This window comes from Pezoporus wallicus, unplaced genomic scaffold, assembly GCF_028554395.1.
Source record: "Pezoporus wallicus isolate ANWC-B61680 ecotype Strahan unplaced genomic scaffold, APGP_CSIRO_Pwel_v1 contig_11133, whole genome shotgun sequence".
NCBI classification, from domain to species: domain Eukaryota; kingdom Metazoa; phylum Chordata; class Aves; order Psittaciformes; family Psittacidae; genus Pezoporus; species Pezoporus wallicus.
The window spans coordinates 2,174,755-2,295,052 of record NW_026636583.1 but is presented as its reverse complement, the minus strand read 5'-3'; the positions used below and the strand labels follow the sequence as shown (position 1 = coordinate 2,295,052).

General features: G+C 54.8%; 7 protein-coding genes across 12 annotated transcripts in view; 3 read left to right on the top strand and 4 right to left on the bottom strand.

The window, feature by feature from the left end:
* Nucleotides 1-6,127: 6,127 nt before the first annotated feature.
* Nucleotides 6,128-16,407, bottom strand: SAMD10 (sterile alpha motif domain containing 10). 3 transcript variants are annotated; one of them, XM_057400962.1, is made up of 5 exons: nucleotides 16,277-16,407; nucleotides 11,480-11,664; nucleotides 9,102-9,270; nucleotides 7,973-8,113; nucleotides 6,128-6,820 (listed from the first exon to the last, which is right to left on the bottom strand). In XM_057400962.1, the coding sequence occupies exons 1-5, from the start codon at nucleotides 16,305-16,307 to the stop codon at nucleotides 6,765-6,767; spliced, it is 582 nt and encodes a 193-aa protein (XP_057256945.1). In that variant the 5' UTR covers nucleotides 16,308-16,407; the 3' UTR covers nucleotides 6,128-6,764. The 3 variants fall into 3 exon arrangements, with proteins under 3 accessions (XP_057256945.1, XP_057256944.1, XP_057256943.1); XM_057400961.1 differs by lacking the exon at nucleotides 16,277-16,407 and adding an exon at nucleotides 13,709-14,053 and having other exon boundaries at nucleotides 6,128-6,863; XM_057400960.1 differs by lacking the exon at nucleotides 16,277-16,407 and adding an exon at nucleotides 13,709-14,048.
* Nucleotides 16,408-26,542: 10,135 nt separating this feature from the next.
* Nucleotides 26,543-49,812, top strand: PRPF6 (pre-mRNA processing factor 6). Its single transcript, XM_057400950.1, has 21 exons — nucleotides 26,543-26,661; nucleotides 27,446-27,614; nucleotides 28,431-28,549; nucleotides 29,182-29,260; nucleotides 30,164-30,340; nucleotides 31,148-31,303; nucleotides 31,957-32,051; nucleotides 32,727-32,883; nucleotides 33,093-33,255; nucleotides 35,724-35,842; nucleotides 36,528-36,746; nucleotides 38,128-38,250; nucleotides 39,011-39,132; nucleotides 40,213-40,351; nucleotides 41,341-41,460; nucleotides 42,641-42,817; nucleotides 43,632-43,765; nucleotides 44,217-44,308; nucleotides 46,341-46,455; nucleotides 48,359-48,485; nucleotides 49,203-49,812. Exons 1-21 carry the CDS (start codon nucleotides 26,591-26,593, stop codon nucleotides 49,353-49,355), a joined length of 2,826 nt encoding a protein of 941 aa, XP_057256933.1. The 5' UTR covers nucleotides 26,543-26,590; the 3' UTR covers nucleotides 49,356-49,812.
* On the top strand, nucleotides 49,813-114,086 carry TCEA2 (transcription elongation factor A2). 2 transcript variants are annotated; one of them, XM_057400959.1, is made up of 11 exons: nucleotides 49,813-49,816; nucleotides 99,563-99,713; nucleotides 102,112-102,174; nucleotides 102,799-102,904; nucleotides 104,316-104,406; nucleotides 108,636-108,769; nucleotides 110,119-110,175; nucleotides 110,939-111,093; nucleotides 111,371-111,517; nucleotides 113,264-113,335; nucleotides 113,817-114,086. In XM_057400959.1, the coding sequence occupies exons 2-11, from the start codon at nucleotides 99,645-99,647 to the stop codon at nucleotides 113,823-113,825; spliced, it is 903 nt and encodes a 300-aa protein (XP_057256942.1). In that variant the 5' UTR covers nucleotides 49,813-49,816; nucleotides 99,563-99,644; the 3' UTR covers nucleotides 113,826-114,086. The 2 variants fall into 2 exon arrangements, with proteins under 2 accessions (XP_057256942.1, XP_057256940.1); XM_057400957.1 differs by lacking the exon at nucleotides 49,813-49,816 and adding an exon at nucleotides 100,958-101,166 and having other exon boundaries at nucleotides 99,615-99,713.
* Nucleotides 49,965-58,080, top strand: CUNH20orf204 (chromosome unknown C20orf204 homolog). Its single transcript, XM_057400963.1, has 5 exons — nucleotides 49,965-50,792; nucleotides 56,243-56,377; nucleotides 56,536-56,598; nucleotides 56,685-56,837; nucleotides 57,522-58,080. The coding sequence occupies exons 1-5, from the start codon at nucleotides 50,757-50,759 to the stop codon at nucleotides 57,681-57,683; spliced, it is 549 nt and encodes a 182-aa protein (XP_057256946.1). The 5' UTR covers nucleotides 49,965-50,756; the 3' UTR covers nucleotides 57,684-58,080.
* On the bottom strand, nucleotides 62,927-64,374 carry LOC130594726 (ammonium transporter Rh type B-like). The gene is made up of 2 exons (XM_057400813.1): nucleotides 63,300-64,374; nucleotides 62,927-63,233 (listed from the first exon to the last, which is right to left on the bottom strand). The coding sequence occupies exons 1-2, from the start codon at nucleotides 64,372-64,374 to the stop codon at nucleotides 62,986-62,988; spliced, it is 1,323 nt and encodes a 440-aa protein (XP_057256796.1). The 3' UTR covers nucleotides 62,927-62,985.
* On the bottom strand, nucleotides 81,229-85,506 carry SOX18 (SRY-box transcription factor 18). Its single transcript, XM_057400956.1, has 2 exons — nucleotides 84,829-85,506; nucleotides 81,229-83,003 (listed from the first exon to the last, which is right to left on the bottom strand). Exons 1-2 carry the CDS (start codon nucleotides 85,241-85,243, stop codon nucleotides 82,153-82,155), a joined length of 1,266 nt encoding a protein of 421 aa, XP_057256939.1. The 5' UTR covers nucleotides 85,244-85,506; the 3' UTR covers nucleotides 81,229-82,152.
* A 3,188-nt stretch (nucleotides 114,087-117,274) lies between the features above and the next one.
* Nucleotides 117,275-120,298, bottom strand: part of RGS19 (regulator of G protein signaling 19) — a 14,317-nt gene continuing 11,293 nt past the window's right edge. For 2 of the 3 annotated variants that reach the window (XM_057400948.1, XM_057400946.1), the window contains exons 4-6: nucleotides 120,101-120,175; nucleotides 118,713-118,947; nucleotides 117,275-117,796 (exon numbers count right to left, since the gene is read on the bottom strand). In XM_057400948.1, coding sequence (XP_057256931.1) covers nucleotides 117,608-117,796; nucleotides 118,713-118,947; nucleotides 120,101-120,175 — 499 coding nt within the window. In that variant the 3' untranslated portion in view covers nucleotides 117,275-117,607. The remainder of the gene's footprint in view (nucleotides 117,797-118,712; nucleotides 118,948-120,100; nucleotides 120,176-120,298) is intronic. The other variant, XM_057400947.1, reaches the window with a different exon arrangement.

Genomic DNA, 120,298 nt, shown 5'->3' with positions numbered 1-120,298 from the left:
CCTCATGTACCAGCACAAAGACAGGCGAGGGGAAGCACACGATGTGATGCCAGAGTGTGGGACTTAGCACGTCCATGTCTCCCAGGGCTTTATCCTGGAATAAAGGATCACGGCCAGGTCCAGAGCCTGCAAAGCCCCTCATCATCCTGCATCCCTGTTATCCTCACGGTCAGGGATGGACAAAGCCCCTTGGACCATCTCCCTGCTCCCGCATCCCCAGGATGGGCTGAGCAGTGGCTGCTTTGGCTGAAGCAGAGCGAGCCCAGAACAAAGAGAGCATCGCCGCTGGTTTGCGGAGCCGCATCCGGGCCAGCCCCAGCCTCCTCCCCGGCACGCTGCCTCCACAGCCCGGGCCTCTGATTGGAAACCGGAGCCCGCGATGACTGCGAGCTGTGAATGATGCTGATGGCTTGGTTTATTATTTCTTCCTTTCCCCTCCCTGTGCTTGAATGCACTCAGCAAATATAAGCAAAAGGGAGGGGGAAAAAGAAAGGAAGAGCAAGAGAAAACCCGAGCAGATTTAATTTCAGATACGGCTCAAAGCAGAATGGTTGCAGTGCAAAGAGGGAAGGTTAACGGAAGAAATGCTCCTTCCTGCAGGGAGAAGTGGGGTACCAGCAGCCCTGAGGCTGTTCTCTGTTATTTACAGGGGTGTGTATTGGCACTGGGGGCATCTCCTGCAGGGAAGCAGTCCCAGGGCATTGGGTTGGGTCCCTGGGGACCCACAGCCCCACGGAGATGCCAGGGAATGGGACAGGATGGGGGGACCTCAGGCTTGGTGATGAAGCTGCAAAACCACCCCCACCCCCCCCCAGATCCTCCTTTCCTCTGACAGGAAGGGGCTCATTTTAGTTGGGGGCTTGAAGGTTTCTACTGGCTCCCCCCATTAACAGCCCATGCAAAGGCACAGCTTGGGAATGTGCCAAAACCAAGCCCAGAAAGAACTTTCCCTTCCTCAAAAGGCCCAAGTGAAACGCTGTGGATGATTCAAGACGTTTCTGGTTTCTTTGCAGCAGAGCTACTCATTCAGCCAGGCTGGGGAGCAGCTCTGATTGACCCAAATGATACCCATTTTGGAGCAAATGACTTGGTTCTGGGCTGAGCTTCAAGAAGTTGGGAGCTCCCAGCCTGCAAATGCCATCTCCCCCTTCGTCCATACCCTGTGTGCTGCCAAAGGGACCTGCTTTAACCAGTGTTGCAACTGTACCCACATCCACCCCTCTCCATCCTTCCCGGGAGCGTTTCTGGCTCCAGGGATGCAGGGCAGCGATCCATGAGCTGAGGATGAGGTCCTGGAAATGAAGGAAGTAATACAGGAGAAAAGAACTGAAATGAAGCAATTATCCCTGCTCCAATACTTTCTAATTAAGGGAACTGTCACCCTTATTAAGAGGCCATTAATTCATTGTCATAAGTCACCACCAGAGTGCAAGTACCAAGGATGTGCCTGGGCCATGGGAGTGGAGCAGCATCCTTCCTCCCTGTGCTGCTCCCTGAGGCCATGGGGCTGCTCCAGCTTTCTGGGAGCGATGCCCTGCTCCCTGCACCATAACCAGTGCTTTGGGAAGCTGTAAGCTCTGCCGTGGTGCTTACATGGGCAGGGATGAGCCCATCATCTCCCCCTGCATCCCTGTGCCTGTGCGCTCTGCCCTGTTCAATGCATGCGTGGTGCAAAGGATGCGGTGGTTTCTCAGCAGAGATCGGGTCTTGGATGCTCTGGGTGAACCAAACCCCCATGGAGTTGCCAAAGCATCCCCATTCCCATGGTTAAGGCCAGTGTTTTCCCCAGCATCAGTTCATGCTAACAGCCAGCTCCATCTCCGGCAGGCTCTCATTATGCATTCTGCATGGAGGGCTCCACATCAGCTTAATTAACAAGGTAAGAAAAACGGGACCTTTGAGAGAACCTTAATTACATTATCCATCTCACCCTGAGTGGCACCTGATCCATCCCAACACTGCTCTCAAGTTCATTAGCAATGAATCAAGATTGATTAGTGCTGGGCGTGCAGCGAGGGCATGCTGGGGCGGAAGCTTCTGCCAACATCGCTGCAGGACTCTGCATGTCCCCAAGCACTGCCTCATCCTGCAGCACCACGCAGCTGGAATAGGGACCAGGACTCTGGGATAAGGCGGCCGGAGCTTTGCCAGCACTGGGATGCAGCTGCTGGAGCATCCCAGGAGCAGCCGTTTTGCTGTATGCCAGCATCTCCCCCAGCATCTGCTGGGATGCTCTGATTGATATCAGCACTCATGCAGGGGACAAGATGACCTTCGAAGGCCCCTTCCAACCCAAGCTATTCTATGATTCCCTGGAGCTTATGGGGCCCTACACATGGCACATGCCACCGGTGACTGAGATTTCTCCTTTATTCTTGCTGTGGTACTTCGGGTGCCCGCAGGTGTTCAGTGCAAATAAAACTCATCCTGAGCAGCCTTAGAGCACCAAAACCGCAGCGATTTGGGGTGGTTTGTACCCTGATGGGAGGACAAGGTCCTAATTAGATCAAGTGTGTAATCTACTGGGACTGAGGCTTCAGATTCAAGCGGGTTCCAGCTCAGCACAGCCCATCCAGGCACTGCCATCCCTCTCTGCTCAGCAAATCATGTCCTTGAGCCCCACACGGCCGGGAAATCACAGGCAGTGCTCATAGCCCAGCATGAATTTCAATGTCAGGGGGAACAGGGATCGTTTCCTGCATCAGAGGCACAATCAGCAGCGCTTCAGAGCTGGAGGGATCTGTATCATCAAGCAGGGCTCAGTAATTACTTGGACAAATTAGACATGCGTTTTCTATGCTGGCATTTTAGTTTCTTGCTTGAAAACCTTGCTAGGCTCTGCAAACAGCCTTCACCCTGCAAAGGCATCGCTGGGTTTTCGCTTTATAAGACCAGAAGATGCTGAACATTCTTTCTGACGCCAGCAAAGCATCATCCCGCAAAACACTGCCACAAGCAAAGCTGATCAGAGACAACATCGGATGCTCTCTGATAGCTGCCATCGCCTGCCCTGGTGCTGCTGCCTGCATCCTCTTGCCTGCTGCACGGGGTTCACTTCTGCGGGTTGGTGTTTTGTGTTTCACTGTTGTCTGGTTTTAATACTGCATGAATCTGTGCCTGATTCATCTGCCTTTCATTGTCTGGGGCTGTTTGTCTGGGGGCAGTGCCTGGGATTCCACTGCCAGGTAAGTGCTAGATAAATAGAAGGCGTTTTTCTTGCTCGGGAAGAGCTGAGGAGTGATCGAGCTGTCCCTTGGTCCAGAGAGGAGCCTGAGCACCCATCTCCCTCCAGCACCCACCAGCCAAGATGCTTGCCAAGGAGCCCAAGGGGAGGATGGTGCTTCCTCAGTGCCAGTGTGCAGATGGATTTTGCTGCATGCCCAGAGCCACCGAAGCAAAGCCATGCTCTGGGTGCTGTGGGACAAGCCAAGGCTATGAGATGGCACCAGACACTGGTCCAGGGCCAGCCTGGAAGGATGCTCTGCTTTCACCATCAACATCCTCGCAGGGATGAAGATGCAGCTGGTGAAGACCCTGCTAGGGCAGGGGCTGGGGACCAGGATGGGCCCCTCCTGCCTGACCCATGAACATTGCCTCCCTTGGCTCCTCCAGCCCTGTGCTGAGGGGTCTCAGCAAGCCCAGGTGGGTCTTAGAGGGACACTGCAATGGGACAATGCTTTGGGCTCCAGCCGAGGTGGAGTTCATAGAATCCCAGCCTGGTTTGGGTTGAAGGGCCCTTAAAGCTCCTCCAGCTCCAACCCCTGCCACGGGCAGGGACCCCTTCCACTGGAGCAGCTTGCTCCAAGCCCCTGTGTCCAACCTGGCCTTGAACACTGCCAGGGATGGGGCAGCCACAGCTTCTCTGGGCACCCTGTGCCAGCGCCTCAGCACCCTCACAGGGAAGAGCTTCTGCCTCAGAGCTCATCTCAATCTTCCCTCTGGCAGGTTCAAGCCATTCCCCTTGGCCTGTCCCTCCATCCCTTGTCCCAAGCCCCTCTCCAGGTTTCCTGTAACCCCTTTAGGCACTGGAAGGCCGGGATTGTGCTTTCCTCTGTGCCTTCCTCCTTCTGTGCAGATGAGGAGCCAGAGCACAGCCGGGCACGCATGAACCCGGCACATGCAGGGACCCACAGCGGGTTTTGGGGGCAGCACCAGGCAGGGACCTGCTTTTGCAGGGGGTCGGGGCATCCCCTGCACGGCTCCATGCACCCCAGCAGCGTTGCCATCAGAACCATCACCAAGCTGCGGCGTGAGCGCAGCCCTGGAGCCGGAGAAGCCGATTCTGCCCTGTGCGGCTCTGGAGCGAAGCTCAGCATCTCCCTCTAACGATGCTCCTCACCCGCAACCCGGCACGGCAGCCATCGTCTGCCCTTGGGGATGCTGCTCCCTCCACGGGCACCCCCAGCACCGCTCCCGCTGCCCCCCAGCACCCACAATCAGTGCTGACACCGAACCCATGGCTGGGGACTAACCCAGCTCATGGCCACGGCTCTCCTTGCTCGGCCTTCCCTTAGCTCTGGTCCATCCGGGCTTGAACGCTTCATGGTTTCCTATGGGGCTGCTTCAGGATGGATGTGGCTTCATCCCGCTCTCCACATAAGGGGACAACAAGGAGCAAACATGGATCTTGCCTTGTTTGGGATGGGTGAGTGGCTCTATCGTGGCTGTTGATGCAGAGCCCGTGGCTGAGACCACCCCTGACCACTGCTGCAGAGGAGATGGGGCTTCTCCCTCTTGTTTTCTTTCCTTTGCCTCAAACTCACTCCGTTCTGGCCCCGTTGTTGCCTGTGAGGTTTTAGCGAGCTGAAATGAGCCAATTCTGCTGCATTTTTTAAAAGGTCAGAGGAGGAAATGCTGATTTCTGTGTCCTGCGGGCCGCACACAGCGAAGCCCTGAAGCTGGCTCCCTGCAGATGGAGCCAGGGATCACAGCATCCCTTTACCACCACCGCAGCAAAGCTCAGATGGGGATTATCCGCTGGTGAGGTCCGGATGGACTGACCCATACACAGAGGGGAGAGGGAGGCCGCTGTGGTCCAGGTCACTCCATTGAAAGCATCGAGCAGGAGGTGCCTTTATCTTGAGCTGAAGGAAACTGGGATTTGGGAAACCCGGAGCCTTTGCTTTCAGACCAGCACCAGCGTTTGCTGGGACAGATGTGAGCTATAAACTTGGGCAATGCCCATGTGGCAATGACCCTGTGCAGGAAGGGAAGCCCACCCGCTTGGGTCTGAGCATCAGCTGGTGAACCTGTGATCCAAACTGAAAGGGTTTGAGGCCACATTTTGGTTCTCACACCTTCCCATCAACTGGGCCTTGTGCAGCTCCTCTCATGGGGTCCCAGAGCATCTGTTGCTGCAAGAGCCTGAGGATGCTCCATGCATCCTGCATCCCACCCTTTGGATGCAATCCCAATTTTTGCTAGTTTGGGCAAAGAACTCATTTGCAGCTCATCTTTGATCCCACCCCGTGGAAATCTCCCAGCTCCTTACCTGAGGAGCAGTGTCACTGCAATGGGATAGCAATGGGACAGCAATGGGACAGGGAGGACACTGGGATAACACCAGCTCCAGGCTCCACTGCTGGATGCCTTCACCCTGCCCGCATCCCACTTAGCAGAGCTTGTTAGCCCTATAGAGATGCTTTTCCCAGGGGATTTTGGGCTGTACACATCTCCTGAGCATCCCTGGGAAGGGCTGGAGGGACCGGGATCAGAGGTGGGAAGAGTCAGGAGAGCAGAAGTTAAAATAACAGTCTTTTATTGTATTCCCAGCAGAGGAGCAGGCGGTGGTGCTGCTCTTCTGGGACTCCCCCAAGCCCCACAGCCCTGCCTTCATCACTGGAAGGGGAACATGGGGAGGTGACAGCATCCACCCTGCCCCAAACCCTTGGGTTTACACATCATTGCTCCTTACCTGCCCGTGTGAGCGCTCTGTGGCTCCAAACAGGAGCGTTTGGGTGGTGATGGGGTGTACCAGCAATCACTGCTTCACCTTAATGATGAGGAGGGTCATTGGGATGGTGCCTGCTCGGTGGCACCGTCGCCAGCCCCTGGATGTTGGGATGAACATTGCAACTGCCCGGAGGAGCAGAGCTCTGTTGGGAGCACAGAGGGTGCCCGATGGAGGGACCTGGCACCCTGGAGTCCCCAACCTCACCCCACAGCACCCAATCCCTGCATTATCCCCCCCAGTCTGCCCGCACATGAGGCCAGATGAAGGATGAGCTCCTGGGATCCATCCTGCCTTTGCTCCTGCATTTTCCAGCTCCGATGACTCGAGTCCCTTTCCATCTCCCTAAGAGGAGCTGGGTGCTGGTGGCTGCTCCTGTCACCTCATCTGCTGCTGATAGGTTACCTCCTAGGACACTGGAAGGCAGCCCAGAAGAGACAACTGAAGCTCCCTATATAAGCTCCAAGGTATGGACACGAGCCACCGGGTGCTGGGATATGTGCATAATGCTTCACAGTCCTGTGTATGGCTCTGAGCCACTCCGGGAGCATCCACACTCGGGTTGCCCATGATGCTGAGCCCTGCCTGTCCTCATCTCCTTATTCCCATCTCTTTCCATGTGATCCATCAGCCTCAGGTGGGCACGAGTTCATCCCAATGGCAGGTTGGCTGCTTCTGCTCCAGCCAAGATCCTGCTGGAGGAAACCATCCATCGCTGCACCCAGATGTGTTTGTACGGCAGAAAGAGACGGAAGAAGGAGGAGAAGGCCCGGAGCGGGTCGGAAGCTGCCTCTTGGTATTCCAGGCACATGGCTCAGGTCTGGTGCCGGCGCTGCACAGCCCATCCCAGGGTCACAGTGTTGGTGCAATCTGCCAAAAGGACGGAGCAGCTAGGAGACATTCCCAAAAGAAGCTGGAACAAGGTGGGAGAGGAAGGGATAAGCAGCCTGCGGGGTGGCACGGTCCAGCGCATCCCTTCACTGCTGGCCACGGAGGGTCCCAACCCTTGGTACTTGATGCAAAGCATCACTGGTGGGGTTTGGGTTATGCATCACAGCCCATTCCTGTGCACTATAACCTGTGCACTGTACCCTGTCCCTGGGCACCACAACTGGTGCATCACAGCTCATCCCAGAGCACCATAGACCGCCCCCATGCACTGCAGCCCATCACTGTGCACCGCAACTGGTGCACCATGACCTCTGCTGTCACAACCTGCTCCGTGCTCCACAGTTCAGCCCTGTGCACCACAGCCTGTCCCCATGCACTATACCCATCTCTGTGCACCCCATCCTATACACCACAGCTCCTCCCTGTGCACCACAGCTTGTCCCCATGCACCAGAGCCCATCCCTGTGCACCACAACCTGTGCACCACAGCTCATCTTGCTGCACCACAGCCTGTCCCCATGCACTACACCCATCTCTGTGCACTGCATCCTATATACCACAACTCCTCCCTGTGCACCACAGCCTATCCCCATGCACTATACCCATCTCTGTGCACTGCATCCTATAGACCACAACTCCTCCCTGTGTACCACAGCCTATCCCCATGCACTACACCCATCTCTGTGCACTGCATCCTATATACCACAACTCCTCCCTGTGCACCACAGCCTATCCCCATGCACTATACCCATCTCTGTGCACTGCATCCTATAGACCACAGCCTGTCCCTGTGCATCCCTGTGCACCACAACCTGTCCCCATGCACCATAGCCCATCCCTGTTCACCATAGCCCATCCCTGTGCACCACAACCTGTGCATCACAGCCTGTCCCATGCACCATAGCCCATCCCTGTTCACCATAGCCCATCCCCGTACACCACAACCTGTGCACCACAACTCATCCAAGTTCACCCCACCCCACGCACCCCAAACCAACACCATGTGCTGCATCTGCACCGGTGCCACGCAGGTTGGTACCTCTGCCTCTCCGCTTGTCCCAGTGGCAGCAGGATGGGCACAACCAGCCCGGCATTGGGCTTTGCAGCCCCTCGTCCTCCCGTTGTCCCTACCTTGGCTGAGCAGCTGCAGGTTCCGGACCTCCTCGCGCACTTGGAGCTGCAGGACCTGCTGCAGGACCTCCTGGCGCTGCGCCTCGGGAGCGATGCCCATGCGCTGCAGCTTCTCCCCATTCAGCCGCAGCAGCGCCCGACCTGCCAAAGGCACCGCTCAGCACCACGCAGCCGGGACACCGCGCCACTGGTGGCAATGGGAACCCATCTTCATGGGGGAGTAAGGAGCAGGGAAAGGGAAGCGATCCCGAAACGCTCCTTCAGCACCCGGGATGGAGACGCCCTGCAAGTGGGCCTGGGTTTGGAGAGCTCAAGGTGCCCAGCCCCAGGACAAGCCCTTGCTCCAGCAGCCACATCCCCCATCCCCGCAGGCAGGAGCTTTCCACTTCTCCGCTCCACCTCCCGCATCAGGAGATGCTTTTCCAAGCGGGTGTCCCGAGGGAGTGGGGGTACCCATCGCAATGCATTAGCGTTGCCACCACGTCCCCGGCCACTCTCCTCTGGTCCGGGGGCTATCAGGGTTTTTGTCCTTGGTTCTCAGCCTACATTTGCTAATGCTGCCTTTGTTCCCCATGCGAGGGCTGCCTGAGCTCTTGCATTAGGGCCCTGCATCCCTCCGGGGCAGCTCCGGTGCTCGCTTCCCTGCTGCTTTCTCCTGGCCCTGGCAGAGCTCTGCCCGCTCACATACATGTTGTACCAGGATGATGCTCGTGTATAGAAGACAAAGACACTGTACTCAAGGGGAGGGAAAGGGGAGGGAGCAGGTCCTAGAGGTAAACTTGGCTTCAGACCTGGGCAAAGCCATTTGCAGCTTGGATTTCAGCAGGGCTGGGATCTTTCCTCTTCCACAGAAACCTTCAGTATATAAAGAACTATAAAGGTATTCTTATTCTTAAATATAAGAGAAGATTCTTCCCCATCTTATAAACCAGGATCTCCCTTGAGCAATTGAAATATGGGTGTCCCCATCCCTGATGCCATAGGGTAGCTCTCCCCTGGCTGCATCTCCGTAGGGATAAGGGACACAACTGGGGTTACATCCTCTTTCTGCACCACAAACCTGCCAACAGCTATTCCCCACGTGCTAACGGTGATTAGTACTGGTTGTTAATTGGGGTTTGAACTGTACCCGTGATGGCGTGGTGGGAGAAGGCCTCCACGTAGATGAGATAGTTGTGCGGGCAGTGCTTCTTCAGCCATTTGCACACATCCTGCTGGGTCCACAGCACCACCGGCTTGGCCAGGCTGCCCAGCGTGGGGCTGGTGTGGTAGATGCCATAGTGGTCACAGGCACGGCCCTGTGGGAGCAGGAGGGGAGAGGATCAGTGGGATTCAGTCCTGGGAGATCCCCAGGAAACAGCAGCATCAGAACTGGTGCGGGAGGTGGGGCACTGGGGATGGGAGGGCAAAGTGGGGGTCCTGCCTTATATAGACCCCCACAGGAGCCATTCTGGGCTCCCCAGGGTCTCCCCCTTACTGGGCAGAGAAGGGCTCTTGCTGGCAGCTCTCAGGAGGGATGAAACCGGTGAGGTCCTTGGGGGGCAGTGGGTACCAGTGCGAAGCCATCCCATCGGAACCCCCCATGGAAGCAGCCAGCTGGTGCCCTGGAGCACTAGGGATGATCCCTTCCTCTCCATCTCAGCCTCCTTCAACCCTGAGCTGTGAGGTCCTGCAGCTCCATGGGCACTTAAAGCCACCTCTGAGCTGCCCACTGGAGCAGCCCGTGTCCCTTTGAGCTGCTCCATAGCCCCATTCCCTCATCCAGACAACAGCGACTCGAGCCTCGGGGACACACCAGCATGGGAAAGGGTGGTAGTGCTTGAACCACAGTATGGCAACAGCCACCTCCATGTGTGATCATGGCTAATGAAGTGTGTCTAATGGAGGAGCAGTGATAATTAGTGTAACAGGGACTCCAGACATCCCGCGGTTATTGAAACTAATGACATCCCTGAAAGATGCCAGAGAGGAGGCAGCGGGGTCTGGGATGTCCCCCTCCCCGGTCCCATGCAGGGCACTGGGCACCCCATGGAGCCTGGCCAGCACGGCAGGGGCTGCTGCCTGTGCCCAGAGGAGGATGTGGGCTTGGAAAGGGATTTTTCCTCAAGGAGAACTCGCCTGGGATCATCAGAGTGAGAGGGATGAAGGCAAAGCGGGGAGGTTGTGAATCACAGCCACGGATTCCATCCCCAGAGCGGATGGGAGACGTGATAGACACCGCGCACGGTTTGTTTTCCCAAGCAAACCCTCACCTCTGGGGGAACCCCCGGCAATTCCATCCCTTCCGAGCGCATCCCGGGAGCTGCCGGCTCCTTCACACTCGGCTGAGCGCGCCGAGAGGCGGAGGAGGTGATTGGATCTGGATTCGCTAAGGAGCGATGATGGGGAGCGGAGGGGCTGGGGCAAGCAACAGCCAGTTTCCCATGAGCATCCCATGGGCTTCCCGCAGCTATTACCCATCTAACCCCCCGAGGCGCGGGGAAAAGGGGACGAACAACCTGCACTTCCCCTTGCTCACGTCTGCAGGTGCTTCACCCATCAGACACAGCCCCGCTCTGGGGACCCGTCTCTAAGCATCCCCGCGGACAGCATCCCTAAGCCTTGCGCTGCCGCCTCGGGGAGCATCCTCCTCCCCTCCAGCGGGTCCCGAAGCGAGCTCCGGTGCTCCCCGGGTGGGCAGGGGGGTGTAGTGCATCCCGGCTCGGTTTCCAGCCGGCTGAGCCGCGCTGTCTCTCCGATAAACTCTCAGCCGTGAATATCGAGCGCTGGTGTCGAGGAGAGCAGCGGGAGGGCTCGGAGGATGCTCCGGGACCGAGGCAGGAGGTGGCTGCGTGGTGGGAGCCATCGCTGGGAGCAGCTCGAGTCACCTCCCTTCTCCTGGGTGTTTCTCCTTGCTTATGGAACATTGAAAGCCTTTTTCTCCCCACCAAATCCCTCTGGGAGGCATATAGAGGCAGATGAGGGAGAGAACCATGATGGATGCAGAGATGCTGCTAGGGCTGGAGCAGCTCTGCTCTGGAGCTGGGCTGGGTCAGCCTGGAGAAGAGAAGGCTCCTGAAGGGGAGAGCTTAGAGCAGCTCCAGTGCCTGAAGGGGCTGCAGGAAACCTGGAGAGGGGCTTTGGACAAGGGATGTAGGGACAGGCCAAGGGGAATGGCTTTAACCTGCCAGAGGAGAGACTGAGATGAGACATTAGGGAGAAGTCCTTTACAATGAAGGTGCTGAGGCGCTGGCACAGGGTGCCCAGAGGAGCTGTGGCTGCCCCATCCCTGGCAGTGTGATAATTAAATCATATTTATATATATTTCTATCATTAAACCCCCAATAATCATGAGAGCTTCCAACAATACGGGATCTACAGGCCTGACCCTGCAGGGAAAGGGGAGATGCTCCCACAGGGAATTGATGGGCTGGGGACACGAGCAGCAGCAAACCCCTTGGCAGCCATGGGGCAAGGTCTGGGGGTCCAAAGCAGGCTCGAGGGGGATGCAGAGGGGCCCGGGGGTACCTGCGAGCCCTCGGTGCCCGGCTGCCGCAGGAGCTTGACGGTGCGGCCGCCATCGGGCCGCTGGCTCCGGCCGTCGTGCCAGGTGAGGCTGCTGCCCGCCGCCCGCTGCAGGCGGTAGCTCAGGTTCTCGGCCGACACCGTGTGCTCCAGGAGGCTGCGGCAGAAGCTGAAGTGAGCGGCAGCGGCTGCGGAGGGATGAGGAGGGTGAGAGGCGGTGACGGTGCCCATCACCCTGCCCTCGGGCGCCCAAACCCACCTCTTCTTCCCCATAGGACCCGCTGAGCTTCAGCCATCCCCATCGCTGCCGAAACCTTCCCTTGCCAGCGCCGGGAAGGAATCCCATCATCCCACAGACCCGCCAGCTGGAGCTGGGAACCGGCAGACGCCGACAAGATGTTTGCCCACACAAAGCCCTTGGAGAGATGCTTGCTTTGACACCCGCCCACGGAGCAGACGTGGGGACCCGCCGTGATGGTCTCCTGCATGTCTGTACCCCCCTGTTCTGCTGTGAGAGACACGGGATGGGGCGCTGGGGAAGAGCGGCTTTCCATGGACCAGGCTGACATGGAAGTGCTGCCACTGAGGGATGGGGAGCAAATAAACCCCAACTGATGGAGAAGGGGATGCAGGTTGGTCCCCCTCAGCACAGACCATGGGTGCTTGGGGATGACTGCTGCCCACAGGCACGAATCTGTGCATCCCACTGATGGCCAGACATGCACCATGGTGCCCGTCAATGCCAACCCACAAAGACCCTTTACCCACAACAAATGGCTTTTATCCCTCACTCCTTGTGTTCTGATAAGCAGGGGATGTTTGGGATGCAGTGAGGGAGCAAAGCTTTCCTTTGGTGGCTTTCCATAAGCAGCGCTGATCCACAAAAGCAAAGCCCAGAGCATCCCCCATCTCACCTGCTCCCACCACAGGCAAGTCACAAAGCACCCCTGAAAGCAGAGCAGCACCCAAAGGAGATCTGCCTCCAGGGATAACCCATCCTGGGGGAGAAGGAGGGCTATAGAAAACCTGCTCCAGATCATTGTCATCATTGAGGGAAGAGGTTTCAGAGAGCTCTCGAGCACCCCTTCATACAACAGAGATCAAGGGGCCAAAAGAAGTCAAACCGGAGCAGGAAACAGTTGTCAATGTGTCCATAGGTCCTGGGCTCTCCAGACCACATCACACCACACTGCTTCCTAAACACAGCCAGTGACAAGCGCTGCCGTAGGGAAACTGAGGCAGGGGACCTGATCCATGCCTGGGGAAGGGATTTTATGGGAAACATGCTGAAGGGAGATCCATGGAGAGGCCCAGCATCGAGCAGGGGCTGCCTCTGTGCCTATCTCATGATGGGGATGTCTCCAATGGCTGCCTACACCCTCAGACACCCTGGACCGCAGTGGGTTGTGCTGCCTCCAAACCAAGCATGCTGGAGATGCCCTCAGCTCTCCTGCCCCCAGCACCCTGAGCACCCATCCCATTGCAGCTGTGCTGGGATACCCCTGAGCTGGACACTGGGATCAGATACAGACCCGGCAGGTCCGGAGGGGCCGGTGCCAGAGCCCTGTCCTTCAGATGTCCTGGAGCTTCCCTAGGGCTCGCTGCAGAAAGGCTCAAGTCATGGAGCAGCAGGGAAGGGGCTCTGGTCATCACCAGCACCTATATCCATAGCGGGCTGTAAACACCTGCCATCAGCAGCAGAACGTGGGCATCTACAGTGCTCCGGCAAACACGGCTCGGGGAGAGGGAGCCAGAGTGAGAATAGATGGGAAAGAAGGAAAAGTGAAGTGGAAAACAAGCTGAGAAGAAAGGCAGGACCCAGAGCACCGGTGGCATCGCTCCCATCGGGAATGGGCAGCTGCTGCCCTGAAGCCCAAAGCCTCCCGCAGCTCCTTGGCATCTCCTTTAGAGCCTCCTGCTCCTCCAATCCCAACCCTTGGGTCCTGACTTCCCCATTGCCTGACAGCACTCGACATGGATGAGAGTAAAGGGGTGCATGAGGGAGCAAGAGAAGGATGGGGACAGAGGAACCCTGCATCAGCCTCTACACAGGGACACAGGGATGGTCTCCAACCCGTGCTCTCCTCTCCTTCCCATGCCCTGCACAGGAGCATCCACAGCAACGCCACAAGCACCAAACCATCCTCCATCCCCTCTGCTGCTCCATACCCGGACAGGGATGCACACGGAGCATCTCCCCCCGGCTCCCCCCGGCCCCGCAGCCCCCCTCACCTGGCTCGGGTGGTCCCTGCGAGCTGCGGATGGAGGAGATGCAGCAGAGCGAGGGTCGGCCCTGCTGCATCTCGGCGGGAGGAGGATGCTCGCGAGCGCTCGGCACCGGCTGTCACAAGCGCGGCTCCATCCCTGCCTCCCCTCATACCTCGTCCTCACCTGACTGACTCCCCCGACCTCCCTCCTATAGCCCATAAACAGCAGCTCTGTGCTCTCCCTGGCCCCGGTGCCGGATGAATTAAACCCCCCCTCCCCGCTGCCCTGTGGGCGTTTGATCCGGAGGGATGCTCTGTGTTTTCCCCACATGCTCCCACCTAATCCTATAGCAGGGCCAGCTGGCACCGGGATGGATGGGAAGCTTGGGGGGGCTGCTGCAGGGGCCGCTGGACCGCCAGGCATCAAAGCACCCCAGGGCTGAGCACAGCAGTGACAAGCTCAAATGTGGCAGCACCGGGGTCACCGGTGGGTTGGAGCATTTGGGATGCAGGAGGAGAAGACAGGAGGGAGCGCGGTGATGAGCATCCTTCCAGGCAGGGGGTTTGGGGCTCAGCACGGTCTGCTCCTGCACCCAGCAAAGACATCGTGGTTATGGCCGCATCTGGGGTCTGGGCAGAAGGGGGGTGCCCATCGGGAACCCTGTGGTCAACCTTGACATGGGGCTGCAGGAGCCTTCAGGCTGTCTGCGCCAGAGCTGGAGCAGGGACGGGATCGCTCGGCTCTGCTCCCCAAACAGCCACTGTGCCCTTGTCTTTCCAGGTCCCTGCGAGCTGGGCCATGGTCCCTGCACCTTGTCCCTCAGCCCCATGCAATGAACACCCCGAAGGCTGCTCCCGGGCTCGGGAATTGCTCCTGGCTCATTTTCTCGCCGCCGCTCCTTTTCCCTCTCCAGACACTTTTATGGCTGATGGAACGTGAGCGCTGGAGAGGCTCGGAGCAGCAGCAGGCGCCGCTGGGGTGAGGGATGGAAACGTGTCGGGGATGGAGAGAGACCCCAGGGCAGGACGTGGCAGCACGAACCAGCCAAAGCATCCCTGGGTCAATCCCGAAGCGGGCAGGGGCTGATCCCTCCCAGCAAACAGGCTTTGAGCTGACATTCCTGCTCACTGGTGGGAAGCGGTGGCAGCCAGGCAGGGGCATGGAAAGGGGAGCCCAGAGCCTGCTCCCTGCTCTGCCGCTGCTTCCCAGCATGGCTTTGGGGATGTCCCTGTGTCTTTGACACCATCACACTCACGGGTATCCCATAAACCTGCCTTCCCGCAGGGGGCAGCCGGGCTTCCCGGGATTAACACCAGACCCTGGGAGAAGCTGGGACCAAGCTCCATAAGGAACAAATCCCTCTGTGGGTTTGCTGGGCTCCCGGTGGCTGGGAGGGAAGGAGACGTTGAGCATCCAATGGGGCACGGGAGCGGGATTCCGGGGAAGCTGGTTGTTCCTCTCCTGTTACCCCAGGCAGGTGAAGGGTGGATGAGACTGGAGCTCTCTGGGGAGTCCAAGGGCAGGGAATGCACTCTGCTCATGGAACAGCTTTGTGAGGGATTCATCCCGCTTTTAGCAGCATCCACATGAGCCTGGGGGCATTGCCATTGCCCTGCTCCCCTTGTCCCTTCCATGAGGCTTCACCCTAGTGCAGGGCAGAGCCCCCAGGGGCTCTCTGATGCTCTCTGGGACCCCCCAATGCATCTAATCCTTGAAGCCATACCCATAGGATGCCCTTATGGACCAGATCCTTCCCTGAGCCATTCCCTAACACCTGCTGCCCCCAAGACCGTGCTCAGAGGTGACTGACACCCCCCAAGCCTCTCCAGGTTCTCCGGGGGCACTTGGCTCAGGTCCTGCCCCAGCACTTCCCTTGTGGAGGTGAGACCAGAGCCCAGCGCAGGGATGGAGCTCAGGCTGGTGGCTGCTCACCAAGGCTGGTGCCTCCCAAGGAAGGAGGAGGAAGGGAACAAAAGGCAGATGCCCTTTTCCATCCTCCCCATGCAGCACCGTGCCCTGGGTGCACACCAAGGGGAGGGTGCATGGGTGCTGCTGCCTGCACCGAGGGTCCCTGGGGCGCAGCCTCTGGGGGCACTGTGCGTGTCTTTGGGGGTGTCTGTGCTCCTGAGCCCCGCAGTGGGTACTGCCAAGAGGTCCCTGAGCACCCATGGGCAGGGATGCCTCTAGGGTTGGGCACCCAGGGGATGAGGGCAGCGGGCAGGACCCCAGGGTGGCTCTGGGCAGGGCAAGGAGCCCACAGGCATGGACCCCTTTACCTGCAGCAAGCCCCATTCCACCTTAACACGCTCTCCCTGGGATCCTGCCACACTCCAGCATCCCAAGACCTGCCCCGCTCTGTCCTCTCACCTGCACCCCATTGCTCCAGCTACATTTCCCGATCCATATCACTGGTACCCCACAATACGGAGGGTAGGGAATGGGAACAGACCCTCCTCCGGATGTCGAGGGCAGCAAAGGGGGATGTGGAGGAGCAGATCCCGAGGATGGAGGGGAAAGCATCGGGGGATGCAGGAGCAGCCCCCCGGGTCCTGCCCGCCGCGCACCTGAGCCCGCCCCTCCCGTGCCCGGTACCTTCCATGTCCTTGGGCCGGCCGCAGCTCATCCTCCGCGCAGCGGGGCCGCGCTCGGGCGGGGACCGAGCCCCGCGCCCCCCCCCCCAAGCGCCGCCGCCGGCACCGGGAGCTCCCGGCCCGCCCCGCCCCGCCCCGGTACCCGCGCCGGGGGCGGTGCCGAGCTCCGCAACCCCCGGGCGCTCCGCCCGCCGCGCAGCCAGCCCGCCCCGTGCTGCCGGCCCTGGATGCACCGGGCATCACCGCGGATCCAGCCCGGGGACACCGGGCATCATCCCCATGGATCCATCCTGGGGACCACTCGGCATCATCCCCATGGATCCATCCCGGGGGACCATCATCCCCATGGATCCATCCTGCGGACCACTCGGCATCATCCCCATGGATCCATCCCGGGGGACCATCATCCCCATGGATCCATCCTGGGGACCACTCGGCATCATCCCCATGGATCCATCCCGGGTACCACCGGGCATCATCCCCATGGATCCATCCTGGGGACCACTCGGCATCATCCCCATGGATCCACCCCGGGTACCACTGGGCATCATCCCCATGGATCCATCCGGGTACCACCGGGCATCATCCCCATGGATCCATCCCGGGGGACCATCATCCCCATGGATCCATCCTGGGGACCACTGGGCATCATCCCCATAGATCCATCCCAGGTATCACTGGGCATCATCCCCATGGATCCATCCCGGGGACCACTGGGCATCATCCCCATGGATCCATCCTGGGTACCACCGGGCATCATCCCCATGGATCCATCTGGGGAACCACTGGGCATCATCCCACTGTATCCAGACTGGGAGCGAGGCATCAGCCCCTACATCTCTGCCCAGGGACTATGCAGCATCATCTCCCTGGATCCAGCCCGGTGACTGCAGCATCATTCCCCTGTATCTCAGCCAGAGGGACATGTCCTGGGGACATCAGAGTGCAGTAGGCATTGTCCCCACGCTTTTGCTCAGGTTTGCAGTGGGCACAGAGCAGAAACCATCCCCTGGCTGTTCCCCCCTCTGCAAATTCCCTTTCTCCCCCTGTCTTGCAGCTCCCAACTGAATGCCAGCAGGGTGGGTGAAGGAGGATGCTCATCCCTGCATGAGCAACACAGGCAAGCGAGCGGTCAGGGCAATACTGCTCATTGCAGGCATCAAATAAAGAAAGAAGCTATTTTCCACCACTGAAAGCCCCCGTTGTTCCTCAATCTCTGTCTACACATGGAGCTTTCAAGCTGGAGCAGAAATCTTCCAAGAGGAATATGGTAAAAGATGGGCCTTGGCAGGAAAAGGCTGATGTCGCTTGAAAACTCTGTATGGATTGCACCAAGCTGTTATTCCAAAGAAAAGCTGCACTGTTTCCAGCCTTTTTCTTCCCTGGATTTTTCCAGTAGTAATTGAGCTTCTCCAGGAAAGGTTTCAGGTGTCTGAGGGAAGGAATTTGTTTGCAAACAGGTTTAGTGCCAACCTCGCACCTTGATGGTGCAACTCCATCCTGGGTTTTGGTCTGTCTTTGGGTCTCTTAATTGGGGGTTAAACAGGAAGGAAAAGTCCTAAACCCAGAACACAGGTCAGGAAGCTCAAAGCATCTCCAAGGGGCTCCTGTCCCCATACTCCTGTTCCCATACCCCATATGGTGGGGTGGGAAGGGGATGAGATTGGGACATCGGCTCCATCAAGCCCTGCAGGAAGGGGATGAGAAGGGGACATCGGCTCCAGCAAGCCCTGCAGGAAGGGATTGAGATGGGGACATTGGCTCCATCAAACCCTGCAGGAAGGGGATGAGAAGGGGACATCGGCTCCAGCAAGCCCTGCAGGAAGGGGATGAGATGGGGACATCGGCTCCAGCAAGCCCTGCAGGAAGGGGATGAGATGGGGACATCGGCTCCATCAAACCCTGCAGGAAGGGATTGAGATGGGGACATCGGCTCCAGCAAGCCCTGCAGGAAGGGATTGAGATGGGGACATTGGCTCCATCAAGCCCTGCAGGAAGGGGATGAGATGGGGACATCGGCTCCAGCAAGCCCTGCAGGAAGGGGATGAGATGGGGACATCGGCTCCATCAAACCCTGCAGGAAGGGGATGAGATGGGGACATCGGCTCCAGCAAGCCCTGCAGGAAGGGGATGAGATGGGGACAGCGGCTCCAGCAAGCCCTGCAGGAAGGGGATGAGATGGGGACATCGGCTCCATCAAGCCCTGGAGGAAGGGATTGAGATGGGGACATCGGCTCCATCAAACCCTGCAGGAAGGGATTGAGATGGGGACAGCAGCCCCAGCAAGCCCTGGAACTCCTGTTTTCCCCTCCCTATTATATGGGTTTGGGAAGGGAGAGCACCAAAGCCACCGTGGGCCCCATCCCTCCCCTGCAGAGCCTGTGGAGAGGGTGCAAGGAGGGGATGATTCAGCACGTTCGGGGCTTTGTCAGGGAAGAAAGGATGTCATTAAAGAGCCGCTCTCCTCCCGCTCAGCCGGGGAGCAGAGGCAGCAGCTCCGCAGCCTGCAGACGGAAGTTGTTTGTCTACGGAGACAAGGGCCTAATTTGTGCCTTGCTTTGCTCGTCTGCACGTTAATGGAATCCACTCGTCAGCAGGAAAAGGGAGCACCCAGCGAGGTGGAGGGGGGAGCTGCTCCATCCACCCACGGCCGGGCAGGTGGGTATCGGGGGGCTTGGGATGCCTCATCCCATCGGGATGCCGCTGAAGTCCCGCCACGAGGATGGGGATGCAGCTGGGTGTTGGGGAGCCCCATAGGTTGGGGACCACACTTGGAGGGGTTTTCCCAATGAAATTTCCCAGCTCCCCATGAATTTTTGTGCAAAGAGTTTGTTAAAGCACTTGGAAGGAGGCAGAACCCGAACCAGGCTTGTGCCTGAAGCCTCCTGCCTGGTGTGGGGTGGTGGATGCTCCTCAGCTCCACTGGGCACGGGAATAGGCAGTGTTAGGGAAATCTCTCCCTGAAAATAGTTCATTTTCACACTGATGATAAAGCCCCAAACCTCATCATTCCGGATGGGGGATGCTTGCATTTGCACTGAAGCTCCAGCTCGTATCCCTGCGGTGTTATCCCTGCCCATGGGGGACATCCTGGGCTGGGTCTGCACCATCCCAAGGACGAGGATTCACTGGCAGAGGACATCGGAGGCTTTGCTCCTTCTGGGATGCAGAGCGGAGCTTGAGCCTACGGCAGCTCCTTCCAGGGGAGGTTTCTATCGCTGTATTCCTAATTGGATTTTGGCCCGGCACGGTTATTTCCAGGCAGGCTGCAATTATTTAAGAGCGCGTCCCCCATCACCTCCTTGCTCCCCGCGCAGAGGTGGGGATTTTCCATAGTGTTCCCTGAAATTAAACTGTGAATTTGCAACTCAATGCAAGGAGAGGACACGCTCGATGCCAAGGGCGCAGGGAGGCAGCGGGATTTGTGCTTCCCAGCCTCGGGAGCAATCCGCAGCAAGAGGAAAAGAGGTAAAAGCAATATTTAATAGAGATCTTTCATATAGATATAGTCATATAGGTTTGAAGAAGCTGCTTTGTGCTCCCGGGTGGTTTATGAGATGGTCCTGCTGGATCCCAGCAGACCCATGCAGAGGTGCTGAGCATCATAGAGATGCAGCTCACGTTGGGCAGTTGAGGCATGGATGAGTCTCCAGGGCTGGTGGCAGAGGAGGGTGGTTGGATGCTGCTCTCAGGCTTTCTGTCTCTGAAACTTTATGAAATTACCATTAGTTTGGGTTTTTTTTGTAAGTGCAGCAATTTTTTGGGTCCGACATCATCCGTCTCCATCTGCTCTCCATCAGGTACCTGAAGCTCCGGCAGGTCGGATCTTGTTCTCTCCAGGGATAGAACCAGAGTCCCAGCCTGGTTTGGGTTGGAAGAGACCTTAAAGCTCCTCCAGCTCCAACCCCTGCCACGGGCAGGGACCCCTTCCACTGGAGCAGCTTGCTCCAAGCCCCTGCGTCCAACCTGGCCTTGAGCACTGCCAGGGATGGGGCAGCCACTTGTGCTTAAGATCCCACCTCAACCACCCCATTGCCGCGGTCCTCATGGGCACAAATGACTCCCATCATCTGAGCAAAGCTTTCCAGCATCCAACCAGCACGAGCAAGTTAATGACCGCGCCGGGGCCCGTCACATCTCAGCAGCCTCAAGTCCTTGGTTTTCTCCAAGCCTGATTTCAGGGCTCTTCAGCCGTATTGAGCTGCTGACAGAATCCCATTTATTATTTACACGGCAAGGTACGGCCAGGCTTGAATCGATTTGCTGTGCTCTGATTGCCACCGCGCACTGGAGCGGGATCTCTGGGCTGGTTACTCCTATAGGCTGCGAAATCAGGGATTAGGGAATGCCAGGCTGGAAGCTGCTTGTGCATCCCATGCTGCAGGTTCTTTGGCTGCCCTGGGTTCCATCGCTAGGGATGCAGGAGAGCTGGTCCTGGTAGGGAGCGGAGGGATGGATTAGTGGGTGTCCCCCCCAAGGGTTGTCACCCTGGTGCTACAGAGAAGATGAGGCAGTTGCAGTGGTCACCCCTTGTTTAAGCAGCCTAGGTTTGGGGAATGGGATGGGAAAGGTGACACTGGTTTTTAGGAAGGAGATGTGAATGTGAGTACTGAACAGTCAGGGAGAGCAGAAGTGATGGGGAATAGCAGAACTGGGGAACACCTAGGGACACTGAGGGATGCTGAGCAGGCCTTCACCTTCATCATCACCATCACATTCACCTTCAGCATCACCTTCACTTTCAACATCACCTTTATCTACCTTCACCTTCATCATCACCTTCACATCCACCTTCAGCTTCAGCATCACCTTCACTTTCATCATCACCTTTATCTACCTTCACCTTCATCATCATTGTCTTCACCCTCAGCATCACCTTCACCTACCTTCACATTCACCATCATTACATTCACCTTTGCCTTCACCTTCACTCCTTACCCTGCCCCTGGTCAGAGCTTGCAACGCTTTGGGTGTCATCCCTGGCAGTGTTCAAGGCCAGGTTGGACACAGGGGCTTGGAGCAAGCTGCTCCAGTGGAAGGGGTCCCTGCCCGTGGCAGGGGTAGGGGCTGGAGGAGCTTTAAGGTCCCTTCAACCCAACCCATTCCGTGATTCTATGAGGTCTGCAGGCAGGCACCAGGAAATGGTGCTTGGGAAGGAGCCCTGACATTGCTCCTGCCCCGTGGGTGCATTCCCGTTGCTCTATGTGCTATTGAAACCCATGAATTTCCAGCCTCGGGAGATCCTTGGGGTTTGTTTTCCCGTTGTCCCGGGAGAAGCCGCCTCCGCTCCCCTTAGGGACACAGAGGGAGCTTTGTGCGAGCGAGGGGCTCACAGCAGCCCTGGCCACGGCTCCTTGCTTGGCTTCGGGATGGATCCAGAGCCCAGCCCATCCTCACGCTCCCCTCTAAGGGCTTGGTTTTCACTTTCAAGCCTTTGTGAGCAATTACGCGCGTGTCGGAGCCGCCGTGCCCAGCATCCCTGCTGCCTGCCCGCAGGGACCGAGCCCGGGAAGTCCCCATCCAGCCTGGCCTTGAACACTGCCAGGGATGGGGCAGCCACAGCTCCTCTGGGCACCCTGTGCCAGCGCCTCAGCACCCTCACAGGGAAGAGCTTCTGCCTCAGAGCTCAGCTCAGTCTCCCCCTTGGCAGGTTAAAGCCGTTCCCCTTGGCCTGTTTCACCCAGTGCTCAGTGACACGGGATATGCTGGAGCACGGATGCAGCAGAAAATCACTCTGGGTATTTAGAGGACACCCAAGCTGCAATAGCTTTTATTATCCCAACCACAAACCCCACAAGAGCTGACGGGCCCTTCTCCCAGGGTCAAATCCTTCCATGACAGGGAAATGGTCCCAAGCTCCATGGTTGCATGGACGAGCCTTGCAATGCTGGTGGTGCCGGATCTCCTGCAATGGGAAGTATTTGTTGCCCTATGGGGCAGTGGGGTCCCACATCCCTCCCTGGCTGGGGATGCTCCCATGGGCTTTGCCCTTGCGATGCTGCCGCCTCCCTCCCGCTCCACACGCGGCTTTTTTGGCAAAACTGATTTTATTTATTGTTTCTTTCTTTCTGTTTTTTTGTTCCTCCCTGCAGCAGAACCCAAAAATAGCCGGATGGGAAGCGGCGGGGCTGCCATTCGCATGCAAAATGGGGCTATTTTGTCTTCCTGCAGCTGGTTTCTGCTCTGGAACCTGCCAGGGCTGGCAGCAGGGCTGCGGGGGGGGGCAGCAGGATGGGGACAGCCCTCAAACCATCACTGGGGCTCTTCACACCCCTCTCATTCCCCTTGCGCTTGTGCTGTGTGATGCCCTCCTGAGGGACAGGGACTCTTTGGTGCAGGCTCATCTGGAGGCTTTATGGACAGCAGATAATGAATCCTGACACCCCCCCCCCCCCCCCCCGGTGTGATGGGGTGAATGGGGGGCTCACACATCGCAAGCCCTGGAACACTGCAGAGGGATGAGGGTGAGCAGCACCGGGGCTTCACCCAGCTCTGGGCCCTGCCAGGATGTTCCCGTCCCTGTTTGTCCCTTTCCCCTCCTGGTCTGGCTGTGGGTGAGTGAATCCGGGTGTCAGCTGGATGTTCCCAGCAGAGACACTCGCTCCTGGGAATGCTCCAGGCTCTCCTCAGCACCTGCATGCTCCCGAATATCAGTGGTTGCCATGACTTTGAAATGCTGTGATAGCACAACCTCAGCATCCCCATCATCATCCACAGCACCTTTATCCCCATCATCCAATCATCATCCCCATCCTTTTCATCCCCATCATTCCCAACATCCAATTATTACACTCTTCCTCTTCATCCCTATCCCTATCATTCCCATCACCACATGCCTATCCCCTTCATTACCCATCTTCATCCCATCACCCCCATCATCATCCCCATCCTCATCCCCATCCTCTTCATCCCCATCATTCCCATCATCCAGTCATCACCCCCTTCCCCATCACCCCTATTCCTAGCATTCCCATCCCCATATCCATATCCACTTCATCCCCATCTTCATTCCATCATCATCTCCATCATCCAGTCATCACCCCCTTCCCCTTCACCCCTATCCCTAGCATTCCCATCACCATATTCACATCTATTTCATCCCCATCTTCATTCCATCATCATCCCCATCATCCAGTCATCACCCTCTTTCCCTTCACCCCTATCCCTAGCATTCCCATCACCATATTCACATCCATTTCATCCCCATCTTCATTCCATCATCATCCCCATCATGCAGTCATCACCCCCTTCCCCTTCACCCCTATCCCTAGCATTCCCATCACCACATCCCCATCCCCTTCATCCCCATCTTCATCCCCATCTTCATTCCATCATCATCCCCATCATCCAGTCATCACCCTCTTTCCCTTCACCCCTATCCCTAGCATTCCCATCACCATATTCACATCCATTTCATCCCCATCTTCATTCCATCATCATCCCCATCATGCAGTCATCACCCCCTTCCCCTTCACCCCTATCCCTAGCATTCCCATCACCACATCCCCATCCCCTTCATCCCCATCTTCATCCCCATCTTCATTCCATCATCATCCCCATCATCCAGTCATCACCCTCTTTCCCTTCACCCCTATCCCTAGCATTCCCATCACCATATTCACATCCATTTCATCCCCATCTTCATTCCATCATCATCCCCATCATGCAGTCATCACCCCCTTCCCCTTCACCCCTATCCCTAGCATTCCCATCACCACATCCCCATCCCCTTCATCCCCATCTTCATCCCCATCTTCATTCCATCATCATCCCCATCATCCAGTCATCACCCTCTTTCCCTTCACCCCTATCCCTAGCATTCCCATCACCATATTCACATCCATTTCATCCCCATCTTCATTCCATCATCATCCCCATCATGCAGTCATCACCCCCTTCCCCTTCACCCCTATCCCTAGCATTCCCATCACCACATCCCCATCCCCTTCATCCCCATCTTCATCCCCATCTTCATTCCATCATCATCCCCATCATCCAGTCATCACCCTCTTTCCCTTCACCCCTATCCCTAGCATTCCCATCACCACATCCCCATCCCCTTCATCCCCATCTTCATCCCCATCTTCATTCCATCATCATCCCCATCATGCAGTCATCACCCCCTTCCCCATCACCCCTATTCCTAGCATTCCCATCCCCATATCCATATCCACTTCATCCCCATCTTCATTCCATCATCATCTCCATCATCCAGTCATCACCCTCTTTCCCTTCACCCCTATTCCTAGCATTCCCATCCCCATATCCATATCCACTTCATCCCCATCTTCATTCCATCATCATCCCCATCATCCAGTCATCACCCTCTTCCCCTTCACCCCTATCCCTAGCATTCCCATCACCATATTCACATCCATTTCATCCCCATCTTCATCCCCATCTTCATTCCATCATCATCCCCATCATCCAGTCATCACCCCCTTCCCCTTCACCCCTATCCCTAGCATTCCCATCACCACATCCCCATCCCCTTCATCCCCATCTTCATCCCCATCTTCATTCCATCATCATCCCCATCATGCAGTCATCACCCCCTTCCCCTTCACCCCTATCCCTAGCATTCCCATCACCACATCCCCATCCCCTTCATCCCCATCTTCATCCCCATCTTCATTCCATCATCATCCCCATCATGCAGTCATCACCCCCTTCCCCTTCACCCCTATCCCTAGCATTCCCATCACCATATTCACATCTATTTCATCCCCATCTTCATTCCATCATCATCCCCATCATGCAGTCATCACCCCCTTCCCCTTCACCCCATCCCTAGCATTCCCATCACCACATCCCCATCCCCTTCATCCCCATCTTCATCCCCATCTTCATTCCATCATCATCCCCATCATGCAGTCATCACCCCCTTCCCCTTCACCCCATCCCTAGCATTCCCATCACCACATCCCCATCCCCTTCATCCCCATCTTCATCCCCATCTTCATTCCATCATCATCCCCATCATGCAGTCATCACCCCCTTCCCCTTCACCCCATCCCTAGCATTCCCATCACCACATCCCCATCCCCTTCATCCCCATCTTCATCCCCATCTTCATTCCATCATCATCCCCATCATGCAGTCATCACCCCCTTCCCCTTCCCCCTATCCCTAGCATTCCCATCACCATATTCACATCTATTTCATCCCCATCTTCATTCCATCATCATCCCCATCATGCAGTCATCACCCCCTTCCCCTTCACCCCATCCCTAGCATTCCCATCACCACATCCCCATCCCCTTCATCCCCATCTTCATCCCCATCTTCATTCCATCATCATCCCCATCATGCAGTCATCACCCCCTTCCCCTTCACCCCATCCCTAGCATTCCCATCACCACATCCCCATCCCCTTCATCCCCATCTTCATCCCCATCTTCATTCCATCATCATCCCCATCATGCAGTCATCACCCCCTTCCCCTTCACCCCATCCCTAGCATTCCCATCACCACATCCCCATCCCCTTCATCCCCATCTTCATCCCCATCTTCATTCCATCATCATCCCCATCATCCAGTCATCACCCTCTTTCCCTTCACCCCTATCCCTAGCATTCCCATCACCACATCCCCATCCCCTTCATCCCCATCTTCATCCCCATCTTCATTCCATCATCATCCCCATCATCCAGTCATCACCCTCTTTCCCTTCACCCCTATCCCTAGCATTCCCATCACCATATCCATATCCCCTTCATCCCCATCTTCATCCCCATCTTCATTCCATCATCATCCCCATCATGCAGTCATCACCCTCTTTCCCTTCACCCCTATCCCTAGCATTCCCACCACCATATCCATATCCCCTTCATCCCCATCTTCATCCCATCACCCCCATCCCCTCTGTGGTGACCCCCAGCGCCACGGGAGCCTGTCCACGTGCACAACACGTGTGCCTGCACGGCTGAGGCCCGCGCACACGCTCGAAGGGAAGCGGCTGGGGGGATCACGCACGCGTGTGCGCGGGAGCTGCGCGTGTCGCACGCGGGGGGACCGATGCTCATGTGTGCGACACGCGTGTGCGCGCACGCGGCTGTGCACGTGAGGTGTGCGCGCACGCGGCTGTGCACGTGAGGTGTGCGCGCACACGCGGGCGCGGGTCCGCCGCCGCCGCCGCCCCGCTTCGGACCTCCGCGGCGACAGGGGGCGCGCTGCTCCCTCAGCTCCTTAAGGAGCGGAAGTGACGCTCTGCACCGTTAACCCCGCCTGCTTCCGCCGCAGCTTCCGCCGCCGCTCCCTCGGTCCCGGTCTCAGTCCCTGTCCCGGTCCCACCTCGCCGCCGCCACCGGCGCCATGAACAAGAAGAAGAAGCCGTTCCTGGGCATGCCCGCGCCCCTAGGCTACGTGCCGGGGCTGGGCCGCGGGTGAGCCCCCCGTTACCCCCAGGGCCCGGCCTGCGCCTTCCCCCTCAGGACTCCTGGGGCCTTCCCGCTTCCCCGTCCCCTGCCCTCGGCTCTCCCGGTGTCACCGCCACGGGCTGGCCCCGTCTGCGGCTCAGGAGGGCGGGTTTGTGTCCGAAGGCGAGCCCGGCCCCGGGGGTGGGTTCGGGGGTGCGTTAAGCGGTGTTTCCCCCCCCCCATCCCGGCTCTGAGGCTGTGCTGTGTCCATGGGGCCCTCTCAAAAGTCGGTGTATCAGGGTGGGTTTGTGTGAGGCAGGGCGCGGGGTATGGGAGGGACGTGCTCTTCCTAGGGTACAAGCCGTGTTTGGCCTCTGCTGCTTTATTGTGCCCTTACGTAGGGGTGGCTTTGTTGTCGGTGCCCTGGGAAGTGCACAGCATTACCCCTCTGGCAGGTTAAAGCCATTCCCCTTGGCCTGTCCCTACATCCCTGGTGCAAAGCCCCTCTCCAGTTTCCTGCAGCCTCTTTAGGCACTGGAGCTGCGCTAAGGTCTCTCCTTCAGGAGCCTTCTCTTCTCCAGCTCTCTTAGCCTGGCTCCACAGCAGAGATCCTCCACAGATGGGGGTGATTGCAGCGCCTTTGCAGCTAAAGCGCTCCCTATAAAAGGACAGCGAGACGGGGACTGGATGATCCCATTCTTGCAGAAGAACGATACTCTTATTGTGTGCTATAAGTAATAATGCTGCCAGCCTGGCTGTGTGCCACGGGGGTTGTGTGTGCTAAAGAACTGCCTGTGCTTCCCCACCACAGAGCCACAGGTTTCACCACCCGCTCCGATATCGGCCCTGCCCGTGATGCCAATGACCCCGTGGACGATCGCCATGCACCGCCCGGGAAGAGAACTGTGGGGGATCAGATGAAGAAGAACCAAACAGCTGATGATGACGATGAGGATTTGAATGACACCAATTATGATGAGGTGATGAGATTGTCATCATCTGGAGATGCTTTTCCCTGAGGAGGAGTCCCTTAACTCTCTGCTCTCTTCCTATGAAACCTGAGGTTACAAGAGTAGAATTCCCTGCTTTTTTCTAGCAGTACTTCCTTTTTTCCCCATTTATTTTAAATAATTATTGTTATTGTTATACATAATGGCATAGTGCAGATTTGAGGTGTGCTGTTGGTCTGCATATTGTGGTTTAATTATCTCTACCAAGCACTGAGAGTCTTGGGAGTAGATCTGGAAGTTTAAGTACTAATGTAAATTAGTTAAGTACTAAGCTAAGTAATTAGTTAAGTATTTTAGTACTTTGGGAGATGTATGTTTTAATTCGCCACAAAAGAAATCTCAGCTTTTATGCTTTGGCACATATTTGTCTTTATGTGGCCTGTGTAGGCTCTTGTGTTGAAATCCCACTTTGGTCAGTTAGATGTTGTGGTGTTCCTTTGGTTTGCTTTCAGTAGTTTAAAACCAAAAGTGGCTAATGGAAGAAAATGGCCTTTCTATACTGGGATCTCAGTTATTGATTAATAGAGCCATTCTGGAAGAAGCAATTTGGAAGCAGTTTTGCTTTTGAAATGATGTGGGAGAAGAACCACCGGGGGTGGGAGAAGCAAGTGCTTTGCTGCAGGGATGTGTCAGTCTGATGCCATGTTGTTAGAAATAGCCTTCTGCTGCATTTTCCTTGTGCTGGGTGACTGTTGCCTCTAGCAGGAACATAACAGAAGCTTTAAACTGAGGATATTGCTTTTTTTCCCTCCTCTTTCTTTCCCTTTTCTCTTCCCAAATCCATAGTTCAATGGGTACGCTGGGAGCCTCTTCTCAAGTGGTCCCTATGAGAAGGATGACGAGGAAGCAGATGCTATTTATGCAGCTCTGGATAAGAGGATGGATGAACGCAGGAAAGAACGAAGGTAGGATGAATCACAGCACTGGCACGGGGTGTTTCTGGCTAGTTTGTGGTTTAGACTTTTCCTCTACCTCTTTCCTTTTTCCAGTTCACATTTGCCTTTGTCTGCTGGGTCTGTTTTGAGATATACACAGAGTTTTTGTTCTAATACTGAACCTTGGACCCTGTGGCTCCAAGTTTTAGGACTGATGGGTATTTTGTATAACTTGCTCTGAGAGTTGGTGTGGTTGAGTTGCTTCACCATACTTAAGTTTATTAAGATGATGGGGGAGATGCTGAGTAACTGGTTTTGACACATTCCATACTGCACATCACACTGGAGATGGTTAGAAGCATCATGTAATGCAGGTGTCTTGTAAACTGGTGAGTGTTACTGAACTTGTTAAGCTCACTACCTGATCTATAGGTAAGAGGAGGTTAAAGGCTGAAGTTCTCTTGGTTGGAGATGCCTGGTTTTACACTATTGTATTATTTGATGAAACATCTCTGCCATAATGTTGATAATCTAAACTTGGATAAAATACTCTTTTTAACGCCTTGGCTCTGATCAGACATGTTTTTATATAAGATCAACACTTGGTTTAAGGACTTGCTGGTTGCTCCTTGGAGCATAACCTCAGTATTCCTTTTCCTCAGGGAACAACGAGAGAAAGAGGAAATAGAGAAATACCGTATGGAACGACCCAAAATTCAGCAGCAGTTCTCAGACTTGAAAGTAAGGAGAAAAACATCTCAAGTGTGACTTTTATCTTTGTGTGAGAGGTGGATATGGTTCTGCATTTCCTTGCTCAGATTTTGTATGTTAGCAAACAAGTAGCTCCTTATTTGCCAGATTAGTTATTTCCTCTTGGAAAAGGAAAGTAAATGGCATTGAAGCTGGCAGCTGGTGGTGCAGAACCTCTTCCTGGCCTGGAGCCCTCTCAAGCAGTGTGATTTTTCAGCCAGCTGCAGTTACAGCCACTTAAATTAGTGCTGATTTAAACCCAAGCAGGGATGCAATCTGCGCTGCTAAAGCCATATTGTCTGTGCTGACAGCAGCATTCAGAGTGGCACTCAGCTGGTGGAAGTGGGTGTTTAAAGCTGCTCAGGAGGGATCTGGGAGAACACTGAGATTCTGCCTGTAGAGCACTTTATTTGTGGCTGCACAAGGGAGTGAAATTCATGCAAATCCTGATACCAGGCTTTTGGTTTGACTTTATTGTGGCTTCACATCAGTTCTGGAGCAGGTGCCTCACCTCTGTCTTTGAGGGATTGATAATGTGTTGGCATTGGAGTAGTAGTTGATCAGGAGCTCCTGACTTATGCTGTTAAATAAAATGTGTTGTTTAAGCTGTTGGCTAATGATTAGTAAGAAGCCACTCAGTGCTGCAGGTGCTGAGATTAACCTGAATACTTGAAGCACTGCATTTAACAAGAAGATTGGTTTGGAATCTCAGTCTGGACTAAACCCAGATTCTAGTGGAATGCATGTACATCTTTTGTACATTGGATTAGGAAAAAAATCTGACCTTTGATGTTTAAGTCAAAGTTTAAGGAAAGAATAATCCCTTAAGGAAGTAGAGCAATGGAAAAGAACAAGTTCTACAGTAAATAATGATGCCACCTCCTCTTTGAACAGCGGAAGCTGGCAGAGGTCACAGAGGAAGAGTGGCTGAGTATCCCAGAAGTTGGTGATGCCAGGAACAAGCGCCAGAGGAATCCTCGCTACGAGAAGCTGACTCCTGTGCCTGACAGCTTCTTTGCAAAGCATTTGCAGTCAGGGGAGAATCACACTTCTGTGGACCCACGCCAAACAGTGAGTACAAAAGCAAACCTGGTGAAGGTGGGATCTGTGCTTTATAATCAGAGGTGAGGGTTGAAGTGTGGATTTATGTGTGGGATTGGGGGGGGGGGGAGGTACTTGACCAAAACACTTGGTGTGAGTCTGGCAGAGGAATTGCTGGATGTTCAACTCCTGTGCTTGCTGGAGTCTTTCAGTGCACACCCATTGCCAGAGAAGACTTGAAGATAGGCAGAGAGAGCCTTGTTCTTGTGATTAAAGTGGAAGAAAGTGTTTCTTTTCCATTTCTTGGGCTGTAGAATGGTGATAATGAGGTTTTTTGAGCATAACCAGTATCCGTTTCTGTTAATTTTGCAAAAATGGAACAGAAAATAGAGTGTAATTTCAGCTCATGGTTTGCCCAACACTCAAGCAATTGTGTTAAAAACTATTTGCATGACCGTCATCTGAAAATGAAGTAATTTGTCTTGTTGCTACATGGCCACAGCCTGCTGTGGTGATAGAGTTTCAGGAGAAGCAGGCTGGCCCTGTACTGGTACTAGATGTCTCTGGGACTTCTTTGTAGATACTCTTGTTGAAATGTGCTGCTTTTAGATGCTTATGCTCTAAGTTTTCACTTTCCTGTTACTTATGTCACTGACTTGGCTACACTCGAGTCATTACCTCCAGATTTGCAAAACCTGTATGAGAGATGCTCTGTGGTTCAGGAAAGCCACTGTTTGAGAGGGACCTTTGGGGTTTTGGCATCCCCAAACAGCCTGATGTACTTGTGAAACCTCAGAAGAGATTTGAGGAATGCGTTTCTCCCACTCTTGTTTTTAGCAATTTGGTGGATTGAATACTCCATATCCAGGGGGCCTGAACACTCCCTACCCAGGAGGAATGACACCAGGCTTAATGACACCTGGGACAGGTGAATTGGATATGAGGAAGATTGGCCAAGCCAGGAACACCTTGATGGATATGAGGCTAAGCCAGGTAAGGATGTGGCAAGGCAGGATGTGTGCTGCTGTGTAAGACCTGGGTTTAGAAGTGTCTTTAATTCTGTTGGGTGTTAGAAGAAACACCTCAGCTGTGATATAATTTTGTACTTCTCCATCCCTAATCCCCTTACCTCTAATAGAATTTCCTGGGAATTAATTTTGTCTCTGGAAGTCTTGGTCATTAAGGGAGAGCCATGTTGTACTGGAGATGGACTTCAGGTGAACAGCACTTGGTTACGCCAAGTTACACCAAGGGAAGCATCTCTTCTATCCTGCACAGGGATGAAAAATACTATTCTTAATTTGTTGTTGAGTTCTGTTCTTTTTCGTTGATTTTTCCCATCTAAATCTGGTTTCAACTAAAAAAATGGGCTTTAGTTGGTAGGGCTGCACGACCTGTTGGTGACTGAAAGCCAAGCTGCTTGTTCCCTGGGTTTTCAGTGGTATTAAATTTAAATCATGAAAATTGTGTACTTCACAAGTTGAAAAAGCTAATCAGCAAGGCTTTGTGCTTCCCTCATCCCTTGGTTTTGGTAAGAGGTGAATATCCAGGTTTCTTGTACAGTTGCAGGGTCTTTTCCAGTGTTTATTGCATGCTATGGGGGGCTGTGAATGGTCACTTCAGTAACTCTGATTTGCCTTTCCCAGGTGTCAGACTCTGTGAGTGGCCAGACTGTAGTGGACCCCAAAGGATATTTGACAGACTTGAATTCCATGATTCCCACCCATGGAGGAGATATCAAGTAAGTTTAAGAAGGATTAACTGATTTATCCTCTTAGTGATGGCTGTGATCCTGCATAGAAATGGAAATCTGTCTGGGCCAATGGCTCTCAGCTGGCATTTAATTTGTACCAGATGCCGGGTGGGTTTCTGAGGATGAATTCTTTTAATATGAGGTCTGGTTTAATCTGTCAACCGAGGTATTTATCATCTGACCTGGCTGCATCAGCTGTGGGGCTTGTTTTTATTCTATCCTTGGACTGTGGCTGTCTGCCAGCCAGGGAAGAACCTGCTTAATTGTATCCCTGTGCTGCTAATTTAGGCTTCATTGATGACCTCTGAAGACCCTTTTAACCTCAAGTTTGCCACCAGTTTCATAAAGAATTGCCATTAAAGACAAAGTGATAGGTGCAAATGTTGATGCTAATACTTGACTTCAGTCAGTGCTTGTGCTTATCAGCTTCCAGCTGTAATTCCTCAATATCTTGCTTAAATACTTAACTGATTTTCATGTTGATCTCACTGTGTTAATGTGTATTTGTAAGCTTGTTTGGTAGCATGTAATCTGTGTCACTAGTAAGGAAATATTTGAGATGAGGGTTACTGTGCATCTGAGTGCGGCTGTGAAGCACTGATTCAGGGCAATTACTTGCTACAGTGCTGAAAATCTTCCTGTCTGTTTTTCCTCTTCCTTTAGTGATATCAAAAAAGCCCGCTTGCTCCTGAAATCAGTGCGAGAGACCAATCCTCACCATCCTCCAGCCTGGATAGCATCAGCCCGACTGGAGGAGGTCACTGGCAAGCTCCAAGTAGCTCGAAACCTCATCATGAAAGGCACAGAGATGTGCCCTAAGGTCAGAATTGCTTTGCTTCCCCGCTGATCCTTGCAGGGCAGTAGGAAAAGGTTGTGGTTAAGAGCAGCAAGCGTCTCTGTTGAGCTTGTGTCAGGCTAGATCTGATCCAGCTTCACTCTGCGGCATCAAGAGAACATGTGTTTAACCAGAAGCTCGAAGTTTAGATTCTTGGTTTGATGTAAGGGAAGATTGTTCTTTTCTCCTGGCAGAGTGAAGATGTTTGGTTAGAAGCTGCTCGGCTTCAGCCTGGGGATACAGCCAAGGCCGTTGTGGCTCAAGCTGTCCGCCACCTCCCGCAGTCTGTGCGAATCTACATCAGAGCAGCAGAGCTGGAGACAGACATCCGGGCAAAGAAACGTGTCCTGAGGAAAGGTGAGAGCTTCTGTGGGGTCAGGGAGCAAAGCCCGAGTCTCCCTCTCTTTGCATCGTGGGGTTTCCTTTGCATCCCTGGGGAGAATAGGGCATTTAATAATGTGGAGCTTGCTGCTGTTGAGTCAAGTTGTTGTTGAAGTAGTTGTAAAACACCCTTCAGTGGAAAGCTGCTGTTAACTGAGCAATTGCAAATGACATTTCACTTCCCAAAAGTAATTCCAGCTTCATCCAAGTCTTTTCCAAACAATGATCTTTTTAACAGTGGATTGTTGTGTTGTTCCGAACCCAGGTCTTCCTCGCAGGTTCATAGTATTAATCCTTTGATTACTTTAAGTTACTGGGACTGTAGCAGTAGAGATTAGAACCTTCATGACTACTGGATTGTGTCAATTTTATCTTCTGACTTTAATTTAGACAGGGAAAAGGGTCTGGAACTAATACACTTAATTCTTGTGGAGCAGCCTACAGTATTGAATGCTTTGGCTTCAAAGCAAGCAAATTGCCTCATACTTCTTACAATTGCATGTAAAACTGTGCATCTCTGGTGAAATGACTGCTTACTGCATATGGATGAAAGGCACTTACAGGTTCCTGGGTTTGAAGTTATAGGAGTTCAGATATTAACCATTCAGTAGCTTTTCTAATTTCCACTGGCTAAGCAGTGCTGTGGTGTCACCCCTGTGACACTGTGCATCCTCCTCAAGAACAATAGTAGATACTGAACAGAAAAACACTCTTACATGAGCAGAAATAGATTTCTGAGTCCAGCTTGGGTAGGAGAGCACCTTCTGTGAAAGCAGTGACACATTAGGTAGCGAGATTTGCTTTAAACATTGTATTTGCAAAGAGAAGAACATCTTGCTTCAGTTTTTGGAGCCACCTACTTCATCTCCAATACAAAGCTGGTAGTGGAGTGGAACATGATTTATTGCTTCTTTCCAGTTTCTCCGTGTGAACAGCTTCACAGTGCTCCTCTGCTACTTAGGGAACAGCAGGAATATGATGCTGGGAACTGTTTGTATATGCAACCTTAAGATCAGTGGCAGTTTAACCCATTATTTCTCCTCAAATAAAATTGACTGACTGCCAGGTAATGGCACTGGAATGGGATCTTTCATGATGTGTTTTGTTGGCTGTGACCATTCCTATCATCCAGCAGAACCTCTGGAGTTTCAAAGCCTCTCTCTGACTGGAAAGCCAGCAAGCTGAGTGTTTAAAATGCATCTCGAGGTGCAAATATTGGCAGCTCCATGAAAACATGTTGTGTCCTGCTGAGTGGTGCTCTCAGCTCTTGCAGGCTCATCTGATTCACTTAATTCCTCAGGAAATCTCCTACTGCAGACTGAGAGGAAACAGTTAATGCCCAATCCCCAGCGCACAGTGCTGGTAAATGCTCTGTGTGTTTCTGTAGAGCTGGGGTGTGCTCTGAGGCTCAGCAGTGTGCCTTGGCCTTTGCAGGAATGCTTAAAGGGACAGCCTTGCCTGGAAGCTGGTTTCAGTGTAGTTCTAGATGCTTCTTCCGCCCGTTTCTATGGTCCTGCTGTTGTGCTGCAGAAGGATGAGCTCAGTCCTCTGTCACTATAGCATGTTCATGTACGATCACCTTGGAAGCAATTAAACTAATACTGCAGCACAGCTAACACCAGCAGGCTGTGGTGTAAGTTGTAGTGACAAAAGGCTAAGAAACCCCTTTAGTTTCTTAGTGTATCTGTCAGATACGAGGTTATAAAGAAGCAGCCTGAGAAAAGTTGTTTAGACCTGAATGTTTCAGACAGCACATGTAGAACAGTCTGCAGGGAATGCAGTTTTGACCAGCACTAGCTACTCCTGGAGAAGATTAAGGAAGCCTCAAAGACTCTTAATTGGATGGAGCCCATATGGATTGCTGAAAGAACACGTGGGATCCAGTGGCGTAGGGTGTTAGTGTCAGTGATACCTTTAAGCTTTTAGGCATCCTCCTGTTTTATTTTTACACAGCAGGCCAGTAACTCATTGGGAAGCTAATCTGGGATCCATTAAGATGTCAGGAGATGCCCACAGGCCGAAGGAACAGTTCCAACATCTAAGGAGCAAAGTTGTCTTATTAGTATCGAAGATGCTCCATTTTATAAAGGGAGACCCAGCATGATTAGGGCTACCCAGTTTTAAGATATGCTCATTTGCTGAGCCTGGAGGCTGTGTTCAGCAAAGTGCTTTACTGCAGAGGATGCAGTTACAGCTTAGGCAGGGGAAGAGCCTTTGGCTTTCCAAAGCCTGGTTCCAATTAAAATTAAGTTAGCTTTTTATTTTCTGATTTGAAGTTCTCATTGTTGAAGCAAGAGCTAATGGAAGTGTAGTTCCCTCCCTTCCCTTTTTCAGGAAATCTCATCTGTAATAGGGCAAAGCCTTCAATATATCATCTTTAAAACATGCAGCCCTCTTTGGGAAACTACTTTGTCATGATTAACAGAATGGTTTTGCCCCTCTAGCCCTTGAGCATGTTCCAAACTCGGTGCGTTTGTGGAAAGCAGCCGTGGAGTTAGAGGAACCTGAGGATGCCAGGATCATGCTGAGCCGGGCTGTGGAGTGCTGTCCAACGAGTGTTGAAGTAAGTCTTTCAAGAAGGAAAAGAAGGCAACCCCCTCCTCATGGCTTTAGGTTGACAGCAGAGCTTTGAAAACAGGAGGCAGGGGAGCGCATGATGAGTTCTCTACCATGCACTTTATGCCACAATGAGAAGGATGTGATGAGTAGTGGACTGTGCTTTTCTTCTCCCCAGAGTTCGTTGTCTGCTGGTCATTACATGCCTCATTTTCTTGTGTAATTGTTAGGTTCATTATGCCAGTGCACTGCTGTGCCTGCTGTAGCCACTTAGCCATGTTCCTGTTGATGGGTAGTGCCTCCCCAGTTGTGAAAACAAGCATAGACATAGCATGGGGAGTCGAAAACAACGTTGCTCATTTCTGAAGCCCTGAAGCAGAGTGTCACACTTGGCTGTTTGAAAGGTGATGTGAACAGAAAATACGCAGCCCTGCTAATGGAGATGATATCTCTGTGATCTTCTCCATATGATGATCCATCAGGGGACTAGGACTGAGTTTTCATGGCAGGAGTAGACTCTGTTTCTACTACTTCTCCATTGATATTCTGCACCCTGCTTGTATTGTGTGAGGACGGTTGCCAGCCAGCAGCAAGCAGCCTGAAGCTACTTACCTGTTCCGGCCTACACTGCCCTAGAGCAGCGTTGTCATCTCCTTGTTCTAATCTGAAACCCATCTTCTGTTGCTCCACAGCTGTGGCTTGCACTGGCCAGGCTGGAGACGTACGAGAATGCACGGAAAGTCCTTAACAAAGCCCGAGAGAATATTCCAACAGATCGGCACATCTGGATTACTGCTGCCAAGCTGGAGGAAGCCAATGGAAACACCCAGATGGTGGAGAAAATCATTGACAGAGCCATCACATCCCTCAGGGCTAACGGTGTGGAGATCAACAGGGAGCAGTGGATACAGGTATTTGCTCAGTGTTGGTTAGAGACCCAGATGAGCACTGAGGTTTGAAGGCTGCTGATGCTAGATACTGTGGGGTGATTTTGCACTAGGCTTATCAGTGGAGATCCCTGTGAAGATACAAGAGGGGAGACTAAAAAGCTGACTAAGTTCAAGGCTGTAAGTGATACACTGGGGTGACACTGCGTGTGTTGAGCTGAGGAATGTCTGGTTTGCTTCTGGTTTGGAAGATAATCAGCTTCAAGTTGAAGCAGCTGCTGCCTTAAGTAGGACAGAAGCTTTAAGCCTGCAGTGAAGGATTTATGTGGTTTTTCAATATGTCTCTTGCCTTAAAGGGTATCTGTTTGCCCAACAAGTCTTTGTCAGATACTGTTGTATGAAATCAATACAAATCAAGGCCAGGTTGGATGGGGCTTGGAGCAACCTGCTCTAGTGGAAGGTGTCCCTGCCTGTGGCAGGGGGCTGGAAGTGGGTGAGCTTTAAGGTCCCTTCCAACTCAAACCAGGCTGGGATTCTGTGATACAATGCATATGCAGCCAGCAGGAAATACTTTGTTAGTCCTTTATTGGTTTGTAGTAGGCAGCAAAATCTTCTTGGTATGTTCCTTTAAAGAGTATTGATAATGAACGAAGTATTTTAATGTTAACCAAGATACTCGTTTAACATCTAAACCAATTATAACTTTCTTTACAGCAGTAAAACAATGAAAGGTTAATTTCAACTTCTGTTTAACCCCCCCCCCCCCCTCCCAGCCTCTGTATCATTGCCTTCTCGAGTTCCTTTTCAGTGCCAGCACTGCTCCACTTCTGCTATCTGATCAGAGGTCTTTTTAACAAGTCCAAGCAAGACAAGCTTGGCTTTCTGAAAGCTTTGTGTATCAGAAAACTGCTTTTCTCTATATGCTCTAGTGAAAGAGCCTCTGCACCTTTAACTTTACACTGGGTGAGGGTGTATTTGTTTAAATTGAGTTATTGCTTAGCCCTTATTGAGCCTTAAGAATCAACTCAGAGCTGAAAGAAGGTCACTAGATTTGATGTTAGAATTCTTCCTCCTCAAATTCTTGTATATTTTCATTGGCCACATCCCTGCTCAGCAGCTCAGTGCAGCTGTAAGAGGAGCCTGTTAGGGCTGGAAAGGTCACACTCACTCCTTTCCAGTGGATGCAGCTGATATGCTGTTTCTTAACCATCTTCTGACTGATTCTATGTACAACTTACAGTGCTTTCCATGTGGTTATGGGCTCCCTAGTTAGTGTCCAGATGTCTGAGTAATAAGACATATTTAGTGTTGCAGTGACCCACAATGTGTCTCTGTGCTCGAGGAGCTGCTGTTGCAGGATCTACCTTCTTGTGCTGAGCTCTCAGGGCTTTGCTCTTGTTTCTAGGATGCTGAGGAATGCGATAAAGCTGGAAGTGTGGCCACGTGCCAGGCAATCATGCGAGCTGTCATTGGGATCGGGATTGAGGAGGAGGATCGGAAACATACCTGGATGGAGGATGCAGACAGTGTACGTCCAGCTGTGAAGCTGCTTTATGTTGGGCTTGGGGTTTGTTTGGGTTTCAGTTAAGGGAAATTGAACTGGAGCCTGGAAAATGACATGTTTTATCCATGAAAAAGCCTGTTTCCCACACACCTGCCTGTGTTTGGCCACTCTGACTCTCGGGAGGTTATTGTATTGTAGAGCTTTCTTTAGACTTGAATTTGTACTAAGCAAAAAGTCGCTATTTTGATAAATTGCTGCTTTTTGTGTGGGTTGCGGGGTTGGTTTGAGTGTGTCGAGGTCTGGTTAAAGGAACTGGGAGTTAAGTTTCAATACCTGAGCATTATAACTCAAGAGTGGCCACCTCTCAGGGTGGCCAGGGGAGTGGGTAAAAGTTTCACCAGGCTTTCTTGATTGAACATGCACTAAAAAAGAAACCCCGTTTCAGCATGAAGAATGTCCAGCTCACTGCGTGTGAGGGGCAGATGCTGTAGCACTTGGTTTTTGCCTGTAAAAATGAAGTGTGAACATGAGAGCCTTTCCAGTGCCTTAGTAATGTTTTCAAGCTGTCCTGTGTGTGTCAGTGCACTGAAAGGCCTGATAGACACTTCTATCTTCAATTCCTCCTTTTATAAAGCTGATAGTAACTATTTTGTTGTGTATAATACCCCAATTCAGGCGTTACTCTGAGTTACTGAGTTCTCTGTTGAATTATGCACGTGTAACTCCTTGCACTTGATTTCAGTGCAGCCCTATGCTGACTTAGCTCTGTCCTGTTTCTCCTCAGTGTGTAGCTCACAACGCCCTGGAGTGTGCCCGAGCAATTTATGCCTATGCCCTGCAAGTCTTCCCCAGCAAGAAGAGCGTGTGGCTGCGAGCAGCCTACTTCGAAAAGAACCATGGCACAAGGTTTGGGTGCTGCATCATCCTTGGGGGGGGTTCATCCTTTAGGATGGGGAGGAAGAAAAGCTACAAGGTGATCCCTGAAGTGCTGTGTTGCACGAGTCAGTTCAGCTGGCTCGGTTTGCAGGTCTGGCCTTCTTTGCTGTTACTGTGGTTGGAGCATCTTTGGGTTTGATGAAGTCATGAGAAGGTCTTTTGGCAATAGGGATCTTTTGGTAAAATAGCTGTGAATCACCTAAAAATACAGCATGTGTTTAATTGTCATAGATAAACTAGTTCATTGCTGAGCATCTCTGACATTTTCTGATCACACTGTGAGTTTCTGTTACAGTCTGAATTCAGCTTGGTGTTACACTGTCACAGCTCAGTCTTTTCAAGCTTATTCATAAAGCTTTACATGTCTGAAACTTTCTGCCTGGAGTTTAGAATAAAGCAAATAAAGCAGTAGATCTGCTTTATTTATAAGGTATTTATAAGACCACTTACACACGCAGAATCATTAAAGCCAACAGGGCTGTAGTGTGGAAGTGACTGCAGATCACAGAATCATAGAACAGTTTAGGTTGGAAGGGACCTTCAGAGGTCATCTGCAATGAGCAGGGACATATTCAGCTCGATCAGATGCTGAGTTCTGCCTCATTGAAGCCTTTTTTCCTTTATTGGAGCAAGTATGTCTTTGCTTATGATGTTGTTTCACATTTCCCAGTTTAAGCCCCTTATTCTACCTGAAAAGTCGAGTTTCTAGAGGAGAAAACAAGTTTCAATAAGATGAAGCCAGCTTCATCTGATAACTGTGGAAAACTTCCTGTCCCAGTTTCTAAGGTTTAAGAAGAGCTCCTCTTTCCAAGGCACAGGGGCTGTGTGTGTGAAGGCTCTCTCGGCAGGGACTATCAAACAAAGGTGGCCGAACAATGAGCCGTTTGTGGAGTGCTGATTTCAGAACCCTTGTGAAAAAAGACCCCACCCTTTCCCTGTTATGAAACCCCTTATCAAGGTTTACAACGTTGGACTTTGCAACTATATTTATAGCACTGAGCGATGGTGGGAATAGTTCCCGGGAGCCTAACTTACTCTTTCTTGTCTCAGAGAATCCTTGGAGGCTCTTTTGCAGAGGGCTGTTGCTCACTGTCCCAAAGCAGAAGTGCTCTGGCTCATGGGAGCCAAATCCAAGTGGCTGGCGGGAGATGTGCCAGCAGCCAGAAGCATTTTGGCCTTGGCTTTCCAGGTGGGTCTCTTGTACTTGTGCAATGGTGTGAAGTACAACTGGTAAAGAACCCAGAGCAGGCTCCTTCTGTCAACACCTGATCCCTGCTGCCTTGCAAGATGATAGGGGCTTCCATTGGTCTTACATTGTCTTGAGTGGCACAATGTTCTCCTGTAAAATAGCAGCAGGATGTGTTACTGCTCCTGTAGCAGTACCACACCACGTTCTGAGTTCACAAACCACTAATCCCACTTCCGTGGCTCCCATCAACCCCAGCCATGGATCAGAACCCCCTTGTCTTGGGTTATCTGCCTACTCAGTAAGAAAGGTAGTGGTCTACTTTAATTAAGGATGTTACTGCATTACTTATGGCTTGGCCCAAGCCCATTAATCCACACAGAGGATTCCCAGAAGGGAATTCTCTGCTGGATGCAGAAAGAAAGATGGGCAGAGCAGTACAGTTCTAAAACTGGGAATGAGGCTCAAAAGCTAAGTGATAGCAAACCCTGAGCTGGAGGGTAAAAGATATTTACTTCCTCAATTTGTTCCTGGTGCTTTTTGTTACCATCCTGAAGGCTTCTTCCCTTGGTTGCCACTGAAATGACTTTTATTGGAGCAGCTTTCACAGACCTCAGTTGGGAATTCCAGCTTCATTATTGTTTTGCTCAGGGATAATAAAACGAGGGTCTCATTGTGGCAGACCCTGTGATGTTTTCAGTGTTTAAACTGGAAGTTCAGAAGATGAAGCATTAACGCTTTTCAGCAATTGAGAAGCATCCAGCTTCTAAGCTGGCACGTATCTTAGTGCTGTGCATCTGGTTTGGAGAACTCCTCTGAACTTCAAAGGTCAAAGAAGATTTGGGAGGAGCTTGAACTGTGAAGCAAAAAAAAAACCCACCCTACTGTGGATTGACAGAGCTCTGATTTCAATTTTAATCTGGATCAAACGGAGGATTAAATCTGCTGTTGATTCACTGCCTGCATTTGTCTGTCATTTGATGTTCTTGCAGGCCAACCCCAACAGCGAGGAGATCTGGCTTGCTGCCGTGAAGCTCGAGTCGGAGAACAATGAGTATGAAAGAGCAAGGAGGCTGCTGGCTAAAGCTCGCAGCAGTGCCCCCACTGCAAGGGTAAGGATGTGTGAAGGGTGGAGAGGCTGAGACCTCTCTTGGCCACGGGGGAGTTGAGACGGAAGGAGGAGTTCCTTCAGTTCTGTGGCCTCAGGGATTGACCGGGTGGCTCTTTGCCATTGCCTTTTGCAGGCATGTGGCCGCTTCGCCAGTGAGTTGCGACACCAAATCATGGCCTGATGGGAAAGAAAAGCCAGGATCAAGTGAAGGCTTTCAGGGTTTTTTTTTTTTATTTAACACAAGTGGCAAAAGTCAGGAAATTCCCACTTTACAGCTGTTTGTGTAACGTTCCTGTTGCCCAAAAGCATGCCTTGGAAAAAAGGGAGAGAAAATACTTTCACAGCAGACTCGCTTGTGCTTGCTGTGCTAGAGACAGCTGTGGTCGTGTTTGTTTAATGTTACACTCTTGGGTTTATCTCTGCAGTCACTTCTGGCATGATAAACTCTGTCGGTTTTTAGCTGTTCATACAGACCCATTTTAACTTGTCCAAGTCAGATTAAAACTAGTCTGGTCTCTGTGTCTTCCCCGGTCTGTGCTTCATCTACATCTTTTTAACTGCCCTCTTCATCCTTTGTCAGCCAGGGAGCTTCTCTCCAGCTGGGACTGGAGCTCTGGTCTCAAGACTTGATGCTTCTCTTGTGAAGTCATGGTGGGGGGAGTTTGGGAACAGGGAGGACAGGGATCGAAGAGTAGTGAAACAGCCTTCGGTCTATAATGTATTTCCCACAGCTGTAACTTCCATGTGTAGCCAAAGGAAAGGCATTTTGGGGGCAGAAAAATGTGTATCAGCTTTTAATGGGCAGGACAACGGCTGCAACTTGAAGGCACGAATGAGAATAGGTGGTCTGGGTAGTCTGGATGTAAGGAGATCAGATTGTGCTGTTGAAGGAGGCTCAAATTCATTAGTTAGTTGTGCTTGTTGAATGAGTATTGTACAAATGTCAGCCCTGTGTTAATAGGTGAGATACAGGTTGATTGTGCTGCCCCAGCTCCTTTGGCTATTTGGACAATACCTTTCTCATTGTTAGCTATTCCCACTGTTATTTATTAGGTAGTTAATAACATTTTTATTAGCTAATTCATCACATTAATGAGCATATGAAAATGGGAACCCACTGCCTTGAGGGACTGATGGTGTTTTAGTGGCTGCTAGTGATAAACGGCTCTGGTTGCTTTCAGGTCTTCATGAAGTCAGTGAAGTTAGAATGGGTGCTGGGGAACATTGCTGCAGCCCAGGAGCTTTGTGAGGAAGCCCTGAAGCACTACGAGGACTTCCCCAAACTGTGGATGATGAAAGGACAAATTGAGGAACAAAAAGAGCTGGTGGACAAAGCCCGGGAGGCATATAATCAAGGGGTAAGATGGGTGGTGTTGCATGTTTGCTTTGTGCTGCTGGGGATGTCTGTTGTGAATCAAAACGGAGAGGGCTCTGTCTCAGCCTAACCAAAGATGGTTTCTGTTCTCTCTGTCGTTGCTTAAAACAATAACCAAGCAAAAATATTGGGACCTGGAATAAGCAGCAAGAATTTGTCTTGCCCAAAATCCATGTGCAGAATTCATTCTTGCTTAAGAGTTTGCTGTATGTTTGACTGCTCACTGGTAGGAAGAAAAAGCATTGCACAATTAATTCCCTGAGACCTGTAAATGCTAAAAGCAGAGCTCTTAAAAGGAAAGCCTCCTAATGAGCTCTTAGATACACACTGTAAAAGGAGGTGGCTTACAGAGCACTCCTGCCTCTTTTAAATGGAAATCAGTGTCTTTGGGTGTGAGTGCATCTGAAAGTCCTCAGCCTTGAAAGTCAGAGGGAAGCAGGTTTCTGCCAGTGCCGATATCCTGATGACTTCCCAGGCTTCAAAGCCCCTCTGTTGCTGTGATTTGAGTATGTATGAGCCCTCCATCTCCAGACAGCTCAAATCGTAGATGTGTTATTAAGGGAGGTGTATTCTTTCTCTTGCTGCTGACATAGCTCAGTCATAGCTGATGGACCCGACTGGGATGTGGGAGAAATGGGACTGCTGTGCTGTAAGACTTAACAAGGAGAAATTTGAGCAACATAATCCACTTTGTCTCTCTTCTAAGCTCTCCAGGAGGATTTAGGGAGGGAAGTTATTTTCTATAAGGGTTCTAAGATGGCTTTCATGTCTGCGTATTGCCATGTTTTTTCTAACAGCTGAAAAAGTGTCCACACTCCATACCCCTGTGGCTTCTGCTGTCGAGGCTGGAGGAGAAGGTTGGGCAGTTGACCAGAGCAAGAGCTATCCTGGAAAAGTCTCGCCTAAAGAATCCAAAGAATCCAGATCTCTGGTGAGTTGTGTGGAGGTGAACTAAGTTTGGGCTACAGAGCAATAGAAATGGCCTTTTCTAGGCCAGCTATTTCACATCATCCCAGCCATTTGAGGCTGGGCTAACAACTTATCCTGAATATCAGGAATACTTTGGTGATCCTGGCTAGTATGGAGCTCCTCTAAGGAGCTGGGGACTAATTATTTCTCTACTGATGGTTTTAATGCACACAGCATGAACACTCAGGGCTCTTTCACTTCTCTTTTGGTCCCTTTTCAGATTGCTTTTGGTTTAGGCCATTATAGAGTAAAGGTCAGGTTTATTTTTAGATGGAGAGGAATGGGAAGATGTCAATCACCTACACACACTCACAATATGGGCAGATGTTTGCAATTTCCAGTGACCTTGGTGTGACTCCCTGTTTGTTTCCACATGGTGAATGTGTTCTCATAAATACCATCTTCCTTACCAGGTTGGAGTCGGTGCGGCTGGAGTACAGAGCTGGGCTAAAGAACATTGCAAACACTCTGATGGCCAAGGCACTGCAAGAATGCCCCAATTCAGGTGAGCTGGATCTCATTTCTATCTTAAACATGGTTCTTTTGCCCAGCTGATAAAGACACATCTTTTTCCAAGGTGTCCTTTCTGGCCAGGTCTCAAAGTACTACATTTTGGAGAGGTGCCAGTCATCCCTGTGCAAATGTTGAGGGTCGTCATGAGCAATCCCAGTTGCTTTGTGCTGTCTCACACCAAGGATGTCACAGGCTGGTGTTTGTTCCATTTTGCTGTAGTATCCAGCATGTTTTTGGGTCTGTGGTCCCAGGTTTCCTGGGAAAGCATCTTTGGACATGGGTGGCTTGTCTCTGAAGCTGCTACAAGCCTGCCAAGGGTTGAAAACTGAAGAAAGACTCTTGAGTGTTTGTAGTTGGGAAGTTCAGTGGCAAACAATGGGTTTTTCCCTGTCTTGTTGGAGCACAGCTGACCATAGGATGCTTCCTGTTGCTGGTTTGCACTGGTTGCACTCCTGACTTTGTGCTGAATAACTTGTGCTGGTAACAAACTTCAGGCACAGTCATGATGAGAGGGATCATAAATGTTTAGTCCTGGGTTTTGATGATTTGAGCTCATTTAAGAAGAGGCTAATAGGTCATAGAATGAAAGTCAGTTGGTTCTAACTAGCAGTGGAAACATTTGCCTCTTGGGATGGGAGGAAAAAGTCCATAATACTTCCCTATTTTTGGGCAGAATTGTGGGAAGACTTTAATGATTTAAACATGTTGACATCTTTTGGAGAGGAGATGTCACATAACTGCAAAACGCAATAGTCTTGTGCAGGACAAGCTTTCCAGTTTGCCTTCGGGCTGGCTTTTGAAAGGTGTTTAATTGGTGGCTGCTGATGTCCCAGTGAAATCATTGGGAATTAAGTGACTTTTATGCCATGATAAACCCCTTGCAAGCTGCTCACCGTGCGAGTGGGTCAACAAAGCAACAGCACCCAAAGTCCCACTTTGTTTTGGGAATGACCTAATGCTTAATGAGGGTTTGCCACCGCAGGCTTTCTCACAGAATCTGCCTGTTGCTATGGAAATGGGCAGCAGGATCTCAGTTTTTGTTGAAATATAATCATTTCCAACCCTATCTTTAAACTCCACAAAGCAGAATAAAAGGAGGAGTGAGCTCGTTGGACGCTTACAGTTGGGTAAACCAGCGACTCGCATCCATCAAGTGCTGAATTGATTCCTGGTTGCATGTGGCTGCTGCAGAGCCGGCTGCACAAAGAGTAAAATTGAAATCTAATGATGACTGTGGCCTCAGCAGGCCTGGGAAAATGAGGTTTGACCCTATATATATAAAGAGCAAGACGAGCTCTGCTCCGGTGTCACTGCAGTCATGAACGCTTGCGTGTATTCCCATGTGCAGTTGATGGGAAGTGAGAGCACAGAGTCCTGGCAGACACCAGCTCTCAAGCTTTGCTTTGAAGTGATCACCAGGTGTGCTTGGCTGACAGCAGAAACTGGAGATTTCATGCTCCTCCGAGCATGTTTCCTTCCTTGCTTTTGGCAGTGGAAGGATGTAGGGATTAAACCTGGCTTTCCTGGACCTACTCTGTCCTTCATTGTATGTATGGAGAGCCAGCATCAATAAGACCCTGGTGCTCTTTGGCACCCTTAGAACTGCTTCAAGACATTGTGCTTTGCACCTCTTGGGACTACTTCTGTCGCTGCAGTTTCCCGTTCAGACAGATGGATCTCTTTCACTTTTGAAATGATGATTTGCTCTCCCCTGTTCCACTGCTTGCAATGTCTCATCCGAGAGGCATGAGCTTTGGGTTGGTGCCCCCCAGCACAGGGAGCACTGAAGCTGCAGGGGGGGGTTGTGGTGCAGGGACCTTCAGAAGTGAAGGTCCAGCGTGGTGTATGCGGTAGCCAAACCTTCAGAGTGCTGGATGAAGTATCCATGCAGAAAGGATCATCTGGGATGAGACTGGGGCATTGATAACCTTTGGGGAGTGGGGGGGTGGTCAGTGGTGCTGCTTGTGACAGGATGGGGAGGGTTAATGCTGGAACTAACAATCTTCCTGCTTGACTTCATTCAGGAATCCTGTGGTCAGAGGCAATTTTCCTTGAAGCGCGACCGCAACGCAAGACCAAGAGTGTGGATGCTCTCAAGAAGTGTGAACACGACCCACACGTCCTGCTGGCTGTGGCCAAGTGAGTTCCTGGCCTTGATGTTGTAAAAAATAACCCCTTTCGGCTGCATCCAGGGTGAAACATTGCGCTCGAGTACAGCCGTGTGATTCTGGCTGCAGCAGCTCTAATAAGCCCCAAAGCAAGTAACAGCTCTCAAGCTGTCTCCTAGTAACTGTGCAAATCTCTCCCTTGATTCAAAGCAGGGGATGTCAGCCTGCCCTCGAGCTGTTCTGCTGGGGCTGGGACTGCAGCACAGACAACAATACATTCACACTGAGCCCTTTTCCAGTGCTGAGTAATGGCACTCTGAAAATCGCTGCTTTCCATCCCTTGAAAGGGATTTCGGTGTGCTTGCAGGTGACCTGGACTTTAGTAAGTTTTTTAGGGTGTGTTTTAGGTATTGTGATAAAGTAGGGACAGTTTTGCCTGATTATTTGTCAGTTTTTATGTGGCTGACAGTGTGTTCTTCATCTTTCTCTCTCTCCTAGGTTCTGTCAGGTTTGTTTTAACCCTGAGCTGTTGTAGTCTTCTCCTCTTCTGAATTTCTCCTATGTCGGTTTTCCTGAGTTGGGGCCCTTCCTGGAATGCAGGCTACCATCCTGCTGTAGTTTGCTTCTCTGGAATGGAAAGATAATTTACTAGGGATTGTCTTCTTGTCTAGATTGAGTTGTGAGGCTTCCAATGATGAAAACTTGCTATTAGAACTTACTCCGTATCCTCGTTGACCAGATGAATAGCTTTGCAGCAGCCGTGACTGGAACAAACTTCCTTCTGTTCCTTTGTGAGCACCACAAGAGGTTAATGCAGGAGGAATTTTGCCCAAACAGTTGCCCAATTCTTTCATAACTCTTTTTTATAAGCCAAAGAAAACCGTAGGATACATTCAAGTGACTGCAGGGCTGGGTTCTGCCAGATCATGACAGCAGACTCGCTCAGCTATAGCAGCAAGGGAGAATAACGTTAACTTTGCCTTATGGAAACAGCTTCCAGGCCCCTCCTGGTGCAGCCTCTCACAGTTCAGCAGCTAATCCCAACACAAACAGCTCCCACCTCCCATCACGACTTGCATGTAGGTACAGTGATACCATCAAGTCTAATAACAGCTGTGTTAAGTGGGTTGCTGGAAATGGCCACTGCTTGCAGGAGTTGAGCCTCTGCTGTCATTGTTCGTGCTGTGTTAAATCACAGTTTATTTAACATGGAACAATCAAGAGTATTACAGGGCTTAGAAACAATCACATAAGCTGTATAATTTTATGACTGGCTAAGCTCTTTATGAGGGATGGCAGTCTGCTTTGATAAAGGCCTTCCCAGCTTAAATGAACTCTTAATGCAAAGAGGAGTGAACCCGAGAGACTATTGACTCAGCTGGATAATAACTGGGAAGAATTTCCAGAATTCATAAGTACCTTTATGAAATGGCAGCACTGGGGCTGGGTGCCAGGCTGGGATGGGAGCATGGAAGTGCTCACCTTTCCCTGTAACGTGGAGCTGATGAGGTAGGTCTGCAGGTAGTGTTCAGCTCTTAGGAGCTATTTAGCTGTTAGATGCTAAATTCAACTTGAAATATTAAGTTGGAGGAGGGGAAATCGTGTAGGCATGTGAGCCTGTTCCCAGTCTGGACCAGCAGAATTAAGCCATTGAGTTAGCAAAGACTGAGCTTGGAGAGCAATACTTCCCCTCTCAGGAGTGTCTGTCTCTTGGTTAACATGCCTCACTAGGGGAGAGTGAAGAGAAAACAGTGAATGTTCATTTCAGTCCTGTCTCTTCCCAGGGGAAGGCCAGTCAGCAGATGCCTGTGAAATCTGCTGTTTCCTTCTTGGGAGAGCAAAGAACTGCAAGATCTGGAGAGCTTTTCAGTTGGAGTGCTTTGGGTTCCTCGGAAATAGGCTGTTGGTCAACTCACGGTCGCTTTTCTCCCCAGGCTCTTCTGGAGCGAGCGTAAAATAACCAAGGCCAGGGAATGGTTCCACCGAACAGTGAAGATCGACTCTGACCTGGGGGATGCCTGGGCTTTCTTCTACAAGTTCGAGCTCCAGCATGGCACGGAGGTGAGTGTGTGTGCTGGGAGCAGGGAGCTGGGAAGGCAGCAGGAATCCTTGGCTGATGCTGCATGTGCAGAGCTGTGCTGTGCTCTCTGCCGCCTGTGTGGCTCGCAGATGAGGCTGCGTTGTCATGACTGAGCATGAACAGGCCTGCGTGGTGGTTATTTAAGAGGCTCTGTCATTAACTGAGCTGTCTCTCAAGCTGCTTAGCTGTCCACAGTCATGCTGGGTCGTGCAGGAATCGATGAAATCAATCTCCCTGCTGTATAATGCAAGCTCTCTCATAGATCTTCCTGTAATTGCGGTGCTGGGTTTGTGTGGCTGGTGCTGCCTCTCCACAAGTGTCAAGCGCAGGTTGCACGTGAACGCAGCCGCAGGGACAGTCTGTTCTAATCTCTCAGGGCAGTTTTTACTGCCTGATAGTGCTGAAATGATGGGAGTGTTTTCTCTCCTGACTTCAGAGGAACCTCTCGCTGCACAGCTCTCGTGCAGGTGGGAATGCAGAGGAAGTTTCTGCTGCAGTTTAGCCAAAGCTTGCTTGTCTGTAAGTCAGTTTGCTCAGCAAGGCAGAGCTGCTGAGCTTTCACTGAGGGCTCCATACCTTTAAAAACCAAAGCAAAAACCCACCATAAGCTTGGGAAAACTGAGCTGGGGAGGGAATTGTTTTGGCTCTGTGCTGGGGCCATTGAGAGAGTTGCAAACTGTTGTTTCTCCTCCTCATAGGAACAGCAAGAAGAGGTGAGGAAGCGCTGTGAGAATGCCGAGCCTCGCCATGGGGAGCTCTGGTGTGATGTCTCCAAGGACATAGAGAATTGGCAGAAGAAGATTGGGGAGATCCTCGTGCTTGTGGCAGCCAAGCTTAAAAACACCTTCTAGAGTCCCCTGCCTTCATCCCGAGTCATCTCTGTAGGACTTGCCTGCTTACCTGCTTTCGGTGCATTCACCTTTGCAGTGGAACAGACTTTGGAGGATGGGTGATACAGAAGAGCTTTCTTCCAGAAAGAAAAGCTGTTTTCTTCTCTTCCCAGTGCTCTTGGTTCACACAACACAGTCATAGGGTTCTGCAGCACATCTGAATGCTGGTGTCATGGAGGAGAGACGAGTGGTCTTGGGTGGCTGTGTTGGCATCTTCATTTCAATGCCTGAATCCCCTGTAAATACAAGCTTTACTTAGTGCTTGGATGGGTTTAGCAGTTTCTTTGCTTTCTTCCCTGGCATGCACTCCCCTCCTGCCCCTCTCTGTGCGGTTTCTTTAGTGTTTGGCCCATCTGATGCTGGTTCCTTGTCAGCAGATCTGGGTTGTTGCTGTTTGACTGCACTGAATGGACTTGAAGGAGATGAGTGGAGTCCTGCTGGGGGTGACCAGCAGCCGAGGGGATGGGCTAGCCCCCCTGTTTCAGTCTGTAGCCACAAGCCTGGCTTAGCCTGGTCTCTGTGCTGACGAGCTGCAGCCCAGCTCAGGAGCATTCCTCCAACCTGAGCAGTTTTGTGAATACAAAAGCAATTTTAGAGCCCTTTTCCTCAGTTTTTAAATGTATGTAGTGCAACCTGCCCTGTTTGTGACTGATTTCAGTAAGCACAGGGGTGTTTTAGAGTAAGGCAAAATCCAGCCATCCCTGAAGGCTCTTTTGAAGGAGCAACCTTTTAGTCATTCAGAGACTTGTGTGCTTTTACAGCAGCAACTGCTGTCAGTTGGGATGTTTGGGATAGCTCTTCATGTGCAGGTGGAAACCAGCCAGTTCAGGAGAGGAAAAGCTTTGTATTTGGGACCCTTTCCTTTATCAGCTCTATTCTACACTTGTGATCTGAATTATTTTGACACCCCCCCTCCCAAACCTCGTGATTGTTGAATGAGAAGCTGTAATGTCTGACCTGTTAGGGTAGAGCAGAAGTGTTCAGGTCTCTGTCTGCATTACATCATGTATTTAGTTGGAGGAGAAAACCCCTTGTTTGGATAACGTATAAAATACAGCTTGGGTTTTTGTTTCCTTACGTTCTCTGTGGATGTGGTCTTGTCCTTTGGCTGGGAAGAGTGGGCCTGATAGCAGAAACCTTGGAACTTATCAGGCTCCCACCACCCTGGGAACGTATCTGCTGGTGGTGGTTACACCAGGTTGTGCTGCCAGCAGGGATGAGGAGCCTGTCCCTTACCACTGAAGCAGAAACGGTCTGTCTTGGAGCAGAAGCCTCTTTTTGCTTGGGGTTTATAACGGAAACTCTTGTGCTCCCTCTTGAATAGCTGTGGAAGTGTCTGAAGCTGCATTAAGGAGGGTGTAGATGATGGATATCCCATGGAATTGTAGTTTGTCAAAAGTGGGTGAGAGGCACTGGGGGTTGAGAGACTTGCTCAGGGATTTCATGCTGTCACTGGCATCTGTCCTGTATGGGAAGGAGAGGGTAGATGTGGGGAGGGAATGTGCCTGGACAGGGATTCCATGACTGAGCCAGGCATGAGGAAAACATGTTTAAAAGTAGTTTCCAGCATGTGCTGTCCTTCAGCCCCTCGTGCTTCTCACATGGCTTCTACTCTTCCTCCATACTGTGATCCATGTAAGTGCTTGGATGTGGGGACTCTGTCCCACTGTTGTAGGCAGGAGTGCTTCCTGGGGTAGTGATGTTTGGGAAAGCTGGATGCCAGGGAAGCGTGGATCCCTTTGCCTCACAGTGCTCTCAGTGGCTCTAGAGTTGAGGTGGGGAAGGCTGCTTGGAACCACATTGGCCTGGCTTTTCCTGCAGGAGAGATTCCTGACTTGTGTTTGGAGCATCTCCTATAAGCCAGATACCGTGTGTGTGGCCATCGATTGGAATCCCCTGACCCCAATGACAGCACCACATTCCTTAAGGATTTATTGGCAAAGGCAACCCCAGAGCCCTGGGCTTGAGAAAACCCATGGGAAGGACTTTGTGGGAGATTGCTCCTTGTGGGTGCTGAGAGGAGGGATTATTCCCACATTGGGATGTGCTGGAGGCCTCCTCGCAGCACTGAGCTCCTTTTGCCACTCTGTACCTGGGGTACATTCTGGGGTTAGGTTTGCGTTTTGGTTTAGATTACTTTTAGAGCCTCTTCATGTTTGTGGCTTCTTGGTGGTTTTAAACCGGGTTATGGCACCTGTGGGTTTTAACTGTATAGAGCTCAAGAACCAAGTTGTACTGCAGAAGGCGAGACCCAGACATTGCTGGGGTTCTTCTTCACATGGAGGACCCAGACATTGCTGGGGTTCTTCTTCACATGGAGGAGCGTTCCTGCCAAGTTGAGAAGAGGTGGATTGTTCAACCACCGACGTTATCCCTTGCTCCAACACCCTCGTCCTCCTCTTCAGCAGAGCCTTGCTCCTCTCTGTCCATTATTTTCCCTCTCTACAAAAGCAAAGGATCCGGCGTCGGGGCAGGGTCCAGTGCTGATGCTGCTGATGGTGAGGACTTGGAGGGGAAGCCGGAGGGGACTGTGGCTGCACACAGGGGTATGGTCTCACTGCACAGCCACCTCTGCCTGCGCTTGCTGCGTGGCTGTAGGTGGCTGCGGCATGCACCCATGGCCAGCACCGGGTAGGAGCCGCGGTGCTCGGCTCCGCAGCACCCAATGCAGCCGCGCAGGGGCACGGACACGGGTCCCTTTGTGCCGGTCCCCGCTCCCCCCCGGCGCCGCGCTCGCTCCCCGCGGGGCCGGGCCGCTGTGTCCCGTCCCCTCCCACCGTGGAGCCAAGTTCAAACCGCGGGGCCCCGGCGGAGCAGGACGTGGCTGCAGGGCTCCATGGTGAGTGCGGCGGCACCGCGATGGGACCCCCGGGGTGCTGGAGGGGGGGGGGGAACCCGGGATGGGGCTTGGGAAGCATCCGGTTCTCCTTGGGCTGATCCGGATGGGCAGGATTCAGCTGGGAAAGGGCTTGGACCAGTCGGAAGGGGCTGGGAGGGACACGATGGAGCTTGGAGCTGGATGGGGAGGGTTGCGGTGGGGTAAAGGTGGGAATTGGTGGGGAAGGGGCTGTGGTCTGGCTGGGAATGGGCTGCGGTTGGTTGGGAAAGGGCATGGACCTGGCTGGGATGGAGCTGGAACGAGGCTTGGGGCTGGCTGATCCCAAGGGGGAGAGCATTAGGTGTGCCTGGAACTGTGGCATGTGCTGAGGCTCTGGGTCCCCTTGGGTAAAAGGGGGTTTGGGACAGGATCTGTGTGGCTGGAACGAGCTGGGATCCCCAATGGGACCCTAATGGGAACCTTGGGCACCATTCCTCGTGTCCAGGGCTTGCACGAGTGTGCCGGGAGCTGCTCTATCAGTAATGGTGATTTCCTTATCTCCTGTATTTGCTGGAGGATTAGAGATTAGCTTCTATGCCAGGGACAGGCTCTGACCTTCCTGCTCCTTCCCTGTGGGAAGCGATCTGCCTGCCCGTATCTTACTGCTGCAGGGATGGGGATGAGGAGGAAGGAATAACCCCAAATCAGCCACTGAACTTAGTGTCCCCCATCCTAAGGAATGGCCGGGGCTGGGATTTGCTGGCTTCATCTCTCTCTTCCCTGCATCCCTCTCATCGCTGCTGCTTGCCAGCTCTCTGAGGGCGGTGGGAAGCACCCACTGCACCCCCTGAGCCCCCATCCCGGCTGCTCATGGGGCTCTTTTCGCTGCGGGCTGTGCTCCCTCCTGTGCCAAGCGCTGGGAGCCCGGCGCCAGGCTCGGCTGCCTGGGAATGCTGTGCTTTCTGCTGGAATTTGGTCCCGGTTGTTTTCGAAGGCACTTCAGGGAAGTCATTCCCAGTTTCACAGTGAAATCGCGCGGCCTCGTCTTCCTGGAAGAGGTTTCCCGAGAGCAGCAACCCTTAGACTTTGGCCAGGGTGTCCTTATGGAAGCAGCGCTCTCCTTTGGTATCCCTGAGGATTATACACCCCTGGCTCAATGCTGAATCACCTCGGGGGCTTGCAGAGAGCAAGGCCAGCAGCATGGGGAGGCTCTTCCCGGCCTTTCCTGGCCTCTGGATGGCTCTCCTGGAAGGCTCGTGGTGATGAAAGGAGCTGAAGAGCCCAGTGGGATTGGTACCGGTTGCGCATGGAATTGCTCATCTCCTGGCACATCCAAGGTGACGCCTGTGTCCGTGGGTTCCCAGCCTTGCAGGGTGCTGGATTCCACCTCGTGTTAAGCCCCCATCTCCTGCTGAGCTATGGGAAGGTGGGAAAAAGGTTTCCTCAGCCTTTTGGAGCCGGGAGCAGCCCATCATTGAGTGGGATGCAGGTCTTACAAGCCATGGGGCAGGATGGATGGGCTTGGACTTCCGCAAGGGAATGACTTCTCCTTCTGGCTTCTGTGAGCAAAGGGCCAATCCCAAGGGCCAGAGGTGGCTGGGATGTTGGTGAGCCCACAGGGATGCGAGCTGTAGCTTGGGGCAGGCAGAGCTGTGCCCATCCCATCCTCATTGCCCTGCTTTGGCCACAGGGATTGCATAGTTGGAAAGAGCTGAGCTGCTTCTGCCTGCCCAGACCTGACCCTGCATGGGGAGGAGGGTCAGGGGGGGTGATACAGACACCAGGATGGGGCCCATGGGTTGCTGCTGGCTCCTTTCCAGGCAGAGGCTGTGTGTGCATCCTCGCCCCACTGCTGTGGGGCTGCTCAGATGTCCCAGCCCCGCTCACTTGAGGCTGCGCCGGCTCCTCCTCAGAGCCCCAGGGTTCATCCCTGCTCCCCCAGCTTGGATGCGTGCGTTGGGTTCCAGAGGTGGGGAGAGCAGGGCCTTGTGCTGCTGCTGCTGCTGCTGCTGCTGCTGCCTGGGAGGGTTCCAGAGGTGGGGAGAGCAGGGCCTTGTGCTGCTGCTGCTGCTGCTGCTGCGTGGGAGGCAGATCCCTGAGCCAAGGGTGAGCATGAGCTGGGTGGGAGCTGGAAATGCTGCGTGACCGCTGCCGTGCTGTGGGGTGTGCAGGGAGCATCCCTATGGGGTGTGCAGGGAGCATCCCTGTGGGGAGTGCAGAGAGCATCCCTGTGGGGAGTGCAGGGAGCATCCCTATGGGGAGTGCAGAGAGTGTCCCTATGGGGTGTGCAGGGAGCATCCCCGTGGGGAGTGCAGGGAGCATCCCCGTGGGGAGTGCAGGGAGCATCCCTGTGGGGAGTGCAGAGAGCATTCCTATGGGGTGTGCATGGAGTATCCCTGTGGGGAGTGCAGAGAGCATCTGTGTAGGGAGTGCAGAGAGCATCTGTGTAGGGAGTGCAGGGAGCATCCCTGTGGGGAGTGCAGGGAGCATCCCTGTGGGGAGTGCAGGGAGCATCCGTGTAGGGAGTGCAGGGAGCATCCGTGTAGGGAGTGCAGGGAGCATCCGTGTAGGGAGTGCAGGGAGCATCCGTGTAGGGAGTGCAGGGAGCATCCGTGTAGGGAGTGCAGGGAGCATCCGTGTAGGGAGTGCAGGGAGCATCCGTGTAGGGAGTGCAGGGAGCATCCGTGTAGGGAGTGCAGGGAGCATCCGTGTAGGGAGTGCAGGGAGCATCCGTGTAGGGAGTGCAGGGAGCATCCGTGTAGGGAGTGCAGGGAGCATCCCTGTGGGGAGTGCAGGGAGCATCCCTGTGGGGAGTGCAGGGAGCATCCGTGTAGGGAGTGCAGGGAGCATCCGTGTAGGGAGTGCAGGGAGCATCCCTGTGGGGAGTGCAGAGAGCATCCCTGTGGGGAGTGCAGAGCGTTCCTATGGGGTGTGCATGGAGCATCCCTGTGGGGAGTGCAGAGAGTGTCCCTATGGGGTGTGCAGGGAGCATCCCTGTGGGGAGTGCAGAGAGCATCCCTGTGGGGAGTGCAGGGAGCATCCCTGTGGGGAGTGCAGGGAGCATCCCTGTGGGGAGTGCAGGGAGCATCCCTGTGGGGAGTGCAGGGAGCATCCCTGTGGGGAGTGCAGGGAGCATCCCTGTGGGGAGTGCAGGGAGCATCCCTGTGGGGAGTGCAGGGAGCATCCCTGTGGGGAGTGCAGGGAGCATCCGTGTAGGGAGTGCAGGGAGCATCCCTGTGGGGAGTGCAGGGAGCATCCCTGTGGGGAGTGCAGGGAGCATCCGTGTGGGGAGTGCAGAGAGCATCCCTATGGGGTGTGCAGGGAGCATCCCTGTGGGGAGTGCAGAGAGCATCCCTATGGGGAGTGCAGAGAGCATCCCTATGGGGAGTGCAGAGAGCATCCCTGTGGGGAGTGCAGGGAGCATCCGTGTAGGGAGTGCAGGGAGCATCCGTGTAGGGAGTGCAGGGAGCATCCGTGTAGGGAGTGCAGGGAGCATCCGTGTAGGGAGTGCAGGGAGCATCCCTGTGGGGAGTGCAGAGAGCATCCCTATGGGGGTGCAGGGAGCATCCCTATGGGGTGCCTGGAGCTGTTTGGATTGAGGTGTAGAGGTTTGCTGGTGGGAGCCAGGCCGTTCCTGACCTCCAGCCCCTCTCCAGTGAGCAAGGCACATCCATTTCCATTCCCCTCGATTGCTGCTGGTTGGGGGTCAAGAAATGGAATCATAGCATAATTAGGGTTGGAAAGGCCCTGAAGATGCCACAAGCTGGAGAGCTACTGGGAACCCTGTTGGGGTCGAGAGGAGGGGGATAGATCCTATAGACCTGTAAGGATCCTGGCACAGCTCTGTGCCAAGAATCTGATTGATGGCAGCAGAGAGCTCGGTGTGTGCCGTGGCTATGGACTGGGATGAGGCTTTCCTCAAGGTTGAGCCCCATCCTACATCTTCAGGGACAGGGGATGGGTCAACGGGGGCTGTGTCAAGGGGCTGGAGGCAGAGCCCCTGGCTGACAGCGAGCCCTTCTCTGCACAGATTTCCCCCCGGGCCCTCTCCTGCGCTGTTGTGCTGCTCCTGCTCCTCACGGTGCTGAGCAGAGGCAAGAGGTGCAGCATCGCCAGGATCCTCCGGCAGTACCGCGCCGTCATCTTCCACGAGATCCAGAACCTGGTGAGTGTGCTGGGAATGCCGAGCTGGATGTGACCCTACGGGATCAAAGGATGAGCTGGGAAGCTTTGCTGGGCAGAGCACTGTTTAAATGGGGGGTCCCTGCCCCACCTTGGAGGCATTGATGCTTCGGGATGCCTGACGATGCTTTATGTCTCCAGAAAACCCTGAGTGGGTCGGTGGACAGGAGCGGAAGGGCCGGCCCGGCTTGTCGCTCGGATAAGGTGAGCACTGAGCAGCATCGTGGGTGCTCAGCCCCCCCCCCGGATCTATTCATTCCCACTCCCCACCGTGTGCTTCTCCTCTCCAGGACCACAGGATCCTGTTCTCCATCTACAACATCACCATGGCCCTGTGGGACGCGGCTGCCGGCTCCGTGCGTGGCCCCGGGGAGCTGGCGCTGTGGAAGGTGGCCAGGAACACGGAAGTGGTGTTCAGGGAGAGCTGCAGGAGCATCCGTAAGGTGGGAGCTCGGCCCCTTCCCGGTCCCCCCCGCCCATGGCTCCCAGTGCATGGGGCAGAGCCCACCCCTGTTGTGTGCTCTCCTGGCTGCCCATAGGGAGTATCCAGGCTCCGGCTGCAGCATCCCATGATCCATGGGTGTGGGATAATGATGATGGCACATCCCAGTGAGCTTTAAACTGGCCCGGGAGGGAAGTCCAGTAGCAGCATCATAGGACAGGCTGGTGGTGTTTTATGACCAGCTCCTAAGTGGGTTTGTTCCCCCATGCCATGGACGATGGGAATAGAGCATTGTCCTAGAGGGATGCTCCCCCAGTCCTGCTCTCATTCCGGGGCTCTCAGAGGCAGGAGCTGGGATTTCTCCCTAAAGGGCTGCTCTGGGTTCTGCTGGGGAAACCCCATCCATGAGGATTCCCTATGGCAACTCATTAATGAGTGGGGAAACCCCAGGGTTCTGCCTGTGCTGGGATTCATCCTCCCCATCATCACCGGGGCAATGGGCTGGGACAAACCCTGCCTGGGCTGTGCTGCTCAGCAATGGGGACCCACGAGCACACCCCCACCATGCCCCTATGCGGTTTGGCCACCCCATCCTGCACCTTTGCCCATACAAACCCTATGAGTGGTGCCTTTCATCCCCTTTACTAACCCCCTGTGATGCTCCCTCTGCACGCTGTGACCGCAGAGCCCTCCGCGCATCCCGGCTCAGCCCCGGTGCAGGGGACGCAGGCGCAGGAGGAAGATGAAGATGCTGCGGGAGGTTGGGAGGAAGGCTCAGAGGCTGGTGACCTGCTGGGAGAAGCTCTATGCCCTGCATGCACCGCACCGGGTGCCCCGGCACTCATAGGGATGCTCTCGCCGTGTGCCGGAGGGATGCGCAGTCCAGCATCGCGGCTGCCCCTGGCTGGTTTGGAAACCTGGGGCACATTGAATGCTGAAGGCAGCGGAGATGTTGAATTCATCCTCCTGGTTCAAGTGGTACCCAAGGACCAGCCCCATTGCATCCCTGGCAGGTTGGTTTGCCATGGGATGGCTATGGTGGGAAGCTGGAACGCCAGGAACATGGGAAGAAGAAAGGGAAGTGCCAAAGAAAGGAGGTGAGGGGTTGGATTTCAATGATGTTCCTGGCCCTGCATCTCCTGCTGCTTTCTGGGGGACAACGGTTGCTTTGGGGGCAGAAAGAGGACACGGGGCTGTTGCTGGCTGCAGGACCACTGCGCATCCATAAGGCTCTGAGGGTGGCCAGGCTGCACTGCTGGCACACAGCGGATTGGGAAGCTGAGATGCATCACCGGGCACCCAGGGGAAGCCTGGGGAGCACCCGTGCCCATGGATAAACAACAAAACCAGTGGCAGATGCAGGGGCTTGAGGGCAAGGCTCAGCCCATGGGATGTGCAGCACTGGAGGACCCGGCTGCTCAGCACCGTGCGTGCCCTGGTACCCCCTGGTGAGCTGAGCCTGGAGGGATGCGGGGTTTGAGCTGAGGAGCATCCTCCCTTGTCACTGTGCTCTGCTGGTGCCCCGGGTGGGTCCCTGCTCCCTTCTTGGGTGGCAAACGCTGTCTGGGAAGCCAGAAATGAAACCTGGAAGCCCTTTGGGTGTGTTGTGACCCTGGGCCTCGGGCTGCGGATGGGGTTGGTGTGGTGCATGGACTGGGCATGGCACAGCAGTGGGCACTGCGGCATCCTGTCTCTGTCTCAGTGCATGCCGGCCTGGCTTATGGGGCTCCATCCTTCACCCTTATGCATGATGGTGGAGGCTGTTTGCCCCTGCCCCAGATTCCTCAATCCTTTCTCCATGGGGTGGGTGCTGTCATCCCAAAATCCCAGCCTGGTTTGGGTTGGAAGGGACCTTAAAGCTCCTCCAGCTCCATCCAGGGACCCCTTCCACTGGAGCACCTTGCTCCAAGCCCCTGTGTCCAACCTGGCCTTGAGCACTGCCAGGGATGGGGCAGCCACAGCTTCTCTGGGCACCCTGTGCCAGCGCCTCAGCACCCTCACAGGGAAGAGCTTCTGCCTGAGAGCTCATCTCAGTCTCCCCTCGGGCAGGATAAAACCCGTGGGGCTGCGGGGCCGTGCGTGAAGGACACGAGGTGGCAGCAGCGCGCTGCGCGGAGCCGGGCGCTGCGCATCCCCGGTCCCCACCGCGGTCTCATCCATCGCCCCGGTCCCGGCTGGGTGCTCAATGGGTACTGCTGACCAACGGGACGCCTTTCCCTAGGGGTTCCCAGCATCCCGATGGGATCGGGGGATGCTCGGGGGTCCTTGCCCACTCCTTACCTGGGACTGGGCTGGAAGGAGGCTGGGGCAGGTAGGAAGGGGCTCACCCTGGGGTTTAGAAGGGTGCAGGCAGGGAGCAGGGTTTGATGGGGTAGGACAGGGACCCCGGTTTGGGGTGAGAGCAGGGGGTCCTGCTTTTGTGGGGTCCCTGGAGATGCTGCCTGCGTGCCATGGGGCAGGCTGGTGAAGGGGCTCACTGGGGAGCTGCAGTTCCAGTACTGGAGGCCACGCTCCCTCCTCCCCGCTCCATCCCCATCCTTTGGGAACGAGCACTGCTGCCTTTTCCTCCTGTCTTTCCTTGGCTTCCTCGGGAGCGTTTGCACTGGTTTAGATTTGGGGCTTCTTTCTTGTTCCCAGTCCTCATCCCAATCACTGCCCCCACGTATCTCACCCTACATCCCACCCGCATCCCCAGATCGCTCTATTGATGCTCGATATCCCATGGATGGGGCTGAGGGTCCCAGGGGGGTGTTGTGCTTTTCCAGGCTATGCTGCAGGACCTGGGAATAGGGGAGGTTGTGCCTGGTGTTGCTGCTTCAGAGTGCTGGGAGGAGGCATTGCCACGCTCACCATGAGCTCACCACCAGCTTGCTGCTAGCACCGGCTTTGGGGAGGGGGGAAAAGGGATCCCGGTGCATCTGCGGCAGGAATGAGTGCATGGAAAGGAAGGAAAGAGCGAAGGAAGAGGCAAGAGGGAGGGAGGGGAAAAGCGAGGTCGCGGCGCTGGTGGAATCGCGGCGAAAACAGCCGGAAAAAGGAAACGGGCCCCGAAAAGTCAAATAAAAATAGCAGCGAGCCCAAGTGAGCGCATTTCCTTCGAGGGCAGCACCGCACGCTCCCGCCTGCTCCGGGGGGGGGGCCGCTCTCATGTGGCTCCAGCAGTCGCTGATGCCATGGTGTTTGTGTTTCCCCCCCCCCAGGGCCATGCGTGCCTTGCACAAGCTGGCCCCGGCCCATGGGGATGCGATGAGCTCGGGCACGGTGTGAAGGCTGCACACGCAGACACACGTGTGTGTGTGTGTGTTAGTGCAGGGGAGGATGCGATGTGTGCGGTGGGGATGCGGCCGCTGCGCCCTCAGCCCTGTGCGGGGCCAGGTGCCGCGGTGATGGCCCGGCCCAATGCAGCCGAGTGCTGCTTGTTTTGCATCCACGGCAGGGTTGGTTGGTGGGGACTGAGGCTCCTTACCAGGACCAGTGTCCTGCATCCCAACCCAGCTCGGAGGCAGCAGCAGCTCTCAGTGCACTGGGGTGGGGGGGCCATGCTGGCGGCTGCCCTATTTCCACAGAGCCGATGCTGGAGACACATTTCCCCCCATCATTGTCCCACCAAAACACAGCTGCCCCACAGCCATCACCCGGTCAGGGTGCCAGCAGCCCCCCAGGATGGTGTCTGGGGGGGGGCGTCCTTACCCATATGAACCCCCTGCTTTGGTCCTTGGTCCCCTGGCAGCCCCGGCGCTGGGGGCACTGGCACATGCGAGGCTGTGTCTGACGAAGCAGAGCAGCGTTTTGTTCTCTCGCATCTCCCTGCAGCATCGTAAAGCTGTTGAAAGCTCAGATTTATGGTGTGATAAACGCTAGGGGCTCTGCTGAATGTTTTACTGCTCCATCCTTTGGAGAGCAGCGGGGAGAGCCGGGCGGCACACCCAGCAGCATCGCTGCCTGGCTCCAGCTGCAGGACAGCGCATCCCATGGGATGGGGATGGCTGGGAGCCGTGCTGTGTCCCAGGTGGGTCCTGCCCCGGCTATGGGATACCAGCTGCCTGAGCCTCTGTGGGCAGTGGGGAAGCGCTGACCCCGCAGCACGTCCCGGTGCTGGAGGCATCTGCAGACCAGATTGAGCAGCGCCGTGCTGGGGTGCCTGTGCCAGGATGTGCCAGCCCAGAGGAGGGATGTGCCCCGGCCCAGCTCCGGGTGCTCTCCCTCCCCGCATCCCCATCGCCTGCTCTCCCGCTGGGTGCCGCAGGCTGCTCGGCAGGAGGCTGGGAAGGGATGGGGATGCTGGATGCTGCTCCGGAGCCAGCAAGAGGGATGCAAGCCTCGGGGCTGTGCGTGCATGTGTGTATATATGTACATGGGTGCATGTGTGACTGTGTGAGAGTGTACGGGTGCATGCATGAGTATATGCATGCGTATGGGTGTATGCATGGATGTGTGTGTTCATGCGTGCACACATGGATGCTGGAGCTGGACGAGGTCCCTTCCAACCCAAGCCGTTCTATGACTACACGTGTGCACACATGTCCCTGCACACGCACGGGGGCCTGCACAAGATTCCTTTCCCCGGCTGCTTCCCGATGGGGTGGCTGCAGCCCTCAATGCCACCACCGGAGCCGGTGGAGCCGGCAGGCCTCGGCGTGGGGGGAAGCAGCGGGACGGGATGCCGGGCTCAGCGGGAGCGCCGGCTCGCTCGCAGGCTGGATGCTCCCGATCCCTGTCCCCGATGGTATCGCAGCATCCCGGGGCGGGCACTGGCTCCAATGGCTCTTGACACCCAGCAGGAGCCAGGCAGGGGCGAGGGGCCCGGCTGGACCCTGCTCCATGCTCATGATGCTTCCCAACGCGGGGATGCATCCACGCCAAGGGGCCGAGAAGCCTGGGGGCTGTATTGGAGGCCGGGGGGGGTTGGGACCACGCTGCCTCCCATCACCGTGGCCCCCGGCCCCGCTGCTCAGCCCGCGGGGCCCATTGTTGGGGCTGGGGGGCAGGAGCGCTTTGTCAGAGCTCGGCAATGTTTTATTCTAACAATCCCCCAAAGCCGCCGGGCCCCCGGGCCTGGATGTGATTATTGGGGGGGCGAATTCCCCAGCATCGCTCCCTCTCCTCGCCGCTCCGCCTGCGGCCGTGCCGGGCAGAGCGGCTCCAGCCCTGCTCCCATCGCCTTGGCTTTGGGGTACCCCCATCCATGCCGAGAGCCCCCTGCTCCTGTGGCCAGCCCTGGGAGGGGGGAGTCGGGGGGTTTGGTTGTCCCTGGCATTGTCTCTGCAGCAGCGGGATCCGTGGCAGCGCAGGGGCAGCGGTGACTCATGGAGGGGGATGTGAATCACAGCCTTGCTCTGCGGGCAGGATGCGGCCCCGCGCTCGCCGCATGCCAGCGATGGACCGCAGGCTTTGTCCTCCGCGGGGTGGAAGCGGCTCGCTGCCCGGGGAGGGATGGGATGGGATGGGATGGGGCTGCGGCTCTTCCTCGGGGCCTCGCAGCGCCCTGGGATGCTGGCACAGCTTTCCCGGCCCCAGCTTTGGGGTGGGATGAGGGTGCTGCGGGGTGTGGGTGCCTCCTGGCTCTCTCCGAGGCTCCTCGCTGTGCTGGGGCTGGATCCTCATCGCTGCTTGCTGCCGTGGTGGTGAAAAAGCTGGTGCCTCCCTTGGCAAAATACCCTGGAGAGCCGATTGCCCAGCAAAGGTTATCAAATCCATGCAAAACCCCTCTCTTGGGGCCGGTTCATCTTATTCCACCTCACCCCACTGCAGCATTTCCACCCGGCAGGCAGTGGATGCTGAGCCCCCATCCCGGAGCTGAGTTTTGGGATAGGCACCATGGGTGATGCTGCTCATGGAGAGAGAAGCAGCCGGTGCTGGTGCCCTGCAGTGGTGCCATCCAGGTTAGCGTCCATCCAACGAGGAACACCCGGAGGGTGCTGTTGCTGGGAATGGATGGATCCTGGGAGCAGCCAGGGCAGAGGAGGGGGCTCACAGCCACAGGGTGGGATGATGGAGGAGGGATTGGTGCCATGGTGCTGTCCTGGCTCTGCCAGCATCCTCAGAAGCTGGGCAGGGACTGGGAGCAGGCAGCACCTCCTGCCTGCAGCTCCTTGCCAACGATGGGGACGGAAAGGGCCAAACCCTCATCTGCAAACACACCCCAGTGCCTAAACCTGCTCCTTCATTGCCAGAGCCCCTTCCTCACTGGTGCCGCCCATCCCCGTGCTCTCAGCCTCCTCCTGGACCTTAAAATACAGCGAGTCATCGAAGCAGAGCCGCTGCGGCGGCAGGGCCAGGCAGGGCATCCGGAGCGCGGCACCGGTGAGCAGCCCGGCGAGCAGCGAGCCACCAACAGCCAGCACCAGCCCCATTGCCTGGCACAGCGCCTGCCACCCTGCCCCACGGCCCCCGAATCGTCCCATCACCACCCCCTCGGTGGCATTGCCTCCAATGGGGGAGAAGTGGTACCCGGCGGGGACATCGGGTACCACCAGGATGGCCACGGCGCTGGCTGCGGCTCCGAGGATGCCGGGCAAGCCGTGGAGGTTGTGGATGCCGCATTGGTCCTGCAGTGAGAGCTTCCTCGTCAGGAGAGGGGTGAGGAACCTGAAGCCAAGGAGGCAAATCATGGCTGAGAGGCTCCCCAAGGCAAGGGCAGCCCCTGGTGCCATGGCCATGTCAGCCACCGCGCCGATGGCCACCCCGCCGGCCAGGCTGCCGTTCTGTAGGTGGCCAGGGCTGAGCTTCCCATCCCTCTCCATCAGGCTGGAGGCCACCACGGTGGTCACGGCGCTGGCGCTCATGGCCAGCAGGGTGTTGAGGATGGCGCGGTGCTGAGCATCCCCCGGTTGGCAGAGAACAGCCACAAAGCTGGGCCAGAAAACCCAGAGGATGAGCATCCCAACCAGGGACATGAGGTCCGAGCGGGGCGTCGGGGTCTCCTTGGGGTGCACCGGCTGCTGTGCTGCCCTGAACAGAGCCTTGGCCACGCCGAGGCCGAAATAGCAGGAGAAGACGTGGATGGTGATGGTGCCCCCCACATCCAGGACACCCAGATGGGTGACGATGGCCCACTCGCTGGTGAGGTAGATGGGGACTTCACACGTGGCCATGGCGAGGAGCTGGCAGGGGCTGGTCCTCCCCAGTATGGCCCCCGTGGAGATGAGCACTGTCACAGCAGCGAACTCTGCAGTGAGGATGTTGTGGAGGCCCAAATGGACCTGGCCGTGGTGGAGGCGATGGAGCAAGCCCTGCAGCAGCAGCGCCCATTGCGTGGAGAAGTTGAGCAGGAGGAAGTTGTGGGTGAGGACACTGAGCCCATAGCGGGGCAGGAAGGTCAGTAAGAGCCCCAGCCCCACCACCAGCATCACCTGGATGTCCTGGAAGAAGGGGAAGATGCTGTAGAGACGGTTGGCCATTGAGTTGGCATCTTCTGCCTGCGTCGAGGGCTCATCATAGGTGACGAAGAGGGTGAAGAAGAGGAGCAGAGCAGCCTGGAAGAGCCCCAGGGAGAGGGGCAGGAGGCGGCGGGGGCTTGTGGATGGTGTTGGGGCCATCCTGGGGGGGACAGGAGGGGACAGTGACCGGCAGCGCTCTCAGGGTGAACTCCACTCCCTCCGGCACCAGGGGTTTTATGGCCACAGTTAATTTTTAACCAAAGATACAAGTTTATGCGCCAGAAGAGGAGATTTTCCCCTTCCCTTCTTCAAACACAACGCCCATAAATTACCCACGTGCTCTCGCTTGGCCGCCATAAAACGCGGATGATTTTGAGGAGAAACAAGGAAAACCTGCCATGGAGCAGAGAAGGACCAGGGATGCGGGTGCCATGGCATGACCCCCATGTAACCCATCCCTACCTGCCAACAGGGATGAAACACCACTGAAACCCCCAGAGCGATGCTGGAGGCTCGGGTAACCCCAGCTCCCAATCTGGCTCTGCCACATCCCACCCGGAAGGGCTCTGGTGTTGCCATCACCCCACTCTATGGATGATGCCCGTTTTCTTCACCCAGCAGCTGCCTGGATCTTAGGGAGCTCCAATCTCAGGACCCCAAAGCTCACTTTCTCACAGGTTTGCGTTGGCTTCAATGGCTGGAAATTCATTAACAATCAAGCGTAAGAGAAAAAACAAAGGGCCGAGCAGCCAAGCGGCTCCCCCCAAGTTTCTGGGTTGCTGCTTTAGTGACATTTTTGCCAGTGAAATGTCTGGAAAAAAAAAAGAAAAAAGAAAAAAAAGAAAAGAAATTAGGGGAAAAAAAAAAAAAAAAAAAAGGCAAAGAAGAAGCCATCTCTGAGAACCACAAGAACAAAAGGCAGAGGGGTTGGTAAATATTTGTTCCAGAGAGGAGATATTTTTGTGCTGTCCCTGATCTCAACACCCCTGCCGCGGGCGCTGGCTCCGCGCCGCTCTTCGTCATTGTTAGTGGAGGATGAGGCAGGCGAGGGCGCAAAATGGGAAACAATTGTTGGATAATGTGTGCGAGGCTCCCCTGCCAACCCCTCCCCGGGCCCGATTGCAACCCCAAGAGGCTGGAAATGAGGGCAATGGAGAGGAGGAGGAGGTGCTTTGTGAAGGGGGGGTGTTGAGGAAGGGTTGTGTTGCACCCGGCGGTGGTGGGAGCTGCGGGGTTTGAGGGATGGGAACTGGGATGCTTTGTAGAGGGGTTGGGGCGGGATGGTCTTCCAGGTCCCTTCCAACGCAAGCCGTTGTATGGTTCTATGGTTCTAGGTCTGCCCATTGCGTGTCCCTGCCGCACGGATGGGGATGCTCACGGCAGTGGATGCTCCCACAGCGAGCCCAAGGAAATGTGGGGCTGGGGTCCCCATGGTGCTGTATGGCTCTTTCTGTTGCCACCAGCATGGCTGGGGGTGGGATGGGATGAGTAGGCAGGATGCTCTCATTGCCACAAAGGGGTTTTCAAGGGGACAGCCTGGCACATTAAAACCTCTTTGGGTGAACGCTGGTCAGATATAACCCAATGGTGATGCTTGGAGCAGGAAGTGCTCCCAAAATGGAGGGGCCAGGCTGCTCCTAAAGGGCTGGGAGAAGTGTTTTGATCCCAGCTGAGCGAGGGAGCTGCATGCAAAGCAAGGGCAGGGCTCCCCTCGGTGTGCCAAGCACTGGGGTGCTCACTGCTGAGCACTCGGTGCTGTGTTCTCGCTCCCCTCCTGCATCCCCACGGTGGCTCAGCCCTCCCCTTCCTGCTTTGGTTTGGGGCTTTTAAAGTGAGGTTAAATAAGATGCTCAAAGAAAAAGCTTTGAACAGAGCGTTTACAAAGCAGAGCTTTGAAGATTTCAAGGCAGTGGCACAAGCGGCCTCCTGTGAGGAGAAGGAAGAGGAAGATGCTGGAGCATCCCAGGGCTACTGGAGAGGGCAAGCATTGAGCTGGGAGGTTTGGGATGTAAAAGGCCCCCTGGATGTGACTGAGACCTCTGGCAAGGGGCAGAGATGTGGGGACACAGGAGGTTGGGGTTGGCAGGCACGATGTTGCGGCACGCACAGGGAAGCAGCAGAGCAGGGTTACAGGCTCAATGCCCGGAGATGACACGACTCCTTATCTCCTTCAGCAGGAGATAGGGAATTGCAGGCTCAGCAGGATGTCCTCGGACACGTGCTCCTTTTCCACCTGGAAACCTTGCTGTGGCAGCACATGGGGATTTGGGATGCTCCCAACAGAGCCAACAGAGGGGCTCCCTCCTGACCTGCAGCCCCTCTCATCCCTCTTGCATCCCTCCTGCATCCCTTCTGCATCCATCACCTGGCTCTACTGCATCCACCACGAGGCTAAACTGTATCAGCACATGGAGACTGGGACGAACCACCACCACGCTCCTTTGCCAAGCTGTTGGGTACCACATCCCCTTCCCTTAGGGAAAAAGGCCATCCCGTTTAGCCTCCTTGCTCCCCAGTCCAGGCCAGGTGCAAAGAGCAGCGATGCACCAAACACCCCACTGCGGAGAGGGAGGGAAAACACCCCCGGGATGCAGATTAAAGAGCAACCTTTATGGCACCCATAAAAGAAGGGCGAAGTTTCAAGAGGTCGCTGGGAAGGTGAAAGTCCCCCCTGGACACAGAGCACCCCCAAGGACAGCAAATGATTAACCCCATGGTGCAGGGATGCCATGGTCCTCACAGCACGAACCCAGCGCAGGGAGGAAGGTCCGGGTCTCTCCACTAACATTATCCAGGCACAGAGAGTTCTCTTTCGGAGCCGGGATGGAGGAAGCATCTGGCTGGGGTGGTGGGGAGGGGAGCATGGAATTCCACCCCCCACATCCCCCCTTTCACTGTGTTTTATGGCAGGAGGACTCGGGGAACCATTTTAGCCTGATCCACGCTGGGGCTGCTCGAGGAGTTCCCTGCTGAGGGCTGGATACAAAGGAAAGCTGAATTAACCGAGGGTCATATAAGGCAACAGGATCCGACAGATCCGAGCCAATGTATGCTGGCAACAGCCAGTCCATGGCACTGTGAGAAAACACTCCTGCAAGCTTAACAAATCCCTATGGTCTAGAAAGTCATGTACAAGAAATTACTGATGAAGGGATCTAGTCATATCTGGATTTCCAGACGTTGGTCATGCTCCCGCCGCGTTTTGCAGGCCATATAAGTACATGGATCTGAATCCCGGGTGCTGGAGACCGGCAGGATTGTTCCGATCGTCTTGTCTGACCTCCTGCGTCAGACCAGGGCTCCCGGCGAGGAGGAGGAGGAGGATGCTCAGCACAGCCGGCTGGTGGCGGTGGCCGGATCCTGCTGCCGGCATGGGATGGGGTTGGATGGAGAAGTCCGAAGGGGTGTGAGGGTTGGGAATGGCGGGGCGGCAGCGGCGCGGATGGGTGCCTTCCATCCTATGGCAACGTGCTGGTACCCCAGCAGGAGAGAGCAGGAGCTCCGGCTGCATCCCAGCAGCGCGATGGAGAGGGATTGGCATCGCTCTTCTCCCCATCGCCCCGCTCCAGCTGCTTTCCTGAGCCCGGAGCACCACAGATCTCCCCATTCCCTACAGATCCTGCTGGAAAACCAGGCTCCACATGGAGCTACGCCTGGCTCCGGCTCCATCCCCTCTGTAGATCCCATATAAACCCTTCCTGGCGTCTAAGCGATCACCACGAGCGCTTTAAAAGCTCCCGTCCAGCTCCGACCCTGTCAGGAGGTGGGCAGGGGGCCAGACCCCCCCTTTCCCAGCCGGGTCCTACCGAGGATGATTGGGGTGTGTGGGGGGGGAGGATGGGGACACACACATGCACACGACAAAGGGGAACAGACGTCACCCTGGCATCACGCGGTCCGAGTGGCCTTCTCCATCTTGTTAGCACATTGTGTAACACAACATGTGGAGGCGCTGGGACCGCACACGCATGAACTCCCTGACAGCCCAAACCGGGGGGGGGGAGGAAAAAGGGGGAGAAAAAATCAAAAACCCCCAAGAAAAAGAAAAAAAAAAAAAAAGAAAAATTTAGAAAAAAAAAGGAAGCAATTTAAGCTTTGAATCTTTCGCTCTAAAATGTTCTCATGGCTCCGCTCGAATCTGCAGCCACAGAGGCTTTGAAGAGCGTGGTATAAGGAGTGAAACATCTGGAAAAATTAGGATTAATGAAAACATAATTCCCAAGACTAAAGGGAAGATTAATCCTGCGTTGCCACTTGTGTGTTCCACAGCTTTTCCCCAGCTCGTAACGCTGAACTTATTAAATCGCCCTGAGCTGAGTTTTCCTTTTTCTCTCTTCCCTCCCCTATTGAGCCCAATGGAAGCGAGTGATGCCAAACGTAACGATAACCAACTGTGCTGAGCAGCGTGTGCCCCCCCTTCCCACTGCACCCAGCAGCACCCACAGCCCATGGAGCCCACTAATGGGGGTCGTGGGGTGGGGGGGGTGTCTCTGCACTGGGGTGATGGGTGCTGTGCCCCCCAATGGGGCTGCACCTGCTTTCATGCGTGCTCATGGGCAGGATGAGGTCCCATTGGCTCCTGAGATGGGGGTGATGGTGAGTTAAAGAATAGGTTAATAAATGTCCCTGCTCTGCTTTCAAATGCTTGAGACCGAATGGTACCGAGGTGGTGGCATCTCTGGGTGGCATCTGTGTCAGTGTAAGGCTAACCCTGGTGCTGTGCCGTGCCCGTGCTGGCCCAACCCTCTGCTCCACAAGGACCGTGTCTCATCGCCACGGGGCCAGGCTTAGAGCAGGACCCTGGGACACACCAGCCCTGTGCCCTCTCATTGCGCTGTGCTCTGGGACTGCACCGTGGTGATGGGGGCTCACACTGGCTGAGCCCACCCCTGCTCTGCAGCGCAGCGGAGGGACCAGCCAGGGAAGATGCTCTTGGGTGATAGACTCCTCGTCCCTGTGTAATACTGCACCAAACCCCTCTTCCTTCAGGGCAGTGATGCCACCAGCGCACAGCACACGAGTGGTCTTGGGGGGGGGGGGTCACATCCTGTTTGTCCCTGCAGCTTTATCTCCACGGATGCTCGTTTGCAATAAGGGATGGAGCCGGGGTCGGAGCGCGCCTGTCCCCGCTCTCTGCAGCAGCGCCGTGCTTCTGGAGGAGAGTGAAAGAAAGCAGATCTTTCACTTCATTGCGTCTTCATCCGCCCCACGCTGGGCGCGGGGAGGCCGGGCAGTGCCAGCTCTGCCGAGCAGCCCACCGCAGCTCCGCCGGCAGCCGGAGCCGGCAAACGGCTGCCCCAGCCGGCTGCTGCAGCCCTGCGGGGACCGGGATGCTCCGGAGGAGCCGTACGGGATGGGGATGGGGATGGGGAGGGGATGGGGATGCAGATGCAGAGGTTATGGGGATGGGGAGCAGCACTCACTCTGTGAGTCCCTATTGGTGTTTGGGTGGGCTTCCCAAAACCTCAAGGGGAGCCAGCTGTGGTTTGCATCCCCTCCTCATCCAGGCTGCAGCCAGCTGGGGCCAAAGGCATATTTGCCCTATGTACAGGGTGAAAAGGGTTCGTTTGCCCCATGCACAGGGTGAAGGAGGGCAGCAGCATGCCCTGATCAGCCCCTAAAGACGGGAAGGCTCCCATGGGACGCACCAGGACCCTGCTGCCTCCTTCCCATGCTGCTCCCAGTGCTGCCACTTGTTTTCCAGAGAGGAAACTGGGATCCCTGCTATTATTATGTTTCATGTGTATATATATATATATGTATTGCCTTTATTCCCCCCAGTGCATGTGGGGCCCAGCTGGGGGTCAGCGGTGCCGGGTGCCGGCAGGACGGCGCGGGAGGTGCCCGTTGGCTGCAGTGGGGACAATGCCGGCAGCGCTCGCGGCTGCATTGTGTGTAGGAGGAGGAGATGGATGAAGGTCACATCCTGCCCCTCTTCCGATGCCCGGCACCAGGAAAAAGCTGCGCTTTGTAAATAGCAAAACAAACAACAAACTCTTCCCCCCATTTACCACCTTTCCCCCTGCCCCGAGGACAGCAACAACAGCCCCCGCGGCACTGCAGCCACCTGCTTGGGGAAGTGATTTCTCATATAGGCAGGAAAAGGGGGTCTAATTAAACCTGAGGTCAAGAGCATAAAGGGAGAATGGAGGTTATTTAGGAGTCCTTGAGTGGGGATGGATGGGTGGAAGAAGGATGCTCCATGAGGTGTGGATGCCTCCACTGGTTGGTGTTTTGGTGGGCAGCCAGGGGTATTTTGGCCCTGGGGTGGGTTGCAGAGCATTATCTTCCTCCTGCCAGTGTGTCCGCTGTGCCATGGGCTTCACACTGGACCCATGGTCATGGACATGGGTGTTCTCGATGTCAGGGATGCGCTGGGGGTGTCCCCAAGGGTGGAGGAATGAGCGCAGGGAGCGTCACACTCAGACCTACAAGAGCGTCCCCAGCCTTCAGCGAGATCATATGAGGTTCCTGTTTCACAAGACGGAGGATGGCATTTCCATTGTGCTCGCCGGGGATGTGTTGCAACGGGGCAGCCGCTTCCATCCTTTGTCCTCCTCCCCGCAGAGGAGGAGTCTCAGCCTCTGCCAGGGTGACCCATCACACCCTGGGCCCCCCCCCCTCCCCTCAGCCACCAAGTTCAGCTCTGTTGGCTGCAGCAGCCCTCCTGGTGGGTCCTGGCTATAGGCATCACCCCTATCACCAGCGCTATCCGGCTCCAAAGGTGCCTCCTTGTTGGGTGCCCTCGGCCATGGGGTCCCTGCCATGTGTGGGGACGTTCCATGAAGGCAATGCCCATCTCAAGCCACTCCTAGCGCTGACCCCAGGGTGTTCTGGCTGCCTTTGCTGCAGGACTCCTGCCTCATTATCACAACCAGTCAACAAACGAAGGGCTGACCCCACCAAAGCCCTGGGTGCTGGCGGCAGCCCCAACTCCCTTGGGACGATGCCACTGTCCCTGCTCCGCTCCCCTGCCTGCAGCAGGCAGCTGCCTGCTGTTAGGAAGCGCTGCAGGAACCTTCGCCCTTGGGTCGGGTGCTCCCAGCACAGACCCGCTTTCTATTCCCCAGCCAAGGCCCAATGCTCTGAATATAAAATAACACGGCATTGTTAGGAAAAATAATTAAACCCAACAAGAAGTTGAGCAGCAGCTGTAAGGGTGAATTCGGAACACGCTGGGCTGCCCGTAACCCTTCGTGGGCAGGCGTGGAAGGCAGGGCAGGCAGGGGAGCAGCATCCTGCATCCCAGCTCTGTTCCCGGTACCTGCAGGAGACGGAGGGGAGGTGATGGGCTCAAAGCATCCCAATACAGACCATGGGCAGGATGGACAATGATTCCCCATGGGCAATGGAACCAACCTATGGAACAACAGGATTTAGGGCTGCTGGAGGGTGTCCCAATTCCCAAATCCCCACTGAACATGCAACATGGGGACCGCTCAGCCCGAGTGCTGCCCACCCCCATCGCCAAAGCGTCAGGTCCTTTCCCCGACCACCAAAGGGGACACCAAGTGCCACCCATCACTCCGGGCACATGTCCCCTCCCTGCCACCAGCATCCCACCGCTGAGCAGGGTACCAGTGGTGCGGGGCAGGGATGGGGCCGCGTCCCCCCGGCCGCGGGCCTCGCTCCAGCTGGGCGCTGTTTTGTAAGGACTCCTGGGTCTCTGCGGCGCAGAGATAAGCCCAAGAATTCGCCGTCGGTTCCAAATATCCCGTCCGCTTCCTCCCGCCGTCCCCGCCGCCCCTCCAGCCCGCTTGTCTCATTTCCTCACCAGCGCGCTGGGGACAGCTTCCTGTTCCCCCCCTCCCCGGCTCCCTGGGCGGCGGCAGGGGGCTGCGGGGAGGAAGGGCAGGACAATGGGTGCAGGCAGGGACGGGCAGCTGCCCACCTCCCAGCCTGGGGGGGGGGGGGGGGCTGTACTGGGGCAGTGGGGGGTCCTCAATGGTCTGCAATGGGGCTGGGAGGAAGGGGATGGGGCAGCGGGGCTGGCAGGTGGCAGCGGTGGGGATGTGGGTATGGCTGAGCTGAGATTGCGGATGGGGTTTCTTTCATTTCCTTTTGTTGTTGCTTTCTTTTTCCTGAAGGGTTTTGCTGTAAATCAACACAAGCTCCCCCCCCCCCCGCCCCAGAGCATCCTCCCTGTGCTGCCGTGGGTGATACCAGCTGGAGGAGCCCCCCCAACTTCCCCTTTGCTATCGCCCTGCCATGAGAATGGGAATGAAACCGGGTACCACTGCTCAGCAAAGCCCTGTGTGGTGGGGACCCTGCTCTCATGGGGAGCTGAACCTCCCCACAGAGCCACTTCTTAGGGTCCCTCCGTAAAACCACCCACCACAACCTCCCCCCGAGGCGCAGCGTGGGAGAGCAGCATCCCCAAGGGCCTGTCACCTCCCAGGATCAGGGAGCTGGGATGCTGCTCCCCCATCCCAAACCACAGCCGCGGGAAAAGAGGGGTTTGCTCTGGGTCTTTGCTCGCTCTGAGCCCAGCATCCTCCGGGCTCAGGTGGGATGGACCAGTGGGCATCCCTGCATCCCCCCCTGGTTATGGGGAGGGGAGAAGGCTGTTGCCCCCCAGCTCCTGGGCTGAGTGTGAGTGTTTACTCTCTGCCTTTCTCACCGCTCGCAGCGTGGCAGGAGTTATTCAAAGGCGGGCGGAAGCGAGCGCAGCAACTGAAACAACAATGAAAAGGAAACGGAGCTCGGAAAATTCTCCGTTCATAAATCAAGTGAACTGCAGGTGATCCCTGGGCAGCAGAGAGCCAGGGAAAAGGCATGGATCAGCACGGCTGGTGGCCTGGAAGCAGGGACGGGGGTGGCTCTGGGTGATGCTGGGGTTGCGGTCCGTGTCCCTGCACACTGGGGGCTTTGGGGCAGGTGAGGTGCAAGCACCACTGCGCTGATTTATAACACCTGTGAGCAAATCTGGGTGTGAGAGGTGAAAGGGAAGCTGCTTTCTGCAGTGGGGATAGCGTCACACACACATGTACATGCACATACATGCAGCCATGCCACAGCCGTGCTGCAGCCCCTCGGGGCTGGCAGAGTGGGGCCATGGAGTTATTGTGGTGCTCAATGGGATGCAGAGCAGCCCACCGGCTCTTTTTATCTCCCCTGCAGCTTCACGCCTGCTTTTTGGGGTGAAACGCATCACTTTGGAAGCCGAGGATGCTGGTGAGCATGGATCCATGCTATGGATCCCCCATCCATGCCATGGGGATGCTGGGGTTAATGGGAGATGATACAGGGCTCTCGGCAGCATCAGGCCACGGCTCCTTGCTGGGATCTCATAAAGTCTTTTTCCTCCTTAGGAAAAGGAGCTGCTGTCTTGGGACGGTCTCCTCTGTGCTGGCAGCATCCCTGCATGGGCATGGATGGAAAAATCTCCCCCCCACACACCAGGTCCTGCAGCATCTTGCTGCTGGCGAGATGGGGACCAGTTTGGACCAGGCATCCCCCCCTCACTGTCCCCTCTTTGCCAGCCCCTGTAAGCTGAGCCCCGACCTCAGGGACACCAAAAAGCAGCTCAGTGAATGTGGGATGGGACCCGAGGACCAGGCTGGTGGCAGCAGGCTGAGCCTTACAGGAGAGGGAAGGATCTGGTCATGATCCCTGCACTGGGAAAGCCGGGTGGGATCGCATGTCCCCCTCTGCCCCTCTGCGTCCCCCCTTCCGCGCGTTCCCTGTCATCTTGTCTTTCGGCGGAGCTGGAAAACCGGGAGACCACCGTAAATAAACCCTGTGTCTTTAAGGCGTTCTGTACAGTACAAGAAAATGCACTCGTTGAATTACAGCTTTTTAATCAAATACATGTAACCATGTCACTTAGAGTGCTCGCGAAAAGCAGCGAGAAAAAAAAACACCCAACACAATTGGAAGAGCACAAGATTAAAACCAGCTGCTCCCTTACCCCCACCGCAGTTAATAGTTTTTGAATGTTCTGAATGAGAGAGAAACCAGAGCCAAGCTCCACTTTCATGTCCATCTTTCTGATCAAACCCTGTCAGATGGGGGGAGCCGGGCAGCCTGGCACAGCGGCGAGGGATGCGGGAGGGCTGCGCTCGCCTCTCCTGGTCCCCTGGGTTTTCTCTTTGTGGTGATGGGGATGGAGGAGGCCGGGGTTCTTCCTGCAGGCAAAGCAAGCAGCAGGAGGGCTGGAGATACAAGCACAGGTTGCCCAAGCCCTGCAGTGTGAGGGATGCTGCCGTGGGACATCACCATCGTGTTGCATGTGTCCCCCCAGCCAAGCTTAACCCAACTCCATCATCCTTATGCTTCTTCCTCCAAGTTGGCATCACCGCTCATCCCCCTGCGGTGCCCTCATCATCCCATTCCCCCATGCCACATCCCCCTGCCCCATTCCCTTAGGAAACACACATGTTGGGACCACCTCAACGCCTACCTCCGGCCTCGCTGGCCACCGACCCCTTCCAGCACAGCCTGCCAACCACCCCGAGCTGTGCGGTTCCCCCGTAACATGGACCAACGCTCATTAAGCGTGAAGCAGAGACCACCAAATATGTCAAAACACACTTAAAATTTATTGTTTCATACCATACGTTTGAGTCTCTTGAACGCTGGCCAGTGTTTCTCCCTCTCTGCGATGGGGCCTATCTGCTGTCACCGGCGCTCCGCATGGATGGTGAGCCCCGCTCGCTTGCTGCCTGTTCTTTTCATTCTCTCTCCCTCTCTCCCCCTTCTTTCTTTAAATGAAAAATACAAACAATTGATGGAAAATGTACATTCGTTCCATATGGGGACGGTCGGAGCGTGGAGAGGAGCCAGCAGAGTCATTTTTAGGCAGACTCCTCACTCCAGCGGATGGCTGGATGGCTTCCCAGAACGGCCCCGCGCGGCCTGGCCTGACTCTCCTGACGAGCCTCAGACAGTCTGTGACGCTCCCGCACTGGTGGGGGGGACATGATTCAGTTCCCTGCAGGGATCGACCCCCCCTGGGGCTGCTGAGCGCAGGAGGAGGGAGAGATTTCCACTGGGAATGACCCAGAAGGGCTGCACGGGAGGTGATGGGAAGACTTGCTCTGAGGGAGAGGTTGGGTTAGGATGGTTGGCTTGGGTTATGTAGGCTACGTTGAGTTGGTTGGGTTGCGTTGGGTTGGGTTGGGGTAGGTTGGTTGGGTTGTATTGGGTGAGATCGGTTAGGAGGGGTTGGGTTGGTTAGGATGGGTTGGGTTGGTTAGGATGGGTTGGGTTGACTGCGGTTGGGTTGTGTTGACTGCAGTTGGGTTGATTTATTTTGGATTGGGTTATACTGGGTTGTGCTGGGTTGGGTAGGGTTATTTTGCGTTGTGTTGGTTGTATTGGGGTAGGTTGTGTTGTATTGGTTATGTTGGTTGTGTTGAACTGGGTTGGGTTTGGTGACCTCTGGAGAGCACTCCCAACCCTTCCATGGCACTTTGGCCACACAGCATTGCTGGCTGAGCTCAGAAGAGGAGCACAAAGTGGCTCTGAGGGATGCCTGTGGGGCTCAGCTCTGCTGAGAGCCCCAAACTCCCCCATGACCCATTCAATGAGAACCAAACCTGCCTCTTATGGCCTGAAGGGGACCCAGCACAGTGCTGGGTGAGCGGATGGATGATGTGGGGCCAGGAGCTGGTGGTAACCGCAAGGCAGAGGGAGGAACGTGAGCGGGGTGATGCCAGGAGCTGGGGGACCACAGCCAGATCTCCATCGGTGATGGAGAGGCTGAATTTCACAGTAAGGATAAAGGAGCTTCAGGCTGTGCATCCTTCCCAGGGCACATCAGGGGTTCCTCAGTGGCTCATGCTCTCTTCCTGTCCCCAAACCTGTATTATTTACGATACCACAGCCCCAGGTCCCAGCAGGGGTTTACCCTCCTCTGCCTGCAGCAGTGCTGGAGCAGTGCTCAGCATTCCTGCCCGCGGCTGGGAAACTGCTCCAGAGCAGAGCTGAGGAGAGCATCCATCATCACCTCACGCTCCTCTGCCACCCGGGCTGGCTGCTCCGGGCACGGCCACCGAGGAAATGGAGCCTTTCCTGTCCTGAGAGGAGCGTTGGGATTTTCAAACATTTCCTTTCCCAAACTGGGCTGCAATAAAGAAAGTTGGGGAAGGTTTGGGAAGTTTTCCGCTGCTCGGGAAGGAAAGGTTGTGCTGGGAACGTTGGAAACCGCTTTTCACATTTCAACCTTTTCCCTTTGGTTAACCCCTGCGCCATGTAATGCCGTTACATCTCCAAACGGATTGCCTCCCAGCTAAAAAAACCTGGAAAGTTTTTCTTTTTTTTTTTTTTCCAGTGCTCTTTTTCTCGAGTCAGGAAATGTTTTGGAGCCGTTTCCCACAAACAGGTTTGGTTTTGATAAATCCTTTTTGTGGTGGAAGACGAGGGGAAAAATAATCCCATCGCCAGCTCCAGAGCAGCTGCCTGGTGGGGAACCAGCACCGGCAGCATCGCCCCGTTCCCACCGACGTCCCCACCGCAGGGACATGTGGCAGTGAGCACCCAAAATGCATGGATCGAGAGGCTCAGATTCCCCTTTAACATCTCCAGATCCCAGCTGGGATGACTTCATCGGGGCTGCGTGTCCATGGGCACATGTCGGCATTCCCATCGCTCCGGTGTGCTCCGGGACAGGACGGCTCGGGCTGCCCCGGAGCCTCGGAGCGGCGTATCGCCGGCTGGCACATGCTGTTTTAATATGGGGGTGATGTCATCCAGCCCTCCATAATGCCATAAAACCCCCAGAACGTCTATAAACCTGAGCAGTGAACCTCCAGCAGAACACACACGTGCACAGGCGACACACACACGTGTGCATGCACACAGATGTGCACACAGGCACGCAGGCAGAGATGCACACGGACATGGATGCAAGCATGCATGCATGGAGATGCGCACACAGACATCAATGATTATGCACACATGTGCATGTACAGATAGATGGATACACATAGATGCACATGTAGATGCACAGGGCACACGCACATATACATGCTGCACACATGCACACACACACACTCAGATGCATGCACGTTGGCAGCCAGGGATGTGCAAACATGCACACCAGTGCATGCATGCAATGATACATATGTGCACATGTGGATACACACAAAGGCATGCACTCAGAAGCATGGACACATTGGGATGCACACACATGGATACGCACACACACACACACACACAGATGCATGCATATTGGCACCCAGGGATGTGCAAACATGCACACCAGTGCATGCATGCAATGATACATATGTGCACATGTGGATACACACAAAGGCATGCACTCAAACGCATGGACACATTGGGATGCACACACATGGATGCACACACACACACATGCATGCACATTGGTACCCAGGGATGTGCAAACACGCACACCAATGCATGCACACATGGATGCACACGATGGTACTTATACACGTACAGATGCACACACGTGGATACACACAAAGGCATGCACTCAAACGTGTTTGCACATGGACACATTGGGATGCACACACACACACACACACACACTCTTCATGCCACCCCAACCCTCTCCTTGGTGTACCTGGCATCAGCATCATTCATGCATGTGGGGACCTCTGCAGCAGCAGCCCCAGTGTGTGGGGCAGCAAGCCCCTGAGGGATGCACAGCCCCACAGCCCCAGGGAACACGGAGCAGATGGACCTTCCCAGGTCAGCATCTCCCCCTCTCCCTGCCCCACAGCCACCCGGGGAAGCGGCAGGATGGGCCTGTCATGGTCTACATATACCTGTCAAATCCCTTCTCCATATTTCTGCCATAACGACCTGCTAAAAGCTCCTCGCTCCTCCTCCCTGGTCCAAAACCATCAGGCCTGGAGCTTTGGAGGGATTAAGTCATAAAAATCGGAAGGGGCTGTGCAGTAACAGCCCCGGCCTGAGCCATAACGGCAGTGAAATCATCCCCAAACTATTCCAGCCCGTCTATTTCCAGCCCCACGTCACACCTGAGCCACCGCTGGCGGATGGTTTCCTGGCCCCAGCACATCCACAGGGGATGGAGGCAGGGGAAGGAGGTGATGTTGGGAGCACAGAAGCACTCCTGGAGCTCAGGGCTTTCTGGCTGTGCCCGGTCCCAGTGCCCGAGCAGAGCAGGATGTATCCCAATGGGCACAGGGATTGCTGAGCTCCCATGGGCACGGCTGGAGCTGCTTGTTGCATCCCATCCCCAGTGGATTTCCTGACCTGTGGTTTGGATTAAGTGACCTCGGGCTGAGCAAAACCACAAAATAGCCAAAGTTCAGGGAAACTGGGAGGTGAGCAATTAGCATCAAACCAAACCCAGCTAATGAGTGCTGTGGTTAAAGCTCATCAAGGACTCAGCACCCTTCCGTGCTCTGCCCTGCTCTCTGCCTGCCTGATGGGGCTGGATCAACCACCCAGTCCAAGCTTGGCTTTGGAGAGGGATAAATCCTGCTCTGGCCATGGCTAAAACGTGATGGAGCATCTCTGATAACATGGGGAGGTGCCTGCCCGAACCCAGTACCAATCACACCATCCTGGAGGAACAACCCCGGATTGGGACCCTTCACAATGGATTTGGTGTCAAAACTGCAAGTTTAGGTGAAAAAGGCCTAGTGCAACACCGAGCAAAGGGAGGAGGCAGCGTGCTCCGGGTCTGGCACAGGTCCTTCTGCCTGCTGTTATCTGACCCAAACCCGTGCTCCTGTTTTCTTCCTCTCTCCTTTCCCTTCTTTCTCATTTCCCCGTGACCTGGGGTAGGGCTGGCCGGTGAGATGGGGCAGCCACGCATTGTTCGCAGCCTCAATCGCAATTAGGCTTTATTATTAATGAAAACACCCAGGGCTGGGTTAGGCAGGATGGTTGGCAGGGCCCTGCCTGCTTTTGTGTAGATGCAAGCCAAGGCTTTGGTAGCAAAAAGAGTGATGCAGACCCAAATCTGCTGCTGGGTCTTGGTGACCTGTGGATGGGTGGGCACAGCAGGAGCCGGCACTGCTCGATGCTTTCACAGTGACTCAGCAGCACTGGTTTCAATCTGATGCATCCCTGGTGTGCTTACAGATGGGAGCGAGCATCCGTCACCAATCTTCAGTCTGGTACCAGCCCCAGCCCCATGGAAGCATCATAGAATCATGGAATGGTTTGGGTTGGAAGGGTCTTAAAGCTCATTGTCCCAAGGGCAGGGACCCCTTCCACTGGAGCAGCTTGCTCCAAGCCCCTGTGTCCAACCTGGCCTTGAACACTGCCAGGGATGGAGCAGCCACAGCTTCTCTGGGCACCCTGTGCCAGCGCCTCAGCACCCTCATAATAAAGAGACCCCTGATCCCCTCCCATCCCCGTGGCAAGGTTAGATTCCAAGCTTGCAGTGTAAGTACTTTGGGAAAGCTCCTGCTCATTCCCAACCATGCTGCCGGCGCCGTCAAGCACCCAAACCCAGGACATGCCGTACCGGAGCGAGGAACCACAGCCAAAAACCCACCCCAAGGATTTCTAGCCGTGCTCTGAGATCAGAGGCGAGCTGGCACAGCCAGAGCCATGGGGAAAGAAGGGAATTTCTACGGCAGAGAAATGACCTAACGTTTCCTCTGTGATGTGATCCCCAGCACGGCAGGGCAGCTGGGCCAGCAGCAGCGTGTGCATCGCTCCTTTGAAGCACAGGAAGTGATCGCATCCTCGCCGGGAAGGTACCTGAAAGCTGATGATGGCGGGGGGGGGATGATGAAGCTGGAAAACAAGTCAGAGCTTCCTTGTTCCCAGTCTCCTTCCTCCCAAGCCGCTACGGGGATGGAGCCTATAGACGGCTGCTTCCTTTCATAGTCATCGGCGGCGGCACAGGATGCTTCTCATTTGGTGTTGTGTTTGTTTGCTGCAGCGCGGGGTTCTGGCACCCGCCGGGCGCCCGCCAGCCCTCCCGTGTAGGTAGTGAGGTCATTTTTCCATGTATTCCCCCTTTTTACATACTGTATATGGAAAGACAATGAAGCGCCTTTCTGGCGTTTAATGGGAACGCGCCGCCGGCCCCCGGAGTTGGTCCCGTTTATTGGTGCTTCACATGAAACAACAACACCCCCCCTCCAAAAAAAAGAAGAAGTGAGTCAGGATTTAGTCGTGTTAACACTAATGTGAATTTAATTTAGGAGAAGCTTGAAAATTAATGTCATTTGTTAAATATCCATTTCCCCTAAAAGGCAATTCTTTGCCAACAACAACAGCAAAAACCCCTCTTCTTCTATTCAATTTGATGGGGGGGGGGGGGGGGGGGGGGGGGGGGGGGGAGTTGTTAAATAGCCTTTTTTGGCGATATCAGCCTGGTTTAAATCACTCAGCGTTCAAGGAACGGATGCCACCAGGCTTTTATGCAACAGATTGTCATTGCTCCTCTGCAAAGGGGACAGAAACATAGCTGTGCATCATAAAATGATTCATGGGAATGGGACAAGGCGCCGGTGGCTCCAAGCTGAGTCCAACAGGGCAAACAGGGCACGGTGACCTCTTGGCAAGACCCGTGGAAGCAGCCAGTGAGTGAGGTGGAAGGGCTCCGGCACAATGGGTTTTATTCCAGCTCCTAGGAATAGGAGTGAAGGTGTTGGAGGAGCCCGGCTCAGTTTTGGGGGTGTTTCAGCACTGGTTTAAGTGCCGAACCCAGGGCAATGGGATACCGGGATGAGCCATGGGTACCCTGCGCTGCCAGCTTGGCAAAAGAACCACACCGAAGCCGTTTTCCGAGGCAGATATCGCACGTTTTATTGTGTTTCGATGTGGGAACAGCAGCTTTTCCTGCAGAGCACATCTCCAAGGAAAACGGGGGGGGGGGGGACGACCAGCAGCATCACCCCATCCCGCTGCCGGCGCTCCGGAGCCGAGCAGAGCCGTGCTCACCGAGCCCGAGGCGGCTGCCGGGGCAGGCGGGCGGGCGGCAGCCTGGAGATTAATCCATTTGCCAGGTTGTCAGAGCATTAATCAACGGATGCAGCAATCTGGAACCGGTTGGGACAACATGGATTTGCGGAAAATATGTGTTCACACAACAAGCACACAAGATGGGAGCAATTAGATGAAGATGTTTTAATAATTAACCAGTATAAAACAGTTTGCTCTCCATACAAGAAAAAGTGTTTGCAGTCGTAGTTCCCTTTTGTACAAAAATTCCAGTCGATTGTTCCACAATATTTACATTGACATTCCCTTTTCCACAAAATATCTCCTTTTTTTTTCCTCCTTTCTCCCCTTTTTTCCCCCTTTTTTTCCCTTTTTTTTTTTTCTTTTTAAATCCAGCTTTGCTACATAAATGCTTTAGATCTCATGGATATCCCTTGATTTCTTTTGAAAAAAGTCTAATAAAAAACCAACCCCGACACCCCAAAAGACATTAAATACCATTTCATATATAAAAATGCTTAGTAAAAATATACTTTTGTTGCCCAATTAAAATATATTGCTGAGAATACAGTAAAAACTGTCCTAAAGCCCACCCCTAACGGGCGCCGACTCTTTAATGGCCCCGGCAAAGTCTTCCTAAAAGTGATGGTTTTCCCCTCCCTCCACAAGTTTTCCTGCCCTTGGGTTAAATACTGGGAGCAGGTCGCTTCGGCTCATGCTGGTGGTGGTTGTTTCAGGCAGGATTTATTGGAATTGGCTTAAAAATGCCCCTTGGAGCTGGTGGGAGCTACAGGTGCGCCCTGCCGAGGGCTGGAGCGGGAAGCGGGAAGGCAGGTGAGTGCTTGGGAAAGGCGTCTATCTGTGTTATATAGTTATATGGTATATCAGTGAGTTCAGCATGGAGTTTTGTCTTAACCAAAACCCCATGAAAAATAGGAATAAGATTTAAAAGAAAAGGAAAAGAACCAGAAAGAAAGCGATGCGTTTAATGAGATACTCTAAATATGATGGAGCTCGTGGTTAAAGGAGGATGGCTTTTTGTTTCTAGAGGAGAGTCGGGGCTCTCCATTGCGAGCATCGGATGGTGGGGCCAACCTAACCGGTGATGCATGGGCTATAGTAGACAGCGCTGCTGGCATCGGACAAGGCAGATATCAAGCTGCTCTCCTCGCAGGAGATGCTTCTAGGAGTCACTTTGGACAGGGAGACATGGTAAGGGAGTCCCGAGGCTTCGGGACGAGTCCTGCTCATGTTCAAATACTGGTCAAACTCATTGCGGTCAACGTCTGTCCACAGCTCGGTTTGGTTCAAGTGATCCACGCTCTCCATGTGATGGGCTTCAGGAGGGGGTGAGAGCTGGCCCAGGTGGGCAGAAAGCCCGTTCTGAGTTCCCGAGCACATCTGGTTGTAGTATATGCTGGAAGGATGGGGAGTCCTCATGGCGTCGGCCAAGTGCGAAGGGGTCTGCGCGTAGGGCACCGCCACGTCCCGCCCCATGCACTTCTCCTGGGGAAACTCCATCTGGTGATGGTGGTGGTAGCCGCGAAAGGGCATCATGTTGCAGTCATCCTGCATGTGCGGAGGGAAAAACGCCGGCTCGGTCTGTTCCAAGACATCCAAGGGAGACATCTCAGGAGTTGGCAAGCCATAGTTTTCAATATCCGACCCCATGGAGTGGAGTTCTCTGAAGTGGTTAAGTGGGGGAGGCTGGGGGTGGCCCGGCTGGCTGCCACCGTGGTGACTCATGCTGAAGTTGTCACTGCAAGGCTGGGAAAGGTTATGCAGGAGGATATTGGGTTCCATCCTCTTGATTTTCTTGGCTTGCTTCTTTCTCCTTGGGCGGTACTTGTAGTTGGGGTGATCCTGGAGATGCTGGATGCGCAGCCGCTCGGCCTCTTCCACGAAGGGACGCTTGTCGCTGGCGCTCAGCGCTTTCCATGACTGGCCTGGAAGGGGAAAGCAAAGCTCTCGTCACATCAGCTCGGCCACCCGCTGCTGGTCGGGGCATGGGCATCGGGGCACATGGAGACTTTGGGGTGGGAAGGGCTCCCTTGGGCAATGCAGCACCTAAATGGGGTGCTGGTGCTGGCACAAGGAAGGGCCGGGGAATGGGAACCCAAGCAGGACTGTCCCCATGTCCCCACATCAGGCTCAGCATTGCAGCACAGCAGAATGGGGGTTCAAAGTCAGGGCTGGGGATCCTGCATCCTGCTGCCTCTCAGCGCAGCCCGGTCCCTGGTGTGCCTGATTCCCTGCATCGCGCATCCACACCTCTGCAGCCCAAATTGCCCACTCCCAAACCCTGCAGTCCTGTATCCTGAATCCCATGTCCCTGCAGCCCTGTGTCTCTGCATCCTGCTGCCATATCCTGCTTCCCGTAGTCCCGCATCCTGCAGCTCCGTCTACCCATATCCTGCTTCCCGTGTTCCCACATCCCGCATCCTACAGTTGTGTATCCCGCATCCTGCAGCCTTGTATTCCCATATCCTGCATCCTCGCAGCTGTGTACCCACAGCCCTGTATTCTGCATCCCGCAGCCCCGTTTCGCTGTGTTTTGCATACAGGCAGCTCTGTATCCTCACATCCCACAACCCACAGCCCCATATTCCCACATCCTCTAACACCATATCCCACAGCCCTGTAGCACTGCACTCTGCAGTCCTTGATTTCAAAGCCCCAAACCGTTATATCCCACATCCCTGCATCCATGCCTCCCTTCATCCCATATCCCTACAGCTCGCATCCCACAGCTCTCTAACTTTGCAGCCCGCAGCCCTGTATCTCACATCACCCGATCTGTACACCCCACAGCACCCCATCCTTGTAACCCAGCCTCTACACCCCTGTATCCTCACATCCTGCATCCTGTAGCCCCATATCCTTGCAGCCTGCATCCCGCAATCCTGTACCCTCACACCCCGGCTAGTGCAGCCCGATATCCTTGTATCCCATGTCCTGCTGCCTCAAATCCTCTCAGCCTGCATCCCTCAGTCCTGTACCCTTGCAGTGTACATCCCAATGCCCTGTACCCCTTCATCCTGCACTCAGAGCCCTCTATCTCTGCATCCCAACACCCTGTACCCCTGTGACTCACATCCCCAACTCTGTACCCCTGAATCCCAGCATCCCGTAACTCTGCAGTGTATATCCCCAGCCCTGTAACTCTGCATCCCACTGCCCCATACCCCTGCAGCCCGCATCTGAAGCCCTATATCCCTGTATCCTGCTGCCCTGGATTGCTGCAGCCAACATTCCCAGTCCCACAACCACCTATCCCTTCATTCCCAGCCCTGTACCCCCCCATTCCTGCCTCCTCAGCTTCATGCCCCTGCATCCCACAGCCCTGTACTCTTGCAGCCCACATTCCCATCCCTGTAGCCCCACATCCCTAGCTCTGTACCCCCATATCCTGCAGCCCTGTACTCTTGCAGTCTGCAGCCCCAGCCCCATACCCATTGTCCTTAGCTCAATACCCCCATATCCCACAGCACTACTCTTGTCGCTGGCATCCCCAGCCCCATATCCCCACATCCCCAGCTCTGTACCCCCGCATCCCATCTCTCTATACTCTTGCAGCCCACATCTCCAGACCCTTACCCCTGCATCCCCCGTCCCATATCCCCGCATCCCTGGTTCCGTACCCCCGCATCCCGCAACCTTCCACTCCTGCAGTTGCATCCCCAGCCCCGTCCCTTCGCATCCCCGCATCCCTAACTCCACACCGCCCTCATCCCACATCCCTGCCCTCCTCCCGCAGCCCTCCCCGCTCACCCAGCATCTTGCTGAGCACGGCGTTGTGCAGGTCTGGGTTCTGCTGCGCCAGCCGCTTGCGCTCATCCTTCGCCCAGACCATGAAGGCGTTCATGGGCCGGCGGATGCGGGAGTCCTCGCCGGCCTTGCCCTCGGCGCGGCCCGCCGGGGGGCTGTATCCATAGCCCGGCTCGGGGCTGGGCGAGCGGCTCGGGGCCGCGCCGGGGGCCGCACCGGGGGCCGCGCCGCCGGGGCCGGGGCCGAAGGCGAAGCCGGGCTCGGGGCTGGGAGTGCGGCTGGCGGGGGACGCGGCTCCCGGGGGGCGAGGGAAGGCGAGCCCGGGCTCAGCGGCCGGCACGGCGGCGGTGACCCATGAACAGTCGCCCCGGGGTTGCGATATCTCCTCTCGGCAGTAGTTAGACTCAGATATATTCATTCCAGCTGGACAGCACTTTGTGTCCGACCCGACCGGGTGCCGCAGAAAGAACCGGGTCCCCGCCGCGTCCCACCGGCTCCAGCAGCCGCCGCGCAGCAGCCCCGCCGCTCGCCGCCCTCGCCTGCGCTCCGAGGGGAAACCTGCGCTCGGTCGCTTTGTTTTGGTTTCTTTTCTTGGGGATTTTTTGGTTTTCCTCTTTTATTTTTTTTTTTTTTTTTTCCCTTTTTTCACCCCACAAAAAAAAAAAACTTTTGGGATGATGTTGGGCTGGAAGGGGCAAAATATAGCAGGGCTGGACCAATCAGAGGCGAGGAGGGGAGGAGGAGGAGGAGGAGGACGAGAGGGAGAGGAGGAGGAGGAGGAGGAGATGAGGGGGAGGAGGAGGAGGAAGGGGGGCGTCCCCAGGCACCAGCAGGAAGAGCCACCCGGGGAGGGCCGGGCTCGGACCGGTGTGGACGCTCCTGCCCTTCTCCCTTCCTCCCAAGACGAGGGCTGCTCGTGTTCTCTCTCTGCCTTCTTTCCTTTCTCTCCTTTCCTTTCTTTCCCGGCTGGCTGAGACCCGCCGAGCCGAGGCAGGGAAGCGTTTAGATTCGCCTGCCAGGCTGCCTGTTTGCAAGCGGACAGGGATGCTGGGGGCTCGGCGTTGAGTTCCCTTAGGCTTTATTTCGTGTGTGTGTGTGTTTTGGCCGGCATTCCCTGCCCGGGTTCGGGAGCAGCTCTGGGGTGAAGCAGGGGCAAACCCTCTTCCCCTGGCATTTTCTGGTGGGAATTCCAGTGCCGGGATGGGGAGAAACTGCTCCTTTTGAGCACTGTTTGTATGGAAACACACATATTTCCAGCCTGTCAGCCGAGGGACTTGAGGGATTGGGGGTGATAGCAGCTAAAACCTCCTGAGCTGTGCTGCTGGGGCTGACATGGCCATGCCATTGCCACACAAGCTGTAGGGCACAGCAGCATCCCTGTGGCATTGCAGCATCCCTACGGCAAGTTGCCATCGGCAGGCGGGTTATCGTGGCACGGCTGCATCCCCATGGCACAGCAGCATCCCTATGGCACTCTGCCATCAGGAAGCCACCAGTGCCAAGCATCAGGCTCGGTGGTCTGAAGGTCCTTCCTGCTCTTGGCACAGAGGAGTTATGATCTCTGCAGGGCCCGTTTGCAAGCAGAGCTGTGCTCACACAACACCCTGGCTCCCCGACACCCCCCCAGGCCATCGGGTTGATGTGGGAAGGATGCCCCAGCCCCAAGCACCCCCCCTCCGACTATGGACATACCCAAACCCCGAGCCCAAAATGTGACCCTCAGCATTAGGAAGACTTGGGGCACCGAGTTGCGCAAGCGCCCGGCTCGCAGCCTCCTTGCAGCGGTGTGGTATTGCATGCCATGGTTTCTGTGTGTCTGGAAGTGATTTGGAGAAGCCGATCACTGTTAACCCTGAGCAAAACAAAGGCCTTGCAAAAAGAAATACAAATCCCAAAGCCTCATCTCGCTTGTTCCTCAAGCGCTATCCGGGAGCGGCGGAGGCTTCGGGATAGATTCCCTTCACCTTCCTGCAGCCTCTTATTAGTGTTTTGCAAGAGCAAATCAGCACCAGTCCATGGGAGAGCCCTTGTAGCTGCAGGAGCCTCCTCTCTGCTCTCCCCGTCTTCCAGGGAGCTGGAGCATCACTGTCCTGGAGCTGCTGGAGGCTTTGGCTCTTTGCCCCTGCCTTAGGGAGCAGCAAGGTGGGTGCTAGGGGGAGATGGGGGTCCCCAGGCCAGGGCTTGTGGCTGCTTGTGGGGTGAAGTGAGCAGCATCGGGGCAGTCAGTGTGGGAAGCTGCTGGGGATAGACCAGGATTATCCCATTGCTGCCGGTCCTGGTCCTTCTCCCCAGTCACATCCACCCGGTGGTCCCAGCAGCATCCTTGGCCTCTGGGCTCAGAGCTGGCCTGGAGCTGGGTTTGGAGCTGGTGGCACTGGCTGGCGTTTGGGATGTGGTGGGGATGAGCTGCAGCAGGGTGGGACTGGGGAAGCTCAGACTTTCCCTGTCCTGGAAACGATGCTGAGAGCCAGGACAAACCCACAGAGCCTCGTGCCTGCTGCCACGCTTGCTCCATGCAACTGCTCTGAGCGTGGACATCCTCTGCAGGGAATGGCATCAGAGCAGTGCTGCTGTCCCTGTGGAACTGGGTACTTTGGGACCTCCTGGAGCAAAGCCCAGGACTTGGACCCTAGAGCACGCATGCAGTGCAAACGCTGCCTTGCAGCATGTCTGCAAATCCAGCACTTGCTTTTGGTGCTGCATCCCAGTGCAGGGGAAAAAGCCAGGGAGGGTGGTGGATAGGAAAAGGAAGGGCATGGTTGCTGGAGAAGGAGGGGTGAGGGATGAAACAGGGAGAGAAGGGAAGGAAAGCTGCGAGGAAGGATGGAGCAGCATCCAAAGCACCTAAAAATGCTTGGGTGCCACAATGCCAGGGTGCAAAGCATCCAGAAGTGCCTGGACCAGCATGGAGGGGCTGCGCTGCCTGCCTGGGCAATGCCACGCTGCTTCACAGCCACCCTGGTGCGGAGCAAAAGCACCCTCACCAGCCGGGGTGCAGGGTGCACTGCATGGGGTCCATACTCGGGTTCTTGGTGGGGACGGACACAGAAACCCCCTCCCATCACCCTGTGCCCCGGCTCCTCGCTGACCACAGCACAGAGAGAGGAAGCTCTGCACATCCCTGCGCAGAGATAACATCGGTGAGCACCAGCGGGTGACCCGTGCTCGCCGCGCTTGGCGTCGGGCGAGCGGGACCCCAGCAGGCACCCGGCACCAGGGCTTTATTCTCCTATTATTGCTTTTCCTTCCACCCCCTTCAGTTCTATGGGGCCGGCCATTCGCTTCCCCCCCTCCCCGCTTCCCTTCCTCGCATCCCAGCACCACACCTAAGAGAGGAAGTGGGGCGGGACGGCCGCGCTGCGCCCCGGCACAAAGGCGCTTTCCCTGCCTGCTCCCAGCCCGTGCCGAGGGTTATTCCTGCCAGCCCGGCTCCCACCGGCCTAAAAATAGATGTGGCACCGCCCGGACCATCCCAAGGGGTGGGGGGGATAACGGGGGGATGGAGGAAGGTAGGGATGAGCGCTGGTGGTTGAACGTGGTGGTTATTCCTGGCTGCGGGTGGGTGCGGGAGCGCCAGGGGCTGTGCCACCATGATGGGAAAATGGCATTTTACTCTCACTTTGCAGAGGGTGCAAGGCACAAGGGGAGAAATCAGTGGGGCAAGGGCAGGATCCAGCCCCTCACATGGACCAGTCTTGCTTCTAGAGGTGTTCATACCACAAATGAGTCAACCACCACATGATCAATCACCGGTGTGGGGCTGGCACCGAGATGCATCCAATTGGATGAATGAGAGATTTCACAGGAAGAGATCTGTGGTTCATCACAGCTCATCGTTATCTTTAGGCCACAAAACACAGGTACCCAGCACCATGTGGCCAGGCAGGATGGATGGATGGACCAACACCCGCATCCGCTCCTTCATCCCAAGGGCGATGCTCTTTCCTGGGGTGGTCAAGGGGAGCAGGGACATTCCTCATGGAGTATGTGGGACTCTTGCAGGGCTGCCCAGCCCAGTGCCCCCCCCCAGCACCCCGAGATGTGCCCCCATGCAGGCGGGTCCTGCAGGGTCCCCCGCGGCTGCTGCAGCCTCGCTGGAACAAAGGCTTCCCAAAGAAAGGCGCTTCCTGCAGAGCAAAGGACTCGGGGCTGTGGGTGTGTGTGAGCCCTGCTGGCACTGAAGTCATCTGCTGGGAAACGCTCCCTGCTCCACCAGAGCCTCCCCTTTTCCAGCGCCTGGTTTCCTCCGGCACGAAGGGTTCAGTGGGTCAGGCAGAGCTGGCTGTGCTGGGGGGGGCTGCAGGGCGCCAGCAGATGCACTGTGGCATCCGTGTTAGGAGCATCCTGGCAGCAGCCACCTCTGTGCAAGGGTGACACGTCCCCATGTCCCCAGGCCAAGGACCAGCCCCTTTCCACACAAGCTGGGGCAGTGGGGAGAGGATAGGTGGTTGTAGTCAGCCCCATTGGAGAGGGGCTCTTCATCAGGGGCTGTAGCAATAGGGGAAGGGGTGACGGGTTCAAACTGAAACAGGGGGAGTTGTAAGGCACAAGCTCTTAGGCAGAAGCTCTTCCCTGTGAGGGTGCTGAGGCGCTGGCACAGGGTGCCCAGAGAAGCTGTGGCTGCCCCATCCCTGGCAGTGTTCAAGGCCAGGTTGGACACAGGGGCTTGGAGCAAGCTGCTCCAGTGGAAGGGGTCCCTGCCCATGGCAGGGGTTGGAGCTGGAGGAGCTTTAAGGTCCCTTCCAACCCAGACCAGGCTGGGATTCTATGAACAGCCAGCTCAGCAGTTTTCTTCTCATTTGCTCTTTTTCTTGGCTTCCAGCTCCATCTGATGAGCAAAGGGCACTGGGGACAGAGGGAAGGTGCCCTGGGGCACAGCGGCACGGTGCCGGCCAAGCCCGGCAGCCGGGCACCGCATCCGAGGAAGCGGGGAGAGTTGTCTTTCTCTTTCAGCTCTTTTCAATAACCAGAGGTCAGCCTTGTTTGTGCAGGATTATAACTGGAATGACAGCAGCCGTACCCATTGTGCGAGCAGCGAAACCCACAGCTAACCCCCAAAGGCTGCTTGCTCCTCATGGGCAGCAGCCAGAGCTCGTGGTCCTCACCAGGGCCATCCTGCCTCCCTTCCCCTGCCTGCACTCCAGGGATGGTCCTTGGGCTGCCTCATTTCCACCCACATCACCCCATGTTTGCTCCCCAACCTGCTCCCTGTGAAACCCAGAGCTCCCAGGCTCCAAATCCCACCAGGATAACGCCAGGAAAGGCTTTGCCACGTGGTGCAGGGCTGGAGTCGCTTCCCCACAGCTGATCAGGGCAGCAGTCATTGCTTCAATGCTCGGCTCCCATCAGAGGGAGAGCCCAGGCTTTTAGGAAGGAAAGTCTTACACTTCTACCAAGTATTCCAGGGCTCCCATAAACACATTTTTGGTTCAGCATTAATGAATTACCTCAATGGGGAGCTGCTCATGCCAAATACATGAATACAGAGTGCAGAAAAGCCGCCGAGGAGCAGATTTGGCTGCTGTTCAGCTGCTCCCCTCGGCACAGTTTCATCTCTCGGTTATAGCAAGCAAAGGAGCTCTGCCTGTGGCATCGTGTCCCTGGGGCATGTGCAGATCCTGGGCACATCCCTCAGACTGGCAGAAAGTGCTGCTCGCTGGTGTCTGTGCAGGGGATGCAGCCAAGAGCTGGGATCCTGCTCTTTCCTCATGCTCACTGCTCCGCACTGCCTGACCATCACAAAGTCCCAGCCTGGTTTGGGTTGGAAGGGACCTTAAAGCTCCTCCAGCTCCAACCCCTGCCACGGGCAGGGGTCCCTTCCACTGGAGCAGCTTGCTCCAAGCCCCTGTGTCCAACCTGGCCTTGAGCACTGCCAGGGATGGGGCAGCCACAGCTTCTCTGGGCACCCTGTGCCAGCGCCTCAGCACCCTCACAGGGAAGAGCTTCTGCCTCAGAGCTCAGCTCAGTCTCCCCTCTGGCAGGTTCAAGCCATTCCCCTTGGCCTGCCCCTACAGGCCCTTGTCCAAAGCCCCTCTCCAGGTTGCTTAAAGCCCCTTTGGGTATTGAAGGCTGTGATGAGGTCTCCCCTTAAGGAGCCTTCTCTTCTTGCTCTGTGCATTCCCACCTCCGCTGGGTGTTTGCTCATCCCTTGCTCTTCAAGCATCATCCAGCTGAAAGCACCACGGATAAATGGGCTTGTGCTACACCTGGATGAGGATGACACTTCGAAGCAGGGGAGGAGAGGGGGATTCAGACAGTCAATGCAGCGATCACACCTCCATTGCTTTGCTCATCAGCAGGGGCTGAGCTGGTTATTGCCTCTCTGCAGTGGCAAGCAAGCAGGGGAGGGCGGCTGCTGGCTGCAGGGGGGGGTCACCCATCCTCTCCCTCCCCATGGGGGCTGATGCAGCAGCTCAGGATGTCTCCATCTGGGGAAGGTTTGCTGTTCTCCAGAGCTGCTGTGGCTCCCGACATGTTCCAACTTAGCACAAGGCATTACCTCACCGCGCTGCCGCAGATGGCAGATGGCTGCTGGCTGTGCCGCGCTCCCCTCTCCCCACTTCATCTGCAGCCCGAGACCAGCACTTTCTGCTTGGGTTTTTCCACACAGGGGCTGGTTTGCTCACAGGACGCTGGGGAGGAGGTTCTCAGGTTTCTGAGCATCACCCTGGCCAGGTCTGGAGGAAGAGGAGCCCTTTGCAGCATCCCTAAAGAAGGGGAGCACTTTGCAGCATCCCTGAAGGAAGGGAACACTTCGCAGCATCCCTGGAGGAAGAGGACCCCTTAGCTGCATCCCTGGAAGTGACAACCTTCACTGAAGCTCGTAGCCCACCTCCTTGCACACGAGGTCTTGTGGCCACCTCTCTGCTTTCACTGCGCAGCAGAAAGGACGGTGGTGATGCTGAGAGCAACCTCACCTGCGTATAGACAGGGCAACCCTCAGTGCCCAGCCTAAGTGGAAAAGAGAGGGAGCTTAGATGTTGCTGTGACTTCGTGCTTCGGTTTCCCCATGTGATGTGCAGGGCATGGGGTAACCCCGCCTCTCCTCAGGCCCCTAAGAGACAATACCCTCCCTGGCAAAGGGCAGGATGTAGCAGGGTAATTCTCACAGAGTGCTTCTTTCCTGAGAGAGAACAATGCTAATAATTACAGGAATAATCCTAAGAATAAAGAAAAGGGCCCGAGAGCTTTTCCTCCCTGCAAGCAGAGGAACAACTTTTGCTTTTCAGTGCTGCATGTGGACATGAAGGGAAGGGAAACGTTCAAGAAGGTGCTGCATTTACAGCTCATCCCCCCTGTAAACTCGCCTAAAAATGAGCTTTAAAAGCTTGCCACGGGCAACATCTTTGCTTTGTGGTTTCAGCGCATCCTTTGTGCTGCAGCTGAGGGAAAAGGGCACCTCAGCAGCGGGGCTCGGGGATGCTGTGAGCGGACCCCGGGGATGCAGGGTGCGAGGAGGAGGATGCCGTGGCCCCCCTCCGTGGATGAAGGCTGCTGCCGGGGGGCAGGCGGGAGGCAGCGGGGAAGGGCTCCAAGGCAAAGGCTTTGTTCGCGGGCCAGGCGGGAGCGTGCGAGGGCCGCCGGGTTCCAGCGTTCCCCCTGCGCTGCGCTCCTGCTGTGCGAGGGAGCCGAGCCAAGGTGGAGCCGGGCGGCTCCCTAAGGAAGGACCGGGACAGCGGCGCGTTGAGCCCTTAAACCGCCTGGGAAAGCGGCTCCATGATTCCAGCCCCCTCCAGGGCTCTTCGCGCTGCTTCCCAGGCTGCCAGCCCCGAACACCTCCATCTCCCTCCTCCTTTCGCTTGGATCTGGAAGCGCTTGGGAGGATAAGGGAAAAGCTCGCCACAGCCCGGCCCTCCGTGGTGTGCTGGAGCTGGAGAAATAAGGTTAAAGGCTCTTATCTGATGGAGCCGCAGCCTTGCCAAAGCCTGTTGCTATCAGCTCGGGACACATGTGCTATTGGCAAAGCTTCGGGGACACAATAATACAAACAGTTTTCATTGTCGAGTCAACAATGATGGGAGAAGGAGCCTGGTGCTATTACCGGTGTAAAGGCTGCGCTGTAGGAAAGCTCAGGACAGGAGGATGCCGTCGGGATCAGCAGCGGGGTATAGCAGATTACAGTTATATTTGTGCTGGGGAAGGAGAAACCTTCCATCCCCAGTGGGCTGGAGCCAGAAGGATGGAGCCAGGAAAGAGGGGGGGGTGAAGTTGGGAAAAGCTCTTAGAGCAGCACTGCTGGAAGCAGCTGCAGCAAAGTGCTGATGGCAGCAGGTTTGGGCAGGGGCAGGAGGCAGGTTTGCAGCTCCCCTGTCAATCTACATGGAGGGTGGTTTGGTCAACATACAGTATTGGGCTGGGTTGGATGTGCAGGAGGATGTGTGGGATGGAGCCATCATCCTGCCCAGAGCAGCAGCACCTCTGAAGCAGCATCCATAGGGCTGCCGCATGCCCCTGTGCTGCACACTGAGGGTACAGAGAGTGTGCTGAAGGGATGCAGGGCCCAGAGCACAGGACAGAGGGTCTCCAGATAGCCACCTCACAGAGACTGGGAAGAGGCACCCAGCACATGGGGTACCCATTCCATCCCATCGCCTCGTGAGGTGGTGAGGAAGAGGATGCAGGTTTGCCAGCTGCCGTGCCATGGTGGCAGGGGGTAGCATGGAGCTCTTTGGGAGGCTGGAAAGCCCGGCAGGAGGTCAGGAACTTGCCGGCTGTTGTGAGGGGCTGAGCAGGGCTGAGGTGGACGTTCCCACCGGGAGCAATGATGTCAGCCGTGGCCAGGGGGCAGGAAGCCCGATGCAGCCAGCGAGTCTGTCCTCCTCAGCATCCCCCATGTGTTTTTGTGAGCAGTGCATCCCGTGCCGGCCCTCCTGCCCCACAGCAGCCTCGCACCCGTGCTGGCATCCCAGGCACTGCACCGTGCCGGGTGCTGCTCCACATCCCTGTGGGCTGCAGGATGGTGCTGGTGCATGTGTGGGGTAGAGAGGCTGGCTGCCCAGAGAAGCTGTGGCTGCCCCATCCCTGGCAGTGCTCAAGGCCAGGTTGGACACAGGGGCTTGGAGCAAGCTGCTCTAGCGGAAGGTGTCCCTGCCTGTGGCAGGGGCTGGATCTGGATGAGCTTTAAGCTCCTTTCCAACTCTAATCATTCCATGATCCAGCCATGCCTGGTGTCCACATCTTCCAGCTGGAAGCTGCACTGGTGATTACTCAAACGTGCCGAGGAAAAGCTCCAGCAGACCGAGGCGCTCAGTGATGCTGCGAGATGCAGAAGAGCCTCTTGGAGCTGGGGGTCCCCTGGGGCCAGGGGTTACCTCCCAACCTGGCCGCTTTGGGCTTGGTGTTGCCTCTTGGCCCCATGAGCATCCTTTGAGAAGCCGGCGGGCACTCGGAGCAGGCAGGGTGATGGCAGCCAGGCATGAAGGGGGTATTTGGGATGGGGCAAAGCACTTGGTGGTGAACACCCAGAAGGAGGGGGTCTTCCTGAGCGCGACCAGCTAAAGGATGCCCCGTGGGGCTCCAGCTCAGCCTCTCCCCATAGCACACCCTTGTTTTCCCTGCGGAGCTGGGGCTGGCAGCGCTGGCCGTGCTGGTGCCGACAGGCCGGCTGGCACGCTTCCCCCGGGAGGCTCCAGCGGGAGGCTCTGTGTTTCTGGGAATTGTGTCGGGCAGGGAAGGAGGTCATTGTTGGAGCTGCGAGTGTGCAGTGTGCTGATGAGATCAGGCCTCGGGGCTCGGCCATGGGGCTGCTGAGCCGGCTGCAGTGCCGCTGGCGGGGTGATAAGAGGGAGAAGGCTCTTATCTGCGGTGCCGTGGCTGCGGGTATGGTAAAACCCCAGGGACAGGGCTCTGAGCCGCCTTGCCATGTGGTGTGCAAGGGGTTTCAAAGGGAATAATGAAGGCAATGGGGTAATATTGGGAGTGATGATCTTAAAGGTCTTTTCCAACCTGTAGCCGATTCTGTGGATGAGGTAGGAGCTCGCTGCCTTCACCCTCAGCATGACAAATGGAGCCACCCACCCTGCTGACTTCACCCATCAGACTCTTCCTCCCAGTCCTCCCAGTTCAACCAGCAGCCCTTTCAGGTACATGAATACGTATCCGTCCCTAGAAGCCTTTGCCATGGGGGGGAATCTGCCCTGCGCAGCTCCCTGCAGCCGTGCCAAAGCAGCCTCCGCTCCAGCCATGGATGGAGGAAGCCAAACTCTGCCTGTTCGCTGCCTGATTTCACCCTCTGCCTCGCTGGTGGGCTGTGAGGTGAGCGTCCATGCACGGGCAAAGTCCTTGTGTCCTCATCATGGTGGTGATGGAGGGATCACTGCAGACCCTAGCCCATGGACGGAACCCTGAGGGCTTTGTGCTTTGTCAGGGCAGCTCAGGGATGGTATTCCTGGGAAAAGCCCCTCTGTGCTGCCCTCTCTGAGCATCCCCTTCCTCCCTCTCTGCCAGTCAATCCCTGTCTCCATCCCCTCTAAGGTCTCAGTCCCAGCCCTGGCTGCTCTGCTCCATTGCAGACAGGACACAGGTCCTGTCGATCCCAACCCCTGTAGGAGACAACATCAGAGCTCTGTATAACCAACAGGAGAATGGGCTGGGGAGGTGAAACCCCTTTGCAATCCTTTGCTATGGGTGAGAGGAGCTGAGCATCCTCCTCATCCTCCTCCTCGGGAGGATGCCTCCCTCCATGCACCGTGCCTTTTGACACAGAGCAGGTCACAAGAGGACCAAGCTGGTGCCACGGCAGGGCACGGCCATCCGGAGAGCTGGGGATGGAGCAGGGACAGCATAGGAAGTGCTACATGGGAAAGCCCTGTGTGAGAGCCCAGGAGCCCCTGCCTTCCCACAGCAGACTTATCAAGGCCCCAGTTCAGAGTGGTGCTTTCCACGGGCCAAAAGGGAAGTGCAGACACACCAGACTCCTCGGGGTCAAGGATGCTGGGCAAGCAGCGAGGCTGCAGGGGGCAAGGGAGGGAACCGGGGCGTGGGGAGGGAGACACAAATAGCAAAATGAATGGCTTCGACTTCCTATGTTTTATGGAGGAGAATAAAAGGAGACGGAGAGGGGGAGAGAAAGGAGCCCTGAGCGCTCACACACGCTCTCACGCACACTGGGACCAGCCCCAGAGAGCGCTGGTGGCCGGTGTGGCACGGCAGCATGGACCCACTTGGTTGGCACGGTTCTTCTGGTCCATCATCCCCCTGAGAGCATCTCACAACGTGTGACGGGCTCAGCACTCGTTCCTGCCCCTGTCATTATTAGTTTGAACAGCAGCCAGGTTTAGAGAACATCCAAAGGGCCTCTTGAAGGGCATCTGCAAAGCTGGAGGTCCCAAACCCCACCCTGGCACTCACAGTGAGCAGAGCCCAGAGGAACAGACATCTCCACATCCTCCCTTCCATGCTCCCTGCTTCAAATGGGCTCCCATGCAGGGTGGTCCAGGCCACGTTCCCCTTCATCCCTCCATGGCTGCAGCCCTTCCTGGTGCAGGATTTGTCTCAGGAGGACCAGATGGCAGCGTCCCCAGGCACCAGCAGCTCCAGGACAGATGCAGTGGGAGGTTGTGGGGCTCCTCGGAGGAGAAGACAGGACAGGCTGCAAGACAGAAATGCCAAGTCACCATTAGCATTAAATTCTCTGGGTTTCTTATGGGGTTGGATGGAGGATTTTGGCCTCCAGGGTCAACTGTCCCTGGTGCCAGGGCTGGGAGACAGAGGATATGACACAATTGCAGCAAGGATGGGGACAAAAGGCACATCCCTGCTTCTATTCTGTGGCTGGCACGAGCTCATGTCTAGGGGATTGTTCCCCTGGATTTCTCCTCCTCCTCCCACAAATCTGAGCTGGCAAGAAGAGCAGGATCAGCATCTCCAGCATGGTCAGCGCTAGGAATGGTTTGACCATCAGAATAACCATCCCCAGCATGGTCAGGAATGGCTTGGCCATCGGTGCTATGGGCACACTCACCAGTGATGCACAGAGGTCCTGCTGTGGTGGCTGCGGTGCCAATGGAGACAGCCACAAGCCCAAAGCAAAGCACCCAGCAGAGCCAACAAGGCAGGTTCATAGTGAAAAGGAGGGGAGATGCACCAAAACCCCTCCTCAAAATCAGTGTTGGCAAAGCCTGTGGCGGCTGCTCCCATCTCCTGCCTGGCGTTCATGGCATTGGATGCAGGCTCAGGGTATTCCAGCTGCTTCCTGGTTGATGCTCCCTGGATGGGGTGTCTCTACCAGCTCAGAACCCAGTGTGTCTATGAGGGACAACCAACATGAGCTATGATCCCAAGCTCTCTATGAGCTTTGATCCCAAGGCTGAGATCCTGGAGACCCTGCTCTCGGGATAGGTGTGTGGGCAAGGCTGGGTCCAGGACGGCTTCTCCTCTCTGTTCTCCAAGAGTGGACCACATTGAGCCTCTGGTGGTTGGGAGCGAGACAAAGAGTGCAGTTTGGTGGCCCGTCTCCAAATGAATAACGGTGACTTGAATCTGCTGGCGATGCTGGAAGCAAGGAAAGCTCATTTGACCTCATCCAGGCTGTCAAACGGGTTCAAATCGGCTGAGAATCACTTGGGAAACACAGGAGCCGGGAGGGGGAAAACCAGGTGAGCTTTTGTGGGGCTTGATTTAGCAGCAAGCTCTGCCTCTTTAACGGTGCCTCTTGGTGCGCAGGGTCAACTAAAGCCCCTTCCCCATCTCTCCCCCCCCCCCCAAGCCCAGCTCCAGCCTCGCCCCTGCTCTGGTTTCAGCCCGTTCAAGGAGCTGCTCTCCCAAAGAGGTAACGGAGAGTTCACGGCGGGAATTTCTCTGGGAATTCCTGCCATAGCAGGTCTGCTCCCGCGGAGGTGGAGTTTCCTCCGCATCCACCTCCACCCAGGCTCCGGGAGCGCTCCGGCCACCGGCTCCGCGCTCGAGGGGCCGCGCTGAGCGACGCCGCGGCTGCTTCCCAGCCAAGGTCAGGCAGGAGCCCTCCCTGCTCCGCTCTCTTTAACCCTTTGGCAGGAGCAGGGGGATGCTGCTGGCTGCCCGCAGGGGGGACGGGCACGCTTCCCATCCCAGCAGGCAGCAATGGGGTTGTACATAAGGATTCCATACCTCAGGGATACGCTGCCCATCGTGGGCCCTGGGTGAGGCTGGTGTTGATGGGGTGATGGGTTTCTCACTCGGAGGCAGGGAGCAATGGGGTGATGGCGCTCAGCATCGGTGACTGGAAGCTCTGGAATCTGAGGCACGTCCCCGGCCATAGTTGTGGTCAGGAACCATCCTGGCGTTGCAGAGGCACGAACCGCAGCCCCAGTGGCAGCAGGGCCGCTCGAGTGTGCCTCTGACGCCAAGGACCGGCGTGACCCGACCCCACACCGTGGGTCTCGCTTCCAAGGAGCTCCATAGGTGCCCTTGTTGGGACTTGTTCCCTCCTGCCCTCTCAGAGGTGGGCCCTGCCCCTGCGAAATGGCATCCCCTCGCTTCCCAGCCAGCCCCTGCCAAGGGATGGAGGCTTTCCAGATGCTGCAGAGGCTCCAGACGCCGGGTTGGAGGGAATTGCGTTTGCAAACATGGGGCCAAGCCAAGAAGTTTCAAGGTAGCTCCAAGCACCATGGCAAGGAGAGGGTCTGGAGCTCAGGTTTGGTCTGGGGCCACCTCTGCTGGTTTGGGGATGAACCGAAACGCGTCTCACACATCTGGGGAAGCAGGTCTCGCTCAAGGGGTATGTCCACCTCTATGTGAGCTGCTGCAAAGGTGCCGAATGGGTGGGTTTGGGGGACAACCACAGAAGAGGTTTAGCAACGCTCCCCACCTTTGTGTGCTGGATAAGCTTAAACTCTGTCCTCAGTGACTCAGTCACCGCATGGATGGAGCTGAGCACAGGCAACCCTGGCGGTGCAGCCTGAAGGCCACACAGCAGCGCATCCTCTGCCTCCCCCTGCGCTGCAGCCGCGCCGGGGCAGGATGCGGCCGCTCTTTACCAGCGCAGGCAGGGCCGGGAGGAGGCCATGGAAGTTCTCCCGCTGCCAGGAACCAGCTGGAAGGAACAACAATATCCAGAGTCCCACCGCAGGTCCCCGGAGGACGCGGGGCGCTCGCACAGCGTACGAGTGCCACCTACAGGGGGGCTCCGCGCCTGGGCACCCCTAAAGCATCCAGCCCCGCTCCATCCCATCCTTCTCTCAGGTACCCCCAAGTCCACACTGGACCCATTGCAATCACTGCGTGTTAGTGTAGTGGGGATAACCACAGCGCTTAAGGGTCATCCGATGCAGGGCTGCAACCACGGGTGATGCCCTTGCGGTGCTCAAGGATGGAAAAGCGACTCCAACGCTGATCAAACACCCACTTCCAGCTGCCTTTGAGGCAGTGCTCTGGGCTCCATAGGGACCCGCTCACCTGCGGCTGCTGCAGGCGGCCAAATGGGGCTCAGCTGTGTCAGGGGCTGGGCAGTTTATAAAGGGCTGGTGGAGCCCTGCGGGACGGGGCAGCTCGGCCTGGCTGAAGAAGGGGACGGCCCGGGCTGCCCCACAGCCGGTGTGTCCCTACGGCTTTGGGGGGGGAGCCATGGGGACCGCGCTCCGCTGCAGGGCCTGAGGTTGGGGGGGGGGGGGCTCGGACTACAGCCCCTACAGTGCCCCGGGGTGAGCGCGGGGCACGCTGGGAGTTGTAGTCCCCTGCCCTGTGACGAAGAGGCTGGCTGGCGCCCGGAGGACTACAAGTCCCGTCGTGCCTTGCGCGTCGCCCGCTCTGCCTGAGGCACCGGGGGTTGTGGTGGGCACCGGGCAGGCACCGACAGCTCCCCCCAGTCCCGGCCGGGACCGGCGGCCGCGGGCAGCGGCGCCATGGGCGGGGAGGAGGAGATCGTTCGCATCGCCCGGCGGCTGGACAAGATGGTGGCCAAGAAGAGCGCGGTGAGTGGCGGCGGCCGGGCCCCCGCCGCACGCCTCGGGTGGGCGGCCTCCCCTTCACCCGGGGCTGGCGGCTGCAGCATCCATCTCCGCGGGGCCCCCGTCCTCGCTGCGGACCCCCTGCTTCTCCCTCCGCGCCCGTTGTGAGGGGGTCTCCTCCTTCCCCAGCCCTCATTTTTGGGGCCTCGTTCTGGGGGCACCCCCCCCCCACTGTCGCTATCGCGATAGAGCAGAAGCCCCCTCCTCTGTCGAGATGCGGTTCCCTCTCCCAAACGGGGCGGCACCGGGGGACAGGCCCCATGTCCGTTCCCCATCCGTTGCGGTGCTGCGGGTTCCACCCACCGGCCGTTATAGGGGGGCGGCTCCATGGTCCCCTGTGGTGCTATGGGAACCCTTCCTCCCCGCATCTCGGCACCCTTAGGGCTCATCCTGCTCCTGCTGGGGTGCTCCCCTCCTTGGAGCGTCCTCAGCCTTTGAGTTGGGAGCCATTGGGAAGGAGGATTCCTTGCACATCCCTCCCAGCGCTGCCCTTGGAGCCCTGCTGTGTGCCCTTAGGGAGAGCCCCCGTGCTTCTGTACTTGCCTCCTGCATCCCTGTCCTATACAAGCGCCACTTCTGCTCACTCCCCTGTGTGTTTGAGCATGGAGGGCTGGCCTCGCTGCTGTCTGCACACCGGGGGTCTCACAGGGGGAGAAACTGCCTGGGGGGGGGCATTAGGAAGTGTTTCCCTGCCTAATGGGATATGTCTGATGGTGCTCATACAAGTACCAGCCGCATCATGAGCGCTAAGGCAGCGAGCTGGGTGATGAGGGTTTGTGATGGTGGCCTGCTGTACAGCTGGGGCTGGGGCATGGCAGTGGGGAGCAGGAGGGATGGGGTTAGGGAATGTGGTGTTTGGGGGATGGGATGCTGGCTGCGGTCGCCATGTGAACTTTGGAATGCCAAACCGGCTCTGCCAGCGGTGGATGGGGTGAGCACTGGTGCTTGTGTAGCTCTAACAGCCCAGGAGAGTGTGTTTGGGCTAAACCACAGCCTGCGGTGTCTGTTCCCAGTGATGGTAGGCTTTCAACGCCATTGCTGAAATAGGAAAGGAGCAACTTTTGCTGAATTTGCTTCCAAGCTTCATTGGGAAAGAGGCAGCTTCTTCAGAGCAGTCTGCAGTGCTTCCTCTGGGCTGGCACTGGTGTGGTACTGAGCCGTAGCGTGTGTGTGTTGTACATCAGCTAATTTGCTAACTCTTCCTGCAGGATGATTGCCTGGAGTACCTCTTTGTTGCTCTAGTTTTTGCATGGATCCCCATTTGCTGCCAGTGTGCCAAGTGACTCCCTTTCTGATAACGGAGACAGGAACCACCAGGTCATTTTGTATGTTAAGGGCTGGATTTAATGGAGTCCTTGTGGCTGCAGGAGGAACGGGAAGGTGTGAAGCTGCCCGAGTGGGAAGCTGCTCGTTCTGGGTATGGTAACGTGTGGTTTATGCTGGTGTGTGTTGCTTTTGTGCACGCTGACAGCTTTGACTCTGCTTTGGCTTTCTCAGCATCTGTTCTGTAGGGTGGCACTTGGCAGCTGGATGGCTTCCTGCAATGAATGGGGAAGGCAGGGAGGATGGGATCCCAGGACAGGGTCCGTGCAGGCTGCTTCTCTTCCCCACAAGGTTGGGCTCTGTAGGCCTTGTGCTGCCAATGGGCTTGGAGTGGTTGGTGTTTTAAATGAGCTCTTAAATAGGAACACTAGAAGGCCTTGTTTGATAGAAGGGAATGGGAGGCAAGAGCCAGCTGAATAGACAGGCAGACTGCAGGCTGTGATGCCTGCCATTTCTGAGTGGCTGTCAATTTTAGGTACCTACATATTGCCTAGCCAGCTTTTTTTTTCCTAGATCCAGGTTCTGGAATGCAGAACTGATGCAAGGAAACCTCATATAATGAGTTCAAGTGACCTGCTCTTCAGCATCACTGCTTGATGGCTTTGCTCCTGGTATCAGCAATAGTCCTGAGCAGAGTGGGGTATTAATATGAAAACTAGGAAACAGCTACACTAGGATTCATGTTCCAAGAGGATACTTTGAGCTCTGGACAGTGATTCTGGGCTGTAGGTGGGTGACTGAAGCTCTTGCAACTATGCCAGGATGTTCTTGTGAGCCAGTACTTGCCAGGTAAGGACAGTAAGCTAATGCTGCAGTTGTTCCATACACCAGCAAAGACCTGTAGAGATCCAGTGCTCTCCTGTTTTGCCTATTGTAATATCTCAGGTGCCTTCAAATTGTAGGATCTCCTGTCTGTCCAGAACAGCAACCCCCACAGAGTGCTGGTGGTTTTCCCTTCAGATTCAGCTTTCTGAATTTATTCCCATTATCTCTTTACCAACAGCTGAGGCACTCACTGAGTTTCTCTTTTCCTCTCCAGGATGGTGCAATGGATTTACTGAAAGAACTGAAAAGTATGCCTATGACTTTGGACTTGCTGCAGGTGAGTTGCACAGGGTCAAAAGCTGATATCTGCATCTGGATGAGCTCAAAGTGTCTTAATAAATGTAACAGATTTATTCTTGCTTCTTGCCTCACTGAAAGCATCAAAGTAAATGTTAAATACAGAAAATAGTACTGAACCTGGGGTTCGGAGTGGCAGTTGCATAGCTCTGTGCCACAGTGTGTAGCTAATGAGGCAGGTGTGGGCAACTGCTCCTGTCTTAGGCTTCAAGAAGAGGAAAGACCGGATTGAAGTAGCAACCACAGAGGGCAATCATGGGAGAAGTTCTTTAAGTCTTTGTGATGGTAATATTTAGGACAATGGGGAGGGTGAGCACAATTACAGTACAGAGGTTAAGATATACATCCTGAGTCTTTTTACTCAAGGTTGAATGTCACTTCCAGACCTGTAGAGAAGGTGTTTGTGGGTGAGTGTATGTCTGCTTTTGGATAGTTTGAGCTGGAGTGTCATCTCACTCTAACAAGAAGAGATAATCATTGTGCAGGTCCTTGGATACTTCATATCTTGGTCATTGCTTTGACTTCCTCGTGCTTGTTTCTGGTTTGGGTTAGTAACAAATAACAAATCTGGCTTGGAGTGATTCATATGAATGTTCACTTGCAGTCCACCCGCATTGGGATGTCGGTGAATGCACTGAGGAAGCAGAGCACAGATGAAGAAGTGATCTCTCTTGCCAAATCCCTCATCAAATCTTGGAAGAAACTCCTAGGTAAGGAAATCGGCATGTTCCTGTCATATTTGACTTGGGAAGGAGCTGCCTTCAGCTGCAGGCTGGGTTTCTGGGATCCATTCATCTCTGGATCTGAAAAGAATATTCTGGCAAACCAGCCTTTACAATTGCACCCTCTGGCTTTCAGATCTACCATGGATTCTTCTAGTAGCTCCTGTTGAGCTAGCTCATCCTTGAAAAAGCATTGAAAGCTTCAGGACTGCATGTACTTACCCATATAATAAGTAGTAGCATTATTTATCTGTGTTCTGAACCCTCTGCCCCAGCTTCTGTGCTGCGTGTCGTTAATACAGGGTGTGCTGTCTGCCTTGTGCAACAGCTTGGAAAGAAATGCTGGAATGCATTTGGGTGATGAGTTGTAGAAGGACTTTAGTTTAACACCTTGTGGAGAAGTTCACATGGACTGCTGCCTGCTGGGGAGGCTTTCATGGTGATGGATGCCATGAGCAGGAGCTTGCAGTTCTGTCTGAGGGATCTTCAAGCTGATACAGCACAGGCTAATGTCAGCATCCCAGAGGGAGGGATTGCAAATATGGGTTTATTGGTTTCCTTTGTGGTAGAAGAATGAGACATCTGCAGTGCTGAGGTTAGAGGGGCAGGTCTACCTGTGTCCTGCTCCACCCTGTGTCTCCCAGTCTGTATTGGTGGCAGAGCATCTCAATGTGAGATTAAAATGCTCCTATTTGAACAGATCTTTTGGGGCAGCTCTATGTGGAAAGAGCAAGAACAATGTAGTGTTTGAGGCAAAATGAACTGTGCTTGACTCTGCTTTGCACCCCAGGGCTCCTCCTTTGAGAGGCTAAATGTATGTTAGAAGCACTTTTCCTGCCCTGGCTGGGACTGTCACTTCCACATGATGGGTGTTGGCCAGGCTGAGACACTTCACCTCTGGGTCAGGCTTGTTCTACAGCCTAATGAAAGCCCTCTCCAGGGTTGTGCTATTGGCTTTCAGCAGCACTTGGGAAACAGCAGAAGCTGTATTCCCAGAAGGACCAGCCCATGCTGGCCCATCAGGTGGTGTTGGCTGGAAATGCTGCTTGCTTTAGAGAACTTGATGTAATCAGTGCTCTGCAGCCAGGGTGTCTCTGAGGCTTTTGTGCTGAGGCTTGTCTTCTGAGGAGCCTGTGTCTGAGGCAGGGAAGGTGATTGCTCCTCAGTTTAGTGAGGAAAGCTTTGGTTTCAATCAGTTTCTATTTGGAGACAAGCAAAAGCTCTGTTGGAAAGCACTGAAGACTGTAAAGGTGTTCTTTCCCCTGATTCTTTTTGGAGAGTGATAACTTGCTTTAGGCCAATGCTGTGTAGGGCTAAGACATTGATTAGTGGGTGCAGGGTTGTAGCATATAAAGGCCAATACTGAACCCTTCAGCATCCATTTCTCTTCTGAATCCAGATGCTTCTGAGGATAAAAGTGAGGAGAAAAAGAAGGGCCTGTCCTTGCCAACATCCTCCTCGAAGGAGACTGGTAACTCAAGAGACCAAAGGTAATGCTTCCCTGTAACCACAGAGGGTTTGGTTAGAGAATGTGAGCTTGCTTAAGGTATCTTGCATTGATTTTTACTCTTAGGTGTGTGAGTTGTGAATTTTGTGTCATCAAATTCCTGGTCAGAAACACCACAAGTGAAGACTTGCTCAGAGATGATGTGTGGTGTCTTTAATAGTGTAATGCAGAAATATACATCTACAAAATAGGGTGGCTTTAGTGAGTGCTGTGATTTTACTCACTTCTTGTTCTGTATTTTTCTGCTGTTATGTGTGGATCTTGTAGTAAATTCCTCTGTTCTTTCTTTTGCATTTTCATCTATTTTTGCTTATTTCTAACTTTGACCTCCTTAGAATGAAGATGATTTTGGGGCTTTGCAATTTCAAGTGGTGGATGGGATTAATACATCACTATAGTGAGCCATTCCTTTGTCCTTGACACATCCCAGCTTACTGGTAAAGGAGGCAGATTATCCTCCAGGATAAGGGCAGAAGCCTGTTTGGAATTCCTGTTGGCTGTTGCTGATGGGGAAAGGAGAAGGCAAGAACTTGGCTGGTACTGCTCAAGCCAGGAATGAGGTCAAAGAAACAGGGAAGCTTCTGTTTCAACCTTTGGAAACTTGACCTTGTGGAATGCAGACCCTAAGGGGAAGGAAGTGTGAGACATTCCCTGGGCACGCTGCAGTAGACACTTGATGAGCAAAACAAGCTGGGCCTGTTAGGACATCTGGTTTGAAGGCTGAGACTCATCATTTCACTTGGAATAGCATCCTGGCTGCAGGTAGAGGCAAACCCCTGCTGTGGCTCCTTGCTTTGTCAGTTACTATGGGGTATGTGGAGCTTTGTGGCTTGTCATTAATGCTCCCCTGTGCCTTGATGTGCTGCAGATACTGCAGGGTTTTTTCTCCTTGATGCTTTCCATACATATTCAGCCTCCATCTTCTGAGTGGCAAAGTGTGCCCTTGGCTGGGAAGGATAAACAGAAGCAAATGGATTAGTGTAGCATAGACCAACAGAAGTGGCCAGCTCCTGAGGTCAGCTTGAGCCAGGCTCTCTTTAGAGACTGGAATGCTCCAGGGCTGCAAAATAAACTACTAATCTGCCTTGACAAAAAGAGGATTTATTAGCAGTGAAAAGTCTTTGTTCTTGGAAGCACAGGCTGTGATGGAGAGAGGCTGACTAGCTGCTCAGTGCGCGATAAGCTGGTTCAGATGAGGCTGCTCTCGAGACACCAAAGAGATCAGCTTGTAGTCAGTATTTCAGCCACTTAGTCTGATGGATTTTGGCTGGGCCTTGCTCTTCTCTTCTGTCGGAGAAACTTGAACAGCCCTTGGCCTGAAGCTTGCCTTGCTTTCTGGAGCACAGATGTAGAAAATCCCTCTGTAGTGACTAGAGAGCTGCAAGACCTGAGGGTTTGGAGCCAGCCAGCGTGGTGCTGGCACCTGGGAACTCACATTGCTGCATTACTGTAATCCAAAGCATATTCTGCTGTGCTGTAGTATCTTAGCCCATTAGTGTAGTACACTTTAATGGGCTGTGTCTAATATTGCTGTGTCTCTGGCAGCATGAGCTTTTCCTCTTCCAGGGTTCTCTAAACTGCTTTTATGAGGAGGTCTTGGATCTGTGGCCTGAATTCAGCTCTTCTGTGGGACTTCCTTCCAGTGCAGTCCCTGGCTGTTGCTTTGCCACCATTTGTTCCAGCATGGCCTTTTTTATGTATGAGCTTTTGTTGCCTGGATGGATTTACAAGCTCTTTCTCCTGTTTAACAGCAGCAGTGTGAACCACAAGGAACATACGAGTCTTTTAGGTGTGTTTGAGCTCTTTCACAACTCTTCTAATTACAAACTAACTTTAAAAGCTGAACAGACTTTCTGTGCAGTCTTTGGAATGGCTGAAAGTCTGTTGTCATCTCAGGGCACATAGACTGTGTATATGGGTGAATGTCTTTACTTTTCAGCTAACAGCAGTGGGATAACCATGCATCTTTAGCTTTATTCCCCACCTCTAGAGAGTGGAAATCTCCATCCCAAGTTTTCCAGTATTTCAGGACTTTCCTGCTGTAAAGCACTTCAGTTCCTTCAGCCTTTCCCTTTATTGTAGGTATGGTTTTGAGGCTTTTTGCCTTTTTCCTTTGGGAAGTCTTATTTTTCCAGGCTGTTTTATGCAACGTGATCAGCTGTGATTTTAAGCAGAGCTATTCGAGTTGTGGATGCTTTGCTATGTATGCCCCATGTGTACTGCCTGTGATCTGTACACAGCAGCTCCCTAGGTACAAAAGTGCCTGGTGGTGCTTTGCACATCCCAGATGGGAGAAGCTCATGGTCTAATTTACTTGCAAGCTAAGATGCTTGTCTTTAACATGTGCAGTGTAAATCCTAATGAGTGTTTTGAGCTGTTTGGCCACAAATGTGTTCCTTAATAGCATCCTGCAGTGCTGACCAGTAAAACAAGCTGGTAAAAAGGATTTTATTCGGCTGCTGGTCAAAGATCCACGCTAAGCTTGCAATGTAATCCCTCTCAGAGTGTATCTATTTCATCTGAGCAAGAAATGAATCTGCTCTGGCTTGACATGGACAGCTTGCTGGAGGTGCACTGGTGGATGCTGCTTAAAAGGACCTGGTGAGGTTTTGAACTGTGGAAATCCAGTAGCTCTAATGATGATCTACAGGCTTTAAGGCACTGCAGAGCCAAACTGGATCTGAACTCAGCAGCAGGGTGTCCCAGGATAAATCCCTGGACTTGCCTGGCTCAGTCTGTGCAGCCACAGATTCAGAAGGTTTCCAGCTTAGCCCAGTTTTATTGGGGGCCTGCCTAATCCCTTCCAGGACAGTGAAGTGGAAGTGCCTGGTCATAACATTTCTTTTTGCTGGCAGAGAGCTGGTGGTAATGACCCAGCTGAAGAGCAACTGTCAAACCACTTGGATCTTCAAGGATGTGTTGCCAGAATGGCAAGGGTGAAATACCAGGGTTTCTCTTTCTTTTACTGCATTAATGCTACCAGGCATTGGCCATAAATACACTGCATTTTATGACCCAAACACCAAAGCTGCAGCAATGTCTGCTGAAAAAATTGCTGTTTTGCTGATTTAAGGTGGAGGGGAAGAGCTCTACAAAATCATCTGGGAATCATAATAGCCCACATCAGTGTTTGCAGGGCTAACTAACTCTCCTTGCAGATGTTAGGCTTTATGGGCAAAGATGCCCAGCACTGTGGGTGTAGCATCAGCTGAACAGCTCAGTGAAGCTCCTCTCCAGCACGCACAGTGCGTGCAAGCCCAGCCTGTGCAGTGATTTGTCACCCTGTGATGGTGCAGGCGGCAGGTCTGGGTGCTCATTCTGTGCCTCCAGTCTCCCCTGGCAGATGACCTGAGTCAGCCACGGCAGGCAAGTGTTTGCATTCCCTTGTCTGTGCCTGTGATTGCTTGCAAGTGGAAATGAAGCTACCTTTATGAGGGAACCAGTATTTCAGTCTTGTGCAAGCTCTGTGTGGCTTGCAGAGGTGCTCTTCTGAGGTGAGTAATCAGAGTCTTGTCCAGGTTACAGGAAAAAGATCCTCTTATGGATTATCATTTAGTATTGGAGCTGAAGGTGCCTTTTTCTTTCTCTTCCTTGGCATTGCAGCTCCTTCTTTAGGCTTCTCTGCTTTCTGCTTCAGAAGGCAGCATCCTGCACCCCTTGTCGGCGACAGAGGGCTGGAGCACTGACGTGTGGAGCTCTTTCTTCTTGCTGACATCTTGGCAGCAAAAGATGCGAGATGTGGAACCACTTGAGATTCACTTTATTGGTGGCTTCTGCTCCCTTTCTGCTGAGAGCAGTTATGGACTTGGTGTCCTGTGAAATAAGAGGATTAATGTGCCATGACTCTGCACTGCGCTACCAGACCGAGATGGTCACAGCAAGTCCTGAGTGCATTTGAGTTACTGATGGTGTCCAATGGCTTTGTAGCGTTTTCACTTCATGCCCAGTGGTGCAGTTGTGTGGGTGAATGGCAAGTTGGTTGGCATGGATTAAACCCTCCCTTTACAGCCAGCAGAGTCACAGGAGAGCTCGTGGCTGGGTCGATGGTGTTGGTTGCTGTATTGTGCTGATTCGGGTGCGTGTCTGCACTGCTTTCCTCTGACTGGTTTTGTGTTGTGATTAACAGGATGCTTGGCCACAGCCCTGCTGATCCCTCCTCTGCTCTCAGTGCCCTGAACTGAGCCATTCTGACAGGTGACGTTTCTCTTTTAGCTCCAACAAAAGGCAGGAGCCTCCGAAGACTCCGACCACCCCCAAAATCACCACCTTCCCCCCGGCGCCCGTCACCTGCGATGCTGTCCGCAACAAGTGCAGGGAGATGCTGACAGCAGCTCTGCAGGCTGATGGTAAGTGCTGGGGAGGCAATTCCTGCATTGCTTGAAGTGCTTCACAGCTCCTGGTGCATTCTGTGTGTAGGTCAGTACCTATAGATATGCTCTTGTCAAGGGGTTACTACCAGCAGCTCCACTGGTCACCCCTTTTCCACACATCCCTTAGACACTTCTACAGGGACTTGGTTTGAGCCAGAGGCTCAGCACTGTGTCAGGTAATGGATGCTAAGAGCATGGGGTTATGCTCTGCAGCCTGGGGTGGTCTGGCCAGTTTAATCTTCAGGCGTGCAGGTATTTGCTTCCCTTTCTAGCTCTCTGTCTTGTCTGTAAAGCAAAGCTGTCATCTCTGCTTACCCTTGGGCACAAAGTGGAGCTATAACTCAGTAGATGGAAACTGTTGGTAACAGTGCTTACCCCAGTCACTGTCTGCTCTTAGGCTCCCTCCCTCCCTTTACACACTGGAGCCTCTTAAATGCTCTGGTCCTCTGTGGATCTGGGGTAGAACAGGTCTCTCTTGCACTCAGTCTGTGACCTCTAAAATGAAAGGCAACTGTAGGTGCTCAGCATCTCTGACAGGCAGATTTGAAACACCTCAAGCTGAACACATGCTTGTCTCCACATTGCAGATCCCTTTGGAAAACTGGGGTCTAAGCCCTGTAGAGTTTTATTCATTTGGAGCCAAGGAATGTAGACAGCAGATGGAGAAGTTCAAGTCTTTACTTCCAGCCTTCCTGTGCATGTGTTTATGCTGCATTTAATACTTTGTATACCTCTTAGAAAAACCCTTTTCCATATGGAGTCTGGAAATGAGTCCACTTGAGTCTTTCACTAAGCTCAGTTCTGTTCTGCTTATGGTCCTTACTTTATGGCACTGGTTGCTACACTCTGTGATGGTGTTTAGTTGGTGGATGAAAGAAGAGGGAGGGCAGAGTCCTGAAGTGAGAAGAGAGTGAAGGCTTGATTCCAATGCTGCATGCTTTTGTTCCCTGGCAGATTATTGGTCTGAGTAGAGCAACTTCTCATTGACACAAGTATCTGATGAGACTCAGTTCCTGCCTGTGTATGTTTGATTTCAACTGCTCCGAGAATATACTGGGAAACTATGTTCTGGGGCCAAGGTTCTTGTTAGGTTTGTCTGGTGCAGTCCATCTAGAGAGGCAGAAGGCACAGACTGGTTGGACTGGTCTATTTTCATCACTTCCCTTTGCAGAAGGGTTGGAGGGTAGGTAGAGCAAAGGCCATTTGATGCAAAGAGCATCTACATCCAAATAGAAAGCTCTCTAGGTTTGTATCTCAGAAATGCTGAGCCTGGGGACCCTTTGCCTTGTTGGAAGGCACTCACCTCATGTTTCTCTTTCTTCCAGATGACTATGTTGCCATTGGTGCTGACTGTGAGCACATAGCAGCCCAGATTGAAGAATATATCCTTACTGCACAGGGCTTCCTCAAGGGCCTGCATGCCTCCAGGCCATGAAATGAATGTGCTTGGAGGAGAAATGGGACAGTTTGCCTCTGCATAAATGTTCTGCTGCAACTCTGCTTGTTGTAGTTCTGATTCTGTCTCTGCTTGGTTGAGTCCTGGCTCACTAAGGAGCCATCAGTGTAGTGCTGGGAGCTCAGGGCACACCCCTTCCTGGTGTGATGGATGTGGTTGTTTCCTTCCTGTTCACGCCATAATGATCTGGAATGCCCAGCTTGTCCTTCCCATCAGCATCCTACTTCCTGCTCACCTCTGCTTTCAAGTACATGCAGCTTCCCTGCGCCTCATGTTGAGGAGAATGTGCTGATAGAGACCAAGCAATGGGAAGGATGGAGCAGTGAGGGTCAGGTTTGTGGTGATTTGAGATAAGTCAGGAGTTTGCTTGGTTTGGGGACCATGGACCCTCTTAGTGGAGGGTTTTGTGGCTATGATACTGAGGAAGAGCAGGTTGAGGAGCCTGAGTGTAACTGAAAACAGATTCCTTCCAGCACAGTGAAAAAGCCAGAATTGAAAGCCCTGAATCTGGGATTGCGTTACCCTGCTCCCAAATCCATCACTAACCTCCCAGAGCAGACACTGCTGTTGGGTGCCAGCGCCCTCATCTGTGCTGTGGCAGCAGGTAACACTCTTTTGCCACTCATGAGTGGTGTAGAAGGTGCTTGGAGACCTCTGGGTTGATTGCAGAGTCCTTAACTGCCTTGTACGCATATACCAGGATGTCAAGAACACCGACATGAAGTACAAGAACCGAGTGAGGAGCCGCATCTCCAACCTGAAGGACTCCAAAAACCCTGAGCTGAAGAAGAACGTGCTGTGTGGGGCCATCACCCCTGAGCAGATCGCAGTGATGACCTCGGAGGTGAGAAAGCTTGAGGAGCAGGTTTACTGCTTACAGGGGATGCTCTGCTGTTGCCAAGTGCATAGGGAGGGAATAGCACTGGGGTTTGCAATGTGGGGAGCAGTCTGGGCCTTCAGATCAGCACAGGGGCCTAGGTATGAACCAAACAGCAGGACTGAAAGGCTTTCTGTCAATACCCATCTGTTAGGCCACCCTGTCCTGTTGACTCTTTGCACTGTGGTGGGTGTGGAGGTAAAACTGGACAGATGGGCTTAATATTGCTCCTTTCTTTTGAAAGGAAATGGCCAGTAATGAGCTGAAAGAGATCAGGAAAGCCATGACCAAAGAAGCGATCCGGGAGCATCAGATGGCCAAGACAGGAGGGACACAGACTGACCTCTTCACCTGTGGCAAGTGCAAGAAGAAGAACTGCACCTACACCCAGGTTGGTCTTCCTGCTCCTGCAGACTCCACACTGACCCCTGCACAGGATGTGATCCATCACAGTCGTGAGCTCTTATTGCTCCATGACAGCACAGACTTTGCTACTGGTGGAGAGAACCCTTTTGTGTGCTTAAAGCTCTCTAAATGTCCTGCTTTTGCACAGTGGTTTCTGCACGTGTTTCCTTGGAGCTTGTGTAGCTTCTTTTGGCTCTCTGTACAAGAGCAGCGCCAAGGAAGCTTTCAGAAGCTGTGCAGCTCCTTGAAAGCAGGTGCTGGGAATGTGTTGATTCGAAGGAGTGGGGAGTGTGGGTGAGAGGCTGCAGAAACCCAGTGTGTTGATGGTATTAAAAGAGCAAATGAAGGCTGTAGAGAAGACAAATCCCAACTTAGTTTAAAATCAAACAAGGAGCAACCAAAGCAGTGCTGTGAGCAGGTAAAGGGGATTTTCCTTCTCAATGGGCAGCTGCTGGAGGGCTTATGCATTACCAGTGCTTTCCATTCCCATGTTCTTGCCAGGCATCTGGAGATAAATGTGCCTTTGCCATGAGTCAGTGCATTAGAATGTGCAGAGACCCAAAAATGCACCAGCAACCACACGATCGCTACCGAGTGGGTGTGCACAAACTGTGTGTGTTTGGACCTGATGTGCAAGAGCAGATGAGAGCCAGGCAGCTGACCAGGGATTTCCCTTGGCTCAGGAGTGGTTTTGCATCTGACAGCCTTGCCCTGTATTGAGTAAATCAGTTGGAAGCAGTGCCTGGAATATCTCACCTCAGCAGCACATGGGACTCGGTCTCCTCCTGTATTGGACTGGAGTGCAACTGCCTGGAATTAGGCAGGTGACAGCAGTGTCTTTTAAATAGAAAATTCAGTTTTCTGTATTTCTATTAATAAAATCACAGTCTGGTGACTGAGCTCTATGTTCCAAGTGGATGAAGTGGTGTTTATGGAAGCACTGGAAGCCAGGCAGGAGCATTGGGTGAGAATTCCAGAGTTCAGCCATCCAGCCTGCTTGCAAAACTTGCTTAATGTGCATCATGCAAATAGTGACTCTTGCAGAGTGGGTAATTACACACATAGCTCATAATTACCCCTCAGCACAGTTCTGCTGCCTGACTTGCACAGGGAGTGCCAGCATTTCCAGTGTGGATCTGCCTTGTGGTATTCAAATGCCCTGAAAATCTCATCTTTAGCAAAGTATGTGTTTCTGGCAAGGGCTGGGCAGAGGCAGCAGCCACATCTGGGTTAAATAGCAGAGTTCCTGCATGGCTCCAATACAAATGAGCCTGGGAATGTCCAGGACCTGGTAACCCAGAGCATGCTCCTGTGAGGCCAGGACACAGGACTGGTCTGTAAGCGGGGAATGGCTCGAGTGCTGCTGTTATGGGTTGCTGCTGAGCATGTGTTTGATGGGCTGAGGGGTTCGTGGTCTCGCTGCCTCCCTTCCCAGGGCAGCACAGGGAGGGATTTGCAGTGGGTTTGTTCATGCCTAGAGCCACACACAGAGAATGGGCAGCAGAGGGGATGAGCAGGGATATCTGCTGCCCCACAACGCATCCCTCTGGGTAGTGTCAGGCTAGAGAGGGGCCATGAGGTGTGCATAGAGGTGTAAAGCATAACCAGACTCATCTTAAAGGGAGGCTCATTTTGCTGTCCCAAGCCTCAGGGTCTCATTGATCTGACAGTGTGACCCCAATGGGGTGATGGTGATTGCTTGCCTCTCATTTCCTTTGTGCCCCCCACCCAGGTGCAGACCCGCAGCTCGGATGAGCCCATGACCACCTTCGTCGTGTGCAACGAGTGTGGGAATCGCTGGAAGGTATCACACCAAGGCTGTTGCTGGCACTGGGGGTGTTGGGTGGCTGCACCACGATCTGCAGATACTTGGCTGCCCTCAGAGGTATTTGCCAAGCACTGACTGCCTCTAGCAAGTGATCTTTCCTTCCCAGCACAGAGGCTCCTGGGTTCATCCCATCTCCGCAGAGCTGGGTCAAGGCTCACATTCCCTGTCTCCCTCCTCACATCCCTTCTTCCATGAGCAACCTCACAGTGCTTCTCATGCTCCCGTTACCCCTGAGGGATGGTGGTGATGACATTGAGGCTTCAAATGCCAAAGAGCAATGGCTGGGAAAAGCAGTTTGGTCCCTACTCCAGGGGCTGAGCCCTGCCTCTGCAGAATCGCAGCTTCAGAAACAAGACATCCCCTGCATCCCTGTCTTGTGTGCAGCACATTGCATGCCCCAGAGCTCCCTTTGGCAGTGAGGCTTTCTAATGAAGGTTTAAACTCCCTTTTCTTACAGTTCTGCTGATACGTGCCGTGGCTTGAGAGCAGCAGCCTAAAGCAGCTCAGAGCGTGACCTCCATACGCCAGCTCCAGTTGTGTTCTGTGTCCCAAGTGAGTTTGCATTGTCACACGCTGAGAGAGCAGCAATGGGGAGGCTTCTTCACATGGGCCTCGGTGGGGAGAGCCACAGCCACAGGCTGATGGGGGGGAGCTCACTGCACACACGTGGTTGTTATTTCCTCATCTAAGCAAATCCGGTCACTTTTCCTTCAAAACTAATATTAAACATTTTTGTCAGTTTCTGACTTTTATTGGAGCTGTGCCCATGCAGCACTTTGGGTTTTGTGGTGTGGAACTGAATGGGAGCTTCACAGAGGGTCAGTGTCCACATGATGGGAACTGAACAGTGCCCTGGAGTGCAGCATTCAGTTGATTTTTTGCAGTGATGTATGTACCTTGTCATGGAACCACAGACTGGTTTGGGTTGAAGGGACCTTAAAGCTCCTCCAGCTACAACCCCTGCCGTTGGCAGGGACCCCTTCCACTGGAGCAGCTTGCTCCAAGCCCCTGTGTCCAACCTGGCCTTGAGCACTGCCAGGGATGGGGCAGCCACAGCTTCTCTGGGCACCCTGTGCCAGCGCCTCAGCACCCTCACAGGGAAGAGCTTCTGCCTCAGAGCTCATCTCAGTCTCCCCTCTGACAGGCCTTGAAATGCCAACAGCAAAGCCTGCTGCAAAGAGAATGTGCTGCTCAGGTTGTAGCAAACGAAGTAGGGTGACACCAGCCACATAAAGGAGAGGGACAGGACAGGGAGGAGAGAGTGCTAAGCCCATGTGGGCATTCCCTAGTACTCCATCCCTCTGTGGAAGGAGACCCTTGTGGCCAGGATCTAGAAGCAGGGAGGGTCAGCAGCCTGTTGTTATTCCTGCTGCCCTGAAGACTGCTTCCCATCGTGCAGGGATCCTGAGTGCAGTTAGACTTGCTACAGGGAGATGACATCAGTAAAAAAGGTGGAGGGAATCCACACAGTGGGAATGTCAAAGGGAGTCCCAGCCACTTTCTTGCTTGTTCAAGCTCTTCTCCTGCCTTGGCAGCTGAAAGGCAGCCTTGGTTTTCAGAGGGATTTGTTGGAGAGGCTCTGAAGGAGAGGAAATGCTGCAAATACAGGAGGAATTCCAGAGGCTTGGACCTGGAGGTGGGGTATGGATTACAGCATCGGTGGGAGCTGTTAGCACTTGGCTCTAGAAACACATGAGGTCTGAAGTGAGCTCAGAGCTTGTTGTTTGGAAGGGGTGAGATAAAGGAGCCTGGGATCAGAGCAAGGCGCAGGTGCCACCTCTGCAGGTAGGACGCTGGGAAGGAGCCCTGCAGGATCAGGCTTGTTCTGGGAGCTACTGAAATCCCTCTTTTCCTGTCCCTTAGCTGGGGTGATGCAGCTCCAGGGGACCCCAACAGAGCCTCTGGGTTAGGGGCTGCTCAGGGAGCAGGCCTGTGCCCTGTAGCTCTTGTGCTGCCAAGCAGTGCAGGTGCATTTGCAGTTGCATGTTGGGGCATCGCTCCCCTGTTCTAGAGTGAAACCCAAGTATTTCCCCTGGCTTTCCAGCACAGGCCTTGGAGCTGGTTGGAGAGAAGCAAGCAGCCACATGAGAGCACTGGGAAACGTGCTCTGAGCCCCTTTGAGGGCTGGGTTCTTCCAGAGGCAGGGATCCCAACCGCCTCCTTCGCTCAGGGCTCTCGCATCATGGGGTGCAGCTGAGTTTCCCAAGAAGAGAAAGAGTCAAAGATGCTGACAACTTGTTTAAGCCTCCCGAGCCTTGGGGTGAAGTGGGATTCTTCCACCCAGGCTTGGGATGGAGCAGGGTCCTCATAGGAATGCTTAAAAGCCTCAGGATCCAAAGGTTCTGGCTTGTGCCCTGTGAGCAGGAGCCAGTGTGTTCTTGGTTGCTGTTGCCATTGTGTGTGCCTCGTGTTGAGCTGGGGTGCAGTTTGCTGACGAGCCTGAAGGGATGGAGAAGCCTGAGGAAGTGAGGGAAAAATCCTGCTTTGGGGCATTTTACAGTGCTGTTTTCTGGGATAACGGGGGGGAGAGAGCCAGGGAGGGGAAAGCCACTGGAGAAAGAGGTGGCTGAGGAGTAAAGATGAACTATAGAATAAGTAAGTTAAGTAAAACTACGTAAACTTCAGTGAGAAGACAATGAAACATTAAATGAAGATCAAGTACCAGGTATTGAAGTGCCAGGATTGGAAGCAAGAGACAACCTCAATTTGGTCTTCCCTGGATGATCCCTCTGTGGTGTGGTTTTGAGTCCCTGCTCTGCTCTTGAATGGCCCTGGGGATGCTCAACCTCCAGTCCTTGAGCTGCAGCCACATTTTAGGAATGAGATACTTCCTTTGCAGAGCAAACCCAGCACCCAGGACTCAAACCTCAGGGTAGGGATGCTGCAGGGGCGCAGACCCAGGGAAAACCTGCCAGGAAGAGCTCAGGGATAACAATACTGACATTCCTGACCAAAGGAACTCTCTTTGGTCTCCCTCAAAACTACATTTGCTGGAGCTCTATTTCCAGCTTGGCAAACACTGCATTTCCTGACAGGAGTTTCCATGCAGCCGTGCCACGGGGAAGGAAGGACACAACCCAAACCCAAAAAGCTGAGAGGTTTTGGTTGCTTAAATAGTATCTTCAGGAGGAAGAAACCCATGCTCCTTGCTTTGAAGGGAGGGAGAGGGAAAGATGGGAAGGGGGAGAGAAATGGGAAACCAGTGGTTGGTTGGGGTTAGGAGCAGTGGAGTGTTGGCTTTGCTTCACTGTGAAGGGCAGGAGCTGCTGGTGCAGGTGTGTTAACTCTGGGCTCCAGGAGCACGTTCCTTGTGCCATACAAAACCACGTGGATATTCTATGTCTTCCAAGCCAGGCTGGATGGGGCTTGGAGCAAGCTGCTCCAGTGGAAGGTGTCCCTGCCCGTGGCAGGGGTTGGAGCTGGATGAGCTTTAAGGTCCCTTCTACCCCAAACCGTTCTGTGATTCCCTGTGATGTGCAGGAGGGGCGATAACAGCTGCATCCCTGATGTCCATGAAGTGAGGGTGCAGGATGCTCTGACTTTGGGATGACAGGAATGCGCTGCTCTGGATGTGCAGGGTACCCTGGTACCCCTCAGCCATCCTCCAAGCGCATCCTCACGGCCTCACCCTCCCTTGCTGCAGCTTTAGAGATAGGGGAGCTGCAGCCTCCGGGTGGGGGCTGCCTGCCCTCTGCCCTATCCAGCCCCCCACATCCCTTGGGAATGCCACCAGGCTGGAGCATGTAAACCTGACAAGTTTTTATCTGTACAGAGACGCTTGTCACCCCCCTCCCTGCCCCCCCCCCCCCATACCCCAATAAAAGCCAACAAAAAAGCGCATTTCAAATAAAAAGTAAAAAAAAACCAAACCAAAAGAATCCAACACTCGACCTCCCCCCACCCCAACCCCCCCCAACTGGGTCTCAGGTGGGAAACGGGGACGTGCTGCGTCCCCACGTGTGGTGGAGATGGGATAAAGTGACCTCTTCCAAACGGGATGCGGAGGGAGCCGGGCCCCGGGTGCGCTCCCGCCTCGCTCCAGCCAGGGATGGGGCAGGGGTTCAGTAGTACAGATGCCACCAGCCCTGGGGACCAGTCCTGGAGGGTGGCCCAGAGACCAGGGTGATGGTTCCTAGGTAAAAAGCTAAAAACTTAGGAGGGGGCCAGCAGGGACAAGGCACCGAGACCCCCCCCCCCCTTTTGGCTACTGTGTCCCCACCGGCGTCCCCGCGGCCATCGGGAGCCCTTTTAGGACTCCGAGGAGGAGTGGGAGACGCTCTGGAGCAGCGATTTGTATATGGCAGAGTTCAGGAAGCGAGGGTAGGAGTCTCTGTGCATGAGCGTGTAGATCTGGAGCTGCGCATCGTCGAAGGTGTGCGAGGACGGCTCCTGCATCTTCCGGTTGATCACCTCCCGCACCCGCGAGTCCAGGCTCACCTGGGCAGAAACGGGGTGAGGGACAGGTTCAGCCTGGACAAGAGAAGGCTCCTGAAGGGGAGACCTTAGAGCAGCTCCAGTGCCTGAAGGGGCTTTAAGCAACCTGGAGAGGGGCTTTGGACAAGGGCCTGTAGGGACAGGCCAAGGGGAATGGCTGTAACCTGCCAGAGGGGAGACTGAGCTGAGCTCTGAGGCAGAAGCTCTTCCCTGTGAGGGTGCTGAGGCGCTGGCACACGGTGCCCAGAGAAGCTGTGGCTGCCCCATCCCTGGCAGTGCTCAAGGCCAGGTTGGACACAGGGGCTTGGAGCAAGCTGCTCCAGTGGAAGGGGTCCCTGCCCGTGGCAGGGGTTGGAGCTGGAGGAGCTTTATGGTCCCTTCAACCCAAACCAGTCTGGGACTCTATGCCATTGGGTATCAATGCAGCACCGGGGCCAGACATGGAAGACCACAGTGTGCTCCAGGCTGTATCTGCACCATAGCCAGGGTGCTCTGGGGCGAGCTGCAGGGAGCTCGCCGGGTCCTCCCCTTGCTGGGCACGAGAACGGGGTTCAGGCTGCTCCCACCTTGGATGTCCCCATTCCAGGGACGCTCCGAGCTGGGATGCGGCATCTCCTCGACCCGCTGGTGCCCTCGTGAGGTTTCAGCCCCGCAGCACAACCAGGCCCTTGGGTCCCAAAACCGGCAGCATCCCGGGGCGGGGGGGGATGCTCTCACCTCCATCCATACACAAGCATGAGGCAAACCCCCCCCATCCCCAAACTGCTTCCGGGCCGGACCAAAGCCCTCTCCGAGTGCCACGGTTTAGTGGTGGCACTCGATGATCTTAAAGGTCCTTTCCAACCTGATCGATCCTACGACTCCTGAAGGACCATCCCTCCCAGCCGTGTTTGAGCCCCGCGGCAGCTCTGCCCCGTACCTCCTTGGGCGAGAGGATGGAGATGTAGTCCTCGTAGATCATCCGCGCCTTCTCGTCGATGGTGTGCTTGTTGCACTCGGCCTTGAGCTCCTCGCACGCCAGCCAGAAGAGCATGTTCTCCTCGCTGTACTCAGTCCGCAAGAACTCCCGGAAGACGTTGCGGCCCGCAGGGCTCTTCATCAGCTTCTCAAAGGACTGTGCCCAGCCCCGCACCTCCTCCGGCGTGGGCTTGGCGCTGCCGGGTCCCCCCGGGGAGGGCAAAGGGACAGAGTTATGGCTGCAGTGTTCCCCCCGCGCTCAATGGATCGTCCCTGAGCATCCCCTGTGCCCATCCTGCGTGGAGCTCATCCTAACCCTCTGCTCTGCTCTGCTCTGCATGAGACCCCCCACTTGCAGCACCGTGTGCAGTGCTGGTGTCCTCAGCAGAAGGACATGGAGCAAGTCCAGAGGATGAGCAGGGGCTGGAGCAGCTCAGGCTGAGAACACTGGGGCTGTTGAGCCTGGAGAAGCTGCATGGAGAGCTCAGAGCAGCTTCCAGTGTCCCTATCCATATCAGTATCTATCCAGTATCCATCTGCAAGGATGCTGGGGAGGGGCTCTACATCAGGGATGGTAGTGATGGGACAAGGGGTGATGGGTTCAAACTGGAACAAGGGATGTTCAGGGTTAGATATAAGGAAGTTCTTTACTGTGAGCTTTAAGGTCATTGAGTTAAGAGGCTGCTTTTGGGGTCTCTCAGCTGAATACCCTAAGCTGAAACCTGTTCTGGTGCTGGCTCTGCACAGACCCAAGAAGAAGGAGCAAAAGCCCTTCCCAGGCAGGGAGAGGCTGACATCAGCCCAGCACCCCTCACAGCTGGGAAGGAGGGAGCAGACACTCATTACGTGCTCATTACCACGAGCAATCACTGTCAGTGTTAATGAGCACGGCTGACCCTGCTGGCCCAGGTGCTGGGCTGTGTGGGGAGGGTGCCTCAGGGGCTGGGTGCTGGGTGCAGTGGAACTACACCGTGTCCTGTGGTACGTGTCCACTGCTGCGGCATCCGCTTCTGCAGCGCTGATCCCAAAGGAACAGCCTGTCCCCCCCTTATCTCTCTGGATATAAGGTGCTCTCAGCAGTGGGTTTAAAGAGCAGGATGAGGCCTGAAAGCTCCTGAGGTTCTTGCGTGCCTCAGTTTCCCTGTGCAAGGCGCCCAAGGGCCACTAGTACAAGAGGGCTGCATCCAGTGGCTCCAGGCTCCCATTTCCTGCTGGGAACCAGGGACACAGCATCAGGAGCCCCTGAATCCCGGTGCTCTGATCCTGCTCCTCATGTGTGTGCCAGCAGGCAGGATACGGACCTGGGTTCCGTGGATGGAGGCAATGGGGACCCAACCCTGCGGCACTCACCAGGCTTCACAGTTTGGGATGGTCTCCAGTTTGGTCTCCCGGGACGCCCTCCACGCTCGCTCCCGGTCCTCGTTCCTAACAGGGGACATGGAAAGGTAGTCAGGGGCGCTGGGGACGCACCCGCACCCCACATCCCTCACCCCGGCACAGCCGACTTCCCTCAGGCCCTCCACTTTCAGTGCCCAGGCTGACAGCAGC

What these genes read in the sequence shown, in the direction of transcription:
- SAMD10 (XM_057400960.1), bottom strand. Translation starts at nt 13,778, where the DNA reads ATGCAGCAGGGCCGACCCTCGCTCTGCTGCATCTCCTCCATCCGCAGC. An exon ending in CGGGCACCGAGGGCTCGCAG is followed by an intron (nt 9,271 to 11,479) that starts GTACCCCCGGGC and finishes CTGCTCCCACAG; the next exon opens with GGCCGTGCCTGTGACCACTA. An exon ending in CTCCCACCACGCCATCACGG is followed by an intron (nt 8,114 to 9,101) that starts GTACAGTTCAAA and finishes TGCCTTTGGCAG; the next exon opens with GTCGGGCGCTGCTGCGGCTG.
- PRPF6 (XM_057400950.1), top strand. Translation starts at nt 26,591, where the DNA reads ATGAACAAGAAGAAGAAGCCGTTCCTGGGCATGCCCGCGCCCCTAGGC. An exon ending in GCTGTCCAACGAGTGTTGAA is followed by an intron (nt 35,843 to 36,527) that starts GTAAGTCTTTCA and finishes GTTGCTCCACAG; the next exon opens with CTGTGGCTTGCACTGGCCAG. An exon ending in GCAGTGCCCCCACTGCAAGG is followed by an intron (nt 41,461 to 42,640) that starts GTAAGGATGTGT and finishes GGTTGCTTTCAG; the next exon opens with GTCTTCATGAAGTCAGTGAA.
- CUNH20orf204 (XM_057400963.1), top strand. Translation starts at nt 50,757, where the DNA reads ATGATGGATATCCCATGGAATTGTAGTTTGTCAAAA. An exon ending in TCCACGAGATCCAGAACCTG is followed by an intron (nt 56,378 to 56,535) that starts GTGAGTGTGCTG and finishes TTATGTCTCCAG; the next exon opens with AAAACCCTGAGTGGGTCGGT. An exon ending in GCTGCAGGAGCATCCGTAAG is followed by an intron (nt 56,838 to 57,521) that starts GTGGGAGCTCGG and finishes CTGTGACCGCAG; the next exon opens with AGCCCTCCGCGCATCCCGGC.
- LOC130594726 (XM_057400813.1), bottom strand. Translation starts at nt 64,374, where the DNA reads ATGGCCCCAACACCATCCACAAGCCCCCGCCGCCTCCTGCCCCTCTCC. An exon ending in GGCCATCCTGGTGGTACCCG is followed by an intron (nt 63,234 to 63,299) that starts ATGTCCCCGCCG and finishes TGGTGATGGGAC; the next exon opens with GATTCGGGGGCCGTGGGGCA.
- SOX18 (XM_057400956.1), bottom strand. Translation starts at nt 85,243, where the DNA reads ATGAATATATCTGAGTCTAACTACTGCCGAGAGGAGATATCGCAACCC. An exon ending in CGTGCTCAGCAAGATGCTGG is followed by an intron (nt 83,004 to 84,828) that starts GTGAGCGGGGAG and finishes TTCCCCTTCCAG; the next exon opens with GCCAGTCATGGAAAGCGCTG.
- TCEA2 (XM_057400957.1), top strand. Translation starts at nt 100,999, where the DNA reads ATGGATCCCCATTTGCTGCCAGTGTGCCAAGTGACTCCCTTTCTGATA. An exon ending in TGACTTTGGACTTGCTGCAG is followed by an intron (nt 102,175 to 102,798) that starts GTGAGTTGCACA and finishes GTTCACTTGCAG; the next exon opens with TCCACCCGCATTGGGATGTC. An exon ending in AGCAGCTCTGCAGGCTGATG is followed by an intron (nt 108,770 to 110,118) that starts GTAAGTGCTGGG and finishes TCTTTCTTCCAG; the next exon opens with ATGACTATGTTGCCATTGGT.